At 42.4% G+C, this 144,179-nt stretch overlaps 5 protein-coding genes, 1 non-coding gene and 1 pseudogene across 8 annotated transcripts; 4 read left to right on the forward strand and 3 right to left on the reverse strand.

Annotated features, from left to right (window-relative positions):
* Positions 1–2,869: 2,869 nt before the first annotated feature.
* LOC118585542 lies at positions 2,870–4,808 on the forward strand (annotated as a pseudogene).
* Positions 4,809–9,830: 5,022 nt separating this feature from the next.
* Lrrc31 (leucine rich repeat containing 31) lies at positions 9,831–34,113 on the forward strand. Its single transcript, XM_036189409.1, has 8 exons — positions 9,831–9,975; positions 15,733–15,876; positions 18,536–18,703; positions 18,873–19,040; positions 20,269–20,436; positions 24,781–24,948; positions 30,358–30,525; positions 33,769–34,113. Exons 1-8 carry the CDS (start codon positions 9,831–9,833, stop codon positions 34,038–34,040), a joined length of 1,401 nt encoding a protein of 466 aa, XP_036045302.1. The 3' UTR covers positions 34,041–34,113.
* A 5,611-nt stretch (positions 34,114–39,724) lies between these two features.
* Positions 39,725–60,137, reverse strand: Lrriq4 (leucine rich repeats and IQ motif containing 4). Its single transcript, XM_036189486.1, has 5 exons — positions 59,097–60,137; positions 53,286–53,459; positions 50,251–50,389; positions 49,603–49,799; positions 39,725–39,877 (listed from the first exon to the last, which is right to left on the reverse strand). Exons 1-5 carry the CDS (start codon positions 60,135–60,137, stop codon positions 39,725–39,727), a joined length of 1,704 nt encoding a protein of 567 aa, XP_036045379.1.
* Positions 60,138–62,322: 2,185 nt separating this feature from the next.
* On the forward strand, positions 62,323–88,639 carry Lrrc34 (leucine rich repeat containing 34). The gene is made up of 11 exons (XM_036189477.1): positions 62,323–62,480; positions 64,164–64,284; positions 65,488–65,609; positions 65,709–65,773; positions 66,219–66,302; positions 77,704–77,832; positions 80,053–80,148; positions 83,251–83,405; positions 83,967–84,122; positions 85,279–85,405; positions 88,237–88,639. The coding sequence occupies exons 2-11, from the start codon at positions 64,175–64,177 to the stop codon at positions 88,438–88,440; spliced, it is 1,248 nt and encodes a 415-aa protein (XP_036045370.1). The 5' UTR covers positions 62,323–62,480; positions 64,164–64,174; the 3' UTR covers positions 88,441–88,639.
* A 7,414-nt stretch (positions 88,640–96,053) lies between these two features.
* Positions 96,054–116,164, reverse strand: Mynn (myoneurin). Of its 3 annotated transcripts, XM_036190650.1 has the most exons (8): positions 115,718–116,164; positions 114,634–114,930; positions 106,485–107,278; positions 105,345–105,504; positions 101,555–101,733; positions 100,656–100,739; positions 99,474–99,560; positions 96,054–97,633 (listed from the first exon to the last, which is right to left on the reverse strand). In XM_036190650.1, the coding sequence occupies exons 2-8, from the start codon at positions 114,897–114,899 to the stop codon at positions 97,374–97,376; spliced, it is 1,830 nt and encodes a 609-aa protein (XP_036046543.1). In that variant the 5' UTR covers positions 114,900–114,930; positions 115,718–116,164; the 3' UTR covers positions 96,054–97,373. The 3 variants fall into 3 exon arrangements, with proteins under 3 accessions (XP_036046543.1, XP_036046544.1, XP_036046545.1); XM_036190651.1 differs by lacking the exon at positions 100,656–100,739; XM_036190652.1 differs by lacking the exon at positions 115,718–116,164 and having other exon boundaries at positions 114,764–114,824.
* A 1,025-nt stretch (positions 116,165–117,189) lies between these two features.
* Trnav-aac lies at positions 117,190–117,262 on the reverse strand. The gene has a single exon. It is a non-coding gene; the product is annotated as a tRNA-Val (tRNA).
* A 1,172-nt stretch (positions 117,263–118,434) lies between these two features.
* Actrt3 (actin related protein T3) lies at positions 118,435–120,476 on the forward strand. The gene is made up of 2 exons (XM_036191215.1): positions 118,435–118,694; positions 119,411–120,476. Exons 1-2 carry the CDS (start codon positions 118,495–118,497, stop codon positions 120,324–120,326), a joined length of 1,116 nt encoding a protein of 371 aa, XP_036047108.1. The 5' UTR covers positions 118,435–118,494; the 3' UTR covers positions 120,327–120,476.
* The last annotated feature ends 23,703 nt before the right edge of the window (positions 120,477–144,179 follow it).

Raw genomic sequence — 144,179 nt, forward strand, 5'->3', positions numbered from 1 at the left:
TTGGGTTTGTATCTGATCCCCACCTACTGGTTCCCAGATCCTGGGTTATATACCTTTCTTATTTTTATATTAATTATTAACAACAATGAAAACAGAAAAGAAAGGTTGAGAGAAGGTAAATATGTTTACAGGCTTGATGGTCTATTTCCTCTCAGAAATCCTTGAAAAAGAAAGCATCAGGAAGCCATCTCTTTCAGAAAGGCCACATTCAACTTGACCATGAGTGAAATGAGGAAGAAAACTCATCAGCTGAAGAAGCTAAACCCCAAAGCTTATTTGCCAACAAATTCCTCAGAGGCTCAGAACTCAGGTCCTCCATGTCTGAAAGCAGAAAAGAGAAAAATGACCTTGAAAATGACCCCACCCCTGGCCAGCAGCCACCCCAGAAGGTGTCCAGCTTGGACACTGGCGAACTCTGTCTGCTGCTTGTTCATTATTTTTGTTTTTTAAAGATTTGTCTTTTTCGATGTATGGGCATACTGCATGCATATATGTGTGTGCACATGAGCACACCGAGACTCCTTAATGACTTCTCATTAAGACACAAATGATTTTTCCTTTTTTAAAAGTGAATTTTATCGCTTGGAGATTTTATACAAGTATATAATGCATTCTGATTCATCTTGATTCCACCCTCATTTAGTTCCTTCACATCCCTATCATAACCCCTCCCCCTTTCCTTCACATCTCTATCATAACCCCTCCCCTTTCCTTCACATCCCTATCATAACCCCTCCCCCTTTCCTTCACATCCCTATCATAACCCCTCCCCCTTTCCTTCACATCCCTATCATAACCCCTCCCCCTTTCCTTCACATCCCTATCATAACCCCTCCCCTTTCCTTCATCCCTATCATAACCCCTCCCCTTTCCTTCATCCCTATCATAACCCCTCCCCTTTCCTTCATCCCTATCATAATCCTCTCTCTCCTCACAGTCCCTGTCACAGATTTGTGACCTTTAGTTTGGTTTTGTGGCCCTTTCAGTTTATCCCTGGCCATCTGTGTGACTCTTGGGTGAGGAGTGTCCACTAGAGCCTGGTGAGGTCACCAGCGGACACAGGAGTGAAAGCAGTAACCACCGCCCTGAATCTATTAATAGCAGATAGTTCAGCAGTGAGTGGTGGTCCTTTGGCCCCTCCTCCATCCTCTCCTGAAGCCTGGATTGGCCCTTCTTATTGCCGGCCTGTACCTGTGTCAGCAGCTGCTGTGGGCTCCTGACTAACACTCAGAAGATGTCTCTCCCAGGCCTTCTCCCCTTCTTCCAGCTCCTACATTCTTCTCACAGACTGGCTTTTCTGAGATAAGGTCTTACAATGGTGCCCAGACTTACCTCAAACTCTTGTGTTCATGTGATCCTCCAGCCTCAGTCTGCTGAGCAGCCGGAGCTGGAGGTGGGTATCACTACACCCTGATCTAATAATTTCATCCAAATTCTTTTCAGAATTTTTTCATCTTGTTTTGAGTGTATATATTTATGCTCAGTCAGTAAGCAAACATTTATTGCTAATTATTTTAGATTGTTTACTTTTATGTGTAAGTGTTTTACCTGCAAGTATGTATGTGCACTATGTATGTGGTACTCACAGAGGCTACAAAGGGGCATGAGATCCCCATGGAGTTACACATGGTTGTTGTGGTGGTTTGAATAGGTATGACCCCCAAAGACTCATATGTTCGAATTCTTGGTGCATAGGGAGAGGCATATTAGGAGGTGTGGCCTTATTGGGGTAGGTGTGGCCTTGTTGGAGGAAGTGTGTCACTGTCAGGGTGGGCTTATGATGTCTCAGAAGCTCAGGTCAGTTTTCTCATTGCTGCCTGCAGATCCAGATGTAGAACTTCTCCAGCACCATGTCTGCCCGCATGCTGCCATGCTACCTGCCATGACGATAATGGACTGAACCTCTGAACTGTAAGCTAACTCAAATAAAATATTTTTCTTTATAAGAGTTGCCATAGTCATGGTGTCTTGTCACAGCAATAGGACAGTTCTGAATCATGAGGGTGCTAGAGCTGAACCTGGTTCTCTTTAAGAGTATCAAGTGCTCTTAACCACTGAACCATCAGCAAGCATTTATGGAGTGCCTACTGTATGACAGCCATTGTTCCATTAGAAATGGGACCTTACATAAACAAAGAACCTAATGCAACTTTAATTACAGATTAATTACATTTAACTGTGATAGGAAAAATAAAGCAAGCCAAGGACATGGGGCATGGTGGATGGGCTGCTGAAAAATATGGATCTGGACTAAAGGAGTCTGTTTTGGTGGCACTTGAATAGAGAGCTGAATAAAACTGGCCATGTAGGATGAATGAATAAAGCCAACACATAGACAGATGCACTTGTGAGAATAGCTTTTCCAGAAACCACAGACAGACGGCCACCACCAAGGAGCCTCAAGGTGAATCAATCCCAGATTAAGAAGTCAGTAGAAGACAATTAGGAAACTAGTCAATGAGACATGTCAAACAGCTGAGGTGCCCCACAAACTCTTCCTTTGTTTACAGGGGTCTCCATCCTTCCTTTTAAATGTGCTCTTGTCTGGCTCAGTTCCCACCCTGTTATATGAAGTTCAGAAGAGGTCTTTGCACTGTTAATATCATGGTGCACTCACACAAACATGATACTAATTAACGAGCAGCTTCCCTTCAGCGATGCCTTGGGGTTTCCATTCCCTGCTTCATTGCATTTCAGCCATTTTGAATTTATATTCCTAGAACAGGGATTATAATAGTGAGAATATTATAGAGACCTCTCCAAAGTCATGTTACATGCATACAACTTTCAAAACATTGTCAAGGCTCATTAAACATGGTGGCAGCTTCCAGGGATGTGGATGGTCTCATCACCAGCACAGCTAGTCTACATGCAAGGAACCGTGTCTGAGGGACCTGCAGGTGCCATGGATCATGGCACCACCTGCTCCTATGTGGGTGTCTTCTAGCAGAGAAAGATGGAAATAATTGCCAATGGCCAGAATAACTGAATCACACCAAATGTGATTCCTGTTACTGATAAAGAATGATTAACTGAGGGTGCTGTGAAAAATAAGGTCAACGAACCCCTCCTCCAACACGGTTTTTGATGGCAAATGTCTGACTGAATGACTGAATGTAGGTTTGACACTGCTGCTATTCAGTCTGACATAAAGTACTGACCTTTCATGGTGGCGAATGATGCAAGCAGGCCCAAGGTCCAAGTAGAGGACAAAGGGGAGACAAGGTGTTTCTTCCTGGAGGAGGTGTCCTCTCTGGTTCTGACAAAGATCACAAAGATAAAGGAAATCACAGAAACCTATCCTGGGAAGCCTGCTACCACTGCTGTATGGACACCCCATGCTGGCTTACTTCAATGGCTCTCAGTGATGGACAACAAACAATGCTGGAACTATTGCTGGCCTCATTGTACTTAGAATTATCAATGAACCAGCTGCTATTGATTGTAGCTTCAATAGGGAGGTTGGAGCTGAAAGGAATGTGCTGACGTTTCCTTTGGAGGTGGTATGTTTGATGTGTCAGTCCTCACTATTAAGGATGGAACTTTTGAAGTCAAACTTACAGATGGAAATACATACTTGGGTGGAGAAGACTTTGACAACAAAATGGTCAACCATTTTATTGCTGAGTTTCAACAGAAGTACAAGAAGGATATCAGTGAGATCAGAGAGCTGCCCATCATCTGCACATTGCTTGTGCATGGCTAAGTGTACCCTCTCCTCCAGCACCCAGGCCAGTATTGAGTCTCTTTGTGAGGGAATCAACTTCTATACCTCCATTATCCATGCTGGGTTTGAAGAATTGACTTTGAACCTACTCCATGGCACCATGGATCCTGTAGAGAAGGCCTTCAAGGTGCCAAACTAGACAAGTCAAAGATCCATTATATTGTCCTGGTGGGGGGTTCTACCCAGAATCCCCAAGATTCAGAAGCCTCTGCAAGATTGCTTCAGTGTAAAAGAACCAACTATGAGCATTAGCCATGACGAAGCTGTTGCTTACGGTACAGCTGTCCAAGAGGTCATTCTATCTGGAGACAAGCCTGAGAATATTCAGGATTTGCTGCTCTTGGGTGTGACTCCACTTCCCCTTTGTATTGAAACCGCTGGCGGTGTCATAACTGTCTCTATCCAGCACAATCCTGCCATCCCTACCAAGCAGACACAGACCTTCATCTCCAACTCCAACAAACAGCCAAGTGTGTGCATTCAGGTATATGAAAGTGGAAGAGCCATGACGGAGGACAGCCACCTGCTTGGAGAATTTGGACTCACAGGCATGCCTAGTGTATCCCATGGTATTTCTCAGATTGAAGTCACTGTTGACATTGATGCCAATGGCATCCTCAGTATGTCTACTGTCGATAAGGGCACACAAAAGGAGAACAAGATCACCATCACCAATGACAGGGCCACTGGAGCAGGGAGGAGACTGAGCTTATGGTCAGGAAGCTGAGAAGTACAGAGCTGAGGACAAGAGGCAGAGATGAGGTATCCTCCGGAATTCACTGGAGCCCTACAATTTTAATGCGAAAGCAACAAAGAAGAGAACCTTTAGGTCAAGATCAATGATGAAGTCAAACAGGAGATACAGGACACATGTGATGAGGTCACCAGCTGGCTAGATAAGAGTCTGCCTGCAGACATGGAAGGAGTTGAACATCTGCAAGCAGAATGGGAGAAAGTCTGCAACCCCATCACCACTAAGCTGTAGCAGATAGCTGGAGGCATTCCTGGAGAGTGTCTGCGCCTTCCCTGGTGGGGAGCTGCATCTAGTGGTGCTTTCTCAAACCCGCCATGGAAGAGGTGAAGTAACGTCTAAGTAACAATGCAGCATTGTTCCACAGGGAAACATTTGAAGGACCCAGATTTAGCAAGTTCTGTGGCAGTTTTAGAGTTAAGTTGCTAAAATAAATTACTGGGTATTCTCAATACTTGAACACGGAACATGTACACAGGGAGAGGAAATAATAATGCACTTTATAAAGTACTATATTCTAAGTAGAAAATGCATTGTCTAAAATAAAACTATTTAAAATTGGCTCTATAAACACATTATCAGATTAAATATTTTTATTATTTATGTTTTATTACATTAATTTGTTGATGTGTGTGTGTGTGTGTGTGTGTGTGTGTGTGTGTGTGTATGTGTGTGTATGCATGCGTGTGATAGACCAGTCTATGTGGAGGTCAGAGGACAACTTTCAGGGCCTTACCTTCTACCATATGGGCCCTGGGATTGAACTCAGGTTGTCAGCCTTGACAGCAGACACCTTTACCTACTGAGCCATCTCACCACCCTATTGGTCATTTTTAAAAAAATATGCAGTTTCATATAGTCCAGGCTGGCCTTGAACTTGTAGCTGAAGATGACCTGGAATTACAGTTCTTATCTCCAGCTTCCCAGTTCTGGGATTACAGACATGCATTGGCCCAACCCAGCTTTTGTTTTCTTTGATTGGGGGATGGCAGAGGAATAATAAATATGCTTAAGTAATTTTACACTTACATACGAACATATATAAAAATAGACTAGTATAAGGTTTTTGTGGCCACCTACCATTAGCATCACCAACTCAGGATAGTCTTTTTTGTTGTTTTTGAACTATCCTTATTATCCTAGGATTGTTTGACATCAAATACTAAACACAACTGTTTTGCCAGAATATAAGTTAAATATACTTTAGACATTTATCTTGAGAAAGAGAAAGTTCTTGTACTTCTTTGAAAAGGGGCCTGCCTGTCAGGAGCTCCCTCATGTTGGTTCTAAAGCGTGTGCAGAGAAACTCTCTCTCCAAAAACAAAACAAAACAAAAAAAAGTGTGGCCAGGGTTCTGGAAAGCCATTAGGGAGTACCGGCCACTCAGATCAGTGGTCTCTGCTGCGACACCAAGTCACACCCAGCTTCTCCACCCCACTGCTTCTCCCCAGAGCTCCTGGTTCCTCAGACTCTCACACCTGCTTCCTGAGCTCAGCTGCCCTCCCAGGTCCCCTGTCACTCGCTTGGCCAGCTGCCACCCTTCCTCACTGCCCCTCCCCCCATGTTTGCTTTCTGGCCAACCTTCCATCATGGCTGCTTCTGAAATTCGAGGCTTATGTCACTTGCCTGCTTAAAATGCTTCCCTAAGTCTCTTGGCCCTGAAAAGAAAGTCAGTGCTCCCAGGCATCGACTTCCTGTAGACTGTATAGCTAACTCCTCAGGACCCCTGCTCTTCTCTTGACCTCCCAACAGCCTTGCATCCCTCCTCTACTCCTGACTGCTTAATTGACTTGACATTTCCTGACTTGTCCTGGTCTCCCCAAGTAGCATATGCCCATAGCGCTCTCCCTGTGTCCCCCCTTCCCTTCTCTTTTGTCACATCCGCCCACCTGGCTGGTCACCCTTGTAGTTGACAGCAGCCCCCACACGCCTTGCCCTTGTGTAGTGAAGGCTCTTGCTGTCAAACCTGGGGCCCAGGACCACATGATGGAAGGAGAGACAACCGACTCCCACACGTTGTCCTTTGATTTCTGCATTTGTGCTGTGGCTCGTACAAGTCCTTTTCCCCCAAATAAATAACTCGGGAGGCAGAGGCAGGCAGATCTCTGTGAGTTTGAGGCCAGCCTGGGCTACAGAGTGAGATCCAGGAAAGGCACAAAGCTACACAGAGAAACCCTGTCTTGACCCGCCCCTCCCTGCCCACAAAAAAAAAAAAAAAAAAAAATCAAATAAGTAAAATAAAGCAGAACAAAAGCCCACTACGTCCCCAAGAGCCCTACCCACTGTGCCAGAGTCACTGCACCGGGACTCTTGTCCATACGTGCTGTCTTTGAACTGCTTTCTTCTTTGTAAGTCTCCTTCATGAGCAGCCAGCTCTTTGAGCTCAGGGGTCTGTTATCTTGCTTCCCTGAACAACCTCCTGTTACCCACAAATAACAATGTTCCAGGAAAGGTCCTCTTTCCTATTGTGAACAGAAGAAAGCAGCGATCAGATTTACGATCAGGGAGCATCCTGGGAAGGCAGTGCTGAGCCCACAAACTCACCTGGAAACTTGCAGCTTTGTTCAGATCATAAAACACCAGGAAAAGACTCCAATGAGCCTCCAATGTGCACAGACCGCTCTGTTTTCCACATGAATGTGAGCTAAGAGATACTGTTTAGAAAGGGCCAAAGACTAACTAAGTTGAAATGCACACTGTGTTGAGATGCTGAGGGCCACTGGTAAAGAGGCGCTCGTTTGGTGTTTTGATAGAGATTCATCATACTGAGTTATTTGGCTTTTAAGGAATTGTGAAGATCACATAAATCATTTTTTACTGTATAAGTATTTACTAGTTGTCTCTCAGGTACCCTGCCTCTGGGATTCCCCAGAGTTTATATCACTCTGGTCCAGAGAAACAAGTCAGGCATGAAATGTGTCTGTTCTGTAGGCGAGTAAGCTGAGACTCAGGGAAGTGAGCTGAGATGTGCATCCATCTGATGGACTTGGGATTTGAACCAGTGCTGCCTCGGGGTGTCTGGTGCTCACATGTTTGCTGAACTTAGAAGAGATTTCTAAATCTCTTAGCTCAGAGGTCATTGTTGGTGGCTTTTAAGAAACTGTTTGGACAGGTGAGTGTGGCAGCTGGTGAAGACCAATTGGTAGTTGTGGTGAAGAGTTTGGGCTGGTAAGCCACACTTTCAGACATTTGGCAGTAAAGAGAAGGATCAACAGAACAGAGGCTTGAGGAAAGAGAAGACTTTGGTAAGGCTAGAATTTATGAGCATGATTATAAATTGGACCCAACAGGAAACAAAACAAAACAAAACCCCTAGCCCTTAAAAGCTAGACAGAGAAGGGCTAGAGAGTTGGCTCAGTGGTTAAGAGCATTTGTTGGCCTGACAAAGGACCCAGGTTTGATTCCCAGCACCACATAGAAGATCACCAGGCATGTATGTGGTACACAGACACACACGCAGACAGAACATACATATTCATAAAATAATGAAAATAAATAAATCTAACAAAGAACTAGAAAGAGAAAGCAGTAAGTTGTAATGTAGAAGCCAGGAGCTGGTGGAGCATGCTTTTAATCCCAGCACTCAGGAGGCAGAGTCAGGCCTATCTATGAGTTCAAGGCCAGCCTGGGCTACAGAGTGAGTTCCAGGACAGCCAGGGCTGTTACACAGATAAGCCCTATCTGAAAATAGAGCACACAGTGGGCTTTGGAGCAAACAGTTCTGAGTTCAAATGCTGCCCCTGCTTCTTGCTGTTAAATGTTAGTTCTCTATGTCTCCAATCTCTGAAATAATTTAAATGATTTCTGGGATTGAATTTGGATAAAATGCTCTGTACTTGCTGGCAGGGTATTTACAATAGTCCCTCCTTATTCCCTGCCCTACTCAAAATTAAAATTGCCTGATAAATTATGTACAATCATGAGGCATACTAAAAACAATTCCTTGTTTATCTAAAATCTGAATTGGCTGGGCATGGGATTTTCCTACATCTCCACTCTACCAGACCTCCCTAAAATACCTCTGCTCTGATGAACCATGATAAAACTTAAGAGGCCTTAGGGAAGATGTGAAATGATGTGCAGTGCTGCCCCCTACTGGTAGGTTTTGGCAACACCACCCACCTTAATAGAAGTGTGTTACCTGTACAGTGGGTTTCTTAATAGGTCATAGACAACATAGCTAACAGGAATTTGGTTACCTCAAACCCTCTAGTCTAAACTTCTGATAACTTTAGCTCCCACTAACACCAAATGAATTCATCCTTAGCTATGTGGCTTACAACTTTTCTTTGTGTTTTAAGACACGGCCTTGCTATGCAGTCCTGGCCGGCCCAGAACTCACTGTAGACACCAAACTGGCCTCGAATCCATAGTCTCCATGTTCATCCTTCCAAGGGATGAGATTATAGACAAGTGTCACCACAGCTGGCTGGCCTTTCACATTTTAGATAGGGTGAGTAAAACTATGTGTATATTTAGGACTTAAAATTGTTTTGGATTTCAATGTGCTATGTGTACCCCTCTAAAATTGTACATTTTCACTTAACAAAACCATGTTAAGGCCACCATCAGTACATTCATGTTCTTTTGTTATGACAGAAGTACATTGTGTGCCTTAAGTGCTATTGCATGCAAATACATGAAGAATTGATATGTAATCAGTGTTTGGTAAGGTCACTGACTTTTGCTATTGTGTATATATGCACACACATATACACACATAAACGTACATACACACATATTATTTTAGCATGGTGTTCTTGCAGAAGAACTTGGTAGGGTGGTGTGAAGATCTCCCTAATAGTGAGGAGGACACATGAGGCTTCTGAAGGCAACCCCGTGCAGGAGGAAAAAATGCTACAGCTCTCTCAGGAACTGCTCTCGTATCCCATGTTTGCAGATGAATAGTCTGTGTCTGGAAACTGACCTGCACATCTTTTTCTCACTTCCCAAGGCCTCCTGGACCTTGATAATGATATCTGTTCCTGCCATTCTTCACTGGTTGGTTTTGGGAGTTACCTACATCGAACTGGCCAGAGAGATGGATGTTCTTCAAACAGCACACCTCTGAAATGCGAGCCCAAGCTGCTCAGTGCACAACTCAGTACTGAAGCTGAGAAGCCCGGGCTGGCCAGGAGAGGAAGTCCACTGACTGCCCCAGGCTCTCAGGTGCAGTATCTGAACACCTGGTAGCAGGAACAAGGGCCAACAATTGTTCCAGGTCAGCATCTCTCACCTTGGGAAGTTTCCTAAGGGAACTCAGGACTAGTACCCATCTCTTTCCACATTGGATCATGATTATTTATATTTTTAACTGTTGTCAAAAGCAAATTCTTTGGGTTTTACATAGCTATGCCTCTTGGTTTAGAAATGGAATGGAAATCCAATATGAAAGAAAGTGACTGGTTCCTGAAGAAGTCGTGCAGGAAGGCTGCTGACAGGTGTCTAGACTTAAACACCTGCTGCGGATTAACAGCAGCACCTTCGAAGGAGGCAGGTCTGTATGGCATTACTTTGTATGGAGAATGTAAGGCCTTTATATCAAGAACAGTCAAAACATACATAGTGACCCACGTGACACACTGAGCTCTCTTATATAGTGACCCATGTGGCACACTGAGGTCCCCCATGTGGTCTCAGAAAGCAGCAAAACACTATTTAGAAAGCAAACAAACTCATGCTAAGGGCTGGGACACAGCTTAGTTAAGAGAGCATTTACCTAGCTTTCTCGAAGCCCTGGTTTCCACCCTACTTCCACACACACCTGTAGTTCCAGCTCTTGGGAGCTGGCAGCAAAGGATCAGAAGTTCAAGGTCATGTTTGGCTCTCCAGGGAGTTTCAAGTCAGCCTGGGATCTGTTAACTCATATTGTGAAACAAAACAAAACAAACCACCTTATATTCTAATGAGAATCAAGGTTGGTTTGTTGGTTTGGAAAGTACTGAAGTTGTTGGGGTTGTTTCTTGTTTTACTGCAAAAAGTATTTGCTGGGGGATATCTTTCTGTACACTGAATATATGTTGTTCCCATTGGTTAATAAGCTGCTTTGGCCTATGGCTTAGAGGCAGGCAGGAAATCCAAGGAGAGAGACATGAAAGAAGAAAGGCAATGGCAGAGAGTCGTGAGCCCGTTGCTGGAAGAGCACCACGGGGTCAGCAGAAGGGTAACGCCATGGCCACGTGGCAACATATAGATTTATAGAAATGGGTTGATTAAGATGAAAGAGCTAGCTGGCAAGCAGCTAAAGCCATAGGCCACACAGTTTGTAAATAATATTAAGCCTCTAAATGATTATTTTATAAGTGACTGAGGGACCTCAGGGCCAGGCAGGACTGGAGGAACTCGGAACCTGGAGAAAACACGTGGCTACAGGTATTGATATCTTTGAACAAATAAAAGCTTTCTGTGGGTGGTTCCCTTTTTAAAAAATTGGTCCTTCCTAAAGCTTCTCAGATGTGAGTTGAGCTTTGGAGATGAATTCATTTCTTTTCTCCCTGAGCAAGTTTACCTATGTAGTGATTGCTTCTTGCTCTTTGAGATAAATCTGTTCCCCCAAATGATCAACTCACCGGATACTGAGCCCTGCAGAGAAGGTAAGGGTATTGCCTTGTTTAGTAGCGAGGGATAAAAAGCATAACTTCCAGCAACTACTGCTTACCTCTTTTACAAACAAAAATAACCACGTTTGCTGCCACAGCATACCTAGGGTTGTTAGGAGCCCCTTCTCCCATGTCAATCTTGTGTTCTGCTTCTCAGATACCTTAAAATAAGCCCCTATTAAGACTGTGTGTATCTGCCAATAGAGAGATGCCAAAACTGCACCTGAATTAGGTGTCCTCTCTTGTGGGATATTAGTTGAGGATGTGTTACATTTGTTTATGCTGTGGAATATTTATTTAATGATGCAAAGCTGTGTTGCATTTTTTTATGTTGTATTTGTTTATCTCTGTGAAGCTGTGTTACTTTGCCTGTTTAAAACACCTGATGGTCTGATAAAGAGCTGAACAGCCAATAGCTAGGAAGGGGCTGCCAGGCAGAGAGAATAAATAGAAGGAAAAAAAGAGAAGGAAGAGGAGGAGGAGGAGGAGAGGGAGGAAGAGGATGAGAGAGAAGAGGAGAGGAGAATGTCAGGGGCCAGCCCCACAGCCAGACATGGAGTAAGAAGGAAAGAAATATATATATATAAAGGGAAAAACCCAGAGGCAAAAAGTAGACAGGATAATTTAATGTAAGAAAAGCTGGCTAGAAACAAGCCAAGCTAAGGCTGGACATTTGTAATATAATAAGTCTTTGTGTGATTGTTTGGGAGCTGAGTGGTAGGCCCTCAAAGAGCCAAAGTGTAGACAGAAGTTTATGTTCTGCCAGTAATTCCCAAATACCCAGCAGCCACTTCCAAAATAATTGATTTGGAGGCTTGATATTACTTAAAAATGCTTAGCTGGTAGCTCAGGCTTATTACTGACTAGCTCTTACACTTTAATTAACACATAATTCTTATCTATGTTTAGCCACATGGCTTGGTACCTTTTCTCAGTGTGACATTCTCATTTCTGCATCTGGCTGGCAACTCCTGACTCTGCCCTTCTCCTTCCCAGCATTCTTAGTTTGGGTTTCCTGCCTAACTTCCTGCCCAGCTACTGGCCTGTCAGTTTTTTATTAACCAATGAGAGCAACACATATTCACAGCATACAGAAAGACATCCCACAGCACCAAAGAGTAAAACAAAACAAAACAACCACTGTCCTCAACTTAGTTTTAACTTACTTCTAGGAAGTGGCTGGAATCTAGGAAGTGCAAGATCCATATGACTTACTCTAATGTGGTCTAAGCACACTCATACTCCACAGGTGTATTCTAGTGGTATCCTGTTAGAGTGGATTGGACAGGCTCCTTCAAGCTAGCTCCTTTTGGAAGTTACTTTTCTATTGTTGCGATAAAACACTGACCAAAGCTAGTTACAGGGAGATGAGTTTGTTTTAGGCTTATGGCTCCATAACTTTGGAGTGGAGGTAGTGGGCACCGGGGAGACATGCAGGCTGGAGCTCACATCTCCAACTGCAAACAGGAAGCAGAGTGCACTGGAAACAGAGCATGGCTTTTGAAACTCCCAGAGCCTTCCTCCAGGGACACACTTCCTTCATCCGTGCCACACTGCCTGAGCCTCCCCAAACAGGGCTACCAACAAATGGCCAAGGATTCAAATGCCGAAACTTATAGACACCCATTCAAACCACTACAGCCACTAATGATGCTCGCAAGGGCTCCATCTTCAGGAATTAATTACGTGATGAAGATACTGTTTTTCTCTTTTTAAATTTTTTAAAATTATTTTACATGTATGGGTGTTTTGCCTGCATGTATGTCTGTGCATTGTGTGCTATCAATGGCAGAAAAGGGCATTGGACCCCTGGAATTGTAGTTACAGTTGGCTGCGAGCTATCACAGGGTTGCTGGGAATTGAGCTTGGACCCTCTGGAAGAGCAGCAGGGCTCTTAACTCTCCAGCACAAGACCCTACCTTTTAATAGCATTACAGTGGGGATTAGCTTTCAATGTGTGCATGGAGGAGGGGAGGAAACACAGATATTTAGACTATAACACTATTTTAATTACTTAAAATTAATTTAAATTAAAATCTATGCCATTATGGGACAGGGTTCTTTAAAAAAATGTTTTTTTTAAGTTACACTAATCATTTAATTAATTTATTGTGTGTGGGCATATGCATATGTGCATGACATATCTCATATGTATTGGTCAGAAGACACTTGAGAAAGTCATTTCCCTCTCTATATATCACAGGACTTTGAGATCAAACTCAAGTCTTCAGGTTGAGTGGGCAAGTGTCTTTACCCACTGAGCCATGCCCACAGCCCTGGGATAGGACTCAGTGGGAACTATAAGCCAGCACAGCACCTAAGGGATCAGAACCACTTGAGGAGTTCTGGGAAGGCAGCCAAACCTACAGAATTGGGTTCTTTGAGCCTTAGGTCCTATATCTTAGCCAGTCCTCAGGGGACTCTGATGGAAGCTGGTTTTCACCACTGGCCTGTGTTTTGAGTACAGTAGTTGTATTTTCTTCATGAAGTTGTCACCAGGAAGGAGGCCTGACTTCCTTTATGAATTCAAACAAAAATTGGAGCAAAAGCAGTCAGCAGCAGCCAACTCAGTGTTTGGTGTCAGAAAAGCAAGATTTTTCTTTTCCTGTATTTTTGTTGTTGATTTTGCCTTATGAATTCAGGGCTTTTATCCTGTATAAAGTTTGGTCATGATGAACAGGATCAGCGGCTAAAGGGCTTTGAATGCTGCTAGAAGAAAGAGGATTTTGCTGGAGTTGTCATTTCAGAACTGGTAACTCCAGATTCTCTTGACCCGAAACCACAGAAGCCCAGTGCATTGCTTCCCAGGCTGTCCTTTAAATGCTCAGACTTGCAGCATTCATGTGTGCCTTGCTGCTTCCACTCGGCCATCTCCACCCTTAAGTCTTGCTGTTTCTGAAGATGAAGATGTCCTTTGAGAATTTTCCACAGAGGGTAACTTTGCTCTTTAACAAGCTGTGATAGAGCCTCAGAGAAGGTTGAACCCACAAAATCTCACATCACTGTCTATTTAGGTATAAGATGGTTGTAGAATATTGTTTTAAGGTGTTACTTTTGTTTATGTTGCATCTGTTTAACTCTGTGAAGCTGTGTTACTGTGTAAAACACCTGATGGTCTAATAAAGAGCTGAATGGCTAATAGTGAGTAGGAGAAAAGATGGGCAGGGCTAGCAGGCAGAGAGAATGTATAGAAGGAGAAATCTTGAAGGAGAGAAGAAGAAGCCAGAGAAGGAAGGGGATATCAGGGGCCAGCCACCCAGCTACACAACCAGCAATGGAGAAACAAAGAAAGATATACATGAATAGAAAAGGAAAAGCCCAGAGGCAAAAGATAGATGGGATAATTTAAGAAAAGCTGGCTAGAAATAAGACCAAGCTAAGACCAGGCATTTATAACTAAGAATAAGCCTCCATGTCTGATTTATTTAGGAGCTGGGTGATGGGCCCCTCAAAAGAGTAAAAACAATAACTTAAGATAGTGCTGAGCATGGTGGTGTGCAGGCCTTTAATCCCAGCACTCTGGAGGCAGAGGCAAGTGGATCTCTGTGATACATGGCAAATCCCAGGCCAGCCAGGATAGGGAAACTGCATAGGGAAACTCTGTCTCAAAATTAATAATAATTAGTAAATAGAAGGTAGTGATGCCTGGGTGATCAAGATAATAAAGAAAACATATTGTGGAATATTATTTTAACTAAGCAGAGATGTGTTACATTGTTCATGCTGCATTTGTTTAATTATGTAAAGATGTGTTGCTGTTTCACCTTGCCTGCCTAAGGCACCTGATTGGTCTAATAAAAAGCTGAATAGCCAATAGCTAGGCAGGAGAGGGATAGGTGGGGTTGTTGGGCAGAGAGAACAAGTAGGAGGAGAAATCTAGAAAAAAAAAGAGAGAAGAAAGAGGAGAGAATAAAGGAGAAAGAGAGAGACACACCAGGGTACAGAAGCCAGGCAGCTGCCCGCCAGCCAGACACAAGAGGCAGTGAAAGTAAGATATGCAGAAGGAAAGGAAGGTAAAAGCCCCGAGGCAAAACATAAATAAAGAGAAACAGATTAAAATAAGAGCTAAGATAAGGCCGAGCATTCATAACTAATAAGAAGTCTCTGTGTCATGATTTGGTAGCTGGTTGGTGGCCCAAAAGAAAAAGCCAGCTACAAAAACGTGCAGACAATCCTTTTCTCTGCTGACCTGGCCCTGGTGTGTTCTCCAGCTTCCAGTCTGAGGGACTGATAGAACTAGGGCATGCGTGTCAGAGGGCTTAGCAACATATAAAGAGCAGTATTCACAGAGCAGTAACCGCTGTAACAGTGGTGCAGGAAGAGTTGCCATTTCTACCTCAGCGTCAACAATAACACAGAAAGTTCTACAGGATCTTGTATAGACATCATTGTGTTTATAGAGTGCAATTTTTTTCCTTTCTGGCAAAAAATAGAAAGTATCCAAAGAAATGGGGAATATAAATGGGACAATTTTCTCACTTGCAAGCAAGAAATCCCTGCTTTGCTAAATGTCAACATGCCTGATCCCTGCATTTTTATATTATCCAAAATTACATCCTGAGCACATGGGCACTGAGTTCTGATTGTTACAAGTCACACACACAGATCTGCATTTTCTTCTGCTCACTTGAGCTGTTTGCTGCCTTTCTTCCCAGAATTGGAGGAACTGGATATTTCCTGGAATGATTTTGTCAGCGGAACCCTCCACTTGTTCACTGAGCAAATGCATCTGGACAGCAAGCTGAAAGTTCTGAGGCTGAGTGGCTGTGGACTTACCACTGAGGATGTTCAAACTCTGGGTAAGGTGATGCCTCCCCTAAGATGGGACTTCTCTCTGCTCGACAACTTGGAAAACAATAAAAGAACAGGGGCTGGGAAGATGGCTACGTTCATAAAAAGCTTGTCTTGCGAACATGAGGACCTGAGTTTGAACTTCAGAACCAATGGAAGCTGAATATGGCGGCATAGGCTTAGAATCACCATACCATGGAGACGGAGACAGGCAGATCCCTGAAGCCCGGAAGCCAGCCTGCTCAGCAAGCTCCAGCAAGTGAGAGACCTCTTTTCAAAAACAAAACAAACAAAAAACCCGGGAAGATAGAGGCACTTGAAGTACAACACCAAAGGTCATTCTATGGCTTCCCATGTATATGCACAACTGTGGGCACGCACACGCACGCACACACGCACGCATGTATACACACAGATCGAAAACTTAGAAACAGAAAACATGGCTTCCCTTGAAGTATCCTGTCGTCCTGACCCCTCAGGGGCAAGCAGTCAATGTTGTCTCTGCATGTGTTGGGGAGGCTGTAGATGTAACCGGCTTGTTAAATAAGAAACACAGAACCAATTGCAGAGTTAAAAACCACGAGGTCAGAGCAAGAGCGGGAAAACCTTACCCTTCACTGCTTCTGCTGTTCTTCCTCTCCACAAGAGACCTACTTCTGTGTGTCCTGTCTATTTATAGACTTTCTGTTCTGTTTTCTCATTGGTTGTAAACCCAGCCACATGACCTCCTCGTCACTGCCTGTTTGTACAGACCTCCAGGTCTTCTATGGTTGGTATTGAGATTAAAGGTGTGTGTCTCTATGCTGGCTGTGTCCTTGAACACACAGAGATCTACCTAGCTCTGCCTCCCAAGTGCTGGGATTAAAGGCGTGCACCACTACCACCCAGCTTCTGCTCTGGCTTGCTCTGACCTCAAGTCAACTTTATTAACATACAAATAAAATCACATTTCAATACAAATAAAATATCACTATATTTCCCCTTTTCTATTTTCATAAAAAGAAAAAAAAGGAAAAAGTTATAACTAATATAAGAAAAACTATATACAAAAGTACAATAACTATATATACCATATATACAAACAATAAATACCTAAACAATGTCTAGTCCATTTGCATTTGACAAATTCAGAGAAAATAATTCCATTATCTATCCTATTTTGGTAAGTACAGAATGTACCTGATTCACTTTCTATCCTAACTTATATAGCTAACGGAACTGTTTTATAACGTCTTTCAAATTTATACACTTACAGCTCTTAGTGAGTTTTCTGAAATCCTTAACAAAGATAATTATAACTATAACTAACTGATCTTCAACTCCCTCAGAGACCCAAGAAGGGAAGATCTCCAACTACAGTGGTCAAGAGCATGACTGGGGACTTCCGTGCCTTGCACCCCAGATCGTGGATAAGGGCTGAACAAAACTGACCAGACTCCCAACTGCAGGGCTTTTATGGTGCTATTATTGTAATGCTAGTTCACTCTGGGTCTCACAATCTCATCTATAAAATGGAAGAATTGGAGCGGATAGCAGTTAATCTGGTTTTAAATTCCAAAATAATATTTACCTCCTTTATTTTTCTAACCCACCTTTAAAAATTGATCAAAATGAGTTTTTTTAAAAACTAAAACTTGGTTTAGCTCGAACTAGAGCCTCAATTAAGTTAAATATACACTGAAAAAAAAAAGATAACATTTGTAAAAACTCATACTACTTACCCAAATGCTTTACTAAAATTTTTGCTGCTTTATTTACTTTTTTCTATTTTGATGAATTATTTTGGTTATTCCCTTATCTTCAGAGATTTGCATTAACAAAACGAGTGCCGAATGTCTTTTCTTTCTTTCATTCTTTCTTTCTTTGTTTTTGTTTTTGTTTTCGAGACAGGGTTTCTCTGTGTAGCTTTGCGCTTTTCCTAGAACTTGCTTTGGAGACCAGGCTGGCCTCAAACTCACAGAGATCTGCCTGCCTCTGCCTCCCGAGTGCTGGGATTAAAGGCGTGCACCACCGCCGCCCGGCTGTCTTTTCTTATTTGTCCCTTGGGAGGGTTTCAAGACTCCCACACCTCTGGTTGGTTCCTGTCCCACCTCAGTGGTTTTCTCTATGAAATGGTTTCAGGCAAGAAGGGGCAAAGTTTCTCCCTCTCCCCTCTGAGCCCTCGTCTGTGGCTGCTGCCTGGCCACCAGGCTCTGCTTCTTCTCTAGGGGAAGCCCTGCGTCTTCTCTCTCTAATGTTCAATGCACGTTACAGTCTTGGTGTCCAAGTGTGTTAGGTTTCCAGCTTGCCTCTTTTCTACCTGTGCCCAGTCTGGTGCCAAAGAGAGTGAATAGAGAGAGCAGACAAGTTGCGCGCAATAGATCCTGACTTCCAGAGAACAGCCGGGCAAGGACGCTGCCTCTGGGTCAATTGTTTACAGCTGTGGTTTGCTCAGGGACATGGCTCCCTGAGCTTTGGAAGGACTAGAATGCTGTGCTTGAACATGGAGGTGCTCACTCTGTTGTTAGGGACAGGATCCAGCTCCCTTTCTTCTCCTTGCTCCTCATCAGCAAACACAGTACCTGCCTCAGCTTCCATATTCCCTAGTTACTGGCGGTCCTGGTTGTGAATGACATCTTTGCCTTTCTGAGCCAGCGCCCACTGAATTATGGGATATTTGGTACTTAGGAGCCGCTCTTGAAATGATACCGGCACTTGAAGAACTGAGTTTATCCTGGAACAGCAATGTGGGAGGAAAGTTGCCTCAGGTTCTACGTACATTCCAAAAAGGGAGCAAGATTCAAACACTTGAACTTGTGGACTGCGCCCTCACGTCACAGGATGGGGAGTTTGTGGGTAAGTGAAATTTATAAGAGTTCTTCCCAGAAGAATGTAGGAAAGATGCCTGTCATTAGCAGCTGGGGACTGCCCCTGGTGCTCTTTGTCCCCAGGGCTGCAGTAGACTTCAGGCTAACCTATGGCTTCCGTGTGGACACTCTTCCTGTTTGGATTTATTCCCTTTCAGGTCACTTGCTACCTAAGCTGCAGAGACTTGAAGTATTTGATCTTTCCATTAACAGAAACATCGGCAGTAGTCTAGACATCATAGCACAAGGATTAAAAAGTACCTCAGGCCTGAAAGTACTGAAGTTGCATTCCTGCGGTTTATCCCCAAAGAGTGTCAGAATATTGGGTGAGTTACGATTGTTAAATTTAAGATTATGCATGTAAAGTATAAAATGTATTATGTGCCAGGGTTGATGAGGCACCTCGCTGGGTGAAACACCCAGGCCAGCTGCCCAAGTTTGATTCCCAGGACCATGGTAGAAAGAACAACTCCATAAGGTTGTTCTCTGATCTCCGTATATACACCTTGGCACTCACACACACACCCCCACTCACACCCACACACACTCATACACAATAGAGATAAATGAAAAAATTTTAAATGTATCATATAGCATATATGTTCTTTAAAATATATTAGAACATATGAACTTAAATATTCATTGTTTTATTTATTTGTTCTTTGTTTACTTGCTTCAGTTCTGGGAACTGAACCAGGGCCTTAGTGCATGTTAGCCTTATTTATTTTTGAAATTGTTCACAGTAAACTTACACTTTATTATTATGAAAAAGAAACAGAAAAACACAAAACAAAATAAAAGGACCCTCTTAAGTCAGGCTTGGTAGTATAGACCCAAAGGCTGAGGAAGTTAGGTTACAAGGTCAAGGCCAGCCCTGGTAACTTAATGAAAACATTTCAAATCAAAAGTAAGAAGAGTGAAGAGGCTGGGCTGTCTCAGTGCCAGGACCCCCACATGCCGGGCGGGTGGAAGGCTCAAGGCTGAGCACCACAGAACAGACAAGCTTTTAAACCGACTAGCTCTGAAAGGCCAGCAAATCTAAGGTATGGGTTGGACACTGGGTAGGTTTATTATTGCTGTTGAAGACATCAGCTTTATAGTGCTCAGTGACCAGAAGGTATTGATACTGATAAAATAATAATAATGGCTCTAGTGGTATCCATGGTGAGCACTTGCTGTCTGCATAGAGTGGTCTCGTTACAGGGAATGACACCATTGTCCCCGGTGACTTTCAGAGCCTTCAGTGCCCTTCTAACTGGCAGCCTGAGGAAATCTAAGGTCAGCACTCAAGTGTAGTTGGTGGTATAGGCAAGTGTCCTCAGAGATTCAGACAAGAACTGGTAGCAGCCAATTGTATCTTAGAGAGAGGGCTTGTGAAGTCTCTGTTGGGTCTGCTGAGGCCCAGTTGGCAGGGACTCTTCAGTTACCCCCGCCCCCTTTGGCTTTAGTAGGACAGATGTTACCTCCTCTCCTATTCTGCTCCTCTCCCTCCCTACTCGCCTGCCCACTGCCTCACAGTATGGATTTCAGGATGGGTTGGACCCTGCTTTGCAGATGATGCCTTTGCATCCTTGGATGTGCTGAGGACATTGGATCTCTCCGGCAACAAGGAGCTGGGCGGAGGCTTTGAAGAAGTGCCTGCTCAGCTGGCCTTGCTGGAGCATCTAGAAGTCCTGGATCTTCACCAGTGCTTACTCACAGCCGGTGATGTGGAATCACTGAGTAAGTGTACCCCGTGAGCAGAACCTGCAGAAATGCCTGGGAAGTTAGAGAGCTGGGGGGATGCCTGAATTCAAGTCATCAGAGTTTTGTGTGTGCGCTGAACACCCAGTAAATGTTAAAGAATCCAAGATTTGGTACTTGAAGGAGAAAAATTTGAACTTCTCTTGCCTTTTAGAAACAAGTGTTTTAGTGTCACAACCTTGATTATGTACAGGTCTGTAGAGAGAACACCAAAATGCAGCTTTTCAATGAGAGCATCAAGACACTAGAGAAAAGGCAGTTGCTGAAAAACAATTGGTGGTGTCTAATGGGTGGACATCACAACTTCAAATAGCAGTAGTTATTCTCCAACCGTCAATGAAGTTCTGTGGTTATTACCTATAATATGTAAATGCACTTTCCCATAGCAAGAAGACCGGAAATTATTCCCGCTCACATGTGGCCATACTGAACCTTCAAGATACTGAGCATGACTTTGCAAGAGCCCAAATGTCTTCCTGCCTCTTCTCTCTGCCTTTGTTCTGCAATCCTCATCTCATTGAACTCCTCTCAGGCCTCACTGTCCTCAGACATACCTGGCATCCTGTGGCCTTCGAGCCTTGACTCTTCCTTTGTTCAGATAGAGGGCAACCTCCAAGTTAGGAGTGGATCTGGTCCGGAATCTCTCCATTGCTCAAGTGGAGGTACCCGCATATTCCTGTCTCCCACTAAGAGCATGCTTAATATGCAAATGGATGACAAATAATAATAATATAGATTTTAAAATACACTTTGGAGAAGGAAAATAGTAAAAATAAAATTTCAGCTCTAACAACCACCTTTGGGGTCTGCTGAATTATTACTCAGACTTTTGTCCCTCAATCTGGAAAAGTATGAGAAGTTCAGTGTTCATGAAGGCTTTAAGTGGAAAAGTTCTTTTCACTTTCCACAGAACACTCATCTCTTCTGTCACAGGCCGAGGGATACTCTGAGTTACCTGGCTACCAGATCCCTGTGGCACAAATCCCAACACTGAGTGTCAAATCTTACATTGTTGCTCTCAGGGTTGAGAAAGTACTAGAGGAGCTTCACTGTCGGCTGCCGAACAGCACGGGAATAAGCCCCCCTTGTGTAGGACATGGGAGAGTATCCCAGGCAGCTGATGATCATGTAAGAACCATAGCAAATGGCATTGTTCTGCTGCTTGACTTAAAAAGATGGAAGTGAGATGCTGCTGTGATCTGCATGGCTTTGGACTTGGTGTGACTGGGGTGATGAGGAATGAAGAATGACAGACAGAAGCACAGAAAGGCTGACATCAGAAGGGCCGTGTGCTTTGATGAAGACACACTGACAGCCTGGAAACTCAGTGCATTTATTATATACCACTGAATATGGACGGAGTTTTATTGCATACAGCTGAGTACAGAGGGAGCTTATTATACACAGCTGAATAAAGAGGTGGTCTTATTATAGACATCTGAGTGAGGAGAATGTTTATTACATACATCCGAGAGAGGGGAATGTTTATTACACACATCTGAGAGAGGAGGCCGCTTATTACACACATCTGAGAGAGGAGGCTGCTTATTACACATATCTGAGTGAGGAGGCTGTTTATTACATACATCCGAGAGAGGAGGCTGCTTATTACACACATCTAAGAGAGGAGGCTGCTTATTACACATATCTGAGTGAGGAGGCTGTTTATTACATACATCCGAGAGAGGAGGCTGCTTATTACACACATCTAAGAGAGGAGGCTGCTTATTACACATATCTGAGTGAGGAGGCTGTTTATTACATACATCCGAGAGAGGAGGCTGCTTATTACACACATCTAAGAGAGGAGGCTGCTTATTACACATATCTGAGTGAGGAGGCTGTTTATTACATACATCCGAGAGAGGAGAATGTTTATTACACACATCTGAGAGAGGAGGCTGCTTATTACACACATCTGAGAGAGGAGGGATTAGCTAATCTGGGGGTCTCCATAGGGAGCAGTCTCAGGCTGCAGTCATCACAAGGAGGAAACTATGTTTGATACTTTCTGCAAATACTGTCAATATGCATACTTGGAGCAGGGGAAGGCCTTGCCATTCCTGTGGGACTGAGGCATTGGGGTCCCTGCCATGGCTGCTCTTGTGTCAACTACACATATTCACTCAGGATTTCATGGGTTCCCCACAATATGCATCCCATTTTCTACCTTATGATGCTAAATAATTGAATATTTACTTATCACTGCAAATAACTCCAAAGAATTACTGCTTATTTAGCTAGTAACTGCTGATTAGTCTTCCATTTGTGAGGCTCTGTACCATGGCCCATGGAAATTCAGACAGAATGTCAGTCCTCTAGGGCAGGAATAAAACAAAACCTATCCATAGCATGTGGTGAAATGTGAATTACTGTGGAGGGTACCAGGGAATGGTTACCTCAAGTGGGACCACGAGTCCTACTTTCTCTTCTTTCTCTTTCTTTCCCATATCCCCTCTCTCATACACACTTTTCTGTCTTGATGTTTTGGATACTGGCCCCCACTCTGGGGATGAGGTAGTCTCCCACACACAGTGCTCACCTTCAGTGAGGGAAGAAAACAAATATGTGAGGAAGAAAAGAGTGTGCAGTCATGGGTGGGGAGAAGATGAGTCACAGTTATTCTTTTCTGTTGCTGTGAGAAGACACCACAACAAAGACAGCTTACAGAAGGAAGAGTTTACTTGGGCTTGTGATTGCATGGGTCTAAGAGTGAGTTTACAATAGTGGAGCAGGGGCATGGCAGCAAGTGGCAGGTGTGGCCGGAGGAGCAGAAAGCTGAGGTGCACATTTGGAACCTCAAACACAAAGCAGAGAGAGAAAACTGAAATGGTGTAGAGTCTTTAAACCCTCAAAGCCTACCGCTATTGGCATACTTCCTGTAAGGCCATGCCTCCTAACCCTCCCCAACAGCACCACCAACTGGGAACCAGGTGCTGAAACATCTAAGCCTGTGGGGGGACATCCTCATTCAAACCACTACAGATAGGACAGTGACTGAGAGGTGTTTGGGTGGCCCTGGAAGGCTCCATAAGATAAGCTAGCTCCACAGGTCTCCTAGGATAATGATTCCAATGTTGGTAAGTGCTCCAGGGGGGCCTTGAAGCAGGCAAGTAGCAGGAAGATAGTAGACTCTGACTACCTGTAGCTCCAGCACTTGCTTACCAGCTCAGGGTTGCCTGGTATGGCTGGTGAGAGATGAGCCTTTGACCAGGTACAGGTTGGAGGGGTCACAGCAAGACTGAGGCTGTGACAAATTTATTCCAAGCAATCATTTTTTTACACCTCTATCAGAAACAGAATATAATGGCAATTGTCAGGATCAACACAATGGTAGTTGCCAGGATACACTGACGTCTGCAAGCCATACAGGGTCCACAAGATTCATGTCTAAGACCAACTGCTCTGTCACCTATCTACATGCTTCACTGGCTACTAGGGAACATATAGAATCACAAGGTGGCCTGAATGTTTCTCTGCCTGAGGGAGTGCCTCAGTTTCTCAGGAACTGAAAGGCTCACCCCAGAAGCCATGGACTGTAATCTGAAAAACCTATGACGCATGCCTCTCAAGGCAGCAGGACCAGGCCAACTCCACGATTCCCTGCAGCTCCTTTTGGCCCACCAGGCTCCTCAGGCCCCCTCTGCAATGCTGTCACTGACAGGCACATGCTCTGATGACTTGTCTTAACATTCTGAGAAGAGAATGACCGTGTCAGACATTAATGTGTGCCAGCACTAAAGGAAACTATTAAGAGCAAGCCATTTTATTTCTCTAATTCTCTTGTGATGCGGGTGTTTTATGATTAATGAAACTAAGCTCCAGAGAAGCTGGCTGGTGCAGATCTCATACAGGGTCACCTACCGCCATTGCTTTTGCGGTTGTGGGGTTTGGGCCTACTCACACTAGCAACTACTCTACCACTGGGCTCTACACCTCTTTTATGCCTTTTATTTTGAGACAAGGTTTCCCTAAGCTAGTCAGATAGACTTTGAACAACCAATCCCCCCTTTCCTCAGAATTCTAAGATTACATGTTTGAACTACCAGGCCCAGCTAGTTGCACAGTTCCAGGATTAGAACTCAGTCCCCTAAACCTTTGCTTTTACGTTTTAGTCCACAGAGAGACTTGGGAATAGAGAAGCCAGAAGAGCAACCTGGAGAGAGGCTGATTTGCCTGTGGTACAGCCTGTGTGGGGGTCTCAGGGAGGGTAGTGCCATACGGATGAGTTCAGTAGAAGCCACGCTAGGAAGACTGTGGGAGCCAGACGTTCCTACGACTCTGTGAAACAGTGCCTCATATGTGTCATTGATATTTCCACAGCTCAGATAATCCCTTTACTCTCAAACCTTCAAGAACTGGATTTGTCATCCAACAGAAAGGTGGGCGGCTCCTCTGAAAACCTACTCAGCAGGCTCCGATTTTTACCGGCACTGAAGTCATTACTGATCTATGGTTGTGCTTTGGAAAGTGAGACTTTCACAGCCCTTGGTAAGAGAGCTTCCTAGCTCCTAGCATGCACCTGGCAATGACCTGGGGGAGACTCCCCCCCCCCCCCCCCCCCGACACACACATACACCATGAACTTCATTCCAAGAAAAGGACTAGTCACTAAAGACTAATTGGGTGTTTGTTTATTTGTTGTTTATTTTCCAGAAAATATATTCTCTTAAAAGTGGTCTTAAAAGTTTTATGAATGACAGTGACATTTATTTTAGTTTTAGAGACAGGATCTCATAAAGCCCAGGCTGGCCTTGAACTTGCTATTTAGCTGACAGTGACTTCAAACTTCTGGTCCTCCTGCCTCTGCCTCCCAGACCTGGGAGTACAGGCATGCACTAGTGTGCTCAGTTTGTGTGGCACTGAGGTAGAACCCAGGACTTTGTGTGTGGTAGGCAAGCACTCTACCAACCAAGCTACAGCCTGAGCTCCGAGGAGCATTTTGCTTTACATTATATGAAGCCAACTCTAGAAGTCCGTGGCCAGCAACTTGTGATTTTGCTGAGAGGGAACATGAACTGAGGATGCTGTGAGTCTAATGGAAAGAGACCTTGTTTGTAACACAAATTGCTAGATGGTCTTTTAATAAAAATCCTGGAGCCAGATATCGGGGTAAATGCTGAAAGATCAGAGAGACAAAGGAACAAGCCACAGCCACGTCTCACCTCGCCAACTCCACGAATCCTCTGACTGAACGCCTCTGAGTCCTCAGCCAAAAGGGTCCAGTGGAAAAGGCCTTCGGCTGGAAAAGGCTTGAGTTCTCAGCAGAAAGGGGCTCTAGTTCCGTCTCCTCACACCTTACATACCTTTCTGCCCAGCTATATCACTTCCTTCCTTGTGCTGGGATTAAAGGCATGTGACTCCCAAGTACTGGGATTAAAGGCATGTGGTCACCATTGCCAGGCGCTGTTTTTCTCCTAGACTGAGTCAATCTCATGTAGTCCAGGGTGGCCTTGAACTCACAGAGATCCAGATGGATCTCTGCCTCCCAAGTGCTAGGATTAAAGGTGTGTGCCACCGCTGCCAGGCTTTATGTTTAATCTAGTGGCTTGTTATGTCCTCTGATCTTCAGGCAAATTTTATTAGGGTATGCTATTTATTTGTCGGCATTATTTACTGGGCTTCAGAAAATATGAGGTACAATGGAACCCACTATAAGAGGTTTTTTTTTAGGGAAGGGAAAGGTGGAGGTGGGTAGGCCTACCAAAAAGAAAGGTGTGGGCGGGGGGGGGGGGAGGAAGAGAGGGAGAGAGGGAGAGAGGGAAAGAGGGAGAGAGGGAGAGAGAGAGAAAGGTACGTGTTACCTCTGGTGAGAGGGACCGGGTAGAGCCTGCTTTTATAGGTCACCTTGCACATTCGTATATGGGCTTTTGTAGAGATGCCATGTATGTGCATAGATTACATGATCATGCTGTGTAGATTACGTGACCATGTTGTGCACAGATTATGTAGGACATAAGGCCCTGAAGTGACTAAACATTTTGCCTGACTGCTGACAGTGCATGCATGGTCATGTGACTCCAGAAGTGGCTAGGAATAATAACAGGGTATATAATATGTCACCACAATTATTAGTGTCTGTGTCTAGCTGACCACCCAGCATTCATTCCCCACAGCAACATATGCTCTGTTAGGAATCCTGAAGGCCATGCCTCTATCCTAGCCTATATCAAGGGTCTACCAGATTTGGAATTTCTTCCCATCATGGCTGGCAAGTGGAAGGAGGTGCTTAGAGGTAAAGGGACATTGCTGAATATCCCCCAAACATACCACTCAGGTAAACCAGCACTTTGTGCATACCGTACTGGGGTCCCCAGCACTATTCCAGTTTCATTAATTCCTAAGAAGACTCAAGTCTCAGCATATAGCTGTATTCATAGCAAAGATTTATTACAGGGAAAGGACACAAAATAAAACCAGGAATTAAAATGTTTGTGAGGAAAAGCCCCAAGGAACCAAGTGCAGTCTCCCAAGAGTTCTTTCTTAGTGGAGCTGCACAGGGCACACTTAACTACTCCAGCAACGAATTGTGACGTGTGTGACGTATTCTAGTGGAATTCATCTGAACCTGTAAGCAAGGGTTTCATTGAGGTTTAGTCATGCAAATATCCTCTCAGGAATTCCAGACTCACAGAAGGAAACTGGTAGATGTCATAGTTCATATTATTAATACAAGTGGTTTAGGCACTGGAGTGGTGTCCTGAGGTGACTGGGTTGTGTCTTACCTCATCAATGTGTCAACCATGACAGACTCAGATTTGAGTGGGTTGTTTTTAGAAGTGCTGGGATCTGTAGGAGCTGTGGTCCAGTCAGGGGTAGGAATACTGGAGCACCCTCGGTTCCTGCTGCTTTCTCCTATTTCCTGGCTGTCATGAGGTGAGCAGCTCTGCTCCACCACTCTCTCCTCAACAAGACATTGTGTCATCAGAGCCTGAAGTCCTAGAGACAAATCTTTGCTCCTTTGTTTCCCTTGGGTTGTTTTGTCTTGTCCTTGACACAAGGTCACACTATGTAACTCAAGCTCAGTTCTTCACCCAATCCTCCTGCATGATGGCATTATAGGCAGGTACAACCACACCCAGCCTTTGGAGATATTTTGTTACAGCAACAGAAATCTGACTGACTAGACTAGTCTTGGCTCCTGAGGACACATTACCAGTCTCAAGAATTGTTTAATTATTAATATCTTTAAAGTGTTATCCTGATTCAATATCCAAAACAAAACAAAACCCCCACCACATTCCCTAGAAGCATAAGGTATATTCTCTGGCTTCAACCACTGAAGAAGATACAGGTTGTTCCCCAAATAAAAATTTAAACCAACAAGAAACCTAAAACACTCATTTTAAGTGTGCACATGGCTAGAACTGTGGACTTGGGTGTGAATTAGTCACTTTACTCGAAGTTGTGAGAAAATGCCTGGTGAAAGCAGTTTAAGGAGGAAACCGTCTGGTTTTGTGCGCAGTTTGAGATACAGAGCCGGGGCAAGGTCACATGACAGCCACACTAAGGGACAGAGAGATGGATGTGCCTCAGGAGTGTCTTAGCATCTCTGGAAACACCCTCATAGACACACCCAGCAGTGTGTTTCCATGGTGATTCTTGGATGGTGGGGGAAACAGTCCTGCTTTTGATCCTTTACAATTGTGCCATGGAGCAGACAGGTCCACAGTTAAATTAAATAAATGTACCCTATTAATGATAAGGTTATTTTCTAGTAACTATTCCTAAAACCACTTAAAGAAGTCTGTATTTGGAGAACCCTTGCTCTCCTTTCAGCCCCACATACTTGGTCTTTTCTGTGGACTTCTGCCAGCCCTGTGCCAGACTGTAAACCTTTCAGATTTGATGATTTTAGCATGGGGCCATGGGATGTCTACAGAATATCTATGTGTTTGATGGGGTCTATGACTGCCTTAAAGTTGGTTACAATCACCCTGTGGAGCAGTGTTCCATTCACCTGACGACACACCGGCAGTCAGATCTAGCTCTGGATCCTGTGGCCTGTGTGACTGCAGGTTCCCGAGACCTCAGCATTTTCACTTCCTCATCTATAAAATAGAAAAGTGTGACAACTGCATGGACATCATAGGGGTGTAAAAAACAAGTGGCTTGGATACATATACAGTTCTGGGAAAGCTGCCTGGCTCATAATGCTCAACAAATGTTAGTTGTTAATATTATTGCAGAATCTGTAAATTTCATTTGAAAGCAAATTGGTTTTCCTCAGTTTTAAAATGGCCAGGACAGTTCCTGTAGTAGCTCAGGTAGAGCCCATGTTCCTGAATGTGACCTAAAAGGGCCACATGAGCTGGCTCCAGCACCCCTCTACCTCTTTGACCCAGCCTCAGGCAGATTCTTGCTGACCCTTCAGTGTCTCTGAGTTCTCAGCTGCTCCTGTTCTGATCTCTGGAACATTCGGCTTCCAGTTTCTACCCTTTCCTGGTAGTTCTCACACAATTTTCAGGTCTAGGCGTGACTATTGATCCTTAACACAGTCACCAGCTAAATTCGGAGCCTCTTTGTAGCCTATGTCAAAATTTATAATTAAGGCAAAATGTGTGGTGCCTGCCTGTAACACCAATACCCAGGAATCTGAGGCAGGAGGATCACAGGGCGGAGGCCAGCCTGTAGTAGGTAACAGACTTCTTAAGGGAGACTATAATTCACCAAATAATTAGGTAGGCCACAAAACAGACATTTTACTGCTTGATATCCATTTGGAAAAATTGCAGAATATAGTAATTTTGGGAACAATGTGATGTTTCATAAATATACCTCCTAATTGAGAAAATTTTATATTGCTTTAGAAAAAAAATGTTGAAGAATGGCAGATCTCAAGAGACAGCTTCTTCTACTTCAGCTGTATAATCAACAAAGAACAAGGGAACTATTATATAAAAGCACATTATTGACATAAATCTACCACTCAATCCGATATACATTCTATATCACTTTTATAAGAAAATTGGAAAATTTGACTTTTCTTTAATTTAGACCTGTGTGCCATGAGTGGGTAGGATTTCCTCTTGAATACTTGATAAAGAAAGACAGTTAAAAATGCTTATTATGCTTGGGAATAAGTTGTTATGATTAACTTTAAACTTAGGAGCCATCTGAGAATTAATTAGTATTTAAAAACTCCATCCAAAATGTGTTAGTTCCTTTCCTTGTGTCCTCATTACTTTTCTATTTCTCTGTAGAGATACCATGACCAAGGCAACGTATATACGGAAGCATTTAATTTGGGGCTTGCTTAAGGTTTAAAGGATGAGTCCATACCATCATGGTGAGGAGTATGGCAGCAGCAGGAGGTAGTCATGGTGCTGGGCAGTAGCTAAGAACTTGCATCTGAATCACAAACAGTTGGCAGAGGGAGAGAGACTGGGCTTTGTGGGTGTGAAACCTCAAAGCCCACCCATGATGACACACCTCCTCCCACAGGGCATGCCTCCTATTCCTTCCCAAACAGTTCCACCAACTGGGAACCAAGCACTTGAGTACATGAGCTTATGGGGACCTTCCTCATTCAAACCACCACACTTTGACTGGGTAATTGCATGAAATAAACGCAAATGCAGCTTGAGTCTTAGAGAAGCTTGACCCCATCTCTGAATTTCAACTAGGACCAAACATTGGCATAAGTACCAATCCAGGTGTACTTTGAAAATTCTGACCAGTTTTCAGGGCTCCTTAGCCCTTTCTCCTTCCTAAGTACAAAAGAAATAAAAGAAATCCCAGCTAATGGGGAATCCCATTTAACTAAGTCTAGCTTTCTAATATTGCCAATAGAGTCCCAAAGACAACCTTTTCAGCCCTAGGCATATTCATAGACTGCTCTGGCCCTTAAGGTCTCCCATGGGACCCAAGTTACTAACACTCTTATCATTACAATTTTAGCTGAAGCCTCTGTTCACCTCCCTGCTCTGGAAACACTCAACCTTTCTTGGAACAAGTGTGTTGGTGGGAACCTGGAGCTCCTTCTTCAAACACTGAAGCTGTCAAGGTCACTCCGAGTACTGAGGCTGAGTAGCTGTGCCCTGGTGACAGAAGACCTGGTTCTCCTGGGTTTGTATTAACCCCTCCCAGGACAGTCTTGGCACAAAGCAGGGACCAGGTGGCAGACCTGGGGCTGAGGGGGCAGGTGGCAGACCTGGGGCTGAGGGGCCAGGTAGCAGACCTTGGGCTGAGGGGCCAGGTGATAGATCCAGGGTTGAGGAACCAGGTGGTGGAGCTGGGGCTGAGGGACCAGGTGGTAGATCTGGGCTGAGGGACCAATTGGTGGACCTGGGGCTGAGGGATCAGGTGTCAGACCTGGGGCTGAGGGATCAAGTGTCAGACCTGGGGCTGAGGGATCAGGTGTCAGACCTGGGGCTGAAGGACCAGGTTGTAGATCTGGGGCTGAGGGACCAGGTGGTAGATCTTGGGTTGAGGGACCAGGTGGTAGATCTTGGGCTGAGGGACCAGGTGGTAGATCTTGGGCTGAGGGACCAGGTGGTAGATCTTGGGTTGAGGGACCAGGTGGTAGATCTTGGGCTGAGGGACCAGGTGGTAGATCTTGGGCTGAGGGACCAGGTGGTAGATCTTGGGCTGAGGGACCAGGTGGTAGATCTTGGGTTGAGGGACCAGGTGGTAGATCTTGGGTTGAGGGACCAGGTGGTGGAGCTGGGGCTGTGGCAGCTTCCTTTTCCCCAGTATCAGCTTTAAATAAAACTCTGGTTAAACCAAGCAATGTAATTCTGAAGCTGAAAGACCAGGGAGAGTGTTTCTGAAGATAAGATGGTGGTGAGGAGGGAGGGTGGTTACCTTTGCTTCAACACCCCTCGCTGAGTCCATCCTCTACGGTTTACTTGCACAAACTATGCCCTAACCACGTGGTACTATTAATTTTCCCCAAAATGACTCTAAAATGCCTTATTTAAATAAGAAAGGGTTAAGGATCTGAGGATGTATCTGATCAGTAGAGCTCTTGACTAGCATGCATTGGGTCCTGGCATCTCAAAATAAGTTAATAATATAAAAAATTAATGACAGTGAGCTGAGGAGATACCTCACAACTAAGAACGCATAATGCTCTTGCAGAGGACCTGTGTGTGGTTCCCAGCGCCGACACTGGGGATCCACAGCTTGCAGGGGCACCTGTGGTTAGGTGTGGTAGTTCCACACAGACACATACACTCATATACAATAAAAATATATCTTTTAAAGTTAAGTACATAAAAATAACATAAAATAAAGAAAAAAACATACCAGGTCGTGGTGGCACATGCCTTTAATTCCAGCACTTGGGAAACAGAAGCAGGTGGAACTCCAGGTTCAAGGCCAGCCTGGTCTACTTAGTGAGTTCCAGGACAGCCAGGGCTACACAAAGGGACCCTGTCTCCAAAAAAGAAAAAAGAAAAGAAAGACAGACAGAAAATAAAGGAAGGGAGGGAGGGAAGGAAGAAAGAGAAAGAAAACAGCTTGTCATCATAATTGAACTGAGTATCAATTATTACAGATAGAAGCTTGCTGAAGGCTTTGAGTGAAGTTCATTCTTTCTGTGTCAAAAAAAAAAAAAAAGACACAAGAAGGCTTAAAGAGGTACTGTAGCACAAACCTGACACTTGCCCTAGTACAGTTTAGAAGTATGGAAAGAAAATTAAATAAGGAATAATTTAAGTTATCAGAGTCCAGGCAATGTACCTTAGCCCAATGTCCCCTCGAATTACAATCCTGGTGTTCACCTCCATCCGGAGCAATGGAAAGCCTGTTGTCTCCCATCTAGCTTTGGGAACCCCCATCACTACTCTGCTACCAGCTCCCTGATTTCTGGAGCCACAGTAGTCCTCGAGATGAGCTGACCAAGGCAGTGGGGGTGGGGTAGACCGGGGTCCCCAAAAGGGCTCCCTTCCATGAGATCAGCTTCATGATGGGCCGAAAGAGCATGGAGCAGAGGACAGACCTCAGTGGCTGTCAATAGAGGCTGTCAGAGAGATATTCCACAAACCATTGATTTGTGGGTTCGGTGAAAGACTCCCAAGATCCTTTCTTCTAAGATTCTGCATCATTTATCTCTTCTTCCTAACCTTTTACTGATTCAGATGAAGAGCAATACAGGTGCCATTTGCCTTGGGTAACTTGCCTACTTCCTATTGCAGAAGCCATCATCTTCTCTTAGGCCACAATATGATAAAGGCTATTCAAAGAGAAAACTATCTTGTGTACCAGAAGTCTCTAAAGTGAACAGAATAGTTTGTACATTGGATTTACTGTTAGGGATGGTGATATAACTCAGTAGTGGAGTACTTACCTGGCATGTTTGAGACCCTAGGCTCAATTCCCAGCACCTCCAAAATGAATGTACTCAGTCAAATAATTGTTGGATGGATAGTTACATAGAATTAACAACCAATGAATAACTAGTCAGTGTAGCAGAATCTTAAAAGTTCTTATTAATAAAATCAAACTCAGAGCCAGGTATTGGGGTGAATGCTGGAAGATCAGAGAAGCAGAACAAGCCACAGCTACCTCACCTCACCAGTTTCTCAGCTGGTCTTATTTCTTCAGACTGCAAGCTTCTGAGTCCTCATCCAGAATGAATCTCAGCTGAACTGTGCTGCTCAAAGCCTAAAAGCTTAGCCAGCTAAATGCTTCTAGTTTCTGGTCTTCTCGCCTTATATAATCTTTCTCTTTCTGCCCCCACTCCCTGGGATTAAAGGCTTGCTTTCTGGGATTAAAGGTGTGAGTCACCGTCACCACGCCTGGCTGTTTCCAATGTGGCCTTGAACTCACAGAGATCTTCCTGGCTCTGCCTCCCAAGTGCTGGGATTAAAGGCGTGTACTACCACTGCCTATTCTCATGTTTAATATTGTGGCCATCCTGTTCTCTGACCCCAGATAAGTTTATTTTGGGGTACACACAATATTTCGGGGAACACAATACCACCACAAGTCAGCATTTAACAGCAAAATGGCTGTGCACCAAATGGTCCCTAATCAAAGCCAGTGAGCCATTATCCTGTGCATTTAATTAGGAAATATCTGCAGTAGGGCAGGGAGCTCAGTGGAGTGAAGAACTTAAACTAATGCAAAAGTGAAATTCTCCCAGTTGGGGCTTAGAAAATGGAGAGAGTCTGTTTTGGAGGTGTCTATGGGATACATAGAGATAAAGTTTCTCACTAAAATGCTTTCTGATGCCCCAAACGAAACCACTAGCTAAAAGTAAGTTATCAATTGCTACTAATCTCAGAAGAGGTGCATTACTGGAAATGAGGAACAGCCAAAGGAGAGAGCATCCTTATTTATATTTAGAGTGATTTTATTTTCCAGCCTCAGCCATGCGGACAGGCCACTTAGCGGAGCTGCAGAAGCTTGACCTGAGCTACAACAACAGCATCTGTGACACCGGATGGGCCATCTTCTGCCAAAACCTCTGCTTCCTTAAAAAGCTAACTGAACTAGACATCAGCCTTCGGCCATCGAGTTCCCGGAGTTGTGGGCAATGGTTTAGGCACTTATTATGTGCTGTGACCAAACTTCCTGTGGTCACTGAGATAGGGATGAGAAGATGGGCTGTCCCAGCCTCACAGGAGGGGGACTAGAATGCTGCTTTACCCATGACCACAGAAGGGGCATTCAGTTTAACCATGGTGGGTTTCAGTGGGCTGCTCCCTAAGGAATGAACACTTCTCCAATGGAGCAAAAGAATGTGAATGAATTGTGGGGGACCAGCCCCCATATTTATTTACCCCAGGAACTCTTGAGGAATGAGAGATAAGAGACTTAGTTGGACATAGAGGGGGAGAGAAACAGAGAGAGAGAACACAGGATAGCCTGGAGCAGGCCTGGATCTTTATCCACCAGCCCAGAGCTTTATTCCAAAGGACTATTTATAACAACGCCAAGCGGTGGAGCAAAAGACCTCCCCCTTGCTAGCTACAGTCAAGTGTAGAGTCTTACAAACACCTGGTACCCAAGCTCGTGGTCTAATCAACCTCCCATGCAGTCCTGCTGGATACAGCCACTAGGAAACCTAGTGGGCTCCAACAGGTCCCTCTTCTTTATATTTTAAAAGAAAAAAGCTCTTGATGCAACTGCATCAAACTTAACATAATAATTCTAAAACAGAACTATACAAAATTATAATTACTATTCTCAACCTTCCTACGAACCTACTCTCAACCTACAAGCCTACATTCAAGAACAATTTCTTAATAGAACTATACAAAACATAACATTAATTCACTCACACACACACACATACACACACACCTGCACATGCACACACATGTACACAAATACACCTGTATAAGCACACACCTGTACACACATACACCTGTATATGCATACACATATACACAGACAAAATAATTATAATAATAATGTGTGTCTTTAGTATATCTTACAAAACAAAGATGATGTTTTAGAGCAGAATTTTCATTTGTTTGGGATGAATAATTAATCCATCTACTATTTAGGAATCCCACCAAAGATGTTCATATTTTGGTAATGCATCTGATTTATTTATCATTCTGAGATTTTCTGCCTTGTTTCCCTATATGTTTACATGTGTTCCACAAAGGTGTGTGTGTGTACACACACATCTATGTATACAATTCTACTGTGAAAAACACTAACTGTAACATTCTCATATTATCTTTTTTGCATGTGTATGTATGTGTGTGGTGTGTGTGCATGTGTGTATAAGTGTTCACATGTGTCTTGGTGTATGTATGTGTGTGAGTGTGTCTGCACATGGTGGCCCAAAGATGCTGTCAGGTGTCTTCTCTGCCTCTGCTTTTCATTTGCTGAGGCAGTGTCCCTCACGGAACCCAGTCTGTCCAATCAGCCGGCTTGCCAGGGATTAGCCAGGGATTCCTTGTCTCTGCTTCCAGGTGCTGCTACCTGTGCCTGGATTTTATGTGGGCTCTGGGGATCCACACTCTGGTTCTCATGCTCACACAGGAAGTGCCTTATCCACTGAGGCTTCCCCCCAGCACTCCGTTGACTATCATTGTAAACTAAGATTTGTCCTATTATAGTTTTTTCTTAGATATAAACTGTCCGCAATAACAATGACACCATATGTAAGTTGTTTTTGTTTTTTATTTGTTTTATGTAGCCAATAATTTAAAAGACAGTGTCAAAATCACATTTTCTATAATAAAATAAACCTTTTATGGACAGAACAAACAAATTCTAATAAACATTTCCTCTGGAAATTTCTTGCTTTTTGTCTGTTAATGAAAGCTTTTGTGTTACATTACACAAATTTTAAAAGTTTTCATTTCCTAGAAGGTAATTCAACAAATAGTGAGGATGTTTGCTATACGTTTGTATTCTGATACATGCAAGTAAACTTTGTTTTTTCCCCTACATGATACTATATGAATAATTAGAAACACAGCCATTGATTGCTTAAAGATGTATAAGTGTAAAACCCATGTGATGGTTCAGCTTGTAAAAGTTCTTGACAATCTTAGTTAAATCAAGCCTGGCAATCTTAATTCAATCCCCAGGACCCACATGAAGCAAGTTGTCCTCTGGTCTCCACACATGTACCATGGCATGCACATGCCTCCTCCAATAATAAATTTTAAAATATGATAAAGTTACATTTAAAATCATTACTGTTCAAAAAGCAAAGTCAAGAGGATGAGGTGGTTTTGAGAGCATTAGAAGGGGGTGCTCTATGGATTCCTTTCTCTTCAGTGTCCCCCATGAATTCATAAGCATCTATGTTTATGCAAAGACCTGTGTGCAAATATTTGCTGAAGTTTTATTCATAATCAATAACCTTTCGATAACAAGGGAATGCTTAAACAGATTGCAAGACTGGGCCATGTGCCCAGCAACAAGGGGCATAAGCTGACCAGACCCACTGAGCCTGTGATCTTCCAGTGAAGCAAAAGACTCTGTCAAGGCAATAAGTCAGAGAGCCAGAGAGGAGGACACCCAGTGTCCTCCTCTGGCCTTTGAAGGCGTGATCACCGGCCCAAGCACCTGCACACTCAGGCATGCAAAGAGGAATCAACTACTGACAGATGTAACAAGCCAGTCCTAGGGGTTCTCTATCCCTGGGCCAGAGACAGAGCAACAGCAGCAGCTCTGTACCATGCCATGTGGCTGGTGGGAACAGATCTCAACCAAGTGCAGAGGCACCGGACAGTCGGACACCATTACAGTGAGCGAGCACAGGGTGGGGCATGGAGAGAGGGGGAGGTGGAGCTGTTCATGGGCTAGGGAGAGAGGCAAATCTGAAGAGGTGAGGGTGGTGAGGAACACGCTTGTTGTGAAATATTCCTTTACCCTGTGTGAAGATGTGTCGTGGTGATTGGTTTAATAAAAAGCAAAATGGCCAATAGCTGGGCAGGAGGTATAGGTGGGACTTTTGGACAGAGAGCTCTGGGTAGAAGAAAGGTGGGGTCGCCAGTCAGATGCAGAGGGAGCAAGACATGCAGGGGAGAAGTAAAAGCCACTAGGCACATGGCAACGTGGAGCTGAACAGAGATGGGTTAATTTAAGTTATAGGAACTAGTGAGCCAAGCCTAAGCTACAGGTTGAGCTTTCATAATTAACAATAAGTCTCTGTATTGCTTTTTGTGAGCTGATAGCCCAAAGAAAAATTTAGTTACAAATGCTAATGTAAATGGCTTGCTTACTACCCAAGTCCAAGGCGAAGTCTGGGCCCGGGCTATTGCCAAGAGCCAATCTTGGTCTGAGGCCCTGAAGCAACTGAGGGGGCCTGAGTTGATGTCTGTGGCTTCTGTCGCCACTGAGGGCTGTGCAGAGGCCTGCAGTCTGGGCCGCCACCTGGGGCCATGTTTGCATCCAAGAGCCATGCTGCCTCGGGGGGCCATGCTGATCTGAGTGGCCTTCACTGCCACATCCCCATGGCTGCTGCCAAGGACCATGTCTGAATCTGTGGTCCTACCACAGCCAGGATCTGTGTTAATGTTTGGTGGCCTATGGTGCCACCAAAGGCCACATGGATGCCCAGAGTCTAGGCCACAACCTGTGACCATGTTGGTGTCTGAAGGTTGTGCCGCTGCTGGGGCCATGCCAATTTGAGTGGCCAGCACTGTCACCTGGGGTGATGGTCCAGGCCAGGGCTGCTGCCGAGGACCATGTCTGAGTCCATGGTCCTGCTGTGGCTGGGTCTGTGCTGATATCCCTGGCCTGTGTTACCATGGGGGATAAGGAACCATGCTGTGTTCAAAGAGGGCCCTGCTGAGCTGGCCCTGCCCCTCACTGGCCCTAGGATAGCTGGCCCTGCCCCTCACTGGCCCTAGGATAGCTGGCCCTGCCCCTTGCTGGATACTGTAGCAGAAAAGCTGGACCCCACAATCAGGAAAGATGGCCCCACCCCTCACAATGATGTGTACCTCACCTGGTACACACTAGAGCTGGGTCTCATAGGTGTGTCAGCCCTGAGGGCTGAGAGCAGCAGAGATGACCCACCCCCTTGTCTGCCATGTGGTGGCATGGGTGAGGGAAAGATGCCCCATCCCTTATTACCCACAGCAGGTGAGAGAGCTGGCCCCAGGATCACGAGAGTTGGAGAACTAGCCCTGACCCTCACCAGCTGCAGCACACAGGAGACCGGACACTGCACTCCACCAGGGCAGCACACTAGAGCTGACCCTGGTGGTGGTGGTGTAAGTGAGCCAGCCCTGAGAGCATGAGAGGTGGCCCTACCGCCCCTACCACCCCTCCCTCCATGCCCCTCTATAGCAATCCTTGGGAGAGAGGGCCCTGCACCTTGCTTGGGAAAAGACAATGGAGCTGGCCTTGGTGGTGTGAGTCTGGGTGAACTGAATCTGAGGGCCTGACAGCAGGAGAACTGGTGATGATGAGGGAAAGCTGGTGAGCTGACCAGCACAGCTACCACCCAATCCAGAACCAGGGCTGAGTTGACCCATCTCAACATCCACCTCATCTATGAACTGTTAGAGCTTGAGAAGGAAACAAACCTACGGATCCAAAACTGCAGGATCTTTGTGACATAGGACAACAACAGGGTGTCCAAGAGGAGCCCCAGGAAAACCCATTGTCCATCCATGGCGTAGCAGGGGCCAGAGATCTCAAACCAGACCAACGACTCGTGGCCATGAACACTTGGAAATGAGGATGAAAGGACTAAGGGGTGGACTGTGTGACACTCGGGGTCACACCACAGCTTCCACGATGAGATTCTTCTCCCTTTTGTTTTGTTTGGTTTTGGTTTTTCTTTTAAATGTTGTTTTGTTTTGAGGGGAGGTTGCAAGGGTGGAGGATGAATTCAGATGGGATTGGATAAATGATATGAAATCTGCAAGGAATCAATAAAAGTTTGAAGAATTAAAAATAAAAAGTCTGTCCCAGGGCCAGTGAAATAAAGGCATTTGTCATGAGGCCTGTTGATCTGAGTGTGATCACAAGCCCCACATGGTGGACAGAGAGAACTGAAGTTGTCCTGTGACCTCCTTCTGTGTGCTGGGACAGACTTGTTCATACACATATGTGCACACACACACACACACACACACACACACACACACACACACACCACGAGAGAGAGAAAGAGAGAGAGAGAGAGAGAGAGAGAGAGAGAGAGAGAGAGAGAGAGAGAGAGAGAAGATATGCTGAAAAGTTTGAAGGAAGTTGCAGGTCCCTATCATCTGATGGGAAATGGAGGGTAAGTTAGGATTTGGTACACAGAGGGGAGTGTGACTACAAAAGAATGTCACACTGAAGACTTGTGCCTTTGACTACAGTGGTGTTTGTACAAAGCTATGTGTGACACAATTGCATTGAACTACACAATGCACACACATGTGCATACATGCACACATAACTGGTGGAATCTGAGTGAGTGCTGTTGATTGAAGCAATGTAATTTTTAGTCTTATTTTCAAACCAGTGTTGTACAAGCTGTCACAGGTCGGAGGTGATTAGACATGCTTGTATATTTCCCTGGAACTTGCTGTAAATCCATGATTCCCCCACATGTTTTTAAGTAGACACGAGAATGCAGGGACCTCCACATGCTCATTGCCCACTTCTGCAGTTGTTAATTCATAGCTGGTCCTTCATCTGAACCCATGCCCCCTTACTATCCTCTAGCATGCTATGTTGAAGCAGTGACCAGGCATTATATCATTCTTCTCATGAACATTTCAGTAAAATTAAGACTCTTTGATTATTACAAATCAAGTAGATTCTAGTGTGGCTGTTGTCTGGTCCTTAGACATGTGGCCTTTCTGCTCTCTTAGTGATCCTTATCGTCATTCATTCATTTACACAATTACTTTTTATTTCCTTTTGCAGGTTTTCCTTTTGCAGCCTTTTTGCCTTTCTTATCTTTTGGAGAGGTTTTTCCTTTTTTCCTGGCTTTTAGTAGCTCTTCAAAACACCCAAATCCTTTCCGCACCATGGTTCCACGCCACCACGCCTGAATCTGAAAACAAGATAGACCCAAACTCAGTGTTAGCTTGAATCATGTTGAAGGGTTGGGGAGACACAGTGGATAAGAGCATTTGCTGTACAAGTATGAGATCCTGAGTTCAAATCCCCAGCATCTGATATGTAATATGCCCGTAACTCCAGCACTGTGCAGTGGAAGCAGGCAGATTCCGAGAGCATACTGGCTAGCTAGCCTAGATGAAATGGTCTCAAGGCCATTGGGTAGAGAGCTGTGGATTCTGAAGGCCATATGCAGTAGTGGGAAGGGCACTGAGTTTATGACTGCGGGCTTGAGGTGGAGCTCAGCTGGTAGAGGGCTTGCCCAAGCATACATGAAGTCCCAGGTCTGATAAATTGGTTTGGTGACCCATGCCTGAAATCACAGCACTTGGGAGATAGACGCAAGAGAATCAGAAGTTTAAGGATACCCCTGTCTTTATATTGAATGGACTATATGAGACCCTGCCTTAAATAAGTAAAAGTATGAGTTAACAAATGATAAGAACAATGGGGAATGGCAGCATATAGCACGGAGAGCTGAGAAATCTTGTGTATGCGCTCAGCCCCACTCATGTTGAAAGGTTGCCTTGGCTTCTACTAAACACCAGCCCCCACTGTTCCCCAGAGGCTGTTGCTGCCCACCTACTTGGGAGCACCTGTCCTCTCATGGCACACTCTGCTCAGAGCCTCCAATGATTGGCTCCTCATTTCTCTCCAAACAAAAGCTGGAATCCTCACCATGGTGTCAAGGCTCACTGACTTGACCCCGCCCTCTCATTCCTCAGTTCTCTTAGCTCTTCTTTCCTTGCCATCTTCTCCAGACATAGGGCCTCTCTTTTGCTTGGATACACCGGGTGCCAGGCTAACCCTGGGCTTCTGCATCAGCCGGCTGCTCTGCCTCAAGTCTTCTTTCCAATATTCAGATGGTTCACCCTCTCCAGAGCTTGCTCACTTGCTGCTGCAGACTGACCTGTATCACCGTTTATGCTGAAGCCCTGCCCCCCACCAATGGAATGGTGTTTGGAGATAGAGTTATAGCATGGGTGAATAAATTTAGATAAGATCATGAGGATTGGGTCTTCATGATTGGATTAGTGCCCTCAGAAGAAATATCAATAAGGACACAGAAGAAAGTCATCTGAAAGCCAGGAAAAGAGACCTCACTAGAACTCAGCCAGGCTGGAGCTTGATATCAAACCCCATCTCTTGAACTAGGAGGAAGTAAAATCCAGCCCTTTAAGCCATCTGTTCTGTGCTATTTGTTATTGCAACCCAAGCAAAGACAGTCATCTTGCTTGCAAAGAGATCTTCCCTAATCACCCAGGCAAATCAACACCCTCTCTCAACCTAAACACACACACACACACACACACACACACACACACACACACACACACACAAGAATGGGGAGGGAGATAAGGAGGAAGGAAGGGAGGAACACTAGAGTGTGAGGGACTGGCTCCACAGCTACAGAGGGTTGCTGCCAAGCCTGGTGACCTGAATTGGATCCCCAGGACCCATCTGCTGGAAGGAAGAGAACAGACCCTGCACATTCTTGTCTGATCTCCACACCTTTTTTCAATTTTTTCTTTTATTGTTGAGATTATAATATAATCACATCATTTCCCCCTCCAGCTCTCCTATATATCTCCCTTGCTCTTTTTCAAATTAATGCCTTTTTTTTTTTTTTTTTTGTTTTTCGAGACAGGGTTTCTCTGTGTAGTTTTGCACCTTTCCTGGATCTCACTCTATAGACCAGGCTGGCCTCGAACTCACAAAGATCCACCTGCCTCTGCCTCCAAGTGCTGGGATTAAAGGCATGTGCCATCACCGCCCGGCAAATGCCTCTTTTTGCACTAATTGTTGTAACATCCAAATATGTATATCTATCTATCTATCTATCTATCTATCTATCTATCTATCTATCTATATATATACATATATATGTATATATCTATATCTATCTATCTATATCTATATCTATATCTATATATATGTTCCTAAATATAACCTGCTCAGTCTGTATGTCATTACCTGTGTGTATGTTTTCAGAGCTGTCCATTTGGTACTGGATAACAGTTGATGAGCTCTTCCCTGGGAAGACTGTTTCTCCCACTCTCAGCTTTCCCTATGACCTTCAGTCTTGACCTACGGGACTCATGTGCCTTCACACACATCTACCCACCCACCCACACTGAATAAATATAATAATCTTTTAAAGAATGAAAATCTTCTGGCAATCTCAATTCCCTTTACTTTGATTTTTTTCCCCCTAAATAACACTCATTACTTTTTTTTAAAAGATAAGAACTCACTGGCTGGCCCAGAACTCACTATGTAGATCAGGCTGTCCTGGGACTCAGAAATCCACTAGCCTCTGCCTCTCAAGAACTGATAAGGTGCATGAACAATCCCAGCACTCAGGAGGCAGAGGCAGGTAGAGCCCTGTGAGATCGAGGCTAGCCTGGTCTACAGAGTGAGTTCTACACAAAGAACCCCCATCTTAAAAACAAAACAAAAACAACAACAAAAAAGATACATATACAAAACTTTGTTTTATTTTTCACGCTTAAAGCAATCCCACTAGCTTTTAAGCAATAAGCAGACAGAAACACTTGTTGGTTTTGCTCACTGTGCATCTCCAATACCTAGAACATTGTCTGGGGGAAAAGAGAAAGCCAGTTCTGGTGATTAAACTCATGAGGTGGCCAGGTCTTATGTTGACGACTCATGGAAAGAAGCTCTGATGAGGGTGCTTTAGCAGAGTGAATAGAGGCCAAGATTGCCACCCTTGTTGGGGGGCATCATCTCTGGGCAGATTGGTCTTTGCAAGAACTCCCAGGATCCAGTCTGAGCACCAGTCAAGAAAGAAGTGGAAGGATTAAGGGCAGACTCTTTGGGAACAGTACTGTCCTCTGGAGGCATTTTGGACACTTACAGGGCTTTGTTATCTTGAAGTTAAGTAGACTTGTGTCCTGGACCACAAGAGGGTCATTAGCTTCCTGAGCTCAGCTTCCAGATGCAACCCTTCCCAAGCTCAGCCCAGGAATGCAGCCTCTCATCACCCTCTCCCTACACAATTACCCAGGTGGTATGTTAACAAGAACAGTCTCACCTCACACTCTATGGCATCTTGCCTAGGACTCTAAAAATCTCTGATATAAATAACCAGAACAAAATACTTGGGTTGGTGCTGACAAGGAGATGACTCAAGGGCATCAGGGTTTCTCAGGCTATGTGGCTGCAAACTCTGCCTCAAGAAAAAACTAAGACCAGTGGGTGTGTCAGCTAAAGACTCTGTCTCGACTGGGGATCTTGAAGTCTCAAAGATGTTTGGAAATGGGTACTGCATTATTATTAAAAAAATTAATAATACAAAGAAAAAAGTGAAAACAACTTCTCTTGTTCTCACAAATTCATCTATGTCAACAGTATCTCAAGGCTTCCATTGTTAAAACAAAATGGTATCTACAATAAAATCTGTCTCATTTTGTAACTAGTAGTCATTAAGCACATATGTACAAACTAAATGTGTGTGGGGGTTGTCTTTTTTCATTTGTCTTTCTAAAATATTTTATCTGCCTAAAAATGATCAAAATTTACAATAAATGATTGTTTATATGATTTATAGTATGAGTAATTATAATATCACACAATCTAGAATGTTTTAAAAATTATGGCCACAGAAGAAATAGCTTAATTTTTAAAACATTATTACATTATCTATGGACTTTGTGTGGTTTGTGAGTACCACAGTGAGCATGCACTGGTCAGAAGGCATCCTGCAGGAGATGTTTCTATCTTTCCACCATGTGGAGCTCCAGGGACCACACTCAGGTCCTCAGTACTAATGGCAACAACCCATCTCTTGAACCACCCCTCAGCTCCAAATTCAAACTTCAAAATAAAAACAGTCTGAAAAAAAATGTTGTTTAGAAGTACAAAAGGATGGTCTATGGACAAATTAATGACTGATGGTGCCACACAGGACTAAAGTGTCTGCTCAGCATTAGCAGCTTCCTGTATTCTGTCCCCAGCACTGATCATTAGCAAGAAAACAACCCTGTTCCCAGCACTGACCATCAACAAGAAAACAACTAAACCAAAATGTCCAAAAGCACACACACTGTCTAAGATCCTTGGTAATGTGTAATCCATATTCAAGAAAGAAAAGAATATAGAACAAACTTTCTACCTATGAAAGACAGGCATGTCCAAATTGTTATGAATAGATATTGATAATGATGTTGTAATGGCATTGAGATTCCACTAGGCACATATAAAATACTGAACTATATTTAAGATGCTTTGGAAACTGAATTTCTTGGTTTTTTGTTTGTTTGTTTTTGTTTTTGCCAGAGCTGAGGACCAAACCCAGGGCCTTGTGCTTGCTAAACAAGTGCTCTACCACTGAGCTAAATCCCCAACCCTTGAATTTCTTGTAATTATCTCAATTTTCTAGCAAAAAATATTTGAATATCCATTTTTAAAATATGCAAGAGGAGTACATGATCTTTCAAAATGCTTTTAGGAACTACCAGTAAAAATACAGCTTCCATTCTTCCAGAACAGTCATTGTAAGCAGATGTACCTTGAAAAACTATTTGAACAAAAATGTATCTTATTTTACTACCCTTCTTTATGTTGCAGCTTAGGTATTATTTGATTTATTAAAATTTAATGATGATTAGCATAGTTTAATTTTGACAAAGAAACAGAAGTATTACTAACTACTTAGTATAAGTGGACAGCTGTTTGAAGGTCTGCAGTAGAGAATCTGGTAGACTCTGGAACTGGACTATTATTCCAGATGGAACAAAGAATTGTCCATTTCACCAGAGCCTACTGAGACTTGACTATCAAGTGGAAGGCATGTTGTGGGGAAGCAATTGTGGAAGCAGGATGATAGTTGGGGAGCTAACATATCATTTGTGTATGAGATGATGTTGGCTTGAACGTGTTGAAGAGTGTGGTATCTCATGACTCATGGAGTCATTAGCTGAGAGCAAGATCCCAAGGCTCTTACCCCATTGATCCTAGTTCAAGGCAGGATCCTGGTCTCTAAGCCTCTGATCTTAAATGTCTTAACCTCATCTCATTGCTTTTGTTAATGAAATATTTGTTTCCACTCCAATAAAATCATTTAAGAGGGCTTTTGAGAAGGTTCAGTGTGTAAAGACACTTACCACCAACTTTGACAACCCAAGTTTGATGCCCAGTTCCCACAGTGACCCCAGACTGTGCCTTAATTCCATCTTGACTCATGGTTTGAGAATTCAAGCTTGTCTTTGCTCTCTTAGGCTGGATATCAGGTTGTTTTGCCAAAAGAAGATGTTTACATTTGTTTGTACCTTGAACTATGGTATCCTTGAGAGGGGGAGGTCTTTTGACCCCCGCTGCTGTGAGTATAAAAAGTCTGTGAGAAATAAACTCAGAGTTGCTGTGTATTGTCTCAGAGCCCTCTCAAAGCTATCCTGTGTCTCTGTCTTTTTCTTTTATGTCTATGTCTCTGTTTTTCCTATCTACTATTTCTTAATCCTTACTCCCCTATTCAGGGCTGTTAGACAGGTTAGGCAGGGCCTGGCAAATGGTGCCAAAACAGGAACCTGAATACAGAGGATCCAATGAAGGACACAATAAGTTGAAGTGAGTGCTCAGATAAGATTAAATGGAAATCTGGTGATTAACTCAGGAATAAATTGTAAATATAGAGCAGGGTGATAGTAGTCAGCCATTTAAAGATATTTTAAAAGCCAGATGAGCTAAAATTAGGGCTACAGCAAATAAGGTTTGAATTTATGGTTTTTATAAGTCTGAGAAAATAGTTTGAAAATAAAAATGTCTGGGTATGTCATATGGGTTTGAACAAATGATGGTGTGAGTCTGATTGAGTGATCTATATATGCTGAGGATACAGGCCTAAGTTAGGTCTAAAGTTATAATTTAAGTAAGTCATAAAAGATTTTATGAGATCTTAGTAATGTAGGCTTAAGGAGTAAAAATATATGGAGGCTTAAAAATATTAGGATAGAGCAGATGTGCCCTTGGTTTCCCTGAGCATGGACCTTGGATCCAAACATATAGAGGAGAACTGGAAAGCAGTCTGGGACCAAGTACCCATCATGAGCACCCACCAAGAACCCAGCAGTCTGAGAATGAACAGCTACTTCAGAAGCCACCACTGCTAGCAGCAGCAGCATGGTGGCAGCAGCAGCAGCTGCCCTGGCCCAGCATCACTGAGACCTACCAGGCATCAAAGTGGGTGATGAGAGAGGCAGTGTGAGTAGTGGGGGTCTGTATGTGCCTTCTGCCATGAAGGAGCCTAGACAGGGAAAACACAGACAGCCAGGATGTCTGTGAGAACCTGACCGGTGTGGCTGGACTGCACAAAACCTGGAGGAACAATGCTGCTGGAGGAAGCTCGGGAGCTGCTGATGCTAACTGAACCAGGCTCCCAGTGGCAAGGTAAGGCAGAGCTTCAGGGCTGCCTGTGAGCATCCATGGAGAAGTGGTAAGGGAATAACTGTGGACTGCTGAGGGATGGTGTCTGGCCCAAGTCTAGCAGGCCAGCTGCCCTGGGGTTGGCATTTGGCCATTTGAGCAAGGATGAGTGCACAGAGGATGCAGGGCATGGGCAGAGCAGGTCACAGAGCTGGGGTATGGCAGCCAAGGCTGGGCTTCTTCTGGGATCTGGGGTGTTGAACAGAGCGGACTGAAGTGACACAGGGGCAGCCACTTGAACCCATGGAGTGAGAAGCAGTTGACATCCCTCAGGTCCCAGGACACTGGGAGCCCTTGCAAATGAGCCAGCAGTGGGGGGTGATATGGGGGCTATGTGGTGGGAGAGCCCTTGAGACCTTGCCCCCCACCCCAATGCATGGGTGCATTTTTGGATAAACCCAAAACTGAAAAATATAATACTCATGGTACAAGGGAATGGTTTGTATTATGGCTTGAGCAGCATACAAGAACTTTAGGGAAGCTGGCAAACTGGGCCTTGATCTTGAGCTTTCAATGAGAAATGTTAAGACTATATCAGAACTGGTTTTTTGAATGTATGCATAGCTTTTCAGATCTCAGAAATGGGATGGACAGAAGCAGTTGAATGGCAATGGGCATTTTGATTTATGAGCCCATGGCAGTCTCAAGATGCAGCTTAAAAACATAAATAAGGGGGAGTTATATTCTCAGTCACTATATCATGCCCTCTTTATTTCAAAATTTAAAAAAAATGTACTGATGAGTAGGAGTAGGATAAAGGTTTTGCTGCTGATATTTGGTACTCAAGACTGGAGCAATTCAAACGTAGCTTTGGATGTAAGTTTGTAAGAATTGTAATTTAACCAATTTTGTGTCCATTGTTAATAATCATACTAGAATTACAGTGTTATCCTGTTAATGCTAGTCAACCATGGTATGATAACAAAGGGCAACTGCCAGAATTATTGCCCTAATTTCCTTGATAGTTACCACTACTACCACTGCAGTAACATTGTCTCAATCTATCAGACTACAGAGTATGTGTATCAAATGTCTCAAAATGTATTTATGATCCTCAAGAACTCAAGAAGATATTGATATAAAAATGGAGCATAAGCTGAATGCTTTATTTGAAATAGTACAGTTGTTAGGAGATGAGATTCAAAGGTTAAAGAAAGATCTCATTTGAAATGCCCTGCTAAATAACTAGGTATGTGTAGCCTCTTCTGTTTACAATGAAAATGCTACTGTATAAGAAAAGGTTAGGGCTCATCTGAGAGGAACTTGGTGTGATGCTAATGAGTCCTTAAATTTGATGAAGTTGCATCAGGAGCTTACTGATTTTAAATAAGGAAAAGTTGGATTTTGATGCAGCTAAACTGCTGTAGACATCCTGGACCAATGTAAAAAGGTCATTCCATCTTATTGATCCGTTTCCTCCTATATTAGGAGGTATTGCAACCATGGGAATATTATTTGCTTGCCTATGCTTATCAAACTATTTGTGAACTCTTGGTAGAAAGCTGATTCAGAGCTGCATAGAGTTAAGCTCTGCACTCTACCTTGTAATTTTTCAGAGGCTGGTAGTCAAGACAGGTAAGACCTTTTCACCACCTTTCAACCTAAGACAGGCCATGAATGATGGAATTCATATGCCAATGACGGGTAAGACTGGATGGTTGAAAAGGCAACCTACAGCAGACACAGTCATCTGAGGGGTCCAGAGGACCTTTAATAAATAAATATAAAAGGGGGGGATTGTGGGATCCCACAGTGACCCCAAATTGTGCCTTGATTCCTTCTTGATTCAAGGTCAGAGACTTCCAGCTTGTCTTTGCTCTCTTAAGCTAGATAACAGGATGTTTGGCCAAAGACATGGTTACCAGGTGTCTAATCCTGCCAATCCTTTATTCAAGCCCCATTTACACCACTCCAGAACACAGAACAGGTGTTAGAACAGTTCCTCTGGCAAAATATTTCTTTCCAATTCAGAGTTTACATGATAAACAGAAACGTCCTTTGATCTATTAGGAAATGAAAGGGTTAAAGCTCGATTCTGGGGTGGTCCTTCCTCTACGTCAGAAATTAAAATGATCAGGAAGGGAGATTTTGCCCAAGGTAAAGGAGGAAATGGTTAACTTCAACTGTCAGATGTCTGCTGCGAACAATCATGGCTACCTAATGCACAAAGGATGCTACATACCAAACTAAAAATGGCTGGTCCAAGGTTTCACTACAGGTGTTGTTTCCTGCCCAACTCTTCCCAGATGTCTTAGTCTTCAAGGCTGGATAACAGGATGTTTTGCCAAAGGTGTGGTTACCAGATGTCTTGAGAATTAAGGATTTGTTTACACTTGTTTGTGCCTTGAACCATGATGTCCTTGAGAGGAAGAGGTCTTTTGCCCCCCTTGCTTTGGGTATAAAAAGGCTGTGAGAAATAAACTTGGGGCTGCTGTGGTATTGACTCAGAGGCCTCCTGAAGCTATCCTGTGTCTCTGTCTTTTTCTTTTATGTCTATGTCTCTGTTTTTCCTATTTATTATTTCTCAGTCCTCACTCCTTTATTCAGGACTGTTTGGCAGATTGGGCAGAGCCCATCAGGAAACTGACTATTATCCATGGGCTAGTGTTGTACCCAGCCTTCTTTGGAGAAGCCTCTTACAGCAATGGGTGGCAGTCAATGCAGAGAATCAGAACTGGTCAGAGTTGAGAATACGTAAGTGGTGAGTGCTCACTCCCTAGTCCCTGAGCTCAGAAAACATCACAGAAGAGGATAGAATATAAGATCCCAGGAGGGTGAGTCACCCTCCAAACATGACATGGCCACCATAGTCATTAACTCACAGCAGCTGTGGATGCCTACACAAGAAGACCAAGTCACCAATAACACATCACAGACAGGCTCATGAGGCCCCATCCCTTGCTGAAGGGTTATTGACAGTTGAGGGCTTCTGGAGGGATCAATCTTCTTAAGGTTATGACTCCCAGTAGTGTTCCCATGCTCTAGTGTCTGCCCCACATTCATGGGCATGCAGCCAGCATTAACTGGCCTTGGTGGGTTATTAAAGAGGGCAGGCATAAAGAGAAGGAACATGAAGGTAGACAGGTTGAGGGAAGTCTGAGGGCAGGGGTGAGGGGAATAAGGTGCAAGTGTTATCAAGATGCATCATATACATACAAAAAGTTGTCCAAGAATAAAATTTTTCAAATTAAAAAAATAAAGAATCTGTACTGAGTCTACCTTTGTGGCCATTATTTTCCTAATTCTGTTTTCCTTCAAGTATTTCCATATGGCTTCATTGCCTTTGACACACACTTCCATTGGAGGGTCTTTCATGGGGTTGTTCATTAGTGTTAGGACTTTAAGTTTCACCAGATGATCAAGGTTATCTGGGAGGCGGCTGAGTAAGTTGTCCTCCAGCAGTAGCTCTCTCAAATCTGCAAAGATTTTCATTTTAATTGGTTGATGTAACCTAGGATCTCAGTGCCTAAACCCACCCAGGTGAGATCCACTGGTAATGGGTTGGAAAGGAAGAGGCAGGTACCAAACCCATGGCTTCTAATACCATCTAATCAAATGTTTGCCTGTGTCTGATCTTCCAGAGCATGAAGAGAACCCAGTCAGTACTCAGAAAAGACTTGTGAAATGGGAGGGTAGATGAATATACAGATAAGGAGTGACTCAGCCAAACAATACTTGAGTGTTTAGGAATCAAGTGTGATTTCTTTTTCCAAGTCAATCACGCAGAGGCTGATGGTACAGGAATTAAATACAAAAAGTTGTAATTGGTCTACAAACTCTGAAACTGGTCTTTCGTAAGTCAGGGAAGCCATTCCTGGGCAGTGTGGGGCTCACTCTACCGGGCTGTAGCTCTAGGAAGTTCCTTACCTTGAAGATGGCAAATGGCATCTGGGAGTCGCTTAAGAAGATTATGCCGACAATCGAGAACTTCCAGGTTTGACATCAACCCCAAGGATGCAGGAAGGGACTCCAGAAGGTTGTTTTCTATGTATAGTTCTTTAAGATTCTGCCATAACACGAGGCGGTGTGGTGAGGACACTTATCTTAATAAGTAAATTACAATAACCAGACTTACCTGTGAGTATTCATTCATGTGCAGCAGGGAAATCATGCCTTGGAACAATGGAGAAACTTGTTTGTTGTGGTTTGAATCTGAAATTTCCCTCAAGCCTCATGCTCTCAGTACCTATTCACCAATCTTTGGTGCTTCTTGAAATTGGAAGAGCCTTTAAGATGTGGGCCTGGCTGTCAGAAGCAAACCATCCAGGCCATGGAAGGTCATACTTGTTCCTAATTTTGGTCTAGCTCTGTTTTCTGATCTGCCAAGATTAAGGAACCTCTGCCACATATTCCTGCTGCCATACACAAAGCCCTCCTTCCATGACGTCTTCCCCAGTGTGAAGGACTGAAATCCCTCCAATGGGAGCCCAAATAAACCTATCTTTCCTTGGATGGTTTAGTGAGGTGTACTGGTCCCAATGGCAAGAGGAATAACTAGTAAATATTTACACAATTAATATCAAGAAATAAAATTGCTTTGAGTAAAGCCATTGGATTTAGTTTCCATTTACGCAGGAAATGAGAATACTGGGACTTAATTTTATCAAAACCTCGTCAAAAAGTAACTTGGGTCATTACAGCATGTACTCCCTTTCAATAGCTCATTATCTTTGGCAATTGCTATAATTCTTCAACAAAGTGCCCTAAATCATATAGGTTAAAGTAGCCAAAAAACATAAATAATTAGTTTGAATTATGTATTTTCAACTTTATTGGGCAAAATAAAATAATAATATTTGCATTTAACCCCATGGTAATAGTATGTCTTGTACAAGGAACATGATGGTGAAACGTGTTCTTTGAGCATAGACAGAGTTATGAATAGCCCAGAGCTACTACATCATTATCATTAAGAGGGAAGAGGAATATGAACAAACGGTCTCCACAAATTAACCATGTAAAAATACTGCTGTGGATAAAGTTATCTTGCTTCAGGATTCAGCAGAGAACTATGGACCCATCATCGGATTGCCCACCACCAAGCGAGAAAGTCAGGTCACATTGCTCCTTATAGGGAATCCTGGGTGCCAAAATTTTAGGCTCCCAATCATGTTACTTACAGGACATTTTAACTTCTAAATGATGTCTTTTTCAAGGGGTTACTTATAAAATATATAAATTAAATAGAAAATGATATGAGTCAATTTCTACAAATAAAAATACCAAAATACAATAGTAGAAAGACATATTGAAGAGCCACTGATGCAATAGTGGCATATAAGTTATGGGGGTAACCAATCACTTTCTGCTAGGATTTGAGGCCTACACAGGAGGGAATGTGTACCTGGTACTATAAACCTGGTCAAAAGCCCATGGCTGGGAGGTCATAGGTGCCAGTGAAGAAACTATTTCTATGGTTCTGCGAAATGCTCATGTTGTCAACTGCCTTTATAATACTTACATTTATACCCATAGGTTAGTTCTGTCCTCAACCTTGGCCAGAGATACTTCTTTCTGTATTAGGCAGCAGCTAATGTGGAGACTCAAAATGGTCAAATGGCTGAAAATAAGTGGATTTTAAGTAACCCATATATGACATTGGTGTTGATCCCCTCAGGGAATGTAACAGCAGAGGCAGTGGAGATAAAGGTAGAGGATGGGGAGGAGTGCTTGGAAATGCTGTTTTTTGGACAGGACATGACTTATGAACTAGGAGAAGCTGTGTTTACCTGCACAAGATCAAGCCACACAATGGTCAATCAGCATTCTAGCAGGCAGCAGTAATGGATACAGTGGGATTAAAAAAAAAAAAAAAAAAGAATGGACCTGGAGGTTGGAGGGTGTGCTGGCTAGTTTTATGTCAACTTGATACATGCTGGAGTTATCTGAAAGGAGGGAACCTCAATTAAGAAAATTAGATCCAGCTGTAAGGCATTTTCTTAATTAGTGATTGATGGTAGAGGACCCAACACACTGTGGGTGGTACCATCCCTGGGCTGGTGGTCCTGGGTTCTATAAGAAAGCAGGCTAGGTAAGCCATGGGGGGAGCAAGCAAGTAAGCAGCACCCCTCTACAGCACCTGTATCAGCTCCTTTGATGATGAATTGCTATATGGAACTGTGAGTGAAATAAACTCTTTTCTCCCCAAGTTGCTTTTGATCATGGTGTTTCATTACAGCAATAGTAACTCTGAGACAGGTAGAAATGTAAGGGGGTATCTTGGGGGAATAAGCAGGGAAGTTGTGGTGGGATAGGATCAAGATGCATTGCATATGTATATGAAATTGTCAGGGAATAAATAAAAGATACCTTTTAAAAAAAGACATTGTGGCAGAATATTTATTTACACTGTGAAGATGTGTCTTTGCCAAGGTGCCTTCTGATTGGTTTAATAAAGAGCTGAATGGACAATAGATAGGCAGGAAGAGGTTAGGTAGGACTTCTGGGGACAGAGGGGACTCTGGAAAGAACAAAGGCAGAGACACCAGGAGACACAGAGAAAGCAGGATGTGCAGGGCAAGTAGTAACAGCCATAAGCCACATGGCAGAATGTAGATTACTAGAAATGTGTTAAGTTAAAATAACTAGTTAGGAACAAGCCTAAGCTGTAGGCTAAGCTTTCATAATTGATAATAAATCTCCATGCTATTATTTGGGAACTGACTGGTGGGACAGAAAACAAATAGGTACAAGACATACTGAATGACAATCACAGTACAATGTTGTAGGGCTTATTCAGTAACAGTGAGAGCCTCAAACTGTAAAACACGTGGTTTGGGACTGAAAATCCAATACAAATACATCCTTTATGCAATGTGGGAAGCACTGCCTCATGTTCTCTCAGCATTAGGCTCTGGGGCAGGGTGGCACGCGCCTCTTGTCTGTTCGCTGGGAGGGCTTACCTGCAATTTCTTGATGTTTTCTGGCACACAGGAAAACTTGAATCCCTGGTCTTGTCCAATGTATAATTTCTCCAGAGACACTAAGGAAAAGATTTCCTCTGGGAAGGATAAAAAGTCATTTCCTGTGAGTCCAAGTGTCTTCAGTTTTATAAGTGAGCTCACGGTCGATGGTAACTGGAAGTATTCCAAAAAGCTAAAGTTAAGGTTGAGATTGTTTTTAAACACTCAAAAATAAGTTGTCTGGGTTGTCTGGTGGTAGTGGGTTATCAGTACTGACATTAGTGTCACCAAAGTTGTACACAAATCCCCAATGCTAAATTTAACTGACTTTATGATGAGACTTTTAAAGAATAAGTTGAGTTTTGGCTTCAAAACAAGTTGTTAAACAAAAAGTAGAGTTGTCAGTGTCTCCTAGCAGTGGACACTTCTGTATATGCTCATATATCTTCTACATAATTACCATATATGTTTGCAGACTGGGCTTCTACCTGTTTCCTGCTGAGGCAGGCAAGTTTAGGGCAGTATTTGCTTTGGGTTCAGCCACACCCTGTCCTATTATTGTTTGCTTTTGCTCTTTTTGGGGACCCACCACCCAGTTCCCAAAAATATTTCTCATGGAGGCTTAGTCTTAATTATAAATGCTTGGCCTTAGCTTGGCTTGTTGGTAGCCAGTTTTTCTTAACTTTAAATTAGCTCATACAGTTTTTGCCTCTGGGCTTTTCCCATTCTCTTACTTCTGTAAATCTTACTTTGTGGCTTGCTATGTGGCTGGGTGGCTGGCCCTTGGAGTCCTCCTCTTTCTCTGGCTTGTTCTTTTTCTTACAGATTTCTCCTTCTATATATTCTCTCTCTCTGCCTGCCAGTCCCACCCACCCTTTCTCCTGCCTTGCTATTGGCCATTCAGTTCTTTATTAGACCATCAGGTGTTTCAGATAGCCAAAGTAACACATCTTCACAGAGTTAAACAAATGCAACATAAACAAAAGTAACACACCTTAAAATAATATTTCACAACATTGTCCCTCTATTGTAATAATGTACTTGGCTGGCTAGCTCTTTCACTGAAGACACCGTGCACCTACATCCCTTTCCAAACAATGCACCTAGCAAGCTCAGAGCCCCTTGGGGCTCCCACCTGCATCAGGCTACATGTACTCCCATCTCTAACCAAAAGTATAAATCGTCCTGTTCTGGTACAATTCAATTTAGACAGTATCTTTTCAAGCATATTCCCAGTATATCCAAATATGATGAATAGGAGGGCCAACATGGCTTAAACTAGATTAGGGCTGCACGTGCAGTAAGACGAAATTGTGTTCTCTAGTAATCTTTAGGGATACTCCTCTATTTACTAGCTTATGTATATGTATAATAAATGAGACATAATTAAAACTAGATGCATTATAGGAAGGAACATGTGCAGTAGGAAAAAATGAATGTATGATCTAATCTATCAATTAAAATAGAGAGCCATCCAAACTACCCCCACCCCAAGTAACTAGTCCCTCCTTCTCTTTACCCCACAGAATGAAGCATGGAATGCATGGGGCCCATGAGCATCCTTACTCATGTGTCTGCTGTTGATCTTGACAGTGTATCTGCCTACAATCTGTGCCACTACTTTGCTCAAATGATATAACCTTGCTTCTTGTGTAAATTGGTATGGGCTCTCATTTTCAGCTCTTCGGATGAGAAGTTGAGACTCTGAAAACACAGGGCCAGACCCTGTCTATGCTAACACTGCCACTCCTCTGCTTTTCACAAGTTGGGTCAATTTACATTGCTTCATTGTAAATGTGTTACTTAGAGAATGTCAAATGCTTGATAATGTTGGAAGAAATAGCACTATAATTATATAGAATATAATAATAATAATAATAATAATAATAATAATAATAAGTGTAATACATTTATTTCCTAGAGTTAATACATTTGGTGGCACCTGGTTTTTAGCTCCCAAGGTCTTTCACCTGACAGTTTTGAAACTGCCTTTGAACTCAGCTGGAAACAAACATATGATCAAAGTGTTTCTAATAAGGACACTCTGTGCAGATACTAGGATCCGTCTCATCATGTTTTACCTTCTTTTGAACACCAATGCTTTTGTGCCTTATTTGGAAGTTAGGTGGTTGTTTTACAGACTGCCAGACTTCAAAGGAAATCCTCAAGAAGATTCTGTGTTCTAACCCTCTAATACAGTGGCTGGATATGTTGCTGTCTTGCCATGTGTCCCTTTTTCTCACCACCTCCCAGACAGCAAAAAGCGTCACCACCAATGGAAATCCCTCCTAAGCCACAGCACTGTCAGGTTTACTACTCTCTCATTCTGGTCCTCTAGAATCTCATGGAAAAAAATCTTACCCTAACTTACATAACCACCCCACACACTGTGTAACAAAGATGCTTTCCTTTACTGTTCTTAACTTGCACACTCCTTTATCCCACTTCTCTCCCGGTGGGAAATATTTCTTTGTTTTCCTGTCTTCCTCTTACCTTCTCTGCAGTCTGTGCTGCCCTCCTTCCCACTCTGGTTAGACCTCAGCACTGCTCAGGACCCTCCCCTGTGCCTTTCTATAGCTCATCAATGGGGAATGGTGCCTCTCACAATTGGAAAAGAAGAAAGCATACTATAAGAATAAACTAAATTTCTGTAAAAGTTTTGCAGAACTGGAATTTCTTAGACCATTTTTTTAATGTAAGATGAAAGTTTATTTTTCTAAAAATGCTAAGAATGTTTTCATTGGTGGGGGGGTAGGGTGGAGGTTGTTAGTTTGCTTTTATTATTTTGAGACAGGAGTTCGTGTAGCCCAAGCTAGCCTGGAACTTGCAATGTAGCTAAGGATGACCTCTGATTTCTGATCCTCCTACCTCTGTTCCCCAAGAGCTGGGATTAGAGGTATAGGTCACCAAACCCAGGTTACTTATTGACCTAAAAAAATCAGATCAAGTTGATCTCCAGAGAAACTGAGTTTAAGTCTTCATTATTTAAAAATTCTTCACAGAGCACTTGGCTCCCCTTCAATACCATGCACCTGCATTCAATAAAATGGAAAACAGGAAGACTTCAACCTCATCCATCATTACAACCTGGTAATTCCACCCTCACCATTGTTTACTTAACACACTGATGCAGCTTTTCATTTTCAAAGTCACAGTCTTCACCCTTTGTCCAGGATTTTCAAGACCTCATAATTGTTCATCAATTCATGTTAACACATAATGGAAATAAATGTAGACACACAGGGCCTGGTACAGTGGCTCAGTGGATAAAAGTACTTGGTGTTGCCTGAGTTCCATTTCCAGAACCCACATAAAGGTAGAAGGCAAAACCTGACCCCACAAAGTTGTCATCTGAGCACCGATGCATGCTGTGGCACACATACATATCATGCATCCGTCTATACACAATCAAGAAATATAAAAATTGAAAGACCTGGACGCAGATCTGCAGAGTATCAACATGGAGCAATTATTTATGATACCATAGTTGACTATTTTGAGGTTGAATACTCTGATTTTGCTTTCTCTTTTAATTTACTGTACAAGTAAAATCAATTTATGTGCCCATTGAAAGCTATTTTCACACCTACCTAGGCAAGGAGAAGCTACTTCCAGGCTCCAAGAGCCAGAAACCAATCAGGGGAGTCTTTGTGTGGGAGAGGTAAGGAGCTGGCTTAAAAGTCATACGCCACAAAGAAGAGAAATAAGCCTGGTGGTTATAAGTTATAGTATTAGACAAAATTGGTCATGGAGGGATAAAAGCACAAAAAATATAATCAGAATAATTAGAAACTATGAATAATAGTTCATAAAGATTTTCACATTCAGAACAGTCATATCTGTCTACACATCTGTATTCCAGCACGGTTTGGTTTACAGGGTAAGCTGGGGACTCTTGTTAGCAAGCAGAATTCATGTGAGTCTCTCCTTTGAGAGCTAAAGTTTCTCTCAAGAAAAGCTTAGCTATTGCTCATGATCAGCCATGGCTAGGGCAGTGTTACCCTTGTGTGGTGGCTAGCTTTGGTTTCGACTGAACACACCGGGAAGATGGAGCCATGCTTGAGAAAACGCTTCCACTGGAGTGCCTGTGAACATGTCTGTGGGGGTATTTTCCTGATTTCTAATTGATGTGGGTCTGGACAGTATCAGAAAGGTAGCCAAACTCGAGCCTGGGAGCAGCCGGTGGGAACAGTCCTTGTGGGTGCTGCCCCTGGGATGTTTGAGTTCCTGTTCTGACTTCCCTCAGTGACAGACTGACCAGGAAGTGTGAGAGGAAATAACCCCTTCCCTCCTCCAGTCGTGTTTGTGGCGTGTTTCTAGTTAGCAACAGAAGGCTAACTAGAAAATCTCCCTACATACATTCTATTTTGAGTTACTCCAACTGTTAAATAAAATACTTTCTCCACTGAAAGGAATCTCTCCCCCATCTCTGTTTCTCTCTGACTCTCTGGGTCACCCTCTCCATGTGTGTGTGTCCGGCACAATCAGTACATGTGTGTGGAGTCAGAGGGCAGCTTTTGGAAGTCAGTTCTCTTCACCTTGTTTTTGAGTCGGTCTCTCTTGTTCCCACTATTGTCTATTTCCAGCTAGCTGCCCGCTAGCTTCCAGGCAGTTTTCCTATCTCCATGCCCCTATTTTTTGTGCTTATTTATTTATTTATTTATTTATTTATTTATTTATTTTTTATGGCCTTGGTAACTGAACTAGGAACTTTCACATGCCAAACAAACACTGAGTTTAATACCTTTCTTGATCCCTCCTCCCAAAGGTAGCCACTCTTGGGAACTTGGTGACTTTCCTTCCGATTCATTATATTTTTATTGCTTTTTATACCTTTATTGTTATAAATATTCTTTAAATGAGTGCTATATATGTGTGTTTATTTATATGTGTAATATTAAATTTTTGTTGCGTTTCTTTATTTGTGTATGTGTGCTTGTGGGCCTGTATGCTTCATAGTGAGTACAGAGGACAGAGGACAACTTACAGAAGTCGGTTCTGTCCCTCCGCAATGTTCCCCCTGCCTCCCCGGGATCAAACTCAAGTTTCCAGGCTTGGTAGCAAGCAATTTTACCCAGTGGGCCCATGTCACTGGTCTCTATATTTGTAATTTTGTACGGCTCAACAATGACTATATTGATTTGTCGGGGTTCCCCGCCCCCATTCAATAAGCATCACGGTTTGAGTTGTCTCCACACTGGCACGTACAGCTTTAGTTAGCTTTCATCGTATCGGATCTAATCCTATAAGGAACCTGCATCGTGTCTGCCTGTGCCCGCACTGACATTCTAGTGGTCTGCCATTCTTCAGATGCCCAACAGTGAATGCTGTGATGAGGGATTCCAAAGTGCACTCCGCGCCCATGGGACAGTTTCTCCAGGAAAAACAAACAAACAAAAACCCCAACCTGTTCTTCAGTGTTCCGTGAATGGAAAGTTAAGGACTAAGGTATTTTCAGGGGCCAGGGGGTACAGTCTAAGTCTTATGGAGACTGTCAGGTGGCCTATGTTAGGAGAGACTCTAGAGTCCAAACCCTTGGTTTGATCCTTAAAACAACTCAGTTCGGTTTTGTCTCGGGTCCTTGAGAATGGAACACCCTAGTGGCTGTGGCCCATGCCCTAAGTGAACATTAGATGGAGGTTAGAATCACTATCATTTGGAACGGAAGAATATAAAGTGCCACCTTGTGAGATATCTTTGATAGACCTGTTTTTGTTTGTTGTTTGAGGTAGCGGGTTCAATATGCTGGCTGGACATAGCGCCACATCAAGGAAAAGCAGAGCAGAGTGTGAGCGGGAAGGGAAGCAGTACCTGTCCCACTTTGTTATCGTCCAGCGCCAGCATCTCCAGGTTCTTGAGCGTGCAGATCTGCAAAGGAAAGTGGTCTATGTGGTTCTGACTGAGATCCAGGAAGCGCAGGTTGACCAGGCGTTTGAAGGAGCGCCGCAGCGCGCGCAGGCCGGTGTTGCGCAGGTACAGCAGCTGCAGCGACACCCAGCGGCACAGGAGGCGCGGCACCTTATCCAGGCGGTTGTCGCTCAGCCCGACCTCGGTGAGCTCCGAGAGCTGCTCCATGGTGGCCGGGAGGGAGCGGAGGAGGTTTTGGGTCAAATCCAGCACCGACAGCTTGCTGCACTGGCTCAGAGACTCGGGTAGAAGGGGCAGATTGTTAGACGCCACGTAGAGCTTCTGCAGACTCCTCAGCTGCCCGATTTCCTCCGGGATGGCCTTCAGTTTGTTGTTGTCTAGATCTATTACTTCCAGGTTCAAGAGCACGCAGAGGTCGGAAGGGAAAACCGAGAACTGATTCCTTTTCAAGTAGATCTCCCTGAGCTTGGTCTGGTTCACGATTTCCTTGGGCAGCGAGTCCAAGTGGTTCTCTGACAGGCCAAAGAGCTCCAGGTGGTGCAGGGATTTGCAGATCACGGTGGGAACCTCTCTCAGGCCGGTGCGGTAGAGCCGCAGCTCCCTTAGGGTGCGGAGGCAGCTGAGTACCGGCAGCGAGCAATAGAGCAGCGGGTTGCCGCTCAGGTCCAGCGACTCCAGGCTGCTCAGCTCCCCCAGCTGAGGGCACAGACTCTGCAGGTTGTTCTTGTGCAGGTAGAGGACCTTGACATTCTTTAAATGCTGAATACCCGGGGGAATTTCTTCAATCTGGTTGTTCTCCAGATGCAGTTCTTCTAATTCCTTTAATGCCAAAATGTTTGGCGGGATGGTTTTCAAATTCTGGTTGGAACCATCCATGAAAAACGTTCTATCAGTGACCCGCTGAGGGTCACTTTTCTGAAGAACCTTGGGTAAATGTTCTTGCTTTAGTACTTCCTTTGTCACGAGTTTAAAAAGTTCCATCATCCCACATCTGAAATACTGTGAAAGGGAGAAAAACAAATCAGATTTCCCTGACAACCAGACTTAATAACGGGACGTGTGGGCGACGGCGACACGGACAAATGACTGAAATTATTTCGCAACATGAAATTTCTGTTTCTTTGTATTTCATGTTAGGGTAAGAGTTAAAGTGTGAACACCTCTTTCTAGTAAGTTTGTGCACTTGTGTTAACACACAGATTGCCTAATTTCGTCTTTTTAAATGGCTTGTTTGGGCCGAAGAAATGGCTCAGCCTTTAAAAGCACGCACTGCTCTGGCAGAGGACCTCAGTTGGTGTCCCAGCACCCACCAGAGGCTCACAACTGCCTGAAACTCCACTCCAGAGAGATCCCATACCTCTTCTGTCCTCTGTGGGCACCCATACTCATATGTACATACCTTCCCCCACCCCACTACATAGGCATAACTTTAAAAATTCTCTCAAAGCTGAGCAGAGTGGCTCATGCCTTTTATCCCAACAATGGGGAGGCAGAGGCAGGTGGATCTTTGTGAGTTTGAAACCAACCTGGTCTACCTAGTGAGTCCCAGGATAGCCAGAGCTACACAGTGAGACCCAGTCTCAAAAACAGGGGAAAAAAATGAACTTTTAAGATACGTATTTTGATATAGTTCAAATGAGTTGTGGAAATCTGCCAGAGATCATTGTTCTTGCTGTCACGCCCAGGAAATACTGAGAAAATTTATATCTTACGTATTTTCATAAAGTCCCCAGAGTTGTTATCTGCAAAGCAGGCTAAGGGGTGAAAATCTAGCTCTCAGCCATTTTTCTCTGTAAGTGGAGGCCAGTGGGAAGGCCTCTCCTGCCTGGTGAGGCTGGTAGACAGAGAAGCCAGCCTTCAACAGGCAAAGCAAAAGCCAACCAAAGGGACAAACCAGCATGGGACAGGAGAACCTGCCAAAGAAAACAATTTGTAGTAGTACATGTGGGTCAAGAGGGGCAGCTCTGCCAGTCTGGAGTACTCTCAAGTGCAGGGGCAGTTCTCCACTAGGTAGAGCCTAGAGGGCTTTGAGGAAGGTGCAGGCTAAGACGATCTTGGTCTCAGTTTTTCTGTGTTGATTGCTCCCTTGGTGGCTCAGCTACCGACACCCACACACTCCACACACACACACACACACACACACACACACACACACACACACACACACACACGCACGCATACACAGAGCATGCAGCATCTGCATCCTTTCTTCCCTGTCCTCTATCTTCTTTTTGTTTGTTTCGTTTTTTAAGACGGGTTTTCTGCGTAGCTCTGGCTTTCCTGGAACTCTCTTTGTAAACCAGGCTGCCCTCGAAGTCACCGAGCTCCGAGTCTCTGCCTCCCGGATGCTGGCATGAGCCACCGCACAGGCTGTTCTTTACCTTGTAACTGTTTTTACCTTGCCAGCCTTCATCCACTCTTACCTTCCAGGGATCTGTCTGGCTCCAACCCCAACCCACCTCTTTCTTGCTGGCCTTCCTCACATATTCAATATTACATCCTGACTGAGACACCCTGCAATACTACTCGGCATCCCTGGTCTCCAGCGCTAGTTAGGCTTCTGAGGCTATCTCAGGCCCCGCTTCTGGGCTGTCCTATAAATTCACCCTCCATCCGTGGGTCTGCAATCTGCACCTGAAGGTCCTTGTCATCCTGCCCCACCCCTTCACAGCCTTTACTATATGTCAGATTCCACATGGATATGACCTTGCCTGCGTCCATACTCAAGGTACTGACTGTACCTGTGCCTCTGCAGCTTGGCCCTGGGGCGGGCTGTCTCAGACTAGTGTGGAAGTCACCTTCTCCAGGCAACCCTTCCAAAGGGCGCCACTAAAACCCTTTAAGCTATTACAGTCCCACGCCCTTTACACCTGGAGGTTCTACCACCAGATTCCGAAGCCTTTCGCGTCCTTTTTGGGAAGAAAGGCTAGGTCACTAGGATTTATAGTTGGTCCCTAGCACAGCAGGGTAGGCTCCCAACTCTCGAAGCTCCCATCTCAGTGACTATAACCCAGAGTAGGTAAATTTAAGGTGAGCGATCACCACCTACTGATTACGGGGTGCCCGCCCTCTCAACTGTGGCCCCGCCTCTTCCTCCTTCCTTCTGCAGGAAGCTCTGTGGTTGCCATGGCAACGACTCGGGTAGCTGGCCTGGTAGTGGTCCCAGCCAGGTGAGGACCCAGCAGGAGCAGTCTGTAGAGAAAGCCCAGCCACAACCTTCCTCTTCAGCGGTCCGGACCTGCGGGGCGAGCTGGGTAAGGGGTACCCGGCCCTGCAGCTGCAGGCCAACCGAAGGACGGCGGCGGATCCCATCTGCAGAAGCCCCAGGTAGGCGCAGAACTCTGGGGCGCCCTTGAGCACCACCGGTTCTCCTGGCTTTGTGAGGAGAGGTGTGGCAGGATAGTGCCTGTGGCTTTGCTCTTGGGGTCTGGGGAAGGTGCGCTGGGGGCTCTTCTGCGTCCCCGAGTTTGTGCCCCAGGAAACCATCCCAGACAAGCAGGAAGCTCCTGAGACTTTTCTGAGATCCCACTTCTAGACCATCCACACTTTCTTTTCTTTTAACCTCTTCATCTATTTTGTTTTCATTTTTAAGTTAGTATATAGAAGGTGTTTTATCGTGACATTATTATTCACACATATACTTCTACATGCACTTAGAGTATGTCTGCGTCCATGAATTTAACAAATGAAGCATAACGTTAGAGGTGTACTACTCAGGCTGAACTCCTGACTGCTCTTGTCCTGCTCCCTGGAGGGGAGAAGAAGGCAGTTTGCTTTCCGTGGGCACGGTAGCTGGGCCGCTGAAGAAAGCACAGTTTAGAGATTCAATTTCTGTGTAGGGGAAGACACCAGAAGCGCTGGTATTCCATCTCAAGAAGTTAGTAGCCTGAGGCAGCAAAGTGGCTTCAGTTTAGAAACCACCAGAGTGTTTGTGTTTCCGGGATGCTAATACTGCACTTAGTAAATGGTGTTCCATATACATCTCAGAGATGCGGCATTCTGACCCGGTTTCCCCCTGGCAAATCAGAGAATCTCCGTGACCTGAATGACTTAAATGTCCTGAGAAGAAGTGTCCTAGATAGGTCTCTGTTTACCTTCACTTAATTTGGCACTTTTCAAAAGTAGTTGAAAAATTAAACTCATATCCAAGATTATTTGACCATCTTGGAAAATATTGTGCTACATACATTATTTAATTAGCCAAAAGTTTCCTAAAATGGGTGATGGAATCTAGTATGCATGTACATCCATCCACATGAGGCACCTTCCTGATGTATTTTTTAGAGAGTAATGTTTGAAAGAACTACTCATTAATTGAAAGATATAAAACTAGACCAATGATTCCAATTCTGTCTAAACATACACACACACACCACAAATAAATAAAAATAAGATTCAAATACATCTTTAAAAATATAAGAAAGGTTAATTTCCTTTAATTTAATTATACCAGATCTTAAATCTCGTTCTGCAGCTGTGGATGGCACACTCTGATAGTAGAGATGCCGCTCCACAGCAATGGACGTTTCTGAGATGTGGAAATTTAGAGAAGGCAGCTTCTAAGAATGTAGCCTAGTTAAAGTGTGAGATCATTGCAACCCAAAGGGACACCTAGGAAGACTTTAGAGTCAGTTTGATTTTGCACTTCCCTTAGATGCTTGAGTTTGCCCAGAGTAATTTCTCTGGACACTTCTCCCTCAGCTACCCAATTTGTGGTAGAGGCTTGTTGCCCCCTTTCAGCTAGGGTGCTGACTGGAACCACAGTCTGCCCACCTTCTCTGGTGCATTTATAACCTGTTTGACCCCCCTTGCTCCCTCCTCCCGACTTTTCTGTTCCTCACCCTCACCACACACACACACACACACACACACACACACACACACACACACACACTCACACACACACACACACACTCACACACTCACACACACACTCCTTTGAAAGAAATTTAGTTGTTGAAACTTTGGGCATAATTTATATGTGATGAGAATACATTTATGTCTCCAAAGCTCCAGCATCTATGAACACCCTCCAGGAACACTACAATCAGCTTTGTTCAGAGAATGTACGGCAAACTAATCCTTACATACTGCATATACTCCAAAAAGTGGATGAAGACATTAAAAAGGGGTAAGGAAGATAAATATTCAAGTGTATCAAAAGTACCCACTGATCCTCATTTCTGTGGAATCCTGGACCATCCAGTGGCTTTATCCTGTGTGAAGATGGTTTGGTAAAGTAGACATAGCCTTTGACTTAGGGGAATAGGTAGACGTGGGACATTTGAGGTCTTAGGTACACTGTCTGACACTGGGGAGAGGACTAGTCCAGGAGCCCTCCAGCCAGGGCGCTGTGGTTACCTCAGTTCCCAGGAGCTGGGTGGATTCAGGCCTGTCCTTTGTCCTCGTTGTTGCTGTTGTTGTTTCTTTTTCTTTTGTCAACTTGACACAGTTAGATTTACCTGGAAAGAGACACACCAACTGAGAAAATGCTTCCACCAAATCACCTGTCTGAAGACCACTGGGGATAGTATCTTGATTCATAATGAACACAGAGGGGCTCAGCCTACTGTGGGTGGTGCCAACCCTGGGCATGTGGTCCTGGGAGCTACAAGAAGGCTGACTGAGAAGCCAGGGAGCAGAGTTCCTCTATGGCTTCTGCTTCAGTTCCTGCCTCCAGGTCCCTGCCCTAAGTTCCTGCCCTGACTTCCCTCAGTATTGGAGTATGACCCAAGAGTTGAACAATGAAATCAACCCTTTCCTCCCTAACTTGATTCCGTCATGGTGTTTATCACTGCAGAAACCTAAAGCATTCTTAAAGTACTCGGTCTAAAGTGGGTTGGATGGTTAGCTTTGTCAACCTGACACTGAGAATCACTTGAGAATAGGGAATTTTCTACATTCTTAGCCGATGCCCATATCTATAGAGGATTGTCTTAAGTTAATTACCATGAGCTGATGCAGCCCACTGTGGGCAGCGTCATTCCTGACACAGGGGTGCTGAACTGGATAAGACTGGAGAAATCCAGCTGACTACATGAAGTAACTGAGGATGCATGCCACACAGAGAAACCCTGTTTAAAAATATAAACAAACAAACAAAAATAAATAAATACAAAAGAAAGAAAGGTGTGCACCAACAGAGACTGACTCTTAAATTTCTTTTTGTGGGGATGTTTTATTATAGCAGAAATAAAAGTAAGACAGTGGGGTGGGTGCATGAGAGAAATCAAGTGATGGGGAAATTAGCTATGTTTGCAAGGTCACGTTAGAAGGGTTTCAGATTTTGTGTCAACATTGGCCTCACTTTCTTTGTCTTTTTTTATTTTGACAGACAGGAAGGAGGAATCACAGTAAACATTGCTGGTAACAATCACTTAGTCCCAGTACAAAAAATAACAGGTGAAGATTTTTGGCTTCTTTCTAAAGTTTTAAAGAACCAGTCACATATCCATGGTATGTTTGCTTAAGAGTAGACACTGTCTGCTTTTCACTTTCCTGTTTCTCAGCATTCTTTGTCAGGACTATCGGTTTCTGTTCACCTGTGTGTTTCAGGTCTGGATGTGAGGTATAACAGTATAAGTGATGTTGGTGCCTACTATGCTTCAAAACTGCTTCAGGTACTGCACTGACACCGGGTGTCCCTGCTTGTTGTTCTGCTGAGATGAACCCATGTAGGTAAATTGTACACAGGCAAACACCATGTATGGAAACCACAAGGATCTCAAGTCTCAGTTCTGTGTAGCTCTTGAAATACATGGAAATCCACTTGGATTTGCTCTCCAGAGAGCTGAGTTGTCTTTTGCAAACCATGGTTAGATACAAAGATGTCCACATGTTCAGTTGTTGATAAAACTAAACTCAGTCTTTTCCTTTCAATGATACTGCAATTACAGTATTTGAAAGAAAAGAGTGACTTCCTTTTTTCTCCTTAAATGGTGATTGCCTTGGTTGGAATTCTGATAGATTTTATATGGAGATAATTTAAATTGAATAAGTTGTGTGTATAGACTAATTCACTTCCTGTAATACAAATGCAATAGCTCTTTTCTCTCCTTATTCTAGAAACAGCCAAATATCACTTACTTAAACCTTATGTTTAATGATATTGGACCTGAAGGTGGAGAATTGATTGCTAAAGCCCTACATGTAAGTATTTACATACCTCAAAGCAGTATTTCATTTGTGAATTTTAACTTCTTGTAGTTTGGAAACAACATAACCAAAGTTAATGTGAGCTTATGTCATTTCAATTTTGTGTGTGTGTGTGTGTGTGTGTGTGTGTGTGTGTGTGTGTGTGTGTGTAATGTATATGGATGTTTTGCCTGCATATATGTCTACATACCACATGCATTCCTGGTAGCTGCAGAAGCCAGAAGTGGGAGTCGGGTCCCCAGGAACTAGAGTTACATATGGTTGTGAGATGCCATATGGATGCTGAGACTTGAACCCAAGTCCTCTGGAAGAACAGTTCTCTTAACTGATGAGCCATCTCTCTAGTCCCAAAGATTTATTACTTTTTTTTCATGTGTATGAGCCTCCATGTATGTGTACCACATGTGTACCTTGTGCCTGTAGAGGTTAAGAAGAGGGCATTGAATCTTCTGGGCCTGGGGTGATAGGTGATTGTTAGCCACCATGTGAGTGCTGGGAACCAAAATCAGGTCTTTTTCTAGACCAGTAATTGCTCTTAATCTTGGAGACGTTTCTTCAGCCCCTTAAATATATAGTTTTAGTGTGGTTCAGTTTATATAAGTGTGGCTCTTACTTGAGAACTTTGAACTCATTAAAAAAATACTAAACAGCTTTGCTTGGTTATGGTGGTACACACTTGGAACCTCAGAACTTAGAAGAAGAGGCAGGAGGGTGGCTGAGATCAAGGATAGTCCGGGTTACACAGGTAAGCCCTTGTCTCTAAAGGAATGCCACCGTTTCTCCTTCTTTGACACCTGGCTACAGTACAGTCTGACTTAGTCACTTTCCATCCCTATTGCCATGCCCATCATGGTAGGCTGTTTCCTGATCTGTGAGCCAGACACCACCCTCTCCTTCTTCAAGTTGCTTCTGAGCAAGGATTAGGTTACAGCAAGAAGAGATATAAGCAATACAGAAGACTGCTACTGAGACAGTATTAATGTAATAAACTTCTATAGTCTTTAGAACTAGTATGTTGAAAGAATGTAGAAGCTTTTGGAACCATGTGCAGGTATAAGTGGGGTTTAATGAACCATTGTGTTGGGAGTTTGGAAGCCCAGGGTGCTGGTAGAAATATGGACACTGAGATAGCTTGCCATGCAAGCCTGGTGAGCTGAGTTATACTATGGAATTCATAGTAGAAGGAGCAAACTAACTCCCAAGAGTTGTCCTCTGCTGCCCACATGTTTGCCATGGCAGGTGAGCACACCTGCTCTCTCTCTCTCTCTCTCTCTCTCGCTCTCTCTCTCTCACATACACACACACACACACACACACACACACACACACACACACACACACAATGATGATGATGGTAATAGAAAACTAAGGGGTTGGAAAAATGACTCAGAAGTTAAGAACACTTGGTTCTTGCAGAGGACCTGGGCTTGGTTCCCAGCATTCACAACTGTCTATCACTCCAGTTCCAGGGGATCTGACACCCACTTCTGATCTCTGTGGGCCTCAAGCACACAACTGCTGCACAGACATATACACAGGCAAAAGCATAAAATGAAAATAAATAAAATCTAAGAAATAAAGAAAAAGAAATGAGGACGGGAGCCAGGGCTTGCGAGGGCAACAGACTCCACCAGGAACTGCCTTAGAGAGCACTTGTAGTGTAGTCTGACCAAGAATCTAGTTGTCTTCTATGTCCTAAAATCTTGAGGGAGGCTCAAGTCAAGAGTAATGGCCCAAGTTGTTTGGTGGAGGCAGTTTCAAGACAATATAATGTTCAGGCTGTGCGCAGTTACTGCTCAGTCAGGGCTCTTAGTCAGATTTGCAGTTCAAGACAACAGAAATCCTGGAGAGAGGTACAGCATGGCCAAAGGGCTGGAGACAGCAGGTGCTGACAGAGCATCTATGACTGGTAAGGCAAGTGCCATCTAAAGAGAAACCTCACACTTGACACCATGCAGTAGAAATATTGCCTTGAATTCAAGACCGTTGGGTGGAAAACTCCAGGGTGTAACAAGGCAAGTTCATCTGAAAGCACATGTCCTGGAAAAAAAATCTTCAGTGTACCCTGTTGGAAAATGAGCACCTAAGGAAGTTTCCTCTCCAGGTTCAACTATGAAGGCATGCAGAAGCTGCTATAGTCCAAGGAGGCCAGGTTACATCATGAGCTGGCAGCAGAACTCAGGGCATCTTCCCTGCAGTAGAGGTTTTGCAGGCATGCAAGATACAAGCATGGGAGGTTTGTGAAGATTTGCACCAAGGCTCCAGAATAACACTGAGGCCATACAAGGTGCAGCAGGGTCAGATCCTTACAGTGGCTTCTGGTCTGTATGTGAAGACATGAGGGGTGGGGTCTAAGTGGTAACAGAAAGGTGGGGTATTGGAGATACCAGAAATATGGGATGTTTACTGAGGCAGCCTGTAGGCAGCAAAAGAAGCCAGCCCTTGAAAGAGGCCATAATTGCCACAGGGAACCGAGCTGGAAGGGCAGAGTGACCCAACTCCAATGGAGACCAAATGCTGGACATGCAGCTTCAGGTTTGATCTAGCTGTAGTCTGACCCTTCCATGTCCTCTCGTATATCTGTTGGGATGGGAGAGTATTTGGTGCTGTTGTATACTGGGAGTGTGTAACTTATTTTCCCATTTTACAGGGGTTCACAGGTAATAGTACCTTGAGTCTCAGAGCAGACTTTTGAGCTTAGACTTTGGAATAAAGTTAGAACTGCTAAGACTTAGGAGGGATCTTGGAATTGAGCTCAGTGTATGATGCTTAAGAGATGGCCATGTGCCTCTGAAGACCAGTGGTTGGTGTAGTTTATAAGTGATTATGTGTGGGTATCAAGTTGACAGAGTAGATTTATGTTTAAATTTGTGTTCATTGTCAACCTGACTGGACTTAGGATCACACAGGAGACACCTGTCAAAACTGAGGAAAGCAAATCTATCATAAATGTGGCTGGCACTGTTCCATGGGCTATGGGATTTAGAGTGAATAAAACATGGGAAAGGAGTATCTTCTTGGTGGAGTGTTCCCTTTATGATTCCGTGGTGGTCTTCTGTCTTCTAAGACTGGCTTGAGGGCCACTGTTTCTGATGTTACTTTCAGCATGCACTGTTTCTTCGACTGTGTTCAGTCCTGTGTCTTTGCTAATAAGGTGAGCTGTTTTCAGACAACAGTTGGCTTTTTGCTTTTAAGATGTATTTGTTTTTGTTTTATTTTGCCTGCATTTGCTGCTCTTGCAGAGGACCTGGGTTCTGTTCCCAGTATGCACATAGCAGCTCATAACTGGTTTTAACTCTAGTTTCAGAAGATCCAATACCATCTATTGGTCTTTATGGACACCAGGTATGTACATGGTGTATATACATGCAGGCAAACACCCATATACATAAAATAAAATTCGGAGTTGGGGATGTATCTCAATGACAGAACATTTGCCTAACATAGTTGTTCTCAACCTTCCTAATGCTGCATGCAGCCCTTTAATACAGTTCCTCATGATGTAATGACCCCCAACCATAAAATTATTTTGTTGCTACTTCATAACTGAATTTTGCTACTGTTATGAATTATAAAGTAAATATCAGGTATGCAGAATATCTGACATGTGAACCCTGTGAAAAGGTTGTTCAACCCACCCCCCAGGGGTTGTGACTCACATGTTGAGAACCACCAGCCTGGCACATGTGAGGTACTGATATCGATCCCGAACACTAAAAAATGAAGGGGGGGGGGATGATAGCTGGATACAGGGCAGCTTCAAGGGATGGTGGGAAGTGTTTGGGAACTAGCTACAGTGTTGGCTAAACAACATGGTGAAAGAAGAAAATGCCATTGAACATTTTCAAATGGTCAGTTCTTGCCATGTGAATTTCAACTCAGTAATACATTTTTTTATGAAACAAATTTATAGAATTTTGAATATTAAAATCTCCTTTATTTCCTGGGAATTTGTTTCTTGGTCATTCTTTTTAAAATGTTCAGCTATTATGAGACATTAGAGGTTATTGTAACTGAATGGTCTTGACACAGGTGTGTGGGTTCACATGGGTCAGTGGAATGAAGACTCAGAGGCATCTTAAGAACGAACCCAGCCTTTCATGGCTGTAGGGGTCCAGCCTGGAAGGACTGAAGCATTTTCCCTTCACCCAGGGCATTTTTATTTACTCTCTATTACAGTTTAGCCGGTTAATTTCTGTACCTTCAAAGCACCTAAAAGGAGCTCCCAGAGACCACATGCCAAGTACAAATACTTGATTTATCAGGTATCATGGTCTTCTGGGTTTCCCGGACCAAGTTTTGCACAGGCCTTTGATCCTTGGGGGACTCTGATCCTTGATCTCAGACCAGATTCACGTAGGTGAGAAAAGAAACAAAGGTGTGGTTAAACAAAGGAAGGATTAGGGCGAGGTGCTGCTCTCTGGAGCCAGGCCAGGAGCTCAGCAGGAATGCACTATAAATCCCCCTTTTCCTTAAAAAAAAAAAAAAAATCAATTATCTCAAAGGTTATGCAGCCTTACAGTAAATACAGCCTTCTTCCTATCTATCTGTCTCACAATCTTCTGTAAGTAGACCAAAACACAGTTTAAAGCCAATAAAGTTCCTATTGCTAGAACAAGGGCACCACCTGCCAGGACAGAAGTCTATTAAAGTGATTCGGAGGATTGAATGAGGCTGTACTATCCACTAGATTCTCCATAATGTCCATTCCTTTCGTATCAGGTAACTTCTTTTGCAAAAGTTTCTTTGATTTCTTTCTGTAAATCAAAAACCATTTGAGAAGAATTAGGGTGACCCAGCAAATGCATCCTAACCTTTTCCCAATCACATTTGCTTTCATTAAATCTTAAGGGTGTGATACAATAACAAAAAACATTCCAATAACATTTTAATTTTACCTGTTTCTTCAAAATCTCTAACCGATCCCCTAACAATACAACAGCTTGCCTTAATTAAGCTAATTCATTTACTATCTCATTATCAATCTTATTTTGTTCAGCCCAAAGTTCTTCTGAATGTTTATGCCAATCTCTAATGAATTCAGTGGTTTGGATTTTTTTTATGAAGCGCTACTCCAGCCGTCACTGCCGTAGCTGTCAATGCAATGATTCCAATAATAACTGCAACCACCAGTCCAGCCATACAACGTGTTCTTTTTAATATTCTTTCAGCGAGCTTCTGTACCAGGATCATCATTCCATGACCTCGACAACTTCATTAGTACGCAAATTGTTGGCCTCACTCTAAGAATATATAAACTTTCAAAGGTCAAATTTAAAAACATACTAGAATTAACACAGGGATGAAGGGCACTGTTCACAAGTGATGCTGTAATTATTTGGGTGCCCTTTAATAGCAAGTAAGGCAATGGTACACATGCCATAATGGGATGGCTTTGATATAGTCTAAAAGACAGTGTACTTATTATCTTTAATGTTTATTTTTCCTTCCCACACTTTAGGAGGGTGGAAGGCACTTTCCAATTTCCACAAGTTAGTCTGAATTGAATCACCCAATTGCAGGAGAGGGCTTGCCATTCCAACTCCATGCCACCAAGTAGGTTTATTAATAGAAGCACTGATTTCTACAGTTCCATTTATATTATACCATTTCCATTTTAACTCTGGGTGAGAATATTTTCTTTGAGCCATAAGAGCTCCAATCAATGACGTCTCCTTGGGAAATATTAATTAGCACTCGAGCTTTCTCACGCTTACATTGTTGCCAATGTACTTAGATTCCTTGTTGGTAACCCTCATCTCACAGAATGGTAGATTTATGGAATTAGTAGTATTAATCTTCTGTCCTTTAAAACAGGATGCGTGAAGCATATAAAATTTATTACCATAATCCTGGGTAGTATTGACTATGGATAGCCATACTTGAGAGGTTATTTTTAGGCACTGAATTCCATTTCCCATGCAAATAGGAATTCCTTGTACTCCAATGGTATAATTGTCAATCATTGTACCCTCCTCCATTGGCTGAGTGGGACCTCGGTTGTTGTAAGGACCAGGTAGCCAAGAAGATTCATTAACCATTACAGGAATTCTTGCATATTAATAAAGGACCAGCCTTATTTAATATACTTCCCAGGGGCTTAGAAGATAAAACTGCGAGTGGCGAGAATTATTTTCAGGAGATGAATCTAAGTACTCCAAGGTCTTTAGTCCATTCACTTTAAGTCCTCTCCACACAGCTCCAGTTCTGTTCTCGTGCCTAGTTCCTTTCTTGCCTGACTTCTCTCCATTTATCTACTGCTCCCTCTAAGTTCTATCTTAATTCTCTCGTCTTAATTCTGCCTCATCTAGGTCCTTCTCAGCTTGTTCTTACCCAGCTAGGACTTCCCCATCTGGCTCTTCCTCATCTTCATCTTGCATCTTGTCCACACGTTCTCTCTGGTCAAAATCCTCCTTATTCCTCTCCGTTCTCTGTCCTCAAGCTCTCCCTTTCTCTCTTCTTCTCCTCTCCTTATACCTCTAAGTTCTGTCCTCGTTCTCTGAAAATACACTTGCCTTTCTATCCCTTTGAGCCTTATCTGCCCAAGCTATCTGCTGTTTTTTTCTGCAGTATTGGGTAAAGTGTGCTTGGTCGCTAGGCAGCCTGTGTACAACTGGATGCCTCTGGTGATAGTTAAAGGGAGAGGTAAGATTTGGGAAAGGAGAAAGTTAAGCTTAATTGGCATATCTGCCAGGCCTTCTCAAACAGGTAGTCTGGACGCTTAAGTCTGTTCCTAGAGAATACAGAGGTATCTCTGATAAGGTACTTTCCTCCAACTGGGGATGGACCTGGCCGGATGCTGCCAATGATGATAATTACAGGGAGGCTTGAACTAGGGTTCTGGCTGAGCATAGCTGTCAGTGCACAAAGTTATCTAAATATTCCTAGAAGTGGTTAGGTAAGGAGTTAGAGGTCTATAAAGTTAGAGGTCTATAAGGCTGTAAGAAAAGGAGGGTCTGAGCTAAATTGTGCAAAGGTATTACTTAAGGTCCACCTGACCTAGGCGGTGTCTCCTTGTGGAATTTACCTTAAATCAGGAGACTAGCATGTGGTGGTCTGGACTGTTATTTCTGTTAGTCTTTGAATGTGGCTAAGGGAGCTATCTGATTCCAGCTGTAAAAGGAGAAGAAAACGGATGGGCCTGAGGGAGGAAGGAAGTCTTTCCTGAGGTTGTTCTCCAAATACCTTGAATGTAAATGTCCAAATTGTGATCAGTCTACACTGTTAGCAATTCTTTGGGGGGAAAAATCAATTGGGAAAACTATGAAGGCACACATGATTTTCATAACAGAAGACAGCTGATATATAACAAGCCAAATAACACCAACTACTCCTTGGTTTTTGGCTTCCTCTGAAGGAATTCCTTGATCCCTTCAGGTAGTAAGTGGCTTTGTCAGGGTTTCTCTCTGTGTGGCTTTGGAGACCAGGCTGGCCTCGAACTCACAGAGATCTGCCTGGCTCTGCCTCTTGAGTGCTAGAATTAAAGGCATGCGCCACCGCTGCCTGGCCTGAGTTCTTATAATATATTCCTGTGACCTCCCCAACCTACTGCTATGTTAATTGGAGGATTAGGGATATAAGCCCAATAATTATGATCCATCACTTTTACCTGCACCTTTACCATGGAAAGCATGGTGTAGCATTCAGAGGCTTGTGAGTCAGGTGAAGTATCATCTCTCCTTTGTCACACAAACTCTTAAGCTGTCCCCAGGTAGGAGGGTTAGTTGTTTGTTGCAAAGGTCTCATGTCTCCACTTCAGCAGAGGCATTCTGCATCTCAGCATCTTGGAGATGTCTTTTGCTCATGGTGGATTTTTATCAATTTCGATGGAATCCATAATTTTATTATCTCCTGTGAAAACATAAGCATAACCTTGGCCCTAACTTAACATTTTTCTTGGACTATTTTGGTGTTAAAGTATTTATAATACATGGGCTGACTCGATTCAGCAATTCTTTCCATAACCCAATGTTGTTCCTGTTTCATTAGCATTTTTTAAAAAATTAAGATTAGGAGGGCATTATGCAGTTTATCTCTGGGGTCCTATATCCCCCTTCTGTTTAACAAGCATCTTTTTTTGGGTGAGGTTAGATCTCTCAACAATTGCCTAATTTCAGAATTGGTATAGGGTACCATAATCTCAGCTGGATCCATACCTGACAATTGATGAAGTCTTAATCTTTTCTTTATGATTACTTTAGAAACTTTTTTATATAGGTTTTTAATTTTTTACTGTTTGTGAGCTAAGAAAATCCATACAAAAATATACTCCTCTCTCTACATAATGAGTCCAGTAGGGGAATGATTTGAAGGTAAAATTACAAAAATACACCTCTTTGTAAGGTCTAATCTATCCATACAGGCATTTTGTAACTTTTGTTCTACCAGAGCTATTTTTTTTCAACCTCAGCTGCTAACTGTCTTGGACTGTTTAAAATCTGAGCCACACTGCAAAATTTGAAACCAATTAGTTAGCTCTTGAGTAGGCTGTTTGTAGGCTGCAACCAGTTAATATCACCCAATAATTTTTGAAAATCATTAAGAGTATGCAGTCAGTCTTTCCTAATCTGTACTTTCCATGGCTGAATTCTCAGTTTATTTAATTTATAGTTTAAATAGCTAAGAGAATCTCTCTTTTTTTTTTTTTGTATTTTTTAGGAGAAATTTGTAATCTGCAACAGGGTAAAATTTTTTTGTACTACATTAAACATTTTTTAAGGTATCTGTATCAGAGGCAGCCAATAAAATATCATCCATATAGTGATAAATAATAGACTAAGGAAATTGTTTACATACCCCTTCCAGTGGGTGATTTACAAAATACTGATATAAAGTTAGGCTACAGACAGTGGCCCCTACTCTAAATTTGGATAGCCAAATCCTGTCCTGTCTTGTCTTTGTACAACTCGAATAGCCTGTGACCTTCCCTCATAATTTTTTCTGAGGCCTCTTTCAGGAATATATCCCAATTTAAATATCAATTTACAAGATGTTTTTGAAATTGTAGGAATATTAGTTTGAGATCCCCATTGTTATAACAAATCTCTTCCTCATAAATTTATGGCTGTCTCAATCATATACATTTAATCCATTCTGCATTCTGTTTTACTTGAGATAATGTTCAAATGTCTATAAATTGAGTGGAGACTTCTTGTAAAGGCCAGTTGAGATCCCAGGATTCTTGTGAAATTATAGATACATCTAGCACCAGAATCCAATAATCCTTCAATCTCAACCCCATATAATCTTACTTTTAATTTAGGCTGTTTATCATTGATAACTGTTTTCCAACACACCTTTTCCTCTGTACTTCCAAAGCCTCCAGTTCTACATATAGGCGCCACTTTGCGTTTAAGATATTGAAGTAATAATAACTGAGCAATTTTATCACCAGCTTCTATTTCCACGGTCCTTTTTATATATATCATCTATAAAAGCATTAAATACAATCTCTATAGGATTTTAAGAGGTAACTTTAGGCAATACTTTGGAGTATTTTTATAAAATCTTTAAAAGAGGATCCTTTTTTTATAGATTCCAAGTAACACGTTGATGCAACTTGTCAATTTTTAACAATGTGGATCAAACAATTTATCTGTATTTTATTTACTGGAAAAAAAATTTGTAAACTCTTTATCAGTAAGAGATTATTTACTATGAGTTTTTATCCTAGCAACCACATTATTTAATAAGCCAACCACCCAATCTGTTTCAAGTGTTAACATTTCTATAGAATTCAACCAAGAATTTCTAAAAAGCAACTTAAAGAGCAGAGCCAAATTCTCAATAATGATCAACAGACAAGAGAATACTCAATATATAATTTAAAATTATGAATCCTGTTCCTTTATTTATCTACCATAAAAATCAAACATTCATCTAAACATTTATTAGACAATCAAAAGAAGAGAACATCTTCTATACAATGAATGATTAATATCTCTGGAAATTCAAATAGCATTGACTTAGCATTCCAAGTCCTGATTGAAATTCTACTTTACCAGAAGTTGAACCCATTTGAACTTCCTCTTTCTCCCATGAAAGGACTATTAATGAGTTATTCCCACCATTAGGGAAAAACAGAAAAAAAAATTCCCATGAAGAGATCTTTAATATTGAGTTATTCCTGCTCTGGGGTAAAAATAAAAAAAAAAAAAAAAAAACATTTAAAAACCAAAGTTAAACAAACAGACAACAGTGAGCCCACCCGCTGATTTTTTGTAATTCAGATGCTGCTGCTCTGTGCTGGCAGGCAGAAAGAGCTCAGAGTTTTAGCTATCCTGAAAATTTTTTTATATCAGAAAGAACTTTTTCTTCTTCTATTACTACTGAGAAGAGGCTTTTTTTTTTTTCTTTATTTTTCTTTTACGGGGCCTTATAATCTTTAGGCCTAGTTTTAACATTTTTCCCTTTTTACTGGGAAAATCCTTTTTTCTTGATTAAACATTTTCTTCCTTTCCATTGAGAAATTTCCTATTATTTCCTTTCCTTCCCTCTTCTCTACTGGGAAGATTTCCTTTTTTAATTTTCTTTCCTTCCCTTTTCTCTATTGAGAAAGGTCTTTTTCCTTTATTTTATTTATTTCCTGTCTCAGGAGCCACTGTATTTCTATCTTTAAAGATTGTGCAGTTACCGCTTTTTATTTTGACAAGCATTTAGCAACTGTACATTTTTGCTGCTCCTGAGATGGGGAGTTTAAATTCTCCATGACTTTGCCAATCTTGGAGTCCTCTTACCCTGAAAAGTGCTCTCTCCACTTCTTAAGATGACCAGCTCCTCTGTCCTTCTTCAAGCCCCATGTTGGGCACCAAATGTAACTGAATGGTCTCCACACAGGCATGTGGGTTCACATGGGTCCAATGAATGAAGACTCAGAGGCATCTTAAGAAAGAATCCAGCCTTTCATGGCTGTAGGGGTCCAGCCTGGAAGGACTGAAGCACTTTCCCTTCACCCAGGGCATTTTTATTTACTCTCTTTACAGTTTAGCGTGTTAATTTCCATACCTTCAAAGCACCTAAAAGGAGCTCCCAGAGACCACATGCCAAGTACAAATACTTAATTTATCAGGGACCTCAGTTTTCCGGGTTTCCTGAACCAAGTTTTGTATAGGCCTTTGATCCTTGAGGGACTGACTCCCTGATCCTTGACTCTCAGACCAGATTCACATAGGGCGATAAGAAACAAAAGGTGTGGTTAAACAAAGGAAGCATGAGGGCTAGGTGCTGCTCTCTGGAGTTCAACAGGAATGCACTACAGTTACTTTTACAGAATATATCCTACTCTTTCTCAATAAAAATTAGTTTGCAAATAGTAATGCAACCTGTTGATTCATTTAATTGAGAATTTTATGAATTCAAATTAAGCAGTTAAGTTTTGACTGTTTCTCCTTTCCAGAAAAACAAAACTCTCAAATACTTGAGAATGACTGGAAATAAGATTGCAAATACAGGCGGCATGGTTTTTGCTGCAATGCTGCAGATAAACTCATCCCTGGAGAAACTGGATCTGGGCGACTGTGACCTGGTGAGCTGGTTCTGAGAAAGTCACTGGTGCAGTGGGTTCTTCTCGGGGTTTCTTCTTGTTTGTTTCTGAGCAGAGGATTGCCATGCAGCCTGAGCCAGCTGAACTCACAGTTCTCCTGCCTCTGTCTCCCAAGTGCTGGAAGCACATATATATGCTGCTACCCTGACAAGACATTAAGGCTTACTCTACTCTCGTGGGAAATGTGGTTTCCCATTCACGCAGTATATAGACCGTTAATCAGATTATAGAGACTGTAGAAATGGCCCAGGAGTTAAAAGCATTTACTGCTGTTACAGAGGACTCTGGTTCTGTTCCCAGCACCCATGTGGTAGCTCACAACCATCTGTAACTCCAGTTCTAGGTGATCTGGTATCTCTTCTGGCCTCATTGACACTACATATGCATGGAGCACATACATATATGTAGGCAAGACACTTGTATAGACAATGAAGTTTTAAAGTACAGAAAACACAATATTAGACAATAACTAGCATAATAAAGATATTCTAAAGTATGTGTAACTCATCTTAACCTGTATGTGACTTACAGAAAATGATATGCTCGTTTACATTCAACAAATACTACTTTATAAGATTTAATATACATTTCTTCTGATAGGAGATACTTTGCAATGAGTATGTTGTGCTGTGAAAGTTGTAGTGATGCTGAAAGTGGCTCTGGAAGCTTCATCCACCAGATAACAAGATCTGCATTTTTTGCATGTCTTCAAATTATAAATCACACTTTTCTTGATCATGCTTTCAAGTCTTGAGATCTTTAAATCTGTTGCATAAACTCAGATTAATGTCAATTCAGTAGGACACAAAATCTGCAATGGTTTGGAAAGATGTTTTTAAATGGCAAGATGCAGCTGGTACAATTCTTGGAATTAGTGAGTCAGTTTTTGCTGCTTCTACACACCAGTCATGTGAGACACTAAAAGGCTGCAGCAGTGAATGAGATGTTCTCTGATCTCATGAGGTTTTGTAGTTTACTCGGAGGAAATGTCAACCAACAGAGAAAAGTACTTTCAAGAAAACCAACTACTCTGATGTTGGGGAGAAGGTAATTTTATTTAATAAGATGGATGCCTGAAACCTGAGAAGGTAATACTTAAGAGTCAGGAAGCCTGGGGGTTACAAAATGTATTCAAGACCAGTTTAGACAACCTAGCAATCAATACCTTGTCTCAAAATAAAAGAAAAATTAAAAAGGGCTGAGTTTGAGTTCATGCCTATTATGCATAAGAGCTTAGGCTCAATCCTCAGTACAGAAAAAAAAAAAAAAAACCAAATGAACAGGATGGTATTAATTAAACAGTAAAACAGTACTAAACTTCTCCCAGGACAGCACCTATGGCAGGTCACAAGGGAGCAGAATTAAGAGTGCCCTCAGGAACAAAAGCGCATGGACAGATCCTGGGGCAGAGAAGAGGAAGTTGAAATAAATGCAAATCATGGAAAGGCTTAAAGCTGAGGGACATCTGATTAGTGCTTTGAAGGGTCACCAGTTTCTCTGTGGGAAGTGGAGGGCAGGAAGAAGCCAACAGGCCATTGGGATAGCTGCTGCAGCCGTCCATCCAGGTTTGGGATGATGAGCTTGAGAAGGAGGAACAGCCACAGAACCATTTGGAGATGAACTAATTTGAGATATCTTTTGGAGGCAGGTGTTCAGGCTTAATGACCAACTGGATGAGAGGCAGCAAGAAAAGCCATTTAATAGCTAACAGGCTGGGTGTGTAAGGTGGAGTCTTCACAAAGATGAGCGGGGACAGGCCCTCCAGTCGGAGTTGGGGAGACCTACAGGAGCTATAAAAATGTGTCTAACAACCTCCTAACTGCACTCACTTACTGCACCAGTAAGAATATACAAGAATGACTGCACAAGCGTGTTTGTACAGGAGACTTACTTAGCTGGGACCCACAGGGCTGTCTCCTCATTTGTGGAGGACCTAAATGACTGAGGAGCGAGCCCAGAGTCACGTGTAGGAAACAGGCACTGAAACATCAGGAAACCCCCCATGCATGCTGCAGACTTTAGGACACGGTGGAGGAATATGGTAACAATTCACTTCTGAGAAGAGATGTTTTCACTTCTGAGAAGAGATGTTTTAACTTTTGTACAAACAATTTTATCAGAACTCAGATAATTACCTTGAAATTGTTATGCAGGGAGAGTGATACACTGTTAACTTCCTTAATGGATTTTACCTGTTTGTAGGGACTGCAAAGTGTGATAGCATTTTCTACAGTACTGACTCAAAACCAAGCAATCAAGGGGATAAACCTGAACCGACCTATACTGTATGGAGAACAGGTCAGTACTCAAGTGATAACAGTGTCCACTGGACTAAGAAATAGGGTCCAACTGGGGTTTATGGTGCATGACTACACTGCATTCTTAGAGCTGTCCTATTATATATAACTGCAGCTTGCAAACGTACCAAAGGAGAATTATGTCACTCTTGGTGACTCACATGCATTTAGCTGCTGTTACTTAAGCAGCAAGCTTATGAAACTCGGGTTCTGTATAAACCTGTGTAAGACAGAAAGAAAGTGTGTATGCTTAAAGTTTCATAAGCCACTTTGTACAACCAATGACGGCTGTTTTATCATTTGTTATATTGGTATGGCTGGACCATTACATTTTGGAACACAACACAAGTGCATGCATAAAGTTTGGCGAGTCTGAACTTGATCCCTTCTATAGATTAAGGTTCTTGTTGGAGGGAGATGAAAATGTGGCTTCTTTTTTCCACAGCCTTTTGGGTGGGATTCTTCTCCTTAAAGAAATAAAAACTGGGGAGATGGCTCAGAGGTTAAGAGCACTGACTACTCTTCCAGAGGCCCTGAGTTCAATTCTCAGCAACCACATGGTGGCTTAAAACCATCTATAATGAGATCTGGTGCCCTCTTCTGGCTTACTGGCGTACATGCAAGCAGAACACTGTATACATAATAAATAAAGAAATCTTTAAGAAAGAAAGAAAGAAAGAAAGAAAGAAAGAAAGAAAGAAAGAAAGAAAGAAAGAAAGAAAAACTTGGACTGGCAAGATGGCTCAGGGGTTAAAAAGCTTCTGCTGCCAAACCTGATGAGCTGAGATCAATTTCAGGGACTGCATGGTGGAAGAACAGAACTGATTTCTGTCGCTGACCTCTGACCTCCATGTGTGCACTGTGACATGTGCATGCACATTCACCTCTTCCAGTGAAATTTAAACAAAAACAAAAACAAAAAGAAACTCATAAAGAATAAGAACTCATTCTGTGACAGGTCTCAGTGAGAGGAGAAAAGAAGGCCCAGCACATTTTATCTAGTTCAAACAATGAATTTAGAGGTTCACATAAACCTCGAACTTTCAGATATTGTCCATAATTTAAAATTATCTGGCTCATTGTTCCTCCTTCCTATTACTGAGAAGTAAGCATATTTTAAAGTGCTACTTTTCATAGTTGGTTTCTGCAAGCACCAGACACACTCATGGTGCACAGACACACATGCAGCAAAACATGTATACATATAAAATAACTAAGTCTAAACAATTTTTTAAGATGAGTAAAATACTATGATTTGTCCACAAAGTATATTACAGGGACTTCTTAACAAAACTGCTTTGGCCCACTTATGCTTGATTGCGGATAAAAACTTAAGACTACCTTTGAGGAAGAAAATGTATGTGCACACATGTATCTTTCACCTAGGAACATCTAGACCGTAAACTTTAAAAATGAACAAACATTCCAGAACTTGAAATCCCTACAAAAGGAGGTGGGAAGGCAAAGCAGAGCTGAGGGTCTTGGAACACTGAGAACTGTCTTCGTGTCTTAAGCCATCAAGGTGACTGGCGGCAAAGACAGGAGCACGCTGAGGGACGGGGAAGCCTGTGCACTAAGATCTAAACAGCTGCTTTGCTAGCTTTTCAAGTAACTACGACTGTCACTATAAACCCAATCATCCATCCTCTTTGTAAGTCACTTAGTTACTGCTTTTTACAAGTTCCTGCTACCTGTTTCTAAGAAGGCACACATTTCATTTGGAACTACACATAGCAGTACACATCACAACCCCAGTGCTCTTGGGAGGCTGAGGTAGGATGTTGAGTTCCCAGGCTAGCCCAGGGTATGTGGTGAGACACACACACACACACACACACACACACACACACACACACACACAAGATATTATTTGAGGCACTAATGATAGTTTTATTTTTTAAAAAAAGATATGCCAAGTGCAAATATGATAGACTCTGTTTTTGTTGTATATGTGTCTGTGGGATATGCATATATTTGTGACTGTGTAAGGGTGCATGCAGGGTTCAGAGGAGGAAGTCAAAGGTCTTCTCAATTACTCCCTGCATTATTGCCTTCAGACAGAGCCTCTCAATGAACATAAAGTTCATTGTCTGGATTAACTGTACATGAATGCCCATGAGTTGCCTGTCATTACCAGCCAACAAGGAGGTGTCAAGAATATGTGCCCATCCCTGGCTTCTATATGAACAGTGGGAATTAGAACTCAGGTCCTCAGTACCCAGTGAGCTACATCTCTATCCTTAAACTAAGAGTCTTAACAAAATTGTTTTGTTTTTTGAGACAAGGTTTCTCCATGGAGCCTAGGCTGGCCTTGAACTCACAGAGATCCACCTGCCTCTGCCTCCCAAGTACTGGAACTAAAGGTGTGCGCTGCTGCTGCTGCCGCCGCCACCGCCACCACTCAGACTTCTTGTTTTTTGTTTGTTCTTTGTTGTTGGTTTTGTTTTGGTGTTTGGTTTTTGGAGACAGGGTTTTTCTGTGTAGCCAGAGCTGTCCTAGAACTCACTTTGTAGACCAGGCTAGCCTTAAACTCACAGAGATCTGCCTACCTCTGCTCCTGAGTATTGGTGAAATTATTAAGGCCACTCCACATAGTTAAAAGGGAGGTTTATTTTGTGGGGTAACTTACAAGGGATAGGTTACAGGGTCTGGGAAAGGTGTAGCACAGTCTGGCGGTGTTCCCTGGAAAACTCTGCTTGGTCTACCTCCAGCATCCAGGGTCCAGGAACCAAGAGAACCTGCGCATTGTGACAGTTACGGAAGCCTCAATGGGGGTTGGAACTTCCAGATCAAAGCTGGAATGGCTACCCACTACACCTGAGTGCTGGGATTAAAGGTGTGTGGCACCACCATCCTGCCTTGTTTTTTTTTTTTTTTTTTTTTAATGCAGTATTCTTAACAAGCTAATTTAAGGCCAGATGTGGTGGCACACATTTGTAACACCAGTCCTCAGGAGGTTGGGCGACAGAGATTAGCCCAAGCTATATAAATGAGACCCTGTATCAAGAAACAAAACAAAAATCCACCTAACTTTAAGAAAATATATGCTCTTGAAATGGACAAGTAATACTTCAAACTCAGAAAAGACGTTACCTATTTTTAGGAAGAGTCTACAGTTCACATGGGCCACATGTTGAAAGAAAATCACTTCCTTGTTGAACTGCATATGTGTAAACATGGCATAAAAAATTTTGGTATGCAACAGCTGTGCAACGCGCTGTTTCTGAACAGCAGCCTACGCTACCTTGATGTCAGCTGGTAAGTGGTAAAATGCAAAGATTAAGTCTTGAGGATAGTCTACACAAATGTTCAGAGAATGCAAGATATGTGTTAGACATTACTTTCAGTGACTAGAAATTCTAACTGTTGTTGAACTTTTATCATAAGCTGTAGTGTTTATTAAGTTAACTTACACAGTAGTATATCTGTAATAACTTGATTGCTAGACAGATGGAAGCATTATTTCATGGAGTTTTTTAAAATGTTGTGATGGTTATTTTAAGATTTATTTATTTATCATATATACAGCATTCAGCCTGCATGCATGGCTGTCTGCCACAAGAGGGCACCAGACCTCATTACAGATTATTGTGAGCCACCATGTGGTTGCTGGGAATTGAACTCAGGACCTCTGGAAGAGCAGCCAGTGCTCTTAACCTCTGAGCCATCTCTCCAGCCCCTCATGGAGAATTTCTATTCTTGGAAATTGAGCAAACTAACTGGAAATAGAAAGTTTACTATATGGTTTCAAGTAGCTTATGAATATAAGAACAATGGTTTGTGTTTTTTAAATGTTGCTAAATATGCTTCCTTCCACAGCAATAAAATAACTCGTGATGGAATGGTGTATTTGGCTGATGTACTGAAAAGCAATACTACCTTGGAAGTAATAGATCTTTCTTTTAACAGAATAGAAAATGCAGGCGCAAAGTACCTCAGTGAAACTCTAACTTCCCATAACAGGAGTCTTAAAGCGTTAGTATGATTTTTACATTTAATCAAAATAAGTAAAAAAAATTCTAAGTAGTATCTCTTAAAAAGTGGGTGACTCTAATAGGATAATTGTGTATTCAAATTCATGAGAAAAAAAATCTTTATTTCTCTTTTTATTTATGCATATGTGTATCCACTTGCTTGTTTATACATGCACCAAATGTGTACACAGAGGCCAGAAGAGGGAATCAGATCCCTTGGAACTGGAATTAGACATGGTTCTGAGCTGCCTGCTGAGAACAGAGCCTGGGTCCTCTGCAAGAACTGCAATTGCTCTTAGCTGCTAAGCCATCTTTCCAGCCCCCAAAACTCTCATTTATCCTGACCGCTAACAGAAAAATCATAAGCATTTAACACAATACTTATGTTTGTAATCTACTCAAAACATTTATCAAGTAGGGGTTGGAGAGGGGCTCAGTGGTTAAGAGCACTGGCTGCTCTTGCAGAGGTCCTGAGTTCAGTTCCCAGCACCCACATGGTGGTTCACAGCCATCTACAATGGGATCAGATGCCCTCTTCTGGTATGCAGCTGTACAAGCAGGCAAAGCACCCAAATACATAAGGAAAGGAAAGGGAGGGGAAGGGAAGGGAAGAAGGAAAGGAAAGGGAGGGAAGGGAAGGGAGGGGAGGGAAGGGGAGAGGAGGAGAGGGAAGGGGAGAGGAGGGGAGAAGGGAAGGGAAGGGAAGGGGAGGGGAGGGGAGAAGGGAAGGGAAGGGGAGGAGAGGGGAGAAGGGAAGGGAAGGGGAGGGGAGGGAAAGGAAAGGAAAGAAGGAAAGGAAAGGAAAGGAAAGGAAAGGAAAGGAAAAGGGAAAGAGGAAAGGAAAGGAAAGGAAAGGGAAAAAGGGAAAGAGAAAGAGGAAAGGAAAGGAAAGGGGAAGGAAAGGAAAGGAAAGGAAAGGAAGGAAAAAGGAAGAGAAGCAAGCAGGCTATTTTCTAAACATTGGAAATGTTCCTGGGTACATAACACATTCAATTAAAAAAATAAAAAAATAAAAAAGGTTCCTTGGATTAAAGGACCTCTACAGCCACTATTTGGATCACCACATTAAAACATGTTAATAAAATGGATTTAGTAAGTGTTGATGCTGACTTAAGATTCTTTGTGGAATTTGCAAATTCCATGTTTCTTTTCTACAGATTGTCTGTAGTCAGCAACAAGATAGAAGGAGAAGGGCTTGTTGCTCTTTCACAGTCAATGAAAACAAACCTCATATTATCTAATATCTACATTTGGGGGAACAAATTTGATGATGCTACGTGTGTGGTAAGTGTTTTCAGACTTTTGTTGGGCTCTGCAATACCTGTAAGTTCCTTTCATAAATGGTTTCAAAGAATGATGTCATACTATACTTCGGGTAATTTTTAACTTAAACCCTAAAAAGCAGCTGCTAGGAAAGATATCAGATGCTATATACAAGTATTAAGGGTCACTAAGCTACACAATTTTCCAATTCCTCCAAATGAAAACAAAAATTACAATTGATTTGATGTAGCAAAGTTCCTCATGTGTCAAGAAGCTCTGTGGCACTTAGTGTTTGTGCATGTGAACCCCGAGTCCTTCACACTACATACCTATGCTGAAGTGTCCCTGCATCTCTGGGATGTAGCCTACTTGATCATGGTGGGTGAGCTTTGTGATGTGTTCTTGAATTTGGTTTTAAAGTATTTCATTGAGAATTGCATCTACGTTCATAAGGGAAACTGGTCTGTAATTCTCCTCATTTGGTCTTCTTGTGGTTTAGGTATCGGGGTAAAAAAAATAGGCAATGGCCCTTCTGTCTAGTGGAATAGAGTATTGAATTAACTCTTCTTTGAAAGTCTGGCAGAATTCTGTGCTGAATCCATCTGGCCCTGGGCTTCTTTGTTGTTGTTGGAAGACTTTTTTTTTTAAGGTTGATTTCTTTAGGTATTTTATGTATATGGTTGTTTTGTCTGCATGTATGGACACCAGAACAGGGCACTGCCTACCGTGGGACTGCAGTTACAGATGGCTGTGAGCTGCCATGTGGGTGCTGGGAATTGAACTCAGGACTCCTAGAAGAGCAGCCAGTACTCTTAACTGCCGAGCCATCTCTCTAGGTCCTACTTGGGAAACTTTTAATTACTGTTTCTATTTTACTATTTAATTTAATAAAATGCTGAATATCTTAGAAACTATTTTCTAATTTTGTTTTATAATTATATTATTTTACTCTAGTGTTAGCTTTTAGACTTTTTAAAAAAATTGTAGATTATACATTAAATGAATTTTGCTGTTGAATAGTATTCATGTTTAATTCCATGGGATCATTTCAATAGACAATTTTAGAAACTTTTTTCAAGATTGAAAGTTCTGTCAGTTTACTGCAAAAATAGTTTAGCATTTCTGTACAATTTGATCCTACAGAAATGGCACTACCAGAGTAGTTAAAGCAGACAGTTAATTTACAGGTCATAGCCCTGTTTAAATTGCTTATCTGATCTTGATTTAACTTTGGTAGATGGTATATATGAAGAAATGTATCCACTTCTCTTAAGTTTTCCAATTTAGTGGAGTACAGACATTTAAAGGTGTCCTTATGATTCTCTGGATTTCCTTGGTATCTGTTATGTCCCTCCTTTTATCTCTAATTTTATTAATTTGGATCTTCTCTCTCCACCTTTTAGTTAATTTTGATTTTCTTAAAAAAAACCAACTGACTCTGGTGGTTTTTTGTTTGTTTTTATTTTATTGATTTCAATCATGAGTTTATTTCCTGCCACCCAGTCCTTTTGAATACTATTCTTTCTTTTGTTCTAGAGCTTTTAGATGTGCTGTTAAGTTACTAGTGAGATCTCTCCAATTTTTTGAAGTAGGCATTTAGTGCTATGAACTTACCTCTTATAACCACCATCATTGGGTTCCATAGGTATAGGTATGCTGTGTTTTCATTTTCATTCAATTCTAAAAAATACTTAATTTCCTTCTTGATTTCTGTCTTGACCTACTTTTCACTCAGTAGCAAGTTGTTCAGTTTCCATGAATCTGGAAACTTTCTGTTGTTAATATAGCTTCTGTTGTGGCTAGATACAATACAGGATGTTATTTCAAATTTTCTTGTATCTGTTGAGACTTGTGTTGTCCTCAGTTTTGGAAAAAGTTCCATGAGCTGCTGAGAATCATACTACTTTAGAGACAGAAAGCATAGTAACAAAAAGCTTTCATTTGAAAAGAGAGGAGAAAAAAGCATAAGATTTGTAAAAGGAATGGCCAAAAATAATGGGCCTAAAAAACTACCCATAGTTTTGGTTTCCACACAGCACAAGCTAAATACAGACTATGGAACCAAAAATAATGAAGAACTACAACAGAAAGCAAAACCAAAGTTTGAAATCTTTTCCTGTCAAAAGTTCTCCCAAGAGCTCACAAGTGTGTTGTATTAACACTCTTAACATACACACCAAGAAGCACAGAGACACACAAAGAAAATTCTACAGTAAAAAAAAAAAAAAAAAAACCAAACAATTGATATGTGATTAAATGGTGATTTAACACTATGGAATTGTCTTTTTAAAAACTAAACTTCTGTATTGACTTCAGAGGGCTTATCAACTGAACTACATATGGAGCTGTTTATTTATTTGTTTATTCTGAGGTGTGAGGTCCTAATGATCATCAGATTTATTTGAAGGAGGCAGGATTTTGCTATGCAGCTCAGCTGATCTTGAACTCAACCGTCCTCCTGCCTCAGCTTCTGCTGAGAATACAGGCGTGTGCCAGCACATGGGACTCCCCCTCTGCCGACTACCACCTGGAGAGTACATGCAAACATCTGGCCGTGGGTCACAAAATTGGTATTATAGGGAATTAACTCAGAGATTCACAAAGTACTTACATATGAAAACGTGCTATATATGTTAAAACTTAGAAATCAATTTTATAAAATTACATTTCCATTATGTATAACTAAGTAATAAAATTTACCTATACTATCTGGAATAATACTAAAATTAAGCAATATTAAGAATATTTTATTTCAATTTACAAAATAACACAGCTAAGTTGATTATTTATTTGCACAACCACTGTAAATTGAATAAATTATATTCCTAATGAAAGTTTTCTAAAAATCCTAGGCATATTCAGATTTGATGAAGAGTGGCCGGCTAAAGCCAGATAACACAGATGTGGAACCATATGTGGTGGATGGACATGTCTACCTTGCAGAAGTCTCCAATGGCCTTAAAAGGCATTATTACTGGACGCCAACTTACGGAGATGCTTATGACCACGCATCTACTGCAGGCTTTGCTCTTGTTCCAGTTGGCCAACATCTATAAGAAACAAGCTCGAATAGTTTTCACACATTTGTCTATCATTTTTAGAGACTATATTTTATAGTCTATATTTTACCTTTATAAATTAGAACAAGTTATTTTTTATCAAATTTGTTAAAACTTTGTGTACTTGCCCCTTGTTGAAAAAAAACTGATTCTCAATATAGACTACACTATTAACCTTGAAGAACCATGGGGCTACTCTAATTCTTTTTATAATAAAAAACAAGTAACGGACACAAAAAAAACCATAGACAGTGGAATAAAAAGCACTAACGTCACTACAGACTTCTTAACCAAATGGTATAGTAGAAAGGATGCAGCTGGGAAATTTCCTGAGGATTTTAGATTTCCAAGTTTAAAGTTCAAAAGTATTCCACATAGACTTTTAGGCATTGCAGACAGGTGTTAGTACCAATAACAAAAGAAAATAAAAAGCTTTCTTGCACAGACAGATCCTATCCTGGGTTTATACACCCTTTCTGGGTCTAGCTCTTGTTCACTCAATATTAGTGCAATTCACTCATGTTATTCAGTGCAGCTGCAGCCAATTTCTTATTGCCTTGAGGTAGTAGTCCATCCTAGGCTGAGGAAGAATCTACAAGAGTCTCTAAAGAGATGGTCTTTCAGGATTAGATATTCAAGCATCCCTTAGCAATGTAGTTGGCTTTCTAGGGTCTCAGTCTACTCCTGTGTGCTACAGTAGAATATGTTTACATATTCCTACCAGGGGGGATGAAGCAGGTAAGATGGGAAGGGACAGCAAGTAAGTCTGCCTGAGCCTGCAGTGGGAGGCATGTGATCAACCTGCGTTTGAACCTGTTCTGGGCTACTAAAGTTGGAGCCTTAATGAGCTGTCCACACATAACTGAGGTCAGGCCAGCTCAGCAGACAAGTACTGGTTCTAACAAGGAACCAGTTATTTTTTAGGGAAGATTTGCTGATGCAGCTTTACAGGTCACTGTTTACTGCCTCAGAGGCCAGCAGAGTGCTCGGACACACTTATTCTGATGCTATTATGTCATTTAGTTCCCTTTATACATCTGGATACCATCTGAGAAATAAGGTAGAAAGCATTCTTCCAAAAGATGAGCAGGCTAAAGAGAGTAGGCTAAGAAGTTGTTTTCCTCTAGACTTATCCTTACTTAGGCAAGGACTTGAGGAGACACGCAAGTTCTGTAGGAGAACTCCACTTCCTCTGTACATCTTACGCTGAATAAAATTACAACATATTATATGGCTTATACTTCCCTTTTAGCAATTGTCTTTTAAGATCCTGCTTTTAAAAAGCTGATTATAGTCATGGATCATATTATACTTATAATGCTCTAACTCTAAAGGCAAAACATTAAGTGGCACACTTTAAAAATAAAGATAAAATAGAAATGACTGAGAAATACTTAAATGTTCATTCAGCATCCTTAGTCATCAGAGATGCAAATTAAAACTACTTTGAGATTTTATCTTATACCAGTCAGAACAGGCAAGATTAATAAAACAAATGACAGTTCATTCTGCTGAGGATGTGGGATAAGGGGGCACTCATGCATGGCTAGTGGGACTACAAACTTGTACAGCTACTACGGGGATCAGTGTGGTGGTTCCTCCGGAAGCTGGAGATCCACCTCAAGATCTGCCTACACCACACTTGGGCACATACCCAAAGGACTCTACATCCTGCTACAGAGACATCTGTTCCACCATGTTTGTTGTTGCTCTATTCATAATAGGCAGAAACTGGAAATTAGATGTCCATCCATGGATGAACGGACAATTAAAACATGGTATTACAGAATATTACTCAGCTATTAAACAAAATTATAAAATGCTCAGCTAAATAGATGGAGCTAAGAAAAAAAAATCACCCTGAGTGAAATAACTTAGACTTCCAGAAGATAAATATGCTATGTTTTATCTTAAACGTTATGATGGCTATTCTTGCTTGACTACATCTGGAATTAACTAAACCTCAAGCAGCTAGGTACACCCATAAGGGATTTTTCTTGATTAGATCATTTGAAGTCAGAAGATCTACCTTAAATCTGGGCCACACCTTCTGGTGGTAGTTTATATAAAGGACATGGAGGAAGGACGCTTTCACTTTTTGCCTGCTTGCCTTCACTCTTGCTGGCAAGTTTATTCCTTCACTGGTATTAGAGTCCACATTTTCAGGAGTCTGAGATATAGCCATTATTGAACTAGCCAGGTCACAGCCTGTAGGCCACTCAAATAAATCCCATATATGTTTTGATATGCATATCAAATCTCTCTATGTATCTATATGATCTATATATCTATATGTATATATCTATGTGTGTGTGTGTGTGTGTGTGTGTGTATGTGTATTCATTCTATCATGTGTTCTAGAGAACTCTGACACAGAAGTGGGTATTAGCTTTAAAGCCTTTGATATGTGTGCTACAATCCATAGAAGCAGAGGTTAGGTACAGAGTCAGGGACTAGTGGGGAGGAGGAGATCCCCCAAAGAAAGGAGAAATAGGATATATTGTTATGAAGAGATGGGGAGGGGAGCACCTAGAGTGGGAGGACTCAACGGGAAGAGGTGAGGAAGAGAGGGGCTAAGGAGGGACAGCTGACACTAAGAACCCCACTACTGTAGACGCTTCCTAAACATATGCATATATGAAAGAAATCTAAATGTATCCAAACGACAGGGGAGAGAATGCCCCCACTAAACATATTCCACCACCACGTGAAACTTCCAGCGTCAGGAATGGGTTTCAGATAATTCAGATGTCGACCAAAGGACCCTATGGGAACCCCCAAACAACTCAAGCTATTGCCAAGACTATTGGCTGCTCTCTACAAACTGATGGTAAGGCCCTATTGCTGAGGAGAACACTTACAAATGTCTGGGAACACAGAGAAGTCTAGCTGGAGGCTTTACTCATACTGATTAGCATTCACGGCACTAGAATGTACTCTGCACACTACTTCAGGAGAAAGATGACCACCACCAACACAGCTACAAACCCTTTGATCTACACTGGCAATTGCAAGGTGCGGTGGTTCAACACTGGCACAAACATAGTGGGCAGTACCTAGCCAGTTCTGAATGGATTTAAGGCCCACTTCATGAGATGAAATTCATGTCTGACAATACTCAGTGGTCAAGAACTTGAGATTGGATAGGCCATAGGCCTCATGGAAAAACAAATACTACTGTTCTACTAAAGAGACAGCAATACAATGACTCCTAATGGCATTCTGCTGTACCCACAGATCAGTGTATCATTTATCACTCAGCAATCAGAGAAGCTTCTTGCAGTAGCTGGGAGCTAACACAGAGACCCATACCTGGACAACATAAACAGAAATTTTGGAGCACGCAGTCCTAAAACAGGATGTCTTCATCAAACCCTCCCCTCAAGGCTGAGGGAGCTATGCAGAAGAGGAGGTAGAAAGAGTCTAAGAGCCAGAATGGATGGATGACTCTAAGGGAACAGTATCCTCCAGATATAACAGGACTGGTGCACATAACAATTCAGACTAGGGACTGGGGAGATGGCTCAGAGGTTGGCTCAGAGGTCAAGAACACTAGCAGCTCTTCCCAAGGTCTTGAGTTCAATTCCCAGCAACCACATGGTGGCTTACAACCTTCTGTAATGAACTCTGGTGCCCTCTGGTATGCAGGCATACATGCAGGCAGAACACTGTATACATAATAAACAAATCTTAAGAGAATGGTTAAAAAAAAAAAAAAGAATTCAAAGACTGTAGCAGCACACACAGGGCCTGCACAAGTTAAAGTCGAACAGGGTCCCAGTGCTGCGAGAGGGAGTAGCCATGGCACACACTATTAACTGAGAAGCTCTCTGCTGCCAACATCTACTTGCAAAAGAAATATGAATTTCCCCCATGGAGTCCCACTGGGTAGATTACCCACATTTCAGGATAGGCCCATGCCCAGTACTAGGTGGCCAATACAAAAAGAACTCAATGGGCATGGCAGTGGTGGTGCACGCCTGTAATCCCAGCATTTGGGAGGCAAAGGCAGGTGGATTTCTGTCACTTTGAGGCCAGCTTGGGCTACAAAGCGAGTTCCAGGACAGTCAGGGCTATTACACACAGAAACCCTGTCTTGAAAATAAGAACTCAGGGTTTTTTGTTTTGTTTTGTTTTGTTTTGTTTTTTTCAAATAGACAATTTGTCTCAAATTGCTTTGTTTGGGTATTTTCTGTCTTATTTGGTCTTTTGCTGTATATTTTGGTTTCCATTTGTGTATTTGGTTTTTCTTTTTGTTTGTTTGTTTTTAAAGAGAGAGAGAAAGAAAGAAAGAGCTTGGAGTTGGGTGCAGGTAGGGAGGTGTGGAGGATCTTGGAGGAATGAGGGAAGGGAAAACCATGGCCAGAATACACAGTATGAAAAAAGAAGAAAAAACAAAACCAAACCTGATAATGCTGACCACACTTACCCTCCGCACTCTATTTTCACACTGCTCTGTGAAACTAATTCACTGTGTCTTTTGTGTTTGTCTGAGACGTGATCTCTTTTTAAAACACCAGGTTTTCTGGTACACTTCACTTCCTTCAGACTTGGACTTTCTTCACTGACTTCCAGGCCAATTCTTAAGGACCTTTTCATTTACATGTCTTACTTAATATTGCTGTGTTTCATGGCCCCAGTTCTTAAGAATGTGACCAGCTGCCAGCCTAAGGACTGATTCTCCTTGGTAAGGCACTCGGTCACCTGAGGTCACTAGTATGAAATCATGTTACAAACCTAATCTCTGTTCTTCAGCAGTCAACTACCATAGGATGTGACATCATGGGTTATAAATGTGGCTAGCTAAGTCACCCTGTCCAAGAACTGTTTCAAGTAAGTCAGTATGGACGCTTGGCTGGACATAGCTGACTGTTACCTCCTTCTCATTTGATACTTTCTGCACTCTGTCCAGCTCCTCTTCAATCAGCCACGTGTAACCATCAGTCACTTCACTTGTCTGTCTAGGTGAACAATGGCCCTTTCTCTCTTTATCCCACTATACTCTTGACTGCTCAAACCTCCTTCCTTAACTTCCTGTACTATACCACTCACAGCATTATGGCTTATTTTTCTGTTACTGATCTTTCTCGCTCAACTGTAAGGTGGGTAGAGTTATTTGTTTTTGTACATTTTCTGGAAGGTTGCTATGTTTACATGATAAATCCTTAAATACAGCAAATCTTTCATCAATAAACAGGGGCAGGGGTTGAAGAGGGCAAGAGAACAGACTACACCATTGTCTCAAGAGATTAATGCAAAGTGTGGTGATGCATAGCTATAATCCCAGGACAGACAGAGGAGTCTCAAGCAAGAAGATTACTGTGAATTTCAGGCTAATCTGGGCTATTTAATATATTCAAGCTCAACACAGTGACACATAGTAAAACCTTGTCTTAAAACAAAAAGTAACAAATCAACGTTCCAATAACTCAATTTCATTGTTATCAAAATAGTGAGTGAAAAATGTAGACTTTTCATTTGGTGGTATTTCTAGCCAAATAATAGACTAAAATCTCCAGGTAGAAGATAGAAAATTATATTCCAGAATTCCATCTTAAGTGCTTCTCAAAGAGAGGGCAACCAAGTGCTTAGGATGATAGTCCTCAATGTTTGGTACATGTTAGATCAACTGTAGGGCTTTTCTAGCATACATCTGCCCCAGCACCGTCTGACTCAGTAGATGAACTTGAAGTGGGTACGAATCCTGACAGGAGTAAAGGCATTACAACTATTGGCCTAGGATACTTTAAAAATTAGTCTATATAATTAACTGTCTGCTTTAACTACTCTGGTAGTGCCATTTCTGTAGGATTAAAATGTTCAGAAATGCTAAACTATTTTTGCAATAAACTGATAGAACTTTCAATCTTGAAAAAGGTTTCTAAAATTGTCTATTGAAATGATCCCATGGAATTAAACATGAATACTATTCAACAGCAAAATTCATTTAATATATAATCTACAATTTTTTTAAAAAGTCTAAAAGCTAACACTAGAGTAAAATAATACAATTATAAAACAAAATTAGAAAATAGTTTCTAAGATATTCAGCATTTTAAAGACTTTCAAAACCTTCTGTAATACTTAAGAATCTTTCCCAAAACAACACATCATAACAAAATAAACAACTGACCCCAGTGATTCTTTGTGTTAGAATGATTACCAGACACATATAAAATACACACAGGTTCAAATAAGTAACAGTGTAGTATTAAAAAATGGTAAGAGAGAACATTCAGTCTTTAAACTTTCTTCACACATAATTCTGGAAGAGCAAATGATAACTAAAGCCATATCAACTTAAAGTAATTTTAGATATGCAGGTAATGCAAATAAAAAAAATCATACCTATTCCATATTACAATTAAATGAAATAACACTGAAAATAATAAATTTGGAAGTTTTCAAAATGCTAATTGCCAAGTTGGCTATTGTACTGCATGTTCTGGAGGGCGAGGGAGGAGAACCTTGAATATGAGGATACTTCAGGTTAGTTACACAGAAGTCCTAGGACAGTCTGGGCTATGAAGTAAGACTATCTCAAAATTTAAAAAGATAGATCAACAAAAAAACTGTCATTATATTTGAGGAAACTAGGCAATTTTTGCCCTCATATAGCTATGACAGCATCGTAATTTTGGAATTCTTATTTTTAATCTTCTTGCCTCAACTTTCCAGAATGCTATGATTATAGATACATGCTACCATAGCACTTAAAAAAAAAATGTTCATTAGATGTTGCAGAATATTTGTTTAACTATGCAAAGATGTCCTGCATTTGTTTATGATGCAGAATATTTGTTTAACTATGTAAAGATGTGTGGCTGTTTTACCTTGCCTAAGGCACCTGCCTGGTCTAATAAAAAGCTGAACTGCCAATAGTGAGGGAGGAGGTATAAGATTTCTGGACAAGGAGAAGGAATAGGAGGAAGAATTTAGGCTGGGAGAGGGGGAGGATGCCAGGGAGATGCCAGGGGCCAGACAAACACAGAGGAAGCAGGAAAGTAGGACATACAAAATGAAAGAAAGGTAAAAGCCCCGAGGCAAAACATAGATGAAGAGAAACAGTTAAAATTAAGTTATAAGAGCTAGTGGGACAAGCATAAGCTAAGGCTGAGCATTCATAATAATAAGTCTCCATGTCTTTATCTGGGAGCTAGTTGGCTGCCCAAAGAAAATGCCAACTACAGTTAGATGCTTGGATTAATGAAGATGTGAATTAAGCATCTCTCTACTTTGGCAAACTTGTTAAAGAGGGTTGGCTCTTAATTTTCTTTAGTTTTGTTACATTCCAGTACATTTTCATTGATCTTAAACCAGAATAGATTAGCTGACCATTTTATAACCTTACAAATACTATTCAAACTCAGTATGTTCATTTAATGTACACACAGATCTCTTAGGTAACTAATAAAACAGTAAGTTTATTGTACAAAGGAGGTATTTTTACTCTCTCCAGTTAAGTCAGTTTCACTAGTGGTAATTTACTGTGATAATGCTATGTGCCCTAAGAAATGGTGTCACTACTTCAGTCTGGAAGAATTGAGTGTTTTTATTATGTTTTCTCATTTCTGAGACTTGGACCCACACAGGGAATTATGACTAAAGAATTCAGTATTGGTAAACACATTGAATTTATTTCAGTGTAGTTTAAATCATGAAAACAAATAAGCATAACTAATTCACGGCAGAAATGAGAAATAGTCACCATGACTTCTATCAGTACTATGGGAACTGACTCTCTGAAACTGAGAATTAAAATGCAGAGGTGAGGCAGTGAAATAAATTAATATGCGGGAATAGTGAGATGGGGAAAGTGGCAGCAGGTATCTGGATGGGTGTCACTGAATTCTCTGGAATGGAAAGACCACTAGGAAGTTTCAGCCAACAACCCAAAGGTGTAGTGTAATTTATAAAATTGAAAAACGCATACTTACAGAAAACTCAAATATAAAATGGTAAATAAACTGATAACCAAAAAGTGTAGCTTATAATTGAAGTTAGGATAGTAATTCTATTTGTGTGTGTTCGTGGGTTGCTTTAGGCAAGCTACTCAAGTTTCTTGATTTTTCTATGTAATATATCAAATTTAGAAGCCAAGTGATTTCTAGTATGTATTTTATATCTAGAAAATTCTTTTTAGAACATTTATTTTAAAAAGTGCATAACTGATAAAAGATAGGCTTATCAAAAATTTTCAAACTGTTATATATTCACTTCCAATAATCTACAAATCTAATAAAATATAAAGTGAATCAAATTTCAAAACTGTCTTTTGACCACTTAAAAACACCAAATATCTATTTAAAAAAATACAGTTGAACTCAAAACAAAAACTGACTTTCAGACAGTTGGTTTTCTCCAGAATACTGAGTTCATTCTAAATGAACAAAAATTTACATACATTTTTCTGGGTATTAAGAGAAATACTTCTTTTGGCTTCATTAAAAAAGTTACCTCTAAAGGAATATATTAATAAATAGCACAATTCTTCCTTAGTATCTAAATTTTCATAGGTATAAATACGAAATTGAACCCCTCCAACAGTTTACACACTGCTCCACAGGGTTTATAAACAGAAATGCTTTGAAGTTGATATTACTGTAGATTTTGCTTAAACAGTTAGAAGAGGACAATGAAAAGACCCACAGGTCAGATTTTATGTCAGGAACAAAGTCCAAAACGCAAAATAAAAACGGAATTAAGGCAGCGTGAACAGTGTCTACAAGTCAACCCACGCAGCCTAGTGCTGCCACAGTGGGCAGGTGTCACTCCTGGAAAGGCTGTTTGCAGTGAAAGCCGAGTCAAGACGAGCACTGCTGGATGGTGTTCACACCGCTCAAATGAATGGGACTAATATGAATATGCACCTTACCAGAGATGTTTATGTTTACTACCAGGGATGTCTTAGCAATTCCATGTCCTCAAAGTCAATATAATTGTTGTAAAAAAATCAACTGTGGCTCTGAATATCCATTCACAGTTGACCTTAACAGGGTGTCTGATGTAGGAGACTGACTATCGGTGACAGGAAGCAGCATATGGTCTTCAGTTCCAAGTGGAAGCGCTAAGGGTAGAGTCATATCAGAAGGCTTCACATCTAGAGTTTCTGACAGAGGACTTCTTTGTGTGGGATCTTGTTCACTTAAAGCATGGTCATCTACACTGCAATCTGGAGTTTGATCTGTACCTGAAATGGAAGTCAGAAAGTACATTGCCTTTAACAATACAAAGCACAATGACTGTCTGAGGGAGGCTAATCTACATACAGGTCTTAGAAATTACACTGGGCCTCCACACCTGTGTGCAACCTGTTTCTTTCTCACCAATGTGCCTGATTTAAGCTTGTGCTGATACTACTAGTGTTGGGCATGTCTAGGCTTCAAGAGCAGGGTCAAGCACCAATGCCATTACATAAATAGGTTTAACCATTCTAAACCTGGGTTAAACCTTTTTTTAATCTACCTTATTACATATTTGTCAAATTTCATATTCCTCCCTATGGCACCCATGAGAGGGTTATTCTTGTTTAACACTCTACTCAGTCATGCCTCAAACCCTTAACTAGGCTATGCATTCCTTGACGGTAAATGCTCAGTTAGACTTCTCCAATTCCTTCCAAATGCAGAAGAGCAGTAAATAAATCTTTGTACACTGGATATTTTAATAAGCAGCTCATAGTATTCTGTGGCTTCAAGTCTGTAGCACACCACTTATCATTTCTCTCCAGACGTGAGAAACCGTTCAACTAGACAAGTCACCACACTGACTAGAGATGCAGTTAGTCCTCACCTTACTACTGCTTTTAACACTTGCTGCCACCCAAACTGCAGGTGACTTCTTCAGTAGCAGCATTAGATAGCCAACAGTGCACAAGTTGTTTCATTAAGTTGCAATTCTCTGTATTCTTTAGTTTAACCAGTCAAGGAACAACCTGTGCTGTCTTGTCTTAGTGAGTTATCACAATGTCCTCTGCTTGGAATGAACCCATCCTGCCATCTCCATCCTCTGAATTCTTCTCTCTTCAACTTCTATAAAAACAAGTCTTTTCTTTCCTGACAACCCTCCCCTTTTTTATATACAGTCATTATGTAGCCCAAGTTGGCTCTGAACTTGCAGTCAGCGCTTTCCCTCAGCATCCTGAGTACTGGGACTATAGATAGGCATGGGCTACCATGTCCAGGTTAAACTTAAGCCCACTCTAATGCTTCAGAAGAACTATCTTCTTTAGCAGTTGTATTTACAATGTCTGACAATTTTAATTTAGTTAGATTTCTGATGTTACATCAAGGTTGTAAGCTCTTGTTCAACTCCATATGCCCTGTAGTTATGTATACCCTGCAGGTATTAAGTGGACTGTTGAACAGATTCACTGCAGTTTTCAGATGTTTCTACCTCAATCCTTACAATGGCATTTATTAACATGTTTAGTTTTTTGGTGCTAGATGTTGCACCTGGGGCCTCATGCATGCTAGGTGAGCATTCTACCACACCCACTTATTATCATCTACATGCTTGTGAGACTTTTCATCTTGGTAGAATGCCATGGTAAGTACAATGTGTCTCAGGCCTAAAAGTCTGCAGGATGGCTTCCTATACTGACAGACCATTTTTGAGCTACCAGTGTCCTATCTCCTCCCACTTTTCCAGGTTGATCTTCATGATGGCTCTTTTCTTCATAACTACTGTCTAAATCACCCAGGCTGCATTACCGAGAATAATGTTACTTAGCTTGTTATATTTACTTTCATTGAGTCCTGTTTTTTTGGGGATATTTTTGCTTATTTGTTTGCTTTTGGGGACAGGGTTTCGCTATGTGGCTCTAGCTGGCCAGCAACTAGATTTGTAGCCAAGCTGGCCTTGCACTTGAGATCTTTCTACTTGAGCTTCCTGAGTACTAAGATTGTAAGTATGAACCATCCCCTACACCTGGTTTTAAATATACATCTAATTTACACTCTTGAATGCCTATCTCAGCATGCTTGGGACCAGTGCCAATAGGGCAGTAAATGTTCTGCACACGCACTTACCAGAATGGACCTTTGTTTTGTGCTTCTTCAAGTTTTTAATGTCTGTGTAAGAATTTCCACACAATTCACAGATAAATGGTCGTTCTCCTGAAAAACAAGGTAAGAACTTTAAAATCTCAGTATTTTAAAAATTGCTAGCTGACACAAAACTATCAAAATGTTGATAAAAATAAAGCAAAAAAAAATATTTTAATCACTTGTTATGACAATGAGATAAGAAATCCTATACACACAGGTACATTTTACTTCATAAAAAGTATAACCCGATTTCAGGAAAAATTAAGCATTCTCATCTGAAATTCTCAAAAATAATCTTTTTATTGCTTTCAGATACATACTGGATGCCATTTGTATGCTAAAACCCGGCTATAGAGCTAGGGAAAAGTATAATTATGATTTTTGCTCTCATACACCACACAGATGAGGAAATCCTCTAAGAAAGACTGACAATATTCTACAACAGAATTGTTTTCAAATAAGAACTGTTAAGCTGGGACATAGCTCAGAGGTAGACTGTAAGCATAGATAGCATCTGCTAAGCTCTGAGTTTGCTCCCCAGCACTATGGGGCCAGATGACTGAAGAACCATTTAATGCTTTCCCCCAAAACCCAAGGACTATGAGAATACAGGAGTTGGCAGTGAATTTCCCAAGCCCCGCCTATTCACATTACTCTGGATAAGATTTATGAAAACAGGTTTTGAAAAGAAACTGATAGTATATTCAAAGAATAGCATTTTCCTTTCTTTTAGTTTTTAATATTCAATATTTTCTTCATACTATTTACATATTACATGTTACAATAAACATGTTGATATTATAATCTATTCTGGAAACTTGTATAAAAGAACACCGCTTTATAATTCTGATAGTTCCTTGGTATCATCTATTCATTTTTGATATATCTATTCAATTTAATGCAAGCGTTTTTGTTTGATGGATACCTGGTATATTTCTTAGAAAATGTACACAATTCTTAACCAAATTTAAATTATACTCTTAACAATTAAGAAAGATAAAAGAAAGAAACGAACAAATAAAAACCTGATATGTATACATTAAAATCTTTTATCATGAAGTAATGACTAGATACTATATAGCCCACAATGGTTTCAAAGCCAAGGTTTACATACAAAGGAATTAAGAGAGAACAAAAAATAATACGTTCTCCCTAAACACAGACCTGTATGGGATCGAAAGTGTTTGTTGAGCTCTCCTGAGGAAATAAAACTTTTCCCACAAATACCACATATGTATGGTTTTTCACCTAGATGGAAAATAAAAGATAGCGAAGTGGTGTACTATACCAATATAATATTTATCAATTACAAGTGATCTAAAGTAATCTTTTAAAAATATCAACTATAGGAAAGCCTTCTACATTGTATCTTAGAGGCATTTTCAGTAATCCAACATAACAAACTATTATTTTATATTATCTGTCTAGCTTGCTACTTTTCACATACTAAAACATTCCTTCTGCAAATGTCTCTTCTCTCCTAGAAGAGATCACCTGGACAATGTGTTTCTTAAGAGTAAGAGCATGTTAAATTAAGCCACATTTCAAATCTTGCTTCTACTTTATTATTCAAGACGAACATGCACATTTAAGAAGATTATACTTAGCAATCCACCTTACAAATGAAGGGTCACTGGGTTTCAGAGCTGTCATTTGCACTTGATGCATGTCTGTGTTGCAAAACTCAGAATGTCTATGCAAAGGAGGTAGCAAGTCACAAAACAAGTTTCCACCTAACCCAACTCCTACTTCACTCGCCTTTCACACGCCTATTCAAAGGAGATAAATTCTCAAAAAAAAAAAAAAAAGGCTAACAAGGTTTTCTCTAGTCATAAAAACATGTCTCAATTCAATTTATTCAGAATTATCCTACTTTAATAAGTATAAGCTACAAGGTAAGTTTTCACCTACCTTGTATTATTCTAGAAAATGTCAGATTTTTAATCTAAGAGTTATGTGAAAATCATGAACTAAGAAGTCTGTAATCTACCTTTTGTAAGGGAACAAGCCCATTTCTTTTATCTGCAACCTTATTAGAGCCGGTCTCTGTATTCAGCTCTTACCTGTGTGTTTACGAGAATGAGTGATTAGAGAGCTAGAGACAGCAAATGCCTTTCCGCAGGTGTCACACACGTAAGGCTTTTCTCCAGTGTGCCGACGGACATGATAGGTCAGGGTGCTGGCTTGGGCGAATCTCTGCCCACATCTATCACAGACATATGGCTTCTCTCCACTGTGCTTCCTAATAGTAAATCGAAAGTAATATAATGGCAAGTAAAGCAATCTGGAGGTCAATGTATATATGAAGTATTTCTTACATAATTTTTCATGCAGCATTTTATTTCATCTTAACAGGCTACGATTACATATTTACATTCAATAGTTGTTTCTATGTAAAACCCTGCCCCCCCCAAAAAAAATTTTTTTTAAGGGATCAAAATAGTACAGAAATAAGTTAAAAAACTTCTGCCATCACCATTACATAGTTGTCTTGGAGTTTCTGCTGCTGTGGTAAAGATCATAACCAAAAGCAACTTGGGGAGGAGAAAGTACATTTCACATCATAATCCATCACTAAGGGAAGTCAGGGCAAGAACTGAATTAAAGGATATGGAGGGGTGCTGCTTACTGGCTTGCTCACCATGGCTTGCTCAGCTTGCTTTCTTATACACCCAGGACCATCTGCCCATGTCTGGTACCAACCACAGTGCGCTGGGGCTTCCCAAATTAATCGTTAATCAAGGAAATGACCTATAGGCTTGCCTACAGGCAACCTGATGGAGGGAATGTTCTCAACCAAGATTCCCACTTCCTATATATGTCTAGGTTTGTGTCAAGTAGACAAAAACCACCTAACACAACAGTTATCACCAAACCCCAAATACAGCAATTATTCTGCCAGTCCATCTTACTGGTCAAAAGCTCCTCCTCAAACTACCAGCGCCTTCTCATCCACCTTCACACGCAGCTGACAGCTACTTCATAGTTTACCGAGAAAAACCCAATCAGAAGAAAACTTGGGGCCAGTGAGTTGGCTCAGTAGGTAAAGGTACCTGCTGCCACCTAAGTTTAATCACTCAGGTTGTCCTGTGGCCTCCACAGGCATGCCCTCCATAGTACAGGTATACACAAACACACACAAAATAAACAAAAATGTAATTTAAAGAAAGAAAAGTTCGGGTTGGGGACTTAGCTCAGTGGTAGAGCACTTGCCTAGCAAGCGCAAGGCCCTGGGTTCGATCCTCAGCTCAAAAAAAGAAAGAAAAGTTCCTTATCATAGCACCCTACCTAGAGCATCTGTACATATATATCCTGTTTTCTTTCTGACTAGTTCAGCTAAAACAAATCCCCTAACTCCGGGTGTTAATAGTTTGAATCTAGAATGCTCCTGAAGGCCAAGTGCTAAAGGTGTGGTCCCCTTTAGGTGATGGAAACTAGGAGGTAGGGCCTGGTTAGAAGAACTAGGTCACTGAGATTACACCTTGGAAAACTATCTTGTTCCAAGTCCCCACATCAGCCTCTGCTTCTTGACTGCCATAAGATGAGCACCGTGCCCGCTCGGTCACATTGGTTTGCCTTCCCCAGGCGCTATGTGGCCAATTGACCTTGGACTGAATCCTCTGGAACTATCTGCCAACATAGTTCTTCCCATCTTAGGGTAATTGCCTCAGATATTGTCTCAGTAACAGCTGGGTATATAGAAAAAAAGTAGTACCAGTGATGAGTTCACTGTGGTTGTATCTCACAATGTGGTCCAGCAGCTTTTAGAACTGACTTTAGGAGGAGCTAGGGAAAGTTTAGAGATACAGGTTAGAGAAGTTCTAGAAGATGCAAGCAGAGCTTAGTGGGTAATTCTGATGTAAATTTAGAAGACCATAATTCTGATAGAAATGTGGATAGGAGCCAGAAGTAAGAATGATGGACACATGCCAAAAACACTCCTGAGGCTGAGGTGGACACTTTAAAAAGTTGAGGTCAACTGGAACACAGTTTTTACAAAGGGGAAAGAGGGAGGAAAAATAATAACAAGTGAAAAATGACAATAAAGACTGTGCTTATGAGCTACAGAGGAAATAATGCCACTAGGAACTGAACTTAAGAACAATTTTGCATTCTGGCAAATAATCTGTATGCATTTTTTTTTTTCCAGAGCTGAGGATCGAACCCAGGGCCTTGTGCTTGCTAGGCAAGCGCTCTACCACTGAGCTAAATCCCCAGCCCCCCTGTTTACATTTTATCCATGCTCTGAGACTCTGAGCTAGGTTTAAAGACTTAATTAGGGGTTGGGGATTTAGCTCAGTGGTAGAGTGCTTGCAAGCGCAAGGCCCTGGGTTCGGTCCTCAGCTTTTGCAAAAAAAAAAAAAAAAAAAAAAGACTTAATTATTCCAGTGGAAGACATTTCAAGGCTGCACAGTACACAGATGTTATAAGCATTACTTGCTACTTTTAGCCAGATTTACAGTGAGTAAAAGCAAAGTGGAAATTTTTGAAAAACTTGGAGGTTTGGCTAGAAAAAAATTGTAAGTAAAGTTGGGCCAAGGAAGACAAGCTGAAGAACAGACGAGCACAGTGATAACAAAGTCAATGACTGGAAACAGAGCCCAGCTGGAAAGCACGTGTCTAGCCCATTGGAAGCCCAAAGTTTAATTCCTAGCATCACAAAACAAAACAAACAAAAGATAATTCCAATCAATGGTATATTTTTGTAATCTTAGCTCTTAGGAGGGAGAAGTAGGAAGATTTGGGGTTAGAGACCAGCCTGGGCTATACAGCAAGACACTGTCTCCGCCCCCCCCCCCAAAAAAAAAGCCGGGCGTAATGGTAAACACCTTTAATCCTAGCAGAGGCAGGCGGATCTCTGTGAGTTCAAAGCCAGCCTGGTCTACAGAGCAAGTTCCAGGTCAGCCAGAGCTACACAGAGAAACCTTGTCTTGAAAAACCAAAAAAAAAAAAAAAAAAAAAAAAAGGGTAAAAAATTGGCCAAATCTTACCCACCAAAAGCTACAGGGTATGAAAATGTCAATTCATTTGCTTGAGAATAAAGTACTAGGCACCCTGCCCACATACACTGTAGCCATGCTCAATAGAGGCATTTGGAGTCTACTGTAGTCATGGTCAATGGGGCACAGCCACTAACTTCCCTTGGAAGACCACAGTGGAGCTATCACAGCAATCAGGAAGAAGAGGCAGAGGAGGAGCTTGCAAGGGTGGCCAGGGCAAGACACAATCCCTAGAGGCTCCAGACTCAGTTATTTGACTAACACAATCCCTAGAGGCTCCAGACTCAGTTATTTGACTAACACAATCCCTAGAGGCTCCAGACTCAGTTATTTGACTAGGTTTCAACACCTAAAATGTCACCACCCCTAATTCTCTGACTAGGTCAGAGCCACTTCCTCAAAAATCACCTCAACAATTTTGCACTGGGGACTCTGCCTTCCACAAATGAACATTTGGGAGGTATTTCAGATCCAAACTATAATCTACCTCTAGCCCCAAATGATCAAGCCCATATCACATGAAAATGCATCCATGCATCCATCTCTAAGAGTCAAAAGTCCAGGTCTAAAGTTTCTGAGACTTGGGGCAACTCTGAGTTGTGAGTACTTGTAAAAAATCAAACACAGTTTACATCAATTCCACAGTACAGTTCCCATTCCAAAAAAGACGAATGAGGAAATGCAAGGAAGATGAAAGCAAGGTGAAAACCTGGTAGGGCAAGCATCAAATGATCACCATGGGATAATGTAGGCTTGCTCTGGGTACTCATAAAAATGGACTCATTAGCTTACAATAATTAACTCACTTAAAGGTCAAACAGCTCGTGTTTTTTGGTTTGTTTGTTTTTTTTACCTTGCATGAATCTTGAGATTGCTAGAAGTTGCAAACTGTAAATTGCACACATCACATTTATAGGGTTTTTCCTCACCATGATGCATGCGACTGTGGAAGACCAGCTGGCATTTCTGAGCAAATCCTTTATCACACAGTTCACATTTGTATGGCCTTTCCCCTAAAAGAACAGTAACGTTTGTATTAGGAAGGAAAAAAATCCTGTTTAACTTGTGAAAGTCATAAACTTTTAAGGCTTTTAAGAGTGCCAATGGTACTGGTTGTGTTTTCAGAAAATGGTAACTTCTAAGTAGCCAAGGCAAATGGGATGTCCTTCCAGACTACTGAAAACACTAGGAGAAAAGAGACAGGTGATCAGCAAGAAAAATGTATGAAACACAAACCTACGTGTACTAATGGATGCTCACACTTTGCCAGCAGGTCATGCAAAACAGGTAAACAGAGAAACTGAGAGAGAATGATGTTAAAAAAAAAAAAAATGAAGTCTAGAAGCATGTAATGAGAAGTACTGGTAATAGGTGAAAATTGAACTGAGTTTTAATAATTGTCTCTGTTAAATACTTTAAAAGCTACAACCAAGCCAGGCCTAATGGTACAGCTCTATAATCCTAATTACTCTGGAGGCTGAGGCAGGAGGATTGCAAATCCAAGACTTACACAGCAAGTTCAAGGCTATCTTAAACAACTTAGCAAGACACAGTCTCAAAATAAAAAAAGTCATATGGGGAAGGGGAAGGGCTATAGCTTAGTGGGGGAGTATTGCACAGCATGCTCAAGGCCCTAGGTTCAATACCCAGCTAGGGCCGGGGGTTGGGACCAAGTTTACACTTGTAATGAGAGAAAATGGTGTAAGGATCTGATGCACTAGAACTTAAAATGTCAATTATAACAAGGAGCTGTTAAATACTTGGTTACAATTACAAATAAGAGCTTAAGAGTCTGATGCTAAAATGTCTACAAATAAAAGAATATGGCCAATTTTGTGGCAAGGCTGTCAATGCTGTATGTTCATATCATCTCTACTGGCTGGAGATACAACTTAGTACTACAGTGTGTGCTCAGGTGAGGTCCTGGGTTCAATCCCTAGTACCAAAACAGAACAGAAAACAAAAAAACAAACCCATCACACAGCTGTCTTACCTGTATGAGTTCTTACATGTGTTTTCAGCTGGTTACACTGGGTAAAAGCCTTTCCACACAAGTGGCAGACATAGGGTTTGACTCCTTTATGTATTCTCATGTGCCTTCTCAAGCTGCTGGCTTCTGAAAACACCTTCCCGCATGTGTTACACATTGGCTTGGCCTTCGAATACCGCTGATCCAGCTCTTCCCCAGTGCTCTCCAGTTCATATGGACTCTTTACACTGGTTATATTAGACATGGAGTGTTCTTTCAGAGCACAGTGTGACTGTGACTTTCCACGTTTCCGTTTGACTGTAACAGTTTGCACAATATCTTGTGCTGGAAAAGTATTTTCCACAACTGAGGTCAACTCAAGTTCTGAATTATCATTTCCTTGCATGACTTGTTCGACCACTGGGGAGGACAACTTATTTGTATCTAGAAATAATTCAACAGAGGAGCTCTCTAAAACATCACTGGGATACTGCACTGTTTTATTCTGCCCTGGTTTCTGGGAATTGAAAGACTTTTTCTTCTTTTTACTTTGAGACGATTTCTTTGCCAATGCACGTTGTTTAGGATTTGCCTGAACTAAGTCTGTGGACACTTCTGATTTCTCCCGATTGTTATAATCTCGCAGAGTAAGAAGACAGGTCTGTTGATTCAATTCGATGTTTCCAGTAATACTAGATATTTCTGTAGAAGAGGGACTAGCAATAAAAGCAAAATCTTCCATCTTTATTTTACATTTAGTTACTACCTCTTCTACTTTGAGATAGTCAGCAGCCTGATGAATTTCTTTAACATTCCAACTGTAAGGAAACAAGGCTAGATGACAATATTCCAACCAAAGGGGAAAGTTGAAGCAACTGCACATATACTTAAATGTCTTTTAAAGAAATAACGAAGCAGAATTCTGGAAAAATTTAAACTAAGTAACAAATTTATAAAATGTAATTTTACAGAGGGTTTGAGCAGGTATCTCTAATTTTATAGATACTAAAAAGATGAAAAGAATGCCTACTTATAGATGTTGATGAACCATTATGGAATAGCAAAATGTTATATTTTCTGGCTGCTTAAAAAAACAAGCAAAAAAAAAAAAAAAAGACTTGTATTGAAAACTGGTTGTTGGGTGGTCAGCAAGCTGGCTCCAAAGGTAGAAGCATTAGCTGAGTAAGCCTAAAGAGCTAAGGAAGCCACATAAGAGCCGACGTACCTGGGATCTCAATGTTCCTATACCAAGGTGTGAGACAGAGACAGAAACAAGACTGTGCCTCAACAAGAAAGAGAAACCAGTCCCCAGAACTGTCCTCTGATGTCCAAATGTAGGCTGTGGTACACACATGTGCACTCACAAACACACACACACACAAATCTGTTTTGTTTCTTTTGAGACAGGGTCTCACTATGTAGTTTTGACTAACCTGAAACTCACTCTATAGACCAGGCTGGCCTCAAACTCATAGCATTCACCTGCCTCTGCTTCCTGAGTGTTGGAAATAAAAGCATGCTCGCCATGCCCTGCTTTTTTTTTTTTTTTTTTTTTTTTAATTATTAATGTTGTTGACAATACACTGCTTCCTCCCATTTCTTCCAAGGTTTCTTCAGATGCCAATCGAATTTCTGGATTGGCAACAGAGTTCAATGAAATATTTCCTACTTTTCTTTTCTGCTCTCTGAGGTATTTTTATCTATGCTTCTCAAACTTCACTGTTAATATGAATCATGGAGGGGTCTTGTTAGTGAAGACTGAAATTCAGCCATCAATGATAGTGGCAGACAATCTGCAACTGTAACACACTCCCTGCTAGGTCAGTGTAGCTGCCCATGGATTACAAATGGGAGGGATAAGAGTTCATGATGTGCTTACTGTCAGAAAAGCTTAGCGTGCTAGCTTTGTATAGAAAGACAAGTCACACTGTTCACCATTCCAGTCATATTTACTATCCACCAAGAGTGGTGCCAAGAGGAGTAGTAATAGACATTGACAGTATAGAAAAGAGGTGACTGGTGTATTTAGCACTGGATCCAGCATTCTATGAATTAACCAGGGTGAGGCAGCATCACTGGCTTAAAATTCCTAAGTTGTACAAACAAGAGTTTAGTTGGTATTAATAAACTGCTAATAAAATTGAAGTATGACATCTTCAGCTAATACAAGCATACAGATACACACACACACACACACACACACACACACACACTCAAGTAAACTTCCTGCCACCATCTTGCCAAGTGTTAGTTACTTGGTTCACTAACATAGCTCTCTTCTATTTTCTTCTTTGTAAGTCAGAAATAGGTTCCAATTATAGTTGGTAACATATAATAATGACAATATTGTTACTGCTTTTTAAAAAGGGAATAAACTTTGAAGCAAAATAAAAATAACCAGAATATTGACTGTCTGGGATCTCCAAGACTATCTTGCAGGTGTACTGATCTCCAACTTCTGACTACCATCTAGTCACACCTTTGTCTCCAGTGCCATTGAGTTGTACTTTCACCTCATTTACTATTCTCCTGGCTGTCTAAAATGTCTTTTATGACAAACAATCATTTTCAACTCATTGTAGGCTAAAGAGCTGTATGGAATTTGGAAACCTATTCACCAGCTGAAAATATTTTATTCTCTGGGAAAATCCATTCAAATTTTTAAACTTATTACGTATCAACTTCTGGTATATAGTGTGTCTGAGTCTCATGCCTAGATAAAAAAATATTATTCAAGATAATATCTTATAGGCTCATTGTGGTGTTTTAGAATAGATCATGAATCTTTACAATTGAGTTAATTCACTCTATATATTAGAAAATGTATTCTCTACATACAAACTGTACTTTACAATGTATGTTACAGTATCACCACTGATGATAAACATTTTATTATATATATTTTCATAGAACAAAAATAAAATCTTCTCTACCACTTAATACATTTAACTATAATAAATCTATTGGTCTCAAAGTATATTTGTGCTTTATGTTCCATCAAATGACCCATCCATCAGATAACAGGGTGAAACAAACTAAAAATAACAAAACTAGTATTAAGTCACATACTAAGTGTACAATACCAAAACAATAATTTCCACAAACTATTCCGCAGCCTATAATCTCAATGAAGATACCAGATGAAGAAAACCAACCATAGTTTTACTTGAAAAACTGATCTTCTTAGGGTTGAGGAGGTTAAGTGCTCTTGCTGCTCTTAAAAAGGAGCACAGGTCAGTTCTTAGCACCTCCATCAGGTGGCTCAAGTTCCACAGGACCCAGTACTCTTTCCTGGCCTCCAAGGGCATCCACACATGTATAAATACATGAAAAAAATTAGTAAAACAAGTCTTTTTTAAATGTGGTTTTGTTTACATGTATTAAACTACAGTGCTTCCAAATTCATTTTTATCTTTTAAATAGTCACTGAAGATTATTTAATTAAGTATAATAATTCTCAAGGGCTGTGGCTGGGGAAGTTCAGTGGGAAAATGCTTGTCTAGCATACATGAAGCACTAGGTTCAATCCTAGTCAATACAAACACATACACACATATTCATTCTCTCTCTCTCTCTCTCTCTCTCTCTCTCTCTCTCTCTCTCTCTTTCTCTCTCCCTCCCTCCCTCCCCTGAGAGCCAAAGAATTTAAGGAACTTGTTAGAACCAAGAAATAACCAAAGCAATCCAGCTCTTAAGATCACTTATTTTCTATTATGTTGCTTCTTTCCTTCCTTCTTTCCTCCCTCCCTCCCTCCGGCCCTCTGTCCCTCCCTCCCTTTCTTCCTTCCTTCCAGAGAGAAAGAAAGACATTCATTTTGGGGGGCTGGAGAGATGGCTCAGCAATTAAGAGCACTGGGTGTTTTCCAGAGGGCCTGGGTTCCATTCCTAGCACCCACATAGTGGCTCACTCCAGTTCTAGGGGACCCAACACCCTCTTCTGGCTTCCATGGGCACCAGGCATGCAAGTGATGCACAGACATACACACAGGCTAAACATCCATACACATGAAATAATAGTTTTTTAATGAGATACATTTTTGTTAATTATGTGCACATGCATGTATTGGGAAAAGTGTATATGAGTGCAGATGTCCACAGAAACCAGAAGAGGGCATCAGATTCCTCTAGAGCGACCCTGAGTGCTGTGAACTTAACTGGAATCCTCTGCAAGAGCAGTTGAATGACAATGAATGAATGAATGAATGAACGAACGAACGAATGGAGGGAGGGAGGGAGGGTGGACGGGAGGGCGGACAGACGGACAGACAGACAGATGGACTTGACTGCTCCTAGGTATGGTGGAGGAGGTTTACTGCAGATAAAAGAGAGACAAAGTCAGAGGCAGGGACATCTATCTGTAGAGTCCAGAGTGAACATGAACCTGAGCTGGTGGGGAGCTGCCAACCAAGAGGAGAAGCCTGGGCAAGATGAGAGGCAGAGGGAAGGTGAAGGGACTAGAAGGAAGGTAGCTGTGAAAGGGGAAGGGTGGAAGCAGGGAGGGTGTTCATCAGTGGGACCAAAGGATTAGTTCGGCTCTTAATAGCTGAGCCATCTCTCCAGCCCCTAAAATGAATGTCTTTCTTTCTGGAAGGAAGAAGGGAAGGAAGGGAGAGAAGGAGGGAGGGAGGGAGGGAAGAAGCAACATAACAGAAAATTAATTTTGATGGCCAACAGGACATGAGATGGGACAGAAAGTGTAAAGGGAAGAAGGCTTGGAACAAAGGCAGACATGCAGAATCCAGAGAGGGAAGGTTGGAAGGGAGGAGAATAAAAGGGGATCTCCTTCCATCTTTCCATGCCCACAAAAGTTGTAAAGGTCCCTTTTGTCTGAATGTCTGGGGTGTAAGGGCCATTCTCGAGTGCTAAGACACACCAGTAATGGCGGGTTGGAGTTGGAGTTGCTCAAGCCCATCTCGTCACTAATGGTGGCTGGTGAGTGAGGGTCTTGATGGCTAATAGGGAGGTCTCTGGGAAGGAGGGATTGTCACCCAAGTTCTGCCACCAAGAGGGAGACAAGCCGGGGACCTGTCGACAGGATTTTGGACTGTTAGGAACAGACACCAGATTTCGGCAGAATAGCCTTGATAAGAAAAATGGAAAACCTTCAACCAAGCTGAACTGAATGGAATGTGCCTGCCAGCCATCTCAGGGAGCATGCTACCCCACAAGACAGAGCAGGGATGCAGGACAATCAACAGTCATCACCTGATGTTCTGTGGGGTGTTCAAAATGGTTAGTAAAGGGAAACTCACCAACTAGCCACTGTTGTATGAAGGCGGCAGGTGCCAGATAGTCCAGAAAGTGCAAGAACTGAGTGGTGGTGGGCGGTCCTATAAACCAATCCGAGTTATGGCATCAATGAAGTGGGACAGCCTTGGAGTTGGCACAGAACATACACAGACAACAAATTCTCAGCACAAAGGAGATTTTATTACTTCTGAGATTGGGGCAGGGCAGTGGAGGGGGGCGCGTGCTGCCTTTGGATGGGATAAAGACATCAGTAGGTGTCTCTGAAGAGTGAGTTTTTAAGGAGCAAAGGGGAACTCAGTGCTAGGATGACTTGATAAGTCCTGACTGGACAGGTTAGCCAGTGTAGACAAATAATGAACTTTGGTTGCTGAACCTTGATGTTTTGATAGCTGGACCTTGGTGATCGGCCTCAGGAATGAGTTGGGCATAAGGAAGTGACCAAATAAAAGACTGGACCTTGGCGACTAGCTTGAGGAATGTAATCTAATGGTTTAGTAAGAGAGACAGAAGGGGGAAGGGCTTGGACCTGGTAGAGTCCAGCCCTGCTAAGTTAATTGCTAAATATTGTCTTTCTTATTTTAGCATAAATAGTTTAGACTTCGGGCTAGGTTCACACCAGTGTAATAACCACTCACCAGGAAAGACACAGGCAGACACAGGCGCATATACACACACAGGCGGGAGTGAAGTGGTAGGGTGGGTGGGAGGGACCTAAACATTTGCTCTTCTTTACATTGGCTCTTTGCATGAAGGCACAAAGGAATGTGCTTCCAGGATGTTCAAGTCAATTTTAGGTTTTTTTTTTTTTTTCACAAATAGTGAATCAAGAAAGAGAAACCAGCTGGGTGATGGTGATGTGTGTCTTTTATCCCAGTACTGAGACTGAGGCTTGTGTCTGTAATCCTAGCACTCTGGGGACTGTATTTGAGGCCAACCTCAGTTACAGAGTTCATTTCTGGTCAGTTTAAGCAACAGAAAGAGATCTTGTCTCCAAAAATAATAATAATAATAAAAAAGAAAAAGAAAACTGAAACTAAAAAAACCCTAAAAGGTAAAAATCAAAGTCTACCAAAATCCACTGCTCTGAAGTTACTATTAAATATTCTACATTCTTTAACTAGAAGCACTCAATCAAAGCATCCAATTAATCATTTACCACATTTAAATAATTGTGGGAGATTAATTTATCTCTGCTTATTACAATCAAGAGGCATCTTGATTCTAGCATGTATAAGAAGTATATTCCATAATAAGCTACAAGACACAAGGGAAGGATCTGAACTGTGTACATGCATACATCCATAAAGATGGTCTGGAAAAGATTATGTATGAAAACAGTGCTTATCAGTAGGTAGCAGAAGCTCATGATTTTTTTCTCCTAATTTTCATTTAAGAAATGTAGACCTAAACAGGGCAGAGAGTAAAGAGATAAAATATAAAGTAAACTAATGTTTGTTGCAAGGTGGGGGCTTCAAGTAAGGCTTCACTTAATCTTTAAAATAATACCAATAGTTATTACTGCCTCACTTTTATGAGGAGATTAAGGCCCAGAGAGGCTTTATTAATGGAGATACACGATGAGACAGACAGAGAGATATAATTCCAATGTTTATAATTTTTTCTTTCAGTAGTTCTGGCTGGCCTGGAACTCATAGAGATACACCTGCTTATACATGCCAGGTTCTGGGATTAAAGGCCTGCACCACCACTGACTGACCTGTAAATCTGTTCTATCAGTCAGTAGTCTAAATGAAGGAAAGAAGGCAAGTATAATGTGACCGGATTTTGTTTTCGCTCTCTCTACCTTTTCTCCTACAACTAGAAATGTACCACTATTCGTCTAATTTTCATATAGAGGAAATAATATATCTCTACTCTGAGACTCTGAAAACCTACTTGCTACTGAAGGAGCAGCAGCAAGCATCTTTGGAGGTAGCAGTATGTGTGCGTTCATGTGCACATGGGCATGCAGATGCACGTGTATATGTGTGGAGGCCACAGCTGATTCGGTGTCCTTGGTGACTCTCCACCTTATTATATGAGGCAGGTGCTCTCACTGAATCTGCAGCTCACAGATCCTGCTGGGCAGACTGGCTGGCTAATGAGCCCCACCCTGGCAGCATCGGGATTACAGATATGCTTTCATATTGGTGCTAGGGATCCAAAATCAGGTTCTCACACTTGCATGGCAGGCACCTGACCACTGGAGGGGTCCCTGGGGCCAGGGGTTAGAGTCTTAAGAGAAGCACAGTAAACCTCTGGCTTAATTGCAGCTTTGGGTAGGTTAACAACAGTAAGAGAGTTATTGTTACTCATATTCCCACAGTTACCTTCTAGAACCATGGTCAGGAAGTTGTGCACACTGTTACATGAGTTGGCAGTAGAAGGCACTAGGACGTGAGCCAGAGCTGGTTCTTTCAACACTACTCCAAAACCTCATAAGAAGCAAGGGACAGAGTGAGGGAGAAGGCCCAAGGAACCCCAAGACCAAAAGCAATGGGAAATTCAAATTCACTTAGAAATCACTGTTTAAAACTTCACATTTGCAAAATTCAAATAGAGAGCTTTTTTTTTTCCCCAAGTGAATAAGTATGTCGGACAGAATTCTTGATTTTAAGGTTTTTTTTTTTTGGTTTTTTTTTTTTTTTTTTTGTGGTTATCAAATATCTTTGCATCCTAAACAAAGCTACTGAAGCTACGTGTGTGTGTGTGTGTGTGTGTGTGTGTGTGTGTTGTGTTGTGTACAGTATGTATATGTGCAGATATATGTGTATATACACACACATACACAAACATGTGTATGCATATATAGTGCATATCAACACTGAGAATGAGTGTAGATAGTGAATGGGAAAAATATGAATCTCTTTTAGCTCTGAAGACTAACTAGCTTTTATAACTGAGTAAAAAACGCGTACTTTACCTGTCGAGATTTAAAGTTCCCGTATATATAAACTCCAACAGTTTCTGAAATCCGTCAGCCTTCACCTGACTCTGATCAAGAAAAACATTGTTCTCAGAAGTGCTTCTGTAGATCGCACCAAAATACTCACTAAAGGAGGCAAGCACATTCCTATGCGCCTTAAACTCGAACTCGCCAATCACTACGGTACAGTCGCAAAGAAATCCTGCTTCCCGCTGTTTGTTCAGTCTCTCTAAAAGGTGCTCACAGTGGTGTGAATACTGCATTTTGATATCAGAATGGGAATTTACCCTTGATCTAAAAGACAAAAAGAAACAGTGAATCTATAACCATCAGCTCTCGTCAGATATCCACCCGAGCTGAGAGTGGAGAAGGGACAAGACGAAACAGAAGAACAGAGTTCTTACTCTCCCCCCACCCCGCGCCCCTCCCCGCCTTCCCCAAAGCCTCATCAAACACACACGGTGATTAAGCGCCTTTGTTTTAATGCACTAGGCCACTAATGCAATAAATGAAGAAAACCAGTTTCATGAGTTGTAAAAAGGGTTTTAAAATCCTAAGCTTTTACAGTTGACCCCTCAAACTTTCAAGCTCAGGAGGAATATTTATCTGGAGGTGCTTAAACAAACTAAGAACTGACTCCTCGAGGCAACGGGGATAAGAACACGGTACGAGTTGTTGAAATTGCTCTCTGATCACGGAAACCTGTAGGCTTAGCCGCTGCGGTTCCTTCCAAGCGCTGGGCAGGTGCACGGGGGGCGGGAACGCCCCGACCAGACGCGGGTGGTCAAAGCTTCCGTCACTCCCCAGAGGAGGACACACCCCTCGTCTGCCCGCCGCTAGCCGGGTAGCCGCGGAGTGACAGCCCGGGCCAGTCCGCCCGGGCCTCCGCTGCCCTGCCCTCCTCCCAGCTCGCACTCCCGCGAGTTCCCACCGGCTGCAGCTCCAGCCACCGCGGAGGCTGCCTCTCCCAGGACACCCTCCTTCCCCGCGAAGCGCGCTCGATCTCCGAGGCGCCAGGCCACGTCGGACCCCGGGACCCAAGAGCGCGAGGACCGCAGGCCAGGCAGAGGGCGGCACTCACCGGTGGCCGCCCAAGGGAAACAGTTTCCTCACTCTCTCTCCGCCATCTTGGGGGGACGTCACCGCGACGCTCCGCCTCTCCCTTCCTCCTCCGCTGTAGCGTCACGTCCGGATGTGTGGTCCGGTGTGGACACCGGCTCTAGGACTGCAGAGGTCCGCCAGGGCGTGCGAGCTGGCTCCCAGAGGCCTAACTTCCCGGCTTGCCCGGGGCGCCGGAACACACCTCAGTGCTCACTCACATCCTACACCAGCGCTCACCTTGTCAGCCCGCAGCCGTGGGCACGGATTCTGGGCTGAGACCCCGCTGGAGTGCACAGCCGGCCTCTCCCGGAGCCGCGCTGCGCACTGCATGCTGGGAATTGTAGTTCTTTTCCTCTCCTGTCATTCTCTTTTCATTAGCGCCCCTCCAGTGGAGACTAGGCGCTGTGCACCCTGGCTCTTGAACGTGACGGGTGGGAGGGATGTGCTTGAGTCGAGACCAATCACTCCTTCCTCTTTTGCATACTCGAAAGCTCTTGGGACCCCCAGAGTTCTGTTTGAGCCAGGCCACTGAAGCTCATCTTCCAGGATGCCCTTACCTGGTGACAGAAGGCAGAGATGCACGAAAGCAAAGCAAAGCAGCAGGGCACACTGGGCATGCGCAACGTGAGAGGAAGGTGGGCTTTCTACCGGAAAAAGGGTTTCCTGCGCCTGAACCAGAACGATTTTAGTACAGTTGTTTACATCGAATTCAGCTTTTGTGCCGTAAAGGAAGAAGCGCAGAGTTATCGCTGCACTACACGAAAGTGCCAGAAAGTTTTGATGTGTTCGGGTAGATTACTCCCTAGAACCTGCGGACGTCATAAATCTTAAAAATCACAACTTAAATGTTTGTTGCTGTTAAAAGTTATGTTTCTGGACCTTAAGGAATTTGCCCGTGACTTTATTTGAAAAGACAGTCCCCAAAAATCTGAGACTTTCCCCCTACCGGAATAATGTTTTGCATTATAACATCTCTGTAAGAAATTGTGAATAAAACCACAGTCGTGTTTATAAGAATAACGTTGAGACTACTTCTTTATATTTCTGAGTATAAATTTACTTTTAATTTCACCTTTTTTGTCCAGCCCTTTTCGATAGATAGTGTGAACTTGACACAGAGATTAAGAATACAACATAGCGTGGCATGGAAGGGAAAATGGAAAACTCCCGAGGGAGAACTAAGGGCTGTAAAATAAATGCTCTAGAGAGGATAGCGCTAGCTAACACTTGCTTTCCTTTGATCGACAGCTACCTTATCAGCTCGTTTTGTTTGGTGTTCTCTTCTGGCTATAGCGCTATTTGTTTACAACATTAAAGTAGTTGAGTGAAAATACATTAATTATTTCTTCATGTGGGCAAGTCGCCACGTACAGGACTTGTCCTCAAGGTTTTGAGAGCCAAGCTTTTGAAAAGTGAATCCAGACAATGTTAAGAGTTAAAAGGACACACACATGTTTCCGCCCGGTTTCGAACCGGGGACCTTTCGCGTGTTAGGCGAACGTGATAACCACTACACTACGGAAACTTGGCTAGGTGTGAGTGCTGGAAGGTTCTTGATATGTGATGTTCTCATACACGCTTCACAGACGTTTTAAGATTCATGTAATTTTCAACTGGGGGGTGGGTGGGAGGACCATATAGTTAACTGAATAGCGCTGAAACTATTTCAAAAGTCTGAACTTGTTTGCAAACTTCTTGCAAAGCCCGGCGGTGCACCGCTGGAGACCAGGCCCTTTGGTCCATTTTCCTCTCAGTTCCGGCAGGTTGTGCTCTCCTGCTGGGGAAGCTGTGGCGCACAGTCGCCAGGGTCCCAGAGCCCGGGAAACGGCGCTCCACTGCGCCTTGGCCGGCTTCTAGTCGGGGGACGTGTAGTAAATGACTTTTTTCCCATTCTGCTTTCAAATACCTACCAAAGGTTCTGATCTGTACCAGTTTTTAAAGCCCCTAAACCAGGGATGCACGAGATCAGGCACCAAAGACGCTCGTTTTGCCGCGCAATGTTCTTTCTGAATTGAACTTCATAATGATCTAAGGAATTTCTTTTCTTACCAAGTGGCAGACGTGTCCTTATTCTTAAAAGTCAGCCCTAGGAAATGAAAATTAGCTTCAGAGGACCTAGAGAGATAATCAAAAAAAGATGAAGAAAAAGAGGAGGAGGAAAGAAAAGGAAGAGTGGGGAAGGAAAGAGAGGAGGAAGGAGAAAGGACAGGGAACTCAGAAGCAGAGGGAAATTCTGGTGAGTTCGAGGCCAGCCTGTGCTAAAATGTTTTAAAAACAAACCAAAAAGGTTCTGCCCTTTAAATTGCGTACATTTTTAGCAACTACAGGGAAGACGTAGCGTTGTCTACTATGCGTACAGTACATAAACTCGTTTCACATTCCAACAACCCCCGAAGTTGAGCGTTTCAGAAGCAAGACCATGCCTTCCTGCAATATTCTTAGGCCCCTTCTCCCGTTTCAAGGGCATCACTCCTCTTAACTAGAGTTCAAGAGCTTTGGGACAGTCATATATATATATATATATATATCTTTTCATAGTTTTCGAGAAAGTCTCTTGCAAATCGTTAGTTTTGTATGTTTTGCGAGGGAAGCCCAGTTTTCTGGTCTGAATGTTGCGAGTTCCCAGGGGCAAAGGGAGAAGCGGTGGCACGGGCCAGAGGGTGGTTGGGTCCTCTGTGACGCGGCGTTCCAGGCACCTGCCCTGGCACAGCCCGGGAGCAGCGGCCCCGAGGCCACAGAGGCGGCGGCACCGGCGGCATGAGCGGATACCAGCTACCAGTGGTGATCGACAACGGCTCGGAAATGATCAAGGCGGGCCTGGCTGGGACCCGGGAGCCCCAGTTTGTTTACCCGAACATTCTAGGCCGGACCAAGGGCCACAACACTGCCGTGGACTGCGCGCTGGAGCTATGTGTGGGTGACCAAGCGCAGGAGCGCAGGAGCTTCTTGTCCATCAGGTACCGCGGGATGCTGCGGCGTGGGGGGGGGGGGGTGGGGGTTGGGTTGGGGTGGGGGAGCGAAGAGTCCAGAGCTAAAACCACCGTGAAAGGACCAGGGAGAGGAACCTAAAGGCCAGCCCCACCCTCCTCGCAAAAAAACTCTGTACTCTGTACACAGATGTATTCAAATCTATATAGTGATCGTTCGTGCTATACATGTCCGCCTAAGAATGTGACTTAATTTATAGCTTTTGTCATTTGGCGTGGTCTCTTGAACTATTTACAATTCTACCAGAATGTAGGAATTTCCAAACTTTTTGAAGTCACATTCTCCAAAGAGGAGAAAACCGGCCAAGCACAGTGACTGAAGAGAAAGGTAGCTTGTGCCTTTTACTGGTAGTTTTACCTTTCGTTGCTGACCAGAAAGCAATACTGATACTTACTTTAGCTGAAAAAGCAGAGAGGGTAATTACGTAAGGCGCCTTTAATCCCAGCAGAGGCAGAGGCAGGGCGCTGAATTCCAGACCAGCTTGGTCTGCACATTGAGTTCTAGGCTTAGCCAGGACTACACAGTAAAACCCTGTCTCAAAACAAGAACTATCAAATAATTGTGTGTGTGTGTGTGTGTGTGTGTGTGTGTGTGTGTGTAAAAGCCAAATCTAAAAATCACCACTAACAACCTAACAACAACCACAAAGCACAGGACTTACATATTTTTGTTGATCTCCCCCCAGCTATCCCGTGGACCGGGGCCTCATTACTTCCTGGGGGGACATGGAGACCATGTGGAAGCATATTTATGACTACAACCTGAGCATGAAGCCCAGTGATGGCCCGGTCTTAGTTACAGAGCCGGCACTGAACCCACTGGCAAACCGGCAGCACATCTCTGAAGTGTTTTTTGAAAACCTGGGAGTTCCTGCCTTCTATCTGTCTGTCCAGGCTGTATTGGCGCTCTTTGCTGCTGGCTTCACCACTGGCCTGGTGCTGAATTCAGGGGCTGGGATTACTCAGTGTGTGCCTGTCTTTGAGGGTTACTGTCTAACTCATGGTGTAAAACAGCTAAATGTGGCAGGACTTGACCTCACCAGCTACCTCATGATGTTGCTGAAGGACGATGGTGTCATGCTGCTCAGAACTGGGGACAGGAAGATCATTACAGACATTAAGGAGAATATTTGTTATGTGGCAATGAATTATGAGGAGGAAATGGCCAAGGAACCTGGCCTAGAAAAAGTGTACACACTTCCTGATGGGAAGACACTCAGACTCCATAACCAGGTCTTTCGTTGCCCAGAGGCTCTCTTCTCTCCATGGCTTGTGAATGTTGATGCTCCTGGCATCGATAAGATGTGCTTCAGCAGCATAATGAGATGTGATACAGATCTCAGGAATTCCTTCTTCTCCAATATTATCCTTGCTGGAGGATCAACCTCTTTTCCTGGTTTGGATAAGCGACTCATTAGGGATGTGGCCAAGGTGGCGCCTGCCAATACTGCTGTGCAGGTAATAGCTCCCCCAGAAAGGAAAATATCAGTGTGGATGGGGGGCTCTATTCTTGCATCCTTGTCTGCCTTCCAAGACATGTGGATCACTGCTGCAGAATTCGAAGAAGTTGGACCCAATATAGTACACCAAAGATGCTTCTGAAATGCAGCCAAAACAATGAGTAAACTGTGTTTTGAGAATACACAACAAAAGACTGGATTCTGATTCGGGAGAACAGAAAACATTTCTGTTATTAAGATGGCTACTTACTTTTTAAAATGTTTTTGGTAGTTCTGGGAGTCAAACCTAGAGTCTCACACATGCTAAACACTCTACCACTGACCTGTATCTCTGGCCCTGTTTTAGCTTTGTATTTTGAAATAGGATCTCCTGCTAAATTGCCCCAGTTGGACTTCAATTTGTAATCCTTGTGCTTCAGTCTCCCAGGTGGCTGGAATTACAGGTTTGCAACTTTGGGCCTGGCTCTCAATATAGCAGGGAAGGAAACTTTACACAATAAGGAAGATGAGCAGCTGGGGGAAGGGACTCCTGGGGACAGAAAATCATTTTCACAGGTTCCTGAGGAATGCTGGCTTTTGTCTACCTACCAAAAATCCTCCTATAGTCCAACTTGTTAGCATTCAGACCCACCCCTTGGGGACCTGGCCAACATGCAGGCAATACCTGGGCCTGCTCACAGTCCTGACATCATACACTCATTGCTACATGGTCTCTCTGCACATTGTGTGACATCCCCTCATAAAGGGCGAAGCCCCGCCCACTTTCTCTCTCTATTCCCATGAGGTGGCATCTACACCTCCTCTCTCCCCCTCTCCTATCTCTTTTTCTCTTCTCTTTTCCCTCTTTTCGCCTCAGCTCCTGTCTCTCCCTTCCCCTCAATAAAACTCTCCATTTGAGTATGGTCTGCATGGCGCATCTCTCTCTGTGGCTCCCACCTGACATGCCTGCAGTACACCATTTTTAAAGTACAACACAGCTTGAGCTCATTTCTAGCTATATGTGTTACACTTATATACTTTACACCTCTTTAGTGAGTTTCCTTTCTGAATTTGTCAACAAGGAAAACTATAACTATATATAATCTTCAACTCACTCAGAGACCCAAGAAAGAAATATTACTGAGTAAGTAGGAAGTGAAAACAAGTGACTTGCAAAAAATGTGAGAAATGACAGAAACAGCTGGCTGCCTGGACAGTCACCCAAGATTTCAATGCAATGTTGGGGCATCCATCTTCGGCCTACAGGGCTAGAATATCTGTCAGACACATCAGTGAAACAGGGTTTTCTAAAGGACATTTTTATCTTACCTTGGCAAGGTTCAGGTGTCACTTTCTTTTCTGTTCTGTCTGTCCGTTATGGACAGCATACTGTCAGTAGTCAAGGTGAGGACATTTTCTTGCCCAGTGGCTAACTTACACCACAATGAAAGTAAACTCCTTATGGAGTTTCTTCAATGCCCATCATCTTCTCTGAAGTATATTGGTGCTTCCAGAAGCAGACATGTCTCATAGTCATAAAAAATAATTTGTTATTAAAACATTTTATATGCCATATTCTGTAGATCTCTGAAGTGTTTGAAGATGACCTGTTTATCTAAAATATATTTCTTCTTGACCTTGAAAACATAACTAATATGACTACAAGTTCAATTGTAATAGGTGACTAAATATTAACATGTATTTCTTTATATCCTAATTAGTTGGTAATTGTAGCAGTAACACCCATGTTACTACCTATTTACCATGTCTGAGCTAGGGGCTGAGGATCAAAAACAGAGAAAAGAACAGCTGGTCATTTGTCTCAGTAGAATGCTGTTTATTGAAGGAGGGAGGAGGCCTTACATACAGGCTTACAGCACAATGGGAGAACCCCTGGAGGGCAGAAGTTCGCTACAGATGTTTTACATTCTTGCATCCTAGCTGTTTACACCAAATGCAGGATACACAAAGAACCTCTGGTAAGCATTCAGGAGGAAGGACACTGGCAGGGAATCAGCATATGGAGGACATTTGGTCAAGGTCAGCAAGCAAGGCAACAGCTACACAAGGAACAGAGGCAGGGCCCAACAGGTCCCCCCTTTTTACTAAATATGAGCTTCTGTCTTAGGCTACACAGGATGTCAGCACATCACCTTACCTGTCATGGAGACACCTGCCCAGGCCACACAGGCTCTCTGTCTTAGGTCAGTGAGTGCCCCCCAGGAATTACCTGTCACTGAATACTCCTTATCATACAGGCTCAAAGATCTCAAAGTGGCACTGGGCTTGCAATTTGTGTATCCGACACAGAATAGACCAGCTTAGCCATTAGGCTAATGGCAATTGAGTCATTCCCTTCCTTAACAAGCCTTACAGCAAACTGGAGTCCTCATAAGATGGTATCCCCAAAGCAAGTGGAACTTGAGTTTTAAAAATTTTATAACTTCCAAAGCCAATCAAAACGTATATAACTGCTGAATTAAATTTATCATATGTAATAGAATGAAGGAGTAATTAACTATAGTAGCTACTTTTGCTGCCAGGGTCTCCACAGTGCTGGCTGTAGTAATCAACTATGAAATAGCAATCCCAGAAACAGTAGTAATGGTGGCCGCCACCACTATAATAGCAACAATGACAGCAGTGAAGTCAAATTTTCTTCTGGAGCATGTGAGCACCATCTGTGTCTATTGCCGTGGTCCTCTGGCATGGAAAAAACTCCAGGACCACGAACCACCAAAGCCCATTTTTCTTGATCCAGAATGACTTAAGCTGGCAGCTCTGCAAAAGAACAACTAAGAACCACACACACACACACACAAACAAACAAAGAAACAAAGAAAAAACAACCAAAAAAACGAACCAACCAACCAAACAAACAAGCAAAAAACAGACAGCACACAAGGAGCAGAACTAATGGTCTCATAATGGCTACATTCGGGCTCACAATTTTAAGGTATCTTTAAAGGGGGCTAGATGAATTTCAGGAGGCCAATAAATGTTGCACAGAGCCATTTCTGAAAAGGTAGGTACTATACCACCTTGAAGAGGATTGCAAAAATGAAAGGCTTAGCTGGCACGATACTGTTAACAAATGGAGGTCAGAGATCTTCAGGGTTATCCTTAATCTCCAAGGTGCCTGGGTGACATGTTCTCAAACATACTTGAAAAAGCAGTTACCATACATTACCTTCTGAAGAATCCAACCACATGGCAACAGTTCCTAGACTTACGTTAATGCTTGCTAAGGCCAGCCGTATTGGGTTTTCAATCCCCACTGGCATCAGAAGGGAAGAGTTTTTCACATAGACCATCTGTGTCTCTGCCATGCTGGGATTTGGCAGCAGCCACAGGGCACACACACAGTGCTCAGGAACCCAAAGAGGAACCTCATTGTCCTTCAGAAAGACACAAACAGAACCCCGGGCCCAGACCAACACCAGATCAGGTCCCCTCCTAGTGCCAGTAGAAAGACCCATCACACCAGAGGATGATTTACAACAGGAGCTCTCCAGTGCTTATCTGCAGTGGATATTCCAGCAGAATCCACAGATAAAAAATTTAAAATATATATAAAACAAGGGAAAGAATAGAATGTGGAGAGGAAAGGTGAGCCCCTAGCTCCCCCCTTTTTACTTTAGCAATATATGTTTTTAAGGTATGATGACAGCGTTCTACTATAGACTGTCCTTGAGGATCAGAAGGAATACCAGTCTTATTAACAATAGAAAAATCTTGGAAGAATTTTGAAAATCTTGTATTGCTGTAGGTCGGACCTGTAGCTGAAGCGTTTCTCTCTGGGTCCCAAAAAACCCCTGCAGTCCTGCAGCCCACTTATAAAATAAACACATAGACACTTATGTTATTTAAACTGGCTTAATGGCTCAGGATTCTAGCTAGCTGTTCTTCTATCTTAAAGTAACCCATTTCTATTAATCTATACTTTGCCATGTGGCTCGTGGCTTAACATTACCTTACATCTTCCTAGTCATGGTGGTGGCTGGCAGTCTCTCTCCCAGCCTTCCACCTCCCATGATTCTCCTCCTCCTTGTCCCGCCTACCCTATCCTTCCTACCTGGCTACTGGCCAATCAGCACTTTATTTATTTTAACCAATCAGAGCAACACATTTGACAAACAGAACATCCCACAGCACTTCCCCTTCTCTTTTTTTCAAAAGCAAGGTTTTAACTTTTATATAGTAATATTTTAGATAACAAAACAATTATCAAGCAAGAATTAGTTACAATATTAAAGAAGATATCCTATCTATCTTATATTTGTGAGTCTAAGGTTTTATATCTAAATGATCTTTTATCATAACTGAGGAAATTATACTATCTAGTCTTCAACCACATCAAAGACCTCAGAAGGATATAATATTACCTGAGAACTGGGAGAAGGATGCAGTTTCAGGAGTCTTGTAAGGTAGACAGAGACAGCTGGCAGCCTGGACAGTCACCTAATGTTACTTTGTAAAGTTGGGGCATTTGTCTTCAGCCCACAGGGCTAGAGTCTCTTGGTCACTTTTCTTAGTGTCCTGTAGAATGTCTGGCAGTTTCCTCTGTGAAGCAGGAATCTGAAGGACCATTTTGTCAAGCAAAGTTCAGTGGTCACCTTTCTATGGGTCCTGCACGTCCAGTTGATCAAGCAGTCCAGGCAAGAACAGTTTCTTGCCCAAATGGCTATTTTTGCCAAGGTGAAGATAAACTCCATATGAAGTGTCTTCAATGCTCATCCTCCTCTCTGAAGTAAATTGGTGCTGCCAGGAGCAGACATGTCTCACTGTCCAGAAAGTCTGAATTTTAAAAATCTTTTAAATGCCATATTCTGTAGGTCTTTGAAGTATTTGAATGTTATCTATCTGAAGTATCTCTGTGTATACCTAGAAGACTTAAACTAACATGGCTATGAGTATGATTATCATAGATGACTAATTATTAATCTATTTTTAATTATCCATTACAATTTAAAATGAGCTATACAAACATAATACCTTAAACAAGAGTAGAAATATACACACAGTATAACAAAATTAACTTTAAGTTTGTATCAATAGACTAATATCTATACTAATGTAAAACATTTTAAACGAGTTGTTGCTCTTTGAAGTAAGTTCATTAATCTATCCTTTCATCCTATTATATCTATATCATATCCTCTTTTTTTCTTTAGAAAGAGATCGCATTTATAATCAACCTGCTTTAAATAAAAATATTGGTTTTTCTCTGTCCCACACCAGAGGGCTCTTCTGATTTGGGACACAAAAATCTCCTAACCTTTTCTTTTAGCAGTATGTCTGGGTTTAGAGAAGGAGTGAGCCAATTCCATCTCCAAAGCCAGCTTGATAATTTTGGGAATGTGGGCATAGTTTTTCTTACTACTTCCTGCTGGAGGGGGGCGCTGTATCTTATGGGGACACAAAGAAAATTTTAGGATTATGGAGTAGTCTGTGAGGGTGAACCTCTGAACCAGTTGCCTTGAAACCATTCTGGATGTTGGATCATCTGTGCCATTGTGTCATTGGAGACCTTTCAAGTGGTCTTGGCTGGTCAAACCTGATGTATCTTAATCTGGAACAAATCCACATCCTCTGGCTTTCTGTGGAAACAAAAGCAGAGACTCTTTTCCAAAGCAACATATCCTTATATCCAAATTTTGAAGTCAAGTTCCCTTTAAAATTTACATATTTGTTTAACTCAACAGCTTTTATGATCAAATCTTTTTCTGTAGTTAAAAATCCCAAAGACAACATAAACCAGATTCTCTGTGTAATATCCATCTTTGTAAGACTGAAACGCCACTGTGGCTACTGGCTACACCCACCTCAGCTTCCCAACAAGGCTGTTGGTACAGTTTACCACCAGCTCTTGGTCTGGAGCCATGTGTACCATCAACTATCAGAAGCAGTTCTATCAAAGCAGCGCATAGCCCAGAAACTTTTTTTTTTTTTTAACTAGCAAAGGCTAAATCTACCATGCAGAGTAATGTGCCGCTTGCTAATGCCTCATTCCTGCCACACTGCAGGTCAGGCACACATTCCAGGAACCCGCCATAGTAGCTCAAACCAGCAGGCTGCTGCTAACTTGAGAGAGACAACTGGGAAGCTGTTTTTACCTCCGTTTTAGAATCTTTTTTCTCAGGTTTTAGGTGGAAACTCTTGCCAACACGTTGGGTGCCATTTGTAGCTGAAGGGTTTCTCTCTGGGTCCCAAAAAACCCCTGCAGTCCTGCAGCCCACTTATAAAATAAACACACAGACGCTTATGTTATTTAAACTGGCCTAATGGCTCAGGCTTCTAGGTAGTTGTTCTTCTATCTTAAATTAACCCATTTCTATTAATCTATACTTTGCCACGTGGCTCGTGGCTTAACATTACCTTACATCTTCCTAGTCATGGTGGTGGCTGGCAGTCTCTCTCCCAGCCTTCTGCTTCCTACAGTTCTCCTCCTCCTTGTTCCACCTACCCTATCCTTCCTGCCTGGCTACTGGCCAATCAGCACTTTATTTATTTTAACCAATCAGAGCAACACATTTGACATACACAACATCCCACAGCAGGGACCATAATCAGTCTTTATGCATTTTGGCACTCCCATAAAAGCAAAAGCATGAAGACAATGAATCTTTACATCCTTAAGCTTTTCACATGAATGGCCAGAGGTGAAAATTAGAGAGGAATATGTATTGATAGATACATGGACGTATTGTAATTTAGGACATGATTTAACTATCTGGATGGCTTGTTCTCATGTTATGCTCATATGATGACGGAGAGATCCAGCATTAAGATGATAACGTTGATGCAACTGAGTAGCCTTTTTAAAGGCAGAACAAATTAATGTGGCAGCCATATGAGTAATGGCATCAGCCCTCTGATGACCTTCACTTAGAGGTCCAGGCAATTGTGTATGAGCTCTAATATGGCCCACATAAAGGTTATGTGAGCAGGACCATATGAGTCCTTGTGCTTGCAATAAATATGCATGAATGGAGAAATGTATGGTATGTAGGCTGTTGTCTCCAAAGGCATAATGGCATGTGGCACATATTGGCTATCAGTATAAATATTTAGAAGCTCATCAGAAAACATCTGTAAAGCAAGCAACAGTGCCTGTACCTCTGCCATCTGGGTGGAAGTGCCCTGGACTTTCATTCTCTTCATTTTGTTACCAGAAACTACCACAGCAAAACCACATGAAGTGCCATCAGTAAATACCACACAGGCCTGAGAAATAGGAGTCATCTGTACTATCTTGGGAAATATAACAAGATGCAATTTTAAAAATTGACACACGTCATTGGAGGGGTAGTGAGTATCAAACTGACCCTGCATGGTGCATGTCAATATGGCCCAATCATTATCATTTGCTTGCAACCATGCTATTTGAGACTGGGTGTATGGGGTCACCACAATATCTGGCTCCTTACCAAAAGTTTGAACACTAATCTTGATTCCCTTCAGTATAATCTGAGCAAAAGCCTGAGGATAACGAGTAATGGTTTTCTCTGGAGAAGCTGGGGAATGTACCAATAGAATAGGATCTGTTTACCAAAACACTCCAGTAGGTGAATGAGAAAAACAAAATATCAAATACAATAAGGGAGAAGAAAGATCTATATAATGCACGTGAACCTGCTCCAGGGCCTCTTGCATGCATTGTAGAGCTGTATGCCCTTCAGCTGTTAATTCATGGGGAGATAAAGGATCAGGGTCGCCCTTTAAGACATCATACAAAGGACAAAGTTAACCTGTTGGAATCTTTAAAGTAGACAGAAGTCATTGAATATCTCCCAGAAAGTTTTGGAAATCATTAAGCATGCATAGCTGATCCATATGCAGAGTAATCTTTTGTGGACATATGCCTGTGTGTAATAATTCATGACCTAAATAATGATAGGAAAAGGATATCTGTACCATTTCTGGGGTTATTTGTAAGTTAGCAAGGCATCTCTTGTAATTTAGAAAAGGCATCAAAAACAAGTTTTTTATCTTTAGCAGCCAAAAAAAATATCATCCATATAGTGAATTATATAAACATCTGGAAAAGCTTTTTGAACTGGAACTATGGCCTAAGACACATAAATTCAACATATAGTAGGGCTATTGGCCATTCCTTAGGGCAAGACTGCCCACTGATTTCTCTGATGAGGTTCTTTGAGATTTTCTGATGGAACACTAAAAGCAAAGTGATGACTGTCCTCAGGATGTAAAGGAATGGTGAAGAAATAATCACTCAAGTCAATCACAATTAAATGCCTATATTTAGGAATTGCCACAGAGGCAGGCAAACCAGGCTGTGTTGCTCCCGTGAGAAGGATGGTTTTATTTATAGCTCTAAGATACTGTAACAGCCTCCATTTTCCTGACTTCTTGTAGAGGCTAGTTGGGATCTCAAGATTCTTGGGAAATCATAAATATATCCAGCACCAGAATCCAATAATCTTTCCATCTCAATCAGATGTAATTTTATTTTTAATTTAGGCTGTTTATCATTGATTACTGTTTGTCAAAACATCTTTACTCTCGTACTTACAAAGCCTCCACTTCTACATATAAGCACCATTTTGCATTTAAAATATGAAAGGAAGGGGGCTGGAGAGATGGCTCAGAGGTTAAGAGCACTGGCTGCTCTTCCACAGGTCCTGAGTTCAATTCCCAGCACCCACATGGTGGCTCAAAACCATCTGTAATGAGATCTGGTGCCCTCTTCTGTGTACATAATAAATAAATAAATAAATCTTTAAAAAAATATGAAAGCAATAATAATTGAGCAATTCTTTCACCAGCTTCTATTTCCATGATCCTTTTTACATATGCCAATCAGAAAAGCATTAAATACAATCTCTATAGGATTTTAAGAGGTAACTTTAGGCAATACTGTTAGTTATTTAGGCGGCACTCTTACCTGTGAGGAACACGTCCCGAACACAACAAATCCACAGAAAAGTTTTTATTAAAGAGGATAGAGGATAGAAAGAGAATGTGACAGGCCTGTGTGAAGCACACATGTGAGTGAGGAGGCAAGAGGGAGACAAGAGAGAGACAAGAGAGAGAGAAGAGAAGAGAGAGACCTGTGCAAAATGGCGCCGGCTTTTTAAAGAGTGGGCCACGCATGTGTACAGGACCGCATGTGGCTACTCCATGCATGTGTGTAGATTACATGGCCGAGTGCGCTTTACTCAACCATGTAAAGCCACAGAGTCCTAGCCACGTGAGATGTTCTGACCTGGAAATGGCTATTTTGAACCGAAAATAATTAGGCAGTCCACCGGGAAAGCCCAACCGTGTGGACATGTTGTGATTTCCTATCATTCCTGACTCATTTCTTCTTAAAAAAAAGAAAAAAAATGTGGATGGGTGGGTATGGGGTGCCATTTCTCTCAAAGACTGCTTCAGGCTGAATGGTGGATGTCATTAGTTCTTGAAGGGAAATGGGGAGGCTGGCTCCTGAAGTCCTGGGATGAAGTCCTGCAGCTGTGTCCATCCTTCATGGTGTGGCTGGTCCTGGGATGAAGTTCTGTCATGCCTTGTTCTGCAGCTGTCCATCCTTCATGGTGTGGCTGGGAATCTTCTGTCTGACAGGACACTGGTGATATAAAACGCTTAGAGAAAAGACTCATTATTATTTTGTTTTTGGAGTTGACATTTATCTGAGGTAGATCTGGCCTGCCTGGATGGAGACATGTTAAAAAGGTGGCTGTGATGTTCTAGTACTCTGCTTGATTTTTACCTGAGACAAGCCTTATTTAAGGTAGTTTATTTAAGGTACCTGTTTGTTTTGTTAGTTTAGCATTTACACAGGTGATCAGTTGCTGAGTATTAAACAGTGATAGATTGTTATATCCTTACTGCCTGGATATTTTGATGGTCCCTTTTGCCTCCCTGGCCCTGTGTGGCCCTAGTTGGGAAAGGAAGGGTGATACCTTATTCCTCTGGAATTGGTGACAAGGCAGTGGTTCCTGGTGTCCTCTGGAGCTTGAGAGTGCAAGAGAACTTATTTTTTTGAATTAGGGACAAGGCAAAGATCATGGCCCTGTCTGTATGCACATGAGAAACACAGGCGGTAACTTTAAAGTGAGACAATGAGCTCTTATCTTAGTTGGAAATCTTTCTCATTAAGTAACTCTGAAAGTACAATTAAATCTGGTGAGGTAAATAAGGCTGTCCTCTGTTCCTGACAATAGAAAGTCCTAAAACTCCCAGGACTGAGTCAGTGGCTCTGGTGTCCAGAAGGAAGGAAACTGCTTCCCTGCTGAGTCTGGGTTCCCTGCTGTGTCTGTAGCCAAGCCTAGGTTTGCTGGAGGACTTAGCTTGATGTACCCATGCGTCTTGGCACCTTGGGGCAGTCAGCTGACTGGTTGTCTTTCTAGGCAGCACAAGGACAAGGCTGTTGATGGGCAGGGCATTCGCTAGCCCATGGCCTTTTTCACTTAAAACAGGGACCCAACAGCTTTCAGGAGTCAGCGAGTGCCAGCACTTGGCAATTTTGTTTTCAGGCTTTTATCTCTTCCCTGGCACACCTTAAACGCCACAGATGACTCTTTTGCCCATGGGGTCAGGAGCCTTGCTCTCCAGATACTTAACTTTTAGCCAGGAACAAGAGACAGATTTTACTTTGTGTCCTGAATTTTTTCGTGATGATTGGTGGCTTAAGGACAGCTTTTGGAAGATCTGCCAGTAGGCAGACTATAAACCGATGCTTTTGGAAGACTTGCCTGAGGCTATAAGCTGATTTTTTTGGCTTAGGAGCCATCCTGATTATTGTAAACTTAATTGTTTAGATCTCAGCTGCTTTTAGGCCCATCTGTGGTCCTCAAGGCAGTTTGAGAATGAGTGGGTGGAGTTAAGGTGAGTTAGGGCATGTCTTAGAAACCACCCAAGCCTGTGCATTTGAGCCTGCCCACCACTGGCATGAAAGTCGGACAGAAAAGGTTACACATGGCTTAGTGGGGAAAAGAAAGAAAGGGTTTAGAGCTTTAGCAGAAAGCTTGGAGATGAAGCAACTCTTATTTTCCCTTTCGCTGGCTGAAGTACCTGCCACACTGTTATGCGGTCAGGTTTACCGGTACCGCAAAGCTGTTAAGCGGCCAGATTTACCGTTACCCGCCCCATCTGCCAATGTACGTGGGTGGTATCCGCCCCCTGTCCCATGGCTGTAGCTGAGTGGAAAATAAAAAATGGAAAAAAAACAAAAACAAAAACAAAAACAAAAAACCGGGATCAGACTTCAACTCAGGCGTCCCGAGAATGAAGTAAGATCTAAGATCAGCTCAATCCCCCCCCCCTTTCTTCAAGGGATGGGAGGAGCTGCGACTGTGCTGTTGTTGGTCCACCCTGTAGACACCAGACGCCATTTTTGCTCCTTCTCATCGGGAGCAAAAATGTGCCTGCCATTGCCAGCACAGCCTGAGGACAACCCCCGGGACTGTCCGTGGCAAACTTATAGCTCAGATTTCAGCCATTAGAACAGCAGACTCACTGTGAAAAATCGTGGCGGTATCAATAGTGGAAAGCCGCGCTTCTCGTGGCTGGCCACCACCCGTGGCGGCCAGTTGGAGGTACGTGCTGGTTGTCGAAAGAATCACAAGCCATGGTTACCTTTCTAGAGCTTTATTGAGAGAGAAAGCTAAGATAAAGAGCAACCCTTTCCATTTGCCTGTTCGCTGGCCAGAATTAGATAACTGCCGTAAAAGACTGGGATTTTTTGTTATTTCTAAAGCACACCTGGGCCATCTCTCACCACAGAGACGGATAAACTTAGGAATCTTTAAGCAAGAAGACAGCCTAAGGGCAGCCTAATGGAGAGGAAGGACTGATCGTGTTAGAAGACTTATTTCCCACGTCTGCATCGGAGAGGCAGAAAAAAAACAAACATGATCCGGAGCCAAGACCTCCCGGAGGCCGGACAGATCTCGGGCACAAGCCACCTTATCAGCTCACCAGCTGATAAGCGGGGGGCCCACTGCTGTGTGAGGCAAGGACTCCCCAGGAACCCTTCACCAATGTTAGTTATTTAGGCGGCGCTCTTACCCGCGAGGAACACGTCCCAAACACAACAAATCCACAGAAGAGTTTTTATTAAAGAGGATAGAGGATAGAAAGAGAATGTGACAGGCCTGTGTGAAGCACACACGTGAGTGAGGAGGCAAGAGGGAGACAAGAGAGAGACAAGAGAGAGACAAGAGAGGAGAGAGAGAAGAGAAGAGAGAGACCTGTGCAAAATGGCGCCGGCTTTTTAAAGAGTGGGTCGCGCATGCGTACAGGACCGCATGTGGCTACTCCATGCATGTGTGTAGATTACATGGCCGAGTGCGCTTTACTCAACCATGTAAAGCCACAGAGCCCTAGCCACGAAAGATGTTCTGACCTGGAAATGGCTATTTTGAACCGTAAATAATTAGGCAGTCCACCGGGCAATCCCAACCTTGTGGACATGTTGTGATTTCCTATCAAATACTCTGGAGTATTTTTATAAAATCTTAAAAAGAGGATCATTTTTTATAGATCCCAAGTAATACATTCATGTAAATTGCCAATTATTAACAATGTGGACCAAACAGTTTATCTGTATTTTATTTACTGGAAAAATAATTTTGTAACCTCTTTATCATAAGAGATTATTTTTTATGGGTTTTTATCTTAGCAACAAATAAGCTGACAACCCAATCCATTTCAGGTGTTATATTTGATATGAATTCACAACATGCCCCCACAGTTGGACATGCCTGGAAGACCTAGACACTTCTGCCTAGTTATTTCTGGTTCAAAATAGCCATTTTGGGGTCAAAACATCTCGCACAATTAGGAACCTGTGGCTTTGCATGGTTGTGTAAAGCGCTCGCAGCACCAAATGTTGAGAGAGAGAGGGACAGAGAGAGAGAGGGACAGAGAGAGAGACTGTGTGGAGGGGAGAGGGGGGAAAGAAAGGGGAAGAGAGGAAGGAGGGGTGTTGAGAGGGCCCGCCCACATTTTAGGCTGGCCTGTGTCCCAGGATTATGATGTAATTAAGGACAAAAGTCTTACAATATTTCTATATAATTAAACCAAGAATTTCTAGAAAGCAGCTTAAAGAGCAGAGCCAAATTTTCAGTAATGATCAACAGACAAGAGCGTACCTAATATATAGTTCAAAATTATGAATCCTGTTCCTTTAGTTTATCTATCATGAGAATCAACCATTCATCCAAACATTTACTAAGACAATCAAAAGAACAGAACATCCTTTATACAATGAATGATTAATATCCCTGAAATTTCAAACAGCATTGATTTAGCATTCCATGTCCTGAACAAGACCATTTTCCACCAGAAGTTGGGCCTGTTGAAACTTCCCCTTTCTCCCATGAAAGGACTATTAATAATGAGTTATTCCCACCATAAGGGAAAAACAGAAAACATTAAACAAGAACTCTGAATCTAATTTCCCTTGTTTAGCATTTTTCCTGACAACTTGTCACCAACCATTCTAAACAATAACAATTATCCATAGCCTATTGAAAGACCAAAAGGTATCCATCCCACCTCTTGGGAATGTTGGTGTCATGTTCTTAAAATTACTTCCTCCTGTCTAGGGCCAAAGGCATCTTTAGGGGATCCTGAAAAGAAAAATTTTGGGTTAATTGTAAAGTCCTGGAGAGGTAGCTGTATCATTTGTTGTCTAGTCTCTGCATAATTTGAAAGTGCAGGACTTGCTTGTCTCAAGACCTTGCTCAAGTAATCTGTGAGGTTGGATCATCTAAGCTAGCTATCTTGAAGTTGTTCTGAGCAGTTTGTAGTCCAAAGCCAATCTTTGGGTGGTGTTGGTCAGTTTAGTGGTATCATCATCCTGATGGAATCATCGTTGTGAGGTCCCATCATCTTTTTGGAGACTTTAAAAATTGCATTGGGTCAGACTATTCCTTTTCTTGGTAATTTTTTCCGGGTAGTTCTCTCTTCTTCTTTGGATGCTTATTTGTTTAAATGTCTTTAAATTCTTCAAGATGATTGTTTCTATTTTCCTGAAAGACAAAAACAAAACCCTTCCCCAACCCTAACTTTGGGGAGTTTCCAAATCTAATCTTTATAAATTTTAATATATGGTTTTTCCTGAATTTTTTGTTCTTTGTTTTATAGCAGTTCTATCACCCAGAGCAGTATGTTTTTTGTTTGTTTGTTTTACAGTAGACATTAGGTTCTTTAATTGCTATGAGGAGTTTCTTCCATGATGACAGGAAAGGACTGAACAGAATTTGTCATGGGAGCCTGTGATAGGGCCCTTGGGGAGTTTCCCAATGGCTAAGGCAAAGAATTACCTTGTTTGTTCCTTGTTGATCTGCATCTGTTAGTCCAATGTTTGCCTTAGTCACACCTTCTGCATAATCCAGAAGGGAGGGGCATTCTGTTGCCATTGTTCCTTGAAAAAACATTGTAGGAATGTCCTGTTTCCAGTCCCTTTTTACCTTATTACCACAATTGAAACATCTGACATTATTTTTCTTCAAACCTCTGAAAATCACCTCTTCTATCCAAGCATCATCATGGTCATGAGATTCAATATTCACTTTATCTCAGATCCATTCCTCCAAGGGTGCTGATCTTGCCTTTAATGGCCTAACTACCCTTTTGTATTGTGTATCAGCATTTTCAAAAGCCATAGATTCAATTATTATCTATCTAGCTTCTGAATTTGGTATCATTGTATTTACTGCTGAAGACAGCCTTTTAAGAAATCGGGGCCGGGTGGTGGTGGTGTGTCACGCCCGCCTCGACCAGCAAGGAAGACGCAACACTGGGATCCTTCTTATTACAGTTTAATCAGACCTTTGATTAATTGCATTGTGTCTCTCTCGCCTGGGGCAAGCCTCTCCCAGCACCTAAGTAGGGCTGGGCTGCCAACCCCAAGCAGCCACGTGGGCACTGTCCACAGGTTCACGCATATGCCAGCAGCACACGAATCCAGCCATAGCCAAATAAGGAGCTGTTTACCATAAAGAGTTTGCCATTGGGAAGGCAGAGGGTAGAAGCCAGCGCCATCTTTAGGGTGCAGCTACACGCAGCTCTCTACAGTTTCCCCCTTTTTGTTTTACAAAGCAACAGGCAAGAGTAGAGGTCTGATCTCTGTTAAAATGGAACATGTACTAACGTTTGTCCAGGCGTTGTCCACCCAGAGAACACTAGACCCGTCAGATACCCTTTTTACAGAGGTGGGAGTTAGGGTACCAACCCACATGCAATCAGACTTGCTCTTCTTGAGGTCAGCGTATCATAACCTCAAGTGCAGTGCGCAGGCCTCGCATCCTGTGCCTAAATATCTTTTAAAGTAGCCAACCAGGCTTGGGGAGACTGTCCTGCATCAATGGCCATAAAGGCTTGGACAATCATGGCTGCATGGCGACGCTGTGAGATCCTAATGCGACAAATGCACCACAAGCATACTAGGGAGGTGAGCACCAGTAAATCTACTAGGGCTCCTATTCCTGCCCACTCCTTCATGTGGCCCATGGCTGTAGCAATCCAGGAAGACAATCCCTCCACCAGTCCGGTATCCACTCGAGTCGAATTCACCGTGACAATAGCCACTCTCAGCTGGTCCATCAGGTTATCGAACTCTCCGGTCCAATTGCCTAAAAGATAACTAGACAACTTTTTAGATAAATCTGCAGCATGACAATTGGAAGCACCCAAATTCAAAAAATTCAGAGTAAATAATGCAAGAGAAAGTCTGTCCTTAGGGGTACGGCCATAGCCTATTCCCCCTTTTTGTTTTTGAAGTAACTTCTTCAAGGAGCGATGAGCATGCTCCACAATGTCTTGACCTTGTGGATTATATGGTAGGCCATGTACAAGTTGTACATTCATCTGTTGACAGAAGGAAGCGAACTTTTGTCCGGTATATGTAGGACCATTGTCTGTCTTTAACTGTTGAGGCTTACCCCATGTTGCCCAAGCTTTTAAGCAATGAGCAATAACATGAGAGTCTTTTTTTCTTGTCATTGGGGTGGCATGAATGATTTCAGAACAGGTATCAACAGATACATGTACATATTTGACACGTCCAAATTTAGAGATGTGTGTAACATCCATTTGCCATATTTTTAGGGGGAGCAAACCACGAGGGTTAACTCCTAATCTAGAAGGATGATGAAAAATGACACATAGGGAACAATCTAGTATCACCTTTCGTGCCTCTGTATGTGAGATAGAAAACTTTTGTTGTAATGTCCTTGCATTAACATGAAATTCTTTGTGGAAAGCATGTGCTCGTTGTATGGCAGAAGCCACAAACATCCATTCCTGTCTAGTACACTGATCCACTATATCATTGCCTTTAGCCAATGGACCTGGCAGACTAGTATGTGCACGGATGTGCTGTACAAAAAAGGGATTTTTACGTTGCCAGATCAGTTTCTGTAATTGGCCAAACCGGGCTAGAAGATTTGATGGGCCCTGCACATTCAAGGCTTTTCAAAGCGTTAACAACATAACTAGAATCTGACACTAAATTAAATGCAAATGGACAAGCCTTGAAAACTTCAAGAACTATTGAAAGCTCCACCTGTTGAGGTGCACCTGGCAAGAATTGATGCTTTACAGGTTCATTAGAATCCACCATATAAGCACCACAGCCTGTCTTAGACCCATCTGTAAATATAACACTTGCTCTTAGAATGGGCTTTGAAGCAGTTACTTTAGGGAAAACTACAGGATGTTCTTTAAAGAAAGTTAATAGTGGATGTTTAGGATAATGGCAATCTATGTGTCCTGAATAGGTACAACGCAGTATTGCCCAATCATCTATGGCAGCACATAATACCTTGACTTGAGTAGAATCATAAGGAACAACTAGCGTTTGTGGTGATGTCCCAAAATATTGTAAACATTGTTGAATGCCCTGTTGCACAAGTAATGCCACAGCAGTAGGATAATACTCAATTGATTTTGCAGGTGAGATTTTAGTATAAATCCATAACAAGGGTCCTTTTTGCCATAAAATTCCCGTAGGTTGTAATTGGGTAGGCAGAATGCACAGGGTAATATCCTCATTATTTTGCACTCTTTGAAGAAAAGCTCTTTGTAGTCTATCTTCTAATTTTGTTAAGGCTTCTCGGGCTGCATTGGTTAATTGCCTGGGTGAATCCAAGGCTGCATCTCCAATTAAAATATCATATAATGGTTTTAACTCATAATTGGCCATTCCTAAACTTCCTCTTATCCAATTTATATCTCCTAATAATTTTTGAAAATCATTCAATGTGCAAAGATGATCCTTCCTTAACTCTACCTTTTGTGGCATAATATAATGATTAGTTATTTTAGAGCTAAGATAATTGACAACTTTGCTCTGTTGCACCTTCTCAGGGGCAATACAGAGTCCCTTTTGCTTTAGCAGTTCTACAAGTGAGCTATAGGCTTCTTGAAGAATGCTCTCTTCTTTAGCTGCTAACAATATATCATCCATATAATGGAGGCATTTTAAGCCTGGAAAACGTGCTCTCAAAGGTTCTAAAGCAGTTGCTACAAATAATTGACACATTGTAGGACTGTTGGCCATGCCTTGTGGCAATACAACCCACTGATATCTTTTATCAGGTTCCTCATGATTAGTGGATGGTAAAGTGAAAGTGAATCTCTCACTGTCTTTGCTAATCAGTGGAATGGAAAAGAAGCAGTCCTTAATATCTACCACAATAATAGGCCAATTTTCAGGCAAGGCTGATAGCAATGGAAGACCATGCTGTACGGGTCCCATAATTCTCATTTGTTCATTTATAGCTCTAAGATCATGTAACAATCTCCATTTTCCTGATTTCTTCTTGATGACAAATATGGGTGTATTCCAGGGAGAAAGAGAGGGTTTAATGTGCCCTTTCTCCAATTGCTCTTTCACTAATTGATATGCAGCATGTAATTTCTCAGAGGAGAGTGGCCACTGAGGAACCCAAACTGGCTCCTCTGTTACCCAGGTTATGGGAATGCCCTCCTCAGCGGCCCCTAGGAAAAACCCAACCCTTGTTTGGGTTTCCTAGGTACTGTTTGTATTGGCTCCTTTTTGCCTTGTAAAAATTTTCCCAGGCCAAAATCAGGATGACACCCCATGTTTTTCATAATATTTTTAGATTCTTTGGAGTATTCATTACTCAACTGAAAGCCCATGGATTTCATAAGATCCCTCCCCCAGAGGGACACTGGAAGCTCAAGGACATAGGGTTGCATAACGCCAGAGTGACCTTCGGAATCTTGCCAATTTAACAAATTTGCACTAACATTTGGAACACTGGCATAACCCAGTCCCTGCAATGTTTGTGAGGAAGCCTGTATAGGCCAACCTCGAGGCCAATCTTTGCTAGCTATGATACTGCAATCTGTTCCAGTATCCAAATCTAGGTCTCTTCCCAATTTCTCCCAGGAAGGTGCTGTGGATATCGCTCTGTACAAATAAAATGCTGTTTGGCCAGTGGCTAGGCAGGAGGTATAGGCGGGACAAGAGAGAAGAGAATTCTGGGAAGTAGAAGGCTGGGGAGACACCACCAGCCGCCGCCATGAGAAGCAACATGTAAAGACACTGGTAAGCCACACGCTATGTGGCAAAGTATAGATTAACAGAAATGAGTTAATTTAAGATAGAAAAGGTAGATAACAAGCAGCCTGCCACGGCCATACAGTTTATAAGCAATATAAGTTTCTGTGTGCTTTCTTGGTTGGGTCTGAGCGACTGTGGGACTGGCGGGTAAGAGAGATTTGTCCTGACTGTGGGCCAGGCAGGAAAACTCTAGCTACAGGAAGGCACTGTGAGGCTTCCTGAAATTGCAAGCCAAGGTGCAACTGCATCACACTCTTGCAGAAACGGTGCAAGAGTGTGTTTTTTTATTTTCAATTTCTTAGAGAGAAGCAGCTCGTTAAGAGCCAGAAAAATTGGGTGCGAGGAGGGAGCGCCCATGTTAGTATACTTTTTTTTTTTTCTCAATTTGAGAAGTTTCTCATAGGTTTCTCAGAGCCTCTGCAGAATTGCTCCAGCCCTCCGGTTTCCCTGTTTGTTTTGTCTAATTACCCGTCTGCTTTTATCACGGCTCTAGAATTACCCGTCTGCTTTTATCGCAGCTCTGCTATCCCGCTCTCCCTTCTACAGGTGAGCGTTACCCGCTTTTGTCGCGGATCCCCAGTTTTTTTTTTTTTTTTCCTGAGGACTTACCAGTATACCGCCTGACTGTAATAAGTTCTGAATCCGGAGAGAGATATGGTAATTGTCCCCGTACGGGCCACCACTTGTAGCGCCCGCCTCGACCAGCAAGGAAGACGCAACACTGGGATCCTTCTTATTACAGTTTAATCAGACCTTTGATTAATTGCATTGTGTCTCTCTCGCCTGGGGCAAGCCTCTCCCAGCACCTAAGTAGGGCTGGGCTGCCAACCCCAAGCAGCCACGTGGGCACTGTCCACAGGTTCACGCATATGCCAGCAGCACACGAATCCAGCCATAGCCAAATAAGGAGCTGTTTACCATAAAGAGTTTGCCATTGGGAAGGCAGAGGGTAGAAGCCAGCGCCATCTTTAGGGTGCAGCTACACGCAGCTCTCTACAGTGGTGCATGCCTTTAGTCCCACCCAGCACTGGGGAGGCAGAGGCAGTCAGATCTCTGTGAGTTCGAGGCCAGCCTGGGCTACAGAGTGAGTTCCAGGATAGGCTCCAAAGCTACACAAAGAGACCCTATCTCGAGAGAGAAAAAAAAAAAAAAAGAAAGAAATCAGTGAAGGTTTCTTTTGGGTTCTGTATAACTTTTGTAAATGACTCAACTTCTTTTCCTACTTCTTCAATTCTGCCCTAAGTATTCAAGGTTACCATTCGGCATAAAGCCAGGGTGTGTTCATCATATAGAGATTCTTTTTCTACATTAGCATAATCTTCCTCTCCAAGAAGTTGTGTCATGACCGCCTCGACCAGCAAGAAAGACGCAACACCAGGCTCTTCTTTCAGCAGTTTACTCAGGAACCTTGAACAATCTTCTGACCCCGGGGAAGCCCGCCCATGACCTAAATAGCCCCTGGGTGGCCAACCCCAGCCTGCCACGTGGGCACTGCGGATAGGTCCAGGTTCACGGAAGCAAGCCAGATCTTAGGACTAAGCCAAATATGGAGTCGTTTACTCCTGAGAGCACTCACCATCGGGAAGGTGGGGGCGGAAGCCGGCGCCATCTTATGGGTGTGGCTGTGCGCAGCTCTCTACAAAGTTGATCTTGGGTGATTTCCATACCTCTAGCCCTACTTCATTGTTCAGTGGTCTTAGCTTCATCTTTCCACCAGATCCTCCATTGTAATTGGGGACCAGCTTCTACGACAGTTGTAACCAAATCTCTCCAGTCTTGAGGGATAATTCTATTACAAGTTGACCACAAATTTAACATCTGCTTCACAAATGGGGAATGCATACCATATGACACTATAGCTTCTTTGAATCTCCTCAAATCTAACATTTGCATAGGAGTCCAATCAGCTCTTACATAGCCTTGAGCATTTGGCAGTTCCTGTAATTTTACCAGATAGATTAAGGTTGGCTGTTTGAAAGCCTTAGGCTGTTTCTCTGTAACTGTATAATGTAAAGCTGAGATTGGTTCACCTTTAAATTCCTCTGTTTGGGTCTGAATTTCTCTATGATTTGTTTTAACAAGTTTTCCTAAAATTTTTATCTTGGCATTCATATTAACCAACTTTTTAAATGATCAAGCAAATAATATTTATAATTTATATTACATCTATCCTATCAACATTAATTATCCTCTCATTTAATTGTTCCATTTTCAGACTGTCAATTGTATTATCAGAGACTAAATTCCCTCCATTGTAAAAATGTTTCCCATTTTTTAATGTGGGAAACAATTATTTTTTAACTAATTTCTCCCTTTAAGAAATTCCAGTTGTCTCACCAAATTTGCCAACAATGATGATTCAGATGTGAGGCTGACTCTTCTCTGTAGATCAGTAGAAGCTGGAGCAGGGTTAGCCTAAAATAGGGATCCAGGGATAGCCTACAACCCACCAGGAGAGAAGAAGCCAATGAGCCAGCTGTCTGCAGGAGGGGGCCAGAGAAAGCAGCTAATCCTATGGTTTTTAGAGCCCCCAAAACTAGGAGTTTGCTGCAGAGAAGCTGCAACAAAAACTTCGTGGGTTAGGGACTCCAGCCCATGTGGGTTAGGGGCTCCAGCCCATGTGGGTTAGGGGCTCCAGCCCATGTGGGTTAGGGGCTCCAGCCCATGTGGGTTGGGGGCTCCAGCCCATGTGGGTTAGGGGGTTAGGGGCTCTACCCCATGTAGGTTAGGGGGTTAGGGGCTCCAGCCCATGTGGGTTAGGGGGTTAGGGGCTCCAGCCCATGTGGGTTAGGGGGTTAGGGGATCCAGCCCATGTGGGTTAGGGGCTCCAGCCTTGTGCAGCTTGGGCTTGAGTAGGGGCCTGCAAGGCCACAGGCAACTAGCTTTTTCATGAATTCATGCCCTACAAAGGCATGAGATCTCAAGTGCTGGGATTAAAGGTGTGTGCCACCACTGCCTGACCTCTATGTCTAATCTAGTATCTGGCTCTGTCCTCTGATCCTCAGGCAAGTTTATTAGGGTACACACTATATCACCACAAACTTAGCTGGGGAAATCCTCCCTTGTTGGAGCAGGGTTGTTAATGTTTGCACAGGGGAAACCTTTTCCTGGAGCAGGGCTGCAAGCTGCAACACTTAAGGTGACTTTGTGGTATTCTTGGCTCCCAACTACCAGGATCCCTTTCCATCTGAGCTGCAATGCTTACAGAGGAAGGTTGTTGTAGGAAGTGCTTCCATTCTGCCAATGATAGTGTGAGATTAGAATGGGAGGATGGAAGAGGGAGATATTTCAGCAAGTATGTGGGATGTGCAAATGTTAGAGGAAAACTGTCAGAGCTTTCCCAGGGGCCTTCCCTGAGAAGATTGCTCTCAGAGTCCTGGGTGGTGGGTAATCTGATGAAAAAGAATCTGTGTACACCATGCTCTTTTGTCTGTCCACTTTACCTCTCTAAGACAAAATACTATCTACACAGCTTCAGTTCTGAACTCACACTCAGTTCCTCTCTGTCTCTTCTTTTCCTGTCCTCTCATAGCCCAAACTAAGCTCTTATGCTTTCAATCTCATCTTCATCCTTGGTTTCTCCATCCATGCTCATTTCTTCCTTTCTACTCTCCTGACCTGACCCAATCCATACTCTCTACAAAAACTCTGCCTTGTTATTTTCTGTCCTGCCACATGACTGTGCCTGGACTAGGATTTCTGCCCCAGTCTTTACTGCACCTGGTTATGCAAAAAAAACCCTTTTGTTCTGAGTCAATTGCTGTGGCATGCCATCTGGCCTGTCTAGGGAAGGAAGGTCTGAGTTTCATTTGCACAAGAAACAAAGCTATGCATCTACAATCTGCCTAGGCTTAGGAGACAGGCATCACCTCTGTAAGGGCATTACCTAGGTCAGATCAGGTCTGAGAAGCTTATACTGTTTACTGTTGTGGCCTAGTAGTATACGAGCACACAAGACATTTATAGCAGAAGACAGCTGATGTATTAAAAGCTGAATAATATCAAATATTCCTTGATATTTGACTTCTCCTCCAGAAGAATTCCTTGATCATTCTAGGTATAGCTTTATCATATACAGCTGAATCTCTATTACATATTCTTATGGCCTGCAGCAGAGAACAAAGCAAATTTACTAGAATGGAGTAGCATGAGGGCTGTGGCCAGGAAGGTAAATTTAGGCTAAGCACTGAAAGTCTTGTTACAGCAGCCCACCAAAGATGACCATTGAGGCACAATTTATAGCCAACTGAAAGTCCTTATTCCAGCTGGCTGGGAATTACACTCAGAATTTCAGTACTGAGTGTAGTACCCAGTGTTCAGAGCATGGGTGGGGTGTATAAAAGCAAAACCCACAACCTGGCATTTCAATAGGTAGCTGTAGGGGAGGTTTACACAAGCAAACAATTTAACAGAAGCTAAGATATGCAGTTATCTGGAGGGGGAGCTTTGCACAAGCAAGCAGTTTAACAGAAGCTAAGGTAAGTTAGCTGGGGCATCTTGCCCTTGGGTTCCTAGACTAGAGTTGGGTAATTTTCCACAGGATTCTCCACCAAAGAGATCAAATTCCAGTTAAATCTGAAATGGCCTCAACAAGAATACAAGGTGAAGGAATGCTGTGGGATGTTCTGTATACTGTGAATGTATTGTTCTGGATTGGTTGATAAATAAAAAGCTGATTGGTCAGTAGCCAGGCAGCAAGTATAGGAGGGATAAGCACACAAAGAGAATTCTGGGAAGAGGAAGGCTGAGTCAGAAGATGCCATCCCGCCATCCAGGGAGCAGCATGTAATGGTACACAGGTAAAGCCACAGAACACAAGGCAACATATAAGTTAACAGAAATGGGCTGAGTTTAAGTGTAAGAGCTAGTCAGTAGTTAGCCTGAGCTAATGGCCAAGCAGTTATAAATAATATTAAGCCTCTGTGTGATTATTTTATAAGCAGGCCACGGGACTGGCAGGACCGGAGAAATTCCAGCTACAGAGGAACCTCTACACTGTTTTGCCCCATTATAGTCCTTATAGTTAAATGCCCCCAAGTCAGGGGGGAGAAACAAAGATTTAACTGCGGACACCTGGGATTTTATTAAGATCTATGGAATGTTAATTGGGAGAATAAAATTAGACTGGGAAGTTTCAAGAGATTCAATGATTAGTTAGAAAGTTATTAGTGCAGATGAAAAGTAGCCATATTCTTGTACTTAAAATGATAAACAATAGGAATTAAAAAGAAACTACAAAAACTGATGAGACTTGGTGCCTAATTAGGTAAACATGAAACAATTAGGTAGAAATTAGGGTCTGCAATGACCTGTATAGCTGAGACAATGGTAGAAATACAATGTGCAATTCGAGGTACTTAATATGTGCTCATTCAACACAATAGTGCTAAACTAGGAATTTTCTGTCTTTAAGTCCATTCCTTAAGGAGGATCATTAGTAATCAGATGTTCAGG

This window comes from Onychomys torridus, chromosome 6 (assembly GCF_903995425.1).
Source record: "Onychomys torridus chromosome 6, mOncTor1.1, whole genome shotgun sequence".
NCBI classification, from domain to species: domain Eukaryota; kingdom Metazoa; phylum Chordata; class Mammalia; order Rodentia; family Cricetidae; genus Onychomys; species Onychomys torridus.

Bases quoted from the DNA above. Each gene is read 5' to 3' on its own strand.
- Mynn (XM_036190650.1), bottom strand. From the start codon at position 114,899: ATGCAGTATTCACACCACTGTGAGCACCTTTTAGAGAGACTGAACAAA. The intron at 105,505-106,484 runs GTAAGACAGCTG...CTGTTCTTTTAG, and splicing joins ACATGTAAGAACTCATACAG to GGGAAAGGCCATACAAATGT. The intron at 100,740-101,554 runs GTAAGAGCTGAA...TTTTCCATCTAG, and splicing joins TCATTCTCGTAAACACACAG to GTGAAAAACCATACATATGT.
- Lrrc34 (XM_036189477.1), top strand. From the start codon at position 64,175: ATGAACACCCTCCAGGAACACTACAATCAGCTTTGTTCAGAGAATGTA. The intron at 64,285-65,487 runs GTAAGGAAGATA...TTATTTTGACAG, and splicing joins GATGAAGACATTAAAAAGGG to ACAGGAAGGAGGAATCACAG. The intron at 83,406-83,966 runs GTAAGTGGTAAA...TTCCTTCCACAG, and splicing joins CGCTACCTTGATGTCAGCTG to CAATAAAATAACTCGTGATG.
- Lrriq4 (XM_036189486.1), bottom strand. From the start codon at position 60,137: ATGATGGAACTTTTTAAACTCGTGACAAAGGAAGTACTAAAGCAAGAA. The intron at 49,800-50,250 runs GTAAGGAACTTC...AAATCTTTGCAG, and splicing joins TGCCATTTGCCATCTTCAAG to ATTTGAGAGAGCTACTGCTG. The intron at 39,878-49,602 runs GTAGACTCAGTA...TCTTGTTTTCAG, and splicing joins GGAAAATAATGGCCACAAAG to ATTCAGGCGTGGTGGCGTGG.
- Lrrc31 (XM_036189409.1), top strand. From the start codon at position 9,831: ATGCCTCTTGGTTTAGAAATGGAATGGAAATCCAATATGAAAGAAAGT. The intron at 9,976-15,732 runs GTCTGTATGGCA...CTTTCTTCCCAG, and splicing joins AGCACCTTCGAAGGAGGCAG to AATTGGAGGAACTGGATATT. The intron at 20,437-24,780 runs GTAAGTGTACCC...ATATTTCCACAG, and splicing joins CGGTGATGTGGAATCACTGA to CTCAGATAATCCCTTTACTC.
- Actrt3 (XM_036191215.1), top strand. From the start codon at position 118,495: ATGAGCGGATACCAGCTACCAGTGGTGATCGACAACGGCTCGGAAATG. The intron at 118,695-119,410 runs GTACCGCGGGAT...ATCTCCCCCCAG, and splicing joins AGGAGCTTCTTGTCCATCAG to CTATCCCGTGGACCGGGGCC.